This window comes from Rana temporaria, chromosome 2, assembly GCF_905171775.1.
Source record: "Rana temporaria chromosome 2, aRanTem1.1, whole genome shotgun sequence".
Lineage (NCBI taxonomy): Eukaryota > Metazoa > Chordata > Amphibia > Anura > Ranidae > Rana > Rana temporaria.
The window spans coordinates 449940123-450084301 of NC_053490.1; the positions used below are offsets into that span (position 1 = coordinate 449940123).

Consider the following 144179-nt stretch of genomic DNA (forward strand, 5'->3'; position numbering starts at 1 on the left):
TGGGGGTTCTAACACCCTAGAGAATAAAATGCTGTTGCAATATTTTCTGTCACGCCGTATTTGCGGTGCGGTCTTGCAAGCGCACTTTTTTGAATTAAAAAATATGACAACCGTAAAGTTAGCCCATTTTTTTTAATTTTTTTTTTATTGTGAACAATAATGTTATGCCGAGTAAATTGATGCCCAACATGTCACTCTTCAAAATTGCGCCCGCTTGTGGAATGACGACAAACCTTTACCCTAAAGTCTCCATAGGCGACAGGTTGCATATTTTGAGTTACAGAGGAGGTCTAGGGCTAGAATAATTGTCCCTTTTTTATTCCTATTACAAGGCATGTAACCATGCCCTGTAATAAAAAAGAATGACAGGTCCTCTTAAATATGAGATCTGGGGTCCAAAAGACCTCCAGATCTCATATTTACACAAAAATGCAAAAAGATTTTAATGAAATTAAAATATATATTTTTTTTTCCCTTTTTAAGAGCTATGAGGTTTTGACGTTGCTTCCGCCCTGCAATGACTTGGGTACGGGTGGGGGGGGCCCCCCATCTTCCCCTCACTCGTCTCCATGTCAGGCTAGGGACAGGTCCGGATTGCCACCGTTTTTACCAACAGCCACGGTAAGCGGCAGAGGGCACCGGAGGGGGGCCCCTCTCCCGCCGATAAGTGATGTCGCGCCGCAGAAACCACTGTTGTCTGAAAGAGAACCGCCGGCTCTTGAAGAAGATACCGGGGCTATGGTAGCTAGCTGCTACCATAATGGTATTCCTCTTCAAAGAGATGACGTTTATAGTCATACAGAGGGAAGGAAGTGGTTAAATAATATGATTACTTTTGCTTTTTGAGAGTCCAGCTGCTTTTAGAGTAGTCTTCTGAAATCTGCACGCCAGCGTGAATGTAGCCCCAAGCTACACGGATCTGAGCGCAGCGTATTTTACACCCAAATAGTAAGGTCTCATGTACACAGGACTTTTTTTTTTTTTTTGAAAGCGCTAGCGCTAAAAACGCCTTTTTTTTTTTTTTTTTTAAATTGGCTGCATTTTTACGTTGGTGTCATTGCGTGTTTTTCTGCATTCTTTGGTGTTTTTTCATTTAAAAACCCTCCCTATAATGTAAAAATGCCTAAGAACGTCAAACGTGGCTTGGCGCGTTAGCCACATTTTTGCTTTTACAGCTCGTTTTTACTGCTGTTGTGTGTGTTTTTTTTCTCCATTACCCCTAAACTCTAATGCCTCCAAACACCTCCGACAGTTTGTGTGCATAGATTTTCTCCTAATATAAAAAAAAAAAAAACCTATGCTCCAGAGTATATAAGTCACATAATCACACAAACTTCCTGGTATCCCATAATACATTGTTCACGGTCTAAGTGGCCAGTTGCTTGATCCAGGTGCTGTTCAATTCAAACTTTTTTTCCTAGCAATATGAGGGTTATTTTGCATCCAATGCATTGGCCTGTGCTGGGCAGTGTTGCCCAACGCAAAGACAAGGCAAAAAAGCTTTCATGAACGTTTCTTATAGCACAGCATGGTAACACGATCTGTTACACCGCTCTGTTGCCAATAGAACTGAGTAAAATGTCCCTCTGACATTTAAATTTAGTTCTAGCAAAAAAGTTGGTGTGATTTATAGGTTTATGGCACATCGGCAGTCATGTGGTTGAGCATGCTGCAGGTGTGAAGGATTTGATTGCAAAGCACTAATACCTCCTGGAACCCATAACCAAAATCGTAAGTATAGTGCTTATCTATGTGTTTTGTCTATGTATGCAATAATTTTAGATATTATGGTTAGCTCCAAAGAAAAATGATGCTACTGTTTACAGAAGTAACACAACTCCACCCATCCTGACATAGTACCTCAGAATAGAAGTTACATACACAGCAAATTACTTTTCTCTGTCCTATGTCAATAACTAACATTTCTATTGCATTATAACATTCATGTGTTTTCATATAGATTTAAGAAACTTTTACCACTTAAAATAGTAATGAACTCAAAATCTCTAACAGTATGTTAAGAGTATAGCATTTTAACCTTAAACCTCAATTGCATCGAGCTGCCATGATAGCTGCCCATTTGCTGACATAAAGTACTCTGTGAAATCCTGGCGAACAATTTACCCACTGTAGTTGCCACAGGTTCTGATCCATGTTCGCTCCTCGAGGTCATGCATCAAAGAGTCCTTAAATATGTACCCATCTCGAGCATGAACAAAATTGTTCAATGCACATGCTGCGTGCACTGCACCAATGGTATGCTCTGTACTCAGTCTGATAGTTGAGTGCAGGAAACGCCACTTATTGGCAAGTATGCCAAAAACACACTCAACTACACGTCTTGCCTTTGGCAGTCTGTAAACAAATGTTACCCATATATAAATAATAAATCATATATTATAATGTTTTGCTGCAGGTGCCTGGCCCTCTCCCACTACCATCAGTGGTGTTACTCCTATTCAGTCATTCCCTGTAAGTCAAATACGGCCAATTGTTGCTGGGGGTGATCTGTGTTGGGGGTGCGGAGGGGTCAGGATATCAGCCTGAAAATGCTTTGGGGCCCTCTGTGATTTGACGGAAGAGTTTGGCTCATTGTTCCATACCCAACAATACATATTGATTTGGTAACCTTTGCTATTTAACTTTTTATTTTATTGTGTGAATCTGCATATATTCTTCCTCTTTTGTCCCCCTGTAACTAATGGGGGGAAGGTGGGTAGGAGTTGTAAAAACATTCAATAATTTTGTAAATCTTTTTCAGCTACAACAAAACCTCCTGAAGAAGACCCGATTTAAGGGTTAGCAACTGCCACATGCTTGTACTTACCCACGCCAAGCTGTATGACAACTTGTTTGTTTGCTATTTTTTATGTATAAAATTTTAATCCTTTTTTATTACCGTAACTCATATCTTAACACCTACAAAAAGGATAAAGTAGTAGTTATTACACAATAGAACCGTCTTTATAATCCATTAATTGAGCTGCCCAAAAACCTCACTGGGGGAAATGCCCTTGATATATATTTTCGGGGTGAGCAGCACTATCTCTCTCTCTACAGATGTGTGTTTTTTTTCTTTGTCTGTAATTAAATACCCTCTTTTCAATGGTAAGTCCTCTGTTTGCATATGACCGTAGAATGTGCTTGGAAATGGGGAATGTCTCACCCCCAACAGACATAAGGCTCCACAGGTTGATTTTGTTCCAGGAGATTATCAGGAAGGTCCAGTGAGTTTTCACGAAGCATCTTGCCAAAAGAAGGAGAAAAGATGCTGGAGTCAGAGCTAAGAATTGCAGGTAGCTAGGTACCTGAAAGAAAAGAGAAGAATAATTTAATTGTGTTCCTACTTTTTTCGGTTTTCGCTCTAAAGACGAGGTGGTGTAGTCTACGTGACACCTACACCAAATGCGTGTGGAATCAGAGTGAGGGTATCAGCTGCCACGAAAAAACATACGCATTTGCTGGCTACCTGGCTTTTATGAAATATGTTACCTTAAGGTGACTAGTAATCGCTCAGCTGGCTCCACACTCTTTCGGCATATGGTGTTCTGATGCTCCACATTGCTGTTGATCAGTCGAAACTGAAAATTCAATATACAGAGAAGAGGTAAGATTACATAGATGGGGAAAGAGGTATCAGATAAGGAAGTGCGCTGAAAGGGGGGGGGGGGAGTTGGGATAAGGGGGAGAAGTGGGGATAGGGAGGAAGGTTGTATGAGGAGCAGAAGGATGTATTGGGTGTTATGGAGGGGGAGGGATGTAGGGTGAGGGATAGAGGGGGTAAGGGAATGTGGGGGGGGGGGGGGTGTTGGGGATAGAGGGGGGAGTTATGTAGGGTAAGGGAGGAATGGGGAGAAAGTATAACTTTTACATAATTACTTACCTGTCCACTAACATACGAGTGTAGTTGAAAACATTTTCATCATGTTCAGGCAGATCATTATAGATCATCTTGAACTGGCCTCTCTCTCCTCCCTATTTGCAATTACAGGGTGGACCCGGTATCTTCTACTTGACAGCAGCATCATCCTCCTCAGCCTGGCTTTTTTTCTTTTTATCATGACAGTGGCAGTTACTACTGCTGCCATAACCAAAGGCAATGAATGGTGATACATGTGTAGTGCTACCCCCGAAGGAACCGCTGGTTGATTTGGGAATTACTCTCTTTTTGGCTCAGCTCACCCCTGTTAACTAGCTCGAACCCTCCCTTGACACATCAGAAGCCTGGTGGATGAGATATTGTGTCCCCTGTTGAGCTGGGGTCACAATAGCAGTAATAACACAATAATAGAATTACCTGCTATTAAGGGTGGTTCCTCCAGGCAAGAAAATGCACTCTACACAGTTAATATATTTAAATCAAAAGAATAAGTTTACTTTCTGGAAACTTGAGGGAACAAGCATAGATTTTAGTTATGAACACAGTTGATAAACAATGACTCACTATGATTTGCAAGGGCCCTTGCAGGAATCAGCAATTAATGACAGTAAGGAGAAACCTAACTAAGGAATGGTACCACTCATTGTCTATGCTCGCGAGCGCCCTCTAGCGGGCAGTTTTACAGAACAGTTAATGTCCCCGTAGCTGCCGGTTGGTGCACGTAAGAAATAGTAATCCAAGATGGCAGTTTAATGAGAGAAACTTAAATAACAGAGTGTCTGGAGCAATAAACGTTGGTGAACTGACACTCGTCAGCGTCGGTCACTTCTAAGAATATTCGAACAGTTAACTGGGCCTCTAAGTTTTGGTTTGAGGCCGAAAACTTATCTCTGGCCTGCAAAGTGGCTCTGGGTGTCTGTGTAAACGGAGAGTCAGAAGTTGAGCAAGTGCTCTCTCACCCGACAGGCCCATCTGCCTGAATTCTCCTCAGAAGGCGCGCTGGTGAATTACCGCTCCACAGCACAGAGATCCCGGACGAGGGTGTTCCACTGGGACAGCTGGATTGCCTCTACGAAACCCGGGTACATGGACTGGATGCTGGAGTCTTGCTTCCTTCCGGACTGCAGGTCTCTCATTGGATTTAGGCCCAGGCTTCTGGCCTAACCACCTGGCTGTGCTCTGTCCACTGTTCCGCAGAAGAGAGAAGTGCAGGTCCCGAGAGAGCGAAATCAGCCGCGCCCTTTCTTTAAGTAACCTCCACCATAATTCTGTGCAGAGGTGTCACATGTTCAAATGGCACAGGGCATTGTGGAAAATGCAGTCTATTTCTCCTAAGAGTCCATGGAGTCCATATCTCCTGCTACTTGCAATCCCACAATGCATAACTCCTTAAAGGTAACTTGCATATTTACAATGGTGTGGACAAAGTTCCGGCGGGGATGGCCTGTCATAAAACTCTGACAGGATGACCCCGCTACACATGCTTATACAATATTCCACACCCCTCTCTACTAGGGATGGGCTATCTGTTCGAGTCGAGCATGAGTTTGACTCAAACATTGCCGGTTCGCCGAACAATTTGGGGTCTTCGCGTCAAATTAAAAAAGCTGCGGAACACCGTTTAAAATTAGCACTAACAAATTTCTCCCATTGACTTTTAAAGGTTAATATGCAAGTTATTGTCATAAAGTGTTTGGGGACCCGGGTCCTGCCCCAGGGAACATGTATCAATGCAAAAAAAAGTTTTAAAAACGTCTTTTTTCGGGAGCAGAGATTTTAATAATAAAGTGAAATATTCCATTAAATTTCGTACCTGGGGGGTGTCTATAGTATGCCTGCAAACTAGCGCATGTTTCCCGTGCTTCTAAAAGTCCCAGCAGCAAAATGACATTTCTAAAGGGGAAAAAAAGTCATTTAAAACTATTCGCGACTATAATGATTTCTCAGGTTCCAGCAATACAGATAAAAGTCATTGAAAAATAATAATAAAAAAAAAAGCGTGGGGGTCCCCTTAAATTTTATTACCAGGCCCTTCAGGTCTGGTATGGGTATTAAGGGGAACCCTACACCAAATCAAAAAAAAATGGTGGGGGGGCCGGGATCTGGGAGTCCCCTTTGTTAAAGGGGGCTTCCAGATTCTGATAAGCCCCCCACCTGCAGACCCCCACAACCACCGTGCAAGGGTTGTGGGGATGAGGCCCTTGTCCCCATCAACATGGGGACATCCTCCTCATGTTGAGGGCATGTGGCCGGGTACGGTTCAGGAGGGGGTGGCGCTCTCTCGTCCCCCCTCTTTTTCCTGCGGCCTGCCAGGTTGCATGCTCGTATAAGGGTCTGGTATGGATTTTTGGGGGGGAACCCCATGCCATTTTTTTTTTTATTTGATGTAGGGTTCCCCTTAATATCCATACCAGACCTGAAGGGCCTGGTAATGGAATTTAAGGGGACACCCACGCTTTTTCTCTTTATCATTTTTCAAAGACTTTGACCTGTATTGCTGGGACCGGACAATTCATTATAGCCGTTATAGTAGTTTTAAATGACTTTTTTCCTTTAGAAATTACATTTTGTGCAGGGACAGTTCTAAACACGGGGAACATGCGCTACTTTACAGGCATACTATGGACGCCCCCAGGTACGAAATTTAAAGGAATATTTCACTTTTATTGTTTCACTTTTAAGCATTATTAAAATCACTGCTGCTCCTGAAAAAACATCAATTTAAAAAAAAAAAATGCATTGATAATGTCCCCTGGTGCAGGACCCAGGTCCCCAAACACTTTTTATGACAATAACTTGCATATTAACCTTTTAAAATTGGCACTTTCGATTTTTCATGTTCCATAGACTTTAACGGTGTTCGCACACATTTTTTGCCTGTTCTGGATGAGAACCTAATTGAGGGGTGTTCGGCCCATCCCTACTCTTTACACACTCCACCAAAACCAGGAAGAGAAAAGGAAGTTTATACAGCTGTTTGTTACGTAAGCATAAACACTGGGTTCGATTGGCCAGAAATAAAATCGCAATCACCTCCAAAAATGACAACCAATTCCCAATATTTGCAGGAGAATCGCAGTAGATTCGCAACTGAGACATAAAGAATTTGCAATGAAAATTTGCAACGCAATCGTAACAAAATCGCGCTAAATTCGCAACGCATCAGTGTGAACCGGCCCTAATACCCATTCCTGCTCTCCCACCACCTCCAATCAAAATGATTTATTCCCCCTAGGGACAACGACGTCGCCAATGGAGAATGGTCGGAGAGACCCCTGGGCATATCATTTATATTTCTTACCAGTCGCAATGCCTCCACATTACCCAGAACCATAATCACTCCTGGAGAGTGTGGAGTGAGTTCTTGAAAAACAGTATTGTAGCCCTTGTTGGATTTCTTAGTCTCCATATATCCAGCAGCCTCGCCTTGCCAAATAATTGAAATTGCGGGCGGTCAGATACATTATCGGCCATTTGTAATCATTCAAGAGTATATGTTATACAGTTTTTATACACGTGTTTTCTCTTTACAGATTAACATCTTAATTGTGTTTGATATATATTATTTTTTACTGTGGATGAATACCTTGCTGTAACTGATCACAAAGATATCTTGTCAAATAGTTTTCATTTTGCTTTTGTTCCATGTTATTATTTTAGCTCTTATTGCTGATGGGAATTGAAGTATCATTACAGTAGTTATGTGTTTCATTATAATAAAAAAAACATGGTGTTACATTCTCATTTATGGGTTTCCCATCTCCATGCCATGAGGTTAAAAAATGAGGTTTGTGCTTCAATGACCAGCAAGACTTGTACTGCTTATACCCTACCAATCAGTTGTTTGGACTCTGCCCTGGAAACCAGTTTAGTCTACGATTCCCCAAAGTTGCACTGCATTGTGCTGGAAAAGTAAAATGCAGCTCAAAGCAAGAAGTATCTGAACTGTTTCAAAAGTCAGTGCAAATGGGGTGGGTAGAAGATCTACAAGCGGCACAATCCTACATATTCATCATAAGGAAAGGGTGTGTGTCAGTGGCGTCACTAGGAGTTGGTGTCATATGGTGCCCCCCCAAATAACTTTTTCCAAATATTTTTTACCCTACTGTGTGCTCTCTGTTCTCCTTTCTTCCCCTTTTATCTCTCTCTCTATCCATCTTTCTTGTTCTTTCTATCCCTTGTTCTTTCTCTCCATTTTTCTTTGTCCCCCCCTCTTTCTCCAGGACCGGAATTCACATCTCAGGAGCCTATAGGCACTGTACTCTGAAGCGCCTCCCTCCCCCAAACAGCGTTGCCAGCCCCCTACTTTTCTACACTGAGAATACATGAAAAATCTACTAACAGAATGCATTTCTTTGAGAACTTGAAATGATAACATGCAGCCCGACATTTTGTAGAATAAAATGTACATTAAATACACTGCAAACAAAGTTTGTACAAAAAAAGAGGGGGAAGTATGATGCACTGAACTGTTAATCATACTGCCCCCTAGCAGCCTGCAATGCAGAGTGGCTGGAGTGTCAAATTGCTCTGACTGCTCTTTGATTTCATGCTGATTTAGTGGGAATTTTCCATAAAAGGGAAAGAGGGGGTGGAAGGTTAAAGACATAAGGGGGGAGAGAGAGGGGGGAGGATGGGGGGGAGACAGTGATTGAGGGGGTGGGGGTGAGACAGAGAGGGGGTGGGGATGTGACAGAGAGGGAGGGGGTGAGACAGAGGGAGGGGTGGGGGGTGAGACAGGAGGGGGGGTGACAGAGATGCATTGCACTGCCATTCTCACTGGTGGCACAGACAGAGGGAATAGCATGTGCTGTGTGTGTGCACGGACCGAGTGTTTGGTGCCGCCACCACATACTGTAAGGAGGCTCCTCCTCTCCGGTCTCTTCCCTTATCCCAGGCTCCCGGGCAGTCAGCCTCCTCCTGGTTCCTCGAGTTCTCTCTTACTGACTGTTCATTTGCGCGCCGCGCTTCTCTCTGCCTGTGGATCATGTTGTCACGTAAGCCGGAACTAGATAGCTCCTGTCAGGTAGAGATCACTCTGCCTGACAGGGAAGTGACTGAGAGACTTGTGCTGTGATGCAGGAGCGTGGAGGACACACTTGCAACGCTCCGTTGTAGCTCTGACTGTAACAACTGTGTGTAGCGGCGGCCCCGGTGTCACCCCTCTGGCGGGTGTCACCCGGGTGAGGTCCGCACCCCCATAGCAACGCCTCTGGTGTGTGTGAGTGAGGAAGATGAAGGCTAGAGGTGAAAAATTATTTTAAGAGAAGTTATTGACTTAGATGCATGCAGATTTGCACAGGTTCTGTAACACAAAGCTCTGTAACTACCTATTACCCCGGGATTATGTATTTTAATGGAAAAAATAAGAAAAACAATGTGTAAAGGAAGACACTTTGAGACTCAAAATTTGGCCCCTGTCCCATCCAAAGTATTAGTGTACCCACCATTAGTGTACATCAGGGGTCTCACACACAAATTACCTGAGGGCCACAAGACAAATTACCTGAGGGCCGGACGCTTTATTAACCCTGACCACTACACTGCACACTGACCACTCACCATCAGGGCACAGTGCACATCCGGGTACAGGGCCCAGCACATCGGGGTACAGGGCACCTCAGAGCACAGCACAACAGGTCACATCAGGCACGGCTAGGGTTGCCACCTCATCCCTTTAAAACCGAACACATATGAATTACACAGGTTCTGAGGCTAATTTAATGCAGGTAAGGCACCAAATGAGTCTAATTACCACCTTAATTAGCCACAGAACCTGTGTAATTAATATGTGTTCGGTTTTAAAGGGATGAGGTGGCAACCCTAGGCACGGCCCATCAGGACAAGGCACATGGCACAGCAGGGTACATGGGCCACATCAGAGCACAATCGGGGCACATCAGGCTATATGGGGCACAATCAGGGTACATGGGGCACAGGTCAGCGTTTACATGTTGTCGTTTTCTTCAAGCGCAGGTAGCGTCTGTCATAAATTCACGTCTCTCTCATGCCACGCTGCTGCTGCTGCTGCTCCCCGCCCCCCGGCGGCCTCCCCTCCCCTCTCTTCTCGTCCGTCCCAGATAATGACACAAGCAAATGGGGATGGACGAGAAGAGAAGGGGGGCGGGGAGCAGCCGCAGTGCGACATGAGAGAGAAGCAAACTTATGACAGACGCTTCCTGCAATACTCTGCATGCATCTCGACCTACCCCCCCCCCTTCTGCGGCACCCCCCGCCCTGCCTGCGGGACATTTATAACTGATCTGCGGGCCGGTACTTTGAGACCCCTGGTGTACATGATCTAGTATGCCCACTGAATTGGATTTCCCTATCTCCTGTCAGAGAGGAGATTGTTACAGATATAAAAAGTAAGGGGTAATCTTTCTAATGGGGCAATAGACATGAAAAGGAGGACCTTTTCAGTGGAGTGTTTCAAGTGGTACTAAACCCAAAAGCAAAAATTGTATATATTGTAGCTTACCAATTATTAGATATGATGGCTGCCTAAGTTTTCTTTTTTAGGCTTTTTATTTTCTTTGTTTTCACTTGGTGATCCCACCAGTATGTCTGTTGTTGTTCAACATCCTTAAAAAACCCAAGCTTTCCATCCAAAATGACAGTTAGATGGTTGAGACAAAGCCATTTAACACTGACAGGGGTGCTTACAATGTTCAGCTTTGATTCATTTACAGTATATAACACCATTATCCCAAAAGGGAAAACAATGTTGCTGTAACTGCTTAAAAAGCGTTAGCTGGAGTTTAGGTTTAATTTGTTAGTCAATTTCATCTGCTGTGCAAAGGTGACTTTTTTGCTCCTCCATCAAGACCACCATTATAGTGCGCTTTTGGCCGGATCACCAGATAAAATTAAGGGAAAATAAGTAATATACTGTGTTCATTTATATGCTTTTTTGTTTAGGGGCTTAATAATACTTTAAGGATTGAATCTCTGTCAGTAGACTAAAAACATTCTAATTACACACTCCAGAGAAGCCTGGAGCAAAATAATAAAATAAGAGCAGGGCTGACATGGGTACAGGGGAAACAGGGTACATGGAATAAGAGAACTTTATGGATTGGAAGAACAGTGGGAAGGAGGGCGGAGAGACAAATGAAAGCAGCTGGCCCCTCCCTAGTGTCACCACAGAGAGCAGGAGAAAGCTTCCCACCTACCCTCCCCTTTTTTGGTTTTGTTTGTGTGGAGCACCCTCTACTGTAGGTAGGTGCTCGAATAGGACTTTTGCTAGGGGAACTGTCAGGGCAGGCTTATGCTTCAGGCTAGGCCTGCTTGTTTTGATCTGGGGGCAGGGAGTGGTTAGTGTAGCAGTGGGGGTGACCACCTGTGCTCTAATTTTGCCTCCCCTGCTTCCAGGGAGAATGTTCTGGAAGAGGGGCAGGGCCTAGGACTAGAGAGGCAGGCCTCCCATATAAGCTGAGGTCACATGCCACTGGGGAGGAGTTGTCGGCCGGGAGAAGTGGATCCAATGGAGCATTAGATGGCAGCAGAGGCCCCACCCCCATCTGAGGGGGGTGCGAGGGCTAGCGGTGGAGCCCGGGAGAAGCTGTCAGAACATGTGTCCAGATAAAGTTCTTCATCATAGACTCGGGGCAGGAAAAGGTCGGTGAATGGACCACAGTGGAGTTCTGGATGAGGCATGCCAGCGGAGCTGTGTGCGAGGCCAGAGGAGAGACTGTGGGGAGTGTGTCAAGTCGCTGTGGCCTGTGGGCGCAGGATTTGCAGGCCGGACTAGCTGGGAGCAGTAGTCCATTAACCAGCACACGCTACTAAATTTTTAGGCTGCCGGGGAGAGATATTGCAGACCTCTGGCCTAGTAACAGCATCTAATTACAGCCAGCAAGCTGGGATTATTCAGTGTGGTCCATTTTTGTCATAATGAAGATGATGAGATGGGAACCTAATAGTTTTACAATGGAAGTTTGTGCAGGAGGAGAGAAGTCCTGGGAGTAGCAGTCTGCAGGAGTTGATGCAGAAGAGGAGCAATAGTCTGCATGGTGCTATGCAGGGAAAGCGACTGTAAATGTTAGAAGTACATCAGATCTTCAAGACTAAACCAATTTACCAACGTTCATTAAATATGATGGCAAAACAAACCGTTCTATGGGCATCCCATATGCCCCAACCAAGTTATATCCCCCCAATAAACAAAAGCAAAACAACCCAAATGACTGTTCATTGTCTCTGAGGTGATAGATGGATGTCTGGCAGCAGGGTGATATGGTGGATGTTGGTTACTAGTAGTAGCAACCAAGCACTACATGTGTTTTGTTTTTTTCCACAGAGCAGTAGGATTTCAGGATGTTCTAGCAGTTGGCAAGTGTTGGTCTTTGCGGGTGAATGAAGATACCTCGGAAGGACGAGTTCGAGACCTATCGGTGGTATGGGTCCCAATGGTGGTATTACAGCTAACGTTGGTTTAGCTGGAAGTTTGGGTAATGGGTGCACTGCGAGCAGTGGTTGTCTCTGAGCCAGCATGTCGGCTGGAGGCCTATTATCATGTATGTGTAGCACTACCCCCGGAGGAGCTGCTGAGTATTTTTGGGTGGCACGTTACCTTTATCTTCGCGCTGTCCAGGGTGAAGTGAGAGTCTGAAGAATTTCAATGTCCACACAATGCACTTCTTTTTCTGGGATTTATTTGTAGAACTTTAACAGGAAGAAGTGGAGAGGGGTGGAAAGGGTAGGTAGGTTCAGGTGTATAGTCACAAATGGGAAACACTCCTGCTTCCAGCAAACAGTTTTCGTCACCACTCTAGCCATAGTGGGTATGGCTCACCTGGATAGGTCCCTCTCACTGGCCTAGCAGCCAGGATGGCACACACGGAATAAAGTACAGTCTCTGCCACAGACCTTCCTTTACGAGGAGACATTTTTGGTCCAGAATCCCCTGCCACAGGATTCAGCACCCGGAACTCTCCAGTTTAGCTTTAGTAGAACTTTAGACCTGACAGGCGACACTCTTTGATTACGTTTCCAGGCCTTCTCCCAAGGTACCAGCCTCTTGCATGGCCCTCTCCAGGATAGGTCCTCCCCTGGCTTCCTTCATCAAGTGGCTTCCTCCCGCAGGACGGACAGCACAGGATCACCTCTGAAAAAGAGCAGGCCCCAGTCTGACTACTGGGCCTACCAGGCGAATGCCGCAACCCCGGACCAACGTGGTCCCGGAGCCAGGATTCAGGACACACACCCCAGGCCAGGAGGGCCACGAGGCACATGGGACGACAGACCCCCACCAATGGCGTCTGTCCCTTAAAGCGGAGGTTCACCATAAAAAGCATCTATATACCATTACATCCAGCATACTTCCGACATCTACAGTATGCTGTTTTTTTTTTTTTTTTTGCCGTACACTCCCACTGATTCGCTGCTGAGGGGGACACCCAATACACCCTGACTTTGCTGCTGCCTCCCTTGGCCTGGGGTGGTAATGACACCCCCAGGCAAGCAATGGTGGATACTCCCAGCACAGCCATAGCTGGAACAGAGGCTAAATTGCCCATAATCAAACTAGTCTAAGCCAAATGACAGCTCAGGCCCCCACTAAATTTACAGCAGTGCCTGTTCAACAGGAGCAGGGCGCTACATATGAAAGGTACAGCAGTGCAGTATTACACAGATGGTATTTTGGGGTTCCTACAAAGATCAACGCTAGTATTGACGGATGGCTTTGATAATAGATGTTTTGTTACGGTTTATATCAAATTCAAATTAATTTTGTTAATAACAGAGGCTGCTATGGCCAATATTTTACTCCAATTTTGGTGTGGTCTTATTTAATGGGTAATGGTAAAAGGTTGGAGTAAGGGGTTAGGTCAAGCAGTAATGGTACATCTGTTATACAATGGTCATGATCATGGTCAAACACCTCTTTTATGGGTTTGCCGAATGTCAGATGGGAAGGCAGAGAGATGATGATAAAAAGCAGAGTTTCTGTGCCTTCTGGAGTAAGTCTTAAAGGGTCTGACTTTCCCCTCGTTTCCAGCTGGGGTAACAGTCACTGGCACACAAAATGAGGTACAGGCAGTGGCGGCTGGTGCTCAAAATTTTTGGGGGGGCGCAAACGAAAAAAAAAAAAAAACAATTGCAGCCTCACTGCGCCCATCAAATGCAGCCACTGTGCCCATCAAACGCAGCCACTTTGCCATCAATTGTCACCACTGTGCCATGCCATCAAACGCAGCCACTGTGCCATGCCATCAAACGCAGCCGCTGTGCCCATCAATTGTCGCCACTGTGCCCTTTAATTGTCACCACTGTGCCCTTTAATTGTCGCCACTGTGCCAATTGATGCTGATGTGCCCTGTGAAATGCCCCCCCCCCCCGCCCGGCACTTACCTTTCTGGGGTCGGCCATCCTCCTTCCACGTCCCTCGATGTCTTCTCCCGCCCTCGATGGCGCTTCAGCCAATCAGGTTACCGGTAACCAGAACCGGTGAACCTGATTGGCTGAGACGCCTGTCAGTCTTATCCAAGGAACGCACCCCCTGTACGTCCCCTGGATAAGCATCCGGAAAGGCTGAGGGATGTACTTGGAAAGCCTATCAGAGCCGCTGGCTCTGATAGGCACTTCCGCACAGCCAACCAGCTGCCATTATTCAGGTGGCCGGAGCTCATAGTCCGGCCATCTAAATAGACCAGCGGCCGGCAAGTGGCGTGTGCGGGAGCCAGAGGGGGCGGCGCTCCAGCGCCCTCTATAGACGCACCGCCACTGGGTACAAGGGTTTATTTACTAAAGGAAACAACTGTGCACTCTGCAAATACAGTTGCTCCAGAGCTTAGTAAATGAGCAGAAGCTCTGCTGACTTCCATTAACCAATCAGGTGCAAGTAAAAATTATAATTAGTTTTTTTCATTTCCCTTGCACGTGATTAGGTACTCTTTTCTTTACCTCATTTACTAAGCTCTGGAGCAACTGCACTTGCAGAGGGAAATTGCACTTTGCAGTCTATTTACCTTCAGAGGTAAAGCTTCACTTTGCAAAGAATACCCAATCACGTGCAAAGAATACCCAATCACGTGTAAAAAAAAATAGCATTTTTGCTAGCAAATGATTGGATGGTGAAAGTCAGCAGCATTTATGTTCATTTCCTAAGCTCTGGAACAACTGCACTTTGCAAAGTGCACAGTCTTTTTTTCTTTTAGTAAATCAACCCCAGAACATAACCACTCAATCCAAATCTAAAATTCAGAACAATGAACACGTCTTTTACAAATATGAATATTGGTTGACTGCATTTATCAGCTTGCCATCTAGAAGCAGCAATCTTCTGTTTATTTAACAAAAATAAAATCTAACATTATTCAGAGTCCAAGAGAGTTTTTTTTGTACCCACAAAACCTGCGGTAAATTGGCATATGAAAAAAGGAGGCAGGATCATCCCCACGTCCAAGGAAATGAACACAAAGGTGTAACATTGGACAGACGTGTGTGAAACTATTTTTTAGATTTCAATATGTTTATTGATTATTTTTTTGCATAAATAACAGTAACAAACACATAAGATAACTCCAGACCCCCCAAACTGGGAAAGTAATAGGCAAACATCTTAAAGCGGTGGTTCACCCTAAAAACTACTTTTTCTAATTCCACTGCCCCCCCACATTACAATCCGATTAAGGCTCTTATTATTTTTTTCATGCTGTACATACCTTAGTACAGCATATTCACCCGTGCATCCGGGTTGCGAGTCCCGCGGGAGTAGGCGTTCCTCACATGTGTGTGATTGACGTTTTGCCCAAAAACGAGCCCCCCCCCCCCCGTCGCGTAAGCCACGTCACAATTGGCGAAAGGAGCCGTTCGGCTCCTTCCGCCAACCGTGACGCGGCTTACGCGACGGGAGGAGCTCGTTTTTGGGCAAAACTTCAATCACCAGGAACCCAAGAAGAGGAGGATCCGGGCTGCTCTATGCAAAACCACTGCACAGAGGAGGTAAGTATAACATGTTTGTTAGTTTTGAAAAAGACTTTACAATCACTTTAATTTTTGAAAGTGGACACTCTCGGGCTTCCTGGAGATATTTTGTCCCATGGCGGAACGAATGAAGTTGATCATCCTAATCCAAAAGCGTGTCATTTTGGGGCAGTGCCATTATATATTAATCATAGAAAACACTGGGATGAGGCTTGAGTGTTCATTTTAGCTATTCTAGTTGGGACCATATACCAGCGTAGTAGTGTTTTATAGTTTATAGATTCAACCAAAGCTGTGTTTATGGATATTGTTGACAAATTATTTTCAATATCATGCCAGTCATGCCAATGTTCAATATAGGAGAGCTTATTGTCCAACGTTGATAAGAGATCATATAGTATGGATTCAACTATTTATTAATACATTTTTATTTCTGTCTTTGATCTGTTCTACCCTTCATAGACAGCCGCACAGTGTCACTCCTCTGTAACCTTTCCAACAGTATAACAATTAGAGAATGAAAAGTATTATCAGAAAGCCAAATGTTATTGTTTTACAGCTCCAGGTAACAGCAACAGAAAGTAGCATTATTAAAGTGAGTATAGATAAAGGTGATAAATGACTGGGACTAAATATTAGTAGCTGCTATTATTAAAAACAATATTTGGTTTGCTCAATGAATTGGGAAAAATGTAAAAAACTAAAATATAGTCTTAGAAGTATAGTCTATGCAGAGCCCCCTCAAGGAGGAAGTCCTGCTACCTTGCTGTATTGGAGTTGGTTTCTTGATTGAAGATTTCAGTTGAACTCGCCTGCAATTATAAAAAAAAATATTACTATTAACTAGCATAAGTTTTAAACATACTGTGTGAACTAATGTTGTGCAAACAATATTTTCTTGTATCTTTCCCCCACCAGGGCCAGGACAAAGGGTGGGCAGATGGAGACGTATTGTAGGGATGGGACGTTGCAAGTTCCTTCTACTATAAGGCTGACACGAGTAGTGACAGCGGCATCACTACTTCTGCCAGCCCAGCGCTGTAAGTGGCAAGGAGAGGAGAAAGCCAGGAAGAGGTGCGGGCTGTGCTCTCTTTTACCCTCCTCAAAAGCTTACACTGGGGCTTCCTGGTCTAACTTTCTTCCTGTGAATGTACCTGCGAAGCTTGCGCTCTCTCCCAGTGCCATACGTGATTATACATAAAACGGGTTGATGGAGGAAGCTACAGCCTCATCATCTTCTGCACTATACCACGATGAAGATGATTTCTGCTGTCCCATTTGTCAGGAGACCTTCCAAACTCCAGTGAGAACTGAGAGCTGTCGACATGTTTTTTGCAGAAAATGCTTTATGTCGGCTGTGAAAGCAAGCGGAGCACGCTGTCCTCTTTGCCGCGGGGCCATATGTAGAAGGGAGAGATCTGCACCAACAAGGGCATCGGACATCGAGGTAGAAATGAGAACACACTCAGCTGGGTGTATGTACTGCGGAAAGCAAGTGAAACTGTCCTGCATGCGGCTTCATTACAAGTCCTGCAAAAGTTACCAGGAAGAATATGGGATTGGCCCCAAAGAACCCAAAGGGGAGAACACCGCCGCTGCCTGTGCAACAAAACCGATGGAAACGACATACAACTGCCCTCTGTGTCCACAGCAGAACCTGAACAGACAAGCTTTGCTTGATCATTGTATCTTTATGCATTATTTTGAAGATGGGGAAGCGGTGTGCCCAATCTGTTGCACTCTGCCATGGGGAAATCCAGGTCAAGTAACTGCGAATATTGTTGCTCATCTTAATTCCCGCCATCAGTTCAGCTATGAAGAGTTTGCGAATGTTTATCTTGATGAAGACACTCAATACCAAGCTGCAATTGTCAAATCTTGTTTTGCTTGACTGCAAAGTATACAATAAGCATTAAACTGACTTTTTTTTTTTATGTCAATAAAATAATACCCAAAAAAAAAAAAAGCTTACACTGGGGTGCAATCTGGCATCTTTGCCCTGGGCATTGGATGATTTTGTCCCGGCACTGGCTTTCACATCATTGCTACTTTGAACAATTTGGACACCTTTGGGTTGATCAATTTGATCTTGCCATTAGCAGGTTATGCCTAACACAAGTACCAGTAGGGCTTCAGTTTTTATCATGTCAGCCCATATTAATTCTTGTTCATGTATAAATCAGGCATTTTTTATTATCAACGTTAATCTATCAATTTATTATCACCATAAATTAGTCTATGAGACCTGCATTATTCTAGATCACAGGTGTCAAACACAAGGCCCGCAGGCTGAATCCGGCCCTCCAGGCCATTTCATGTGGCCCTTGCACCTCTCATGCAGCTGCAGGAGAGTTCCAGCCCTCCTGTGGTCCTCCTCCAGACCCTTATGCTGGCCATACGCTATACGAAAAATTGGGAAAAATTCGGTCTTTCAGACAGTTCGTTCGTTTTTCGAACAGTTAATGGGCACAAGATTGATAATCGTTTGGACGTTTTTGAGCCGAAAAAACTAAGGACAAGTTTGGAAATTTTCTGCCGAACGAACGATAAATCGGAAGGTTAATGTGTTTCCCGTCTGAACTTTCTGCACTAGGTATATGTAAAAAAAACGAACCAATTTTTTTTAATTTATGTCCACTGAACGATTTATCGGTCATTACATGAGGGCACTATCGTTTGTACTCACGACCGAACGTTCGTTTTTCGAAAGTTCGTTCGGACGATTTTTTGTGGAGTGTATGGCCAGCATTACTTTCTGCTTTTAAGCAATGCATCTATCTTCTTCCCTGCAGCAGCATAAGGAAAGGGGGGTGCACTGTGATGTAAGGGAGAGTGGGGGACTTAACTTCTGATGGTGGGGTAGCTCTCGACATCTAATGTATGGGGAGGGGATGTGCTAGACATCTAATCTTACAGATAAAACCGGCAATCATAATGCTAATGTGGCCCACGATGAAACTGAGTTTGACACCCCTATTCTAGATGATAGCTAAATGCAAGACCGGTAAAGACACTTTGCACTTACCAAATTGAGGGAGCTCTTTCCATGGGCTCAGGTCCAGTGCTGGGATTTTGGAACATGGAACAAAGTCTGCAGGGTACTGGTTTCCAAAGAAGACATTCAGAGGTACTTCGGTGATGTTTGTATTGGCACAGATAATCTGGGACATAGTTACTTTATCTATTAAAGTTTTTTGAGCTTTGCTGAGAACTGAATCATTTTCATAATAAAACCTAAATAGAAGAAAAAATGAATTACCCTTTTGCACAAACTAGTATACAATATGAACTCTATCCAAAGCATAGTACAATTCGTCTGCATATCTCCAGTATACATGGTATTTACACTGAGCACTGTGACCACTGCCCCATGCTACAGGAAGTCTGTGCCTGCCTGTCACATTCTGTTTTACATCTGAACAGGAGGGGCGGCGGGGGTGGTATATACAGGAACCATTGCTCTCCATTTTCCTCATGCAGCCACTGAAAGCCTGCTTTTCCTCCTCGCTCTTTCACTCAGAGGTTGCAAGAGGAAAATGGGTTGGTTCCTGCATATTCCACAATCCCTGGACGAAGTCGTGATGACGAAACGCATCGAGACTGCAACCGAAAGTGACGTGTAAGGAAGTACCGGAGGTGTTTTCCGAGACACTCCGATGAGGTCCCAAGTGCGGTGAGATATCACCCGATGTTTAGACCTTAACGCTACAACGCCCTAGGAATTTCTTTTCCATGCTTATTTTAATGTTTTAAATGTATGAAGATTTTTAATAAACTGTATATGTTTGTGGAACATACTACATTGGTGGAGCCTTTGTCTCCCCATATATGAGCAAGCTACACCTATATCGGCAGTGGTAGGGATCGTTTTGTTGGATGTATTAACCCCTTGTGGGTACACTGCTTGACTTCCGAACACGAGAGTGTAAGACAAATAACTGGTGAGTTTACATCTTATGGGAGAGGTGAGTGGTGCACTTATGGTGTGTTGTGAAGATTTCATCTGTGTTGGAGGACTGTTTCTATGCACTGGACTCTCTGCACTTAATATATGGACATTTTGCACAATTTATATTCAGGTGTGCTCTTTAGATCTCTTCACATTGGGTGACACATTTCATGATAATTTATGACATTTATCCCTGGTTCACACTGGAGTGTTTTGACATGCGATTTGACATGTCAAATCGCATGTCAAATAGGCAGAAATTGCCGTCAGTGGCAACGTCCTAATCAGTGCGACGCCACAGTAGTTTCTGTACTACTTTTTGCGATTTCGGGCTGGAATTTATATTGACATCTGTGCAGAAACCTGTACAGATGTCTCTGAAATCGTGGGCGATATCGGGGGACTTCAGCTGAACTTAAGCTGAACTCGCTCGGCTTCATTCCCACAGTTCAGTGTGAACCTAGGCATAGACACGTTTTATCATTTTGTTTGGCTCTGTGGCTCACGCATGCGTTTGCAAATGCGTGCGGACAAAACCCCTGTTTTTAACGCATACTGTAGACAGATTGATTGGTTTTCAGCAAGCTGGTCGGTAAGTAGGCTTGGTTTTTCCCTGGGCATTCCCCAGGTTTTTGTTGTTGTTTTTATATATAATATACACATTTCTTTCTTTCACATGTGTATTTTTTATATACATTCTAGCGCCGCTGTTCACCAAAGCATGGTAAACTGTAATTACTATGATTCAGTTGTGATTGAACGTGAAGCTCTGTATAGAGTTATCCCTGTCCATTCATTGTCTGCTGCTGAGGATTCAGAGATGAAAATTAAGGGCTGCGTCCTCAATCTCCCTTCTCTGTCTCAAAGGTGAAACCTCAGGGGTTCTGATATTTCACCAAACACCCCCCCCCCCAACAGGTCTGCTAAAAATAAAAAATTTAAGTAAAAAAAATAAAAATTGTGAAACAAATTAAATGGTAAGAAAAAATTAAGCAAGAAAATTACCAAAAAAAAAACACGACTGACACTGTCCACTGCTCTACTGACACCATCCACTGCTCTACCAACCATGTCCTCTGCCATACTGACAAAGTCCACTGCAATACTGAAACCATCCACTGCCCTACTGACTGACATCATCCTCTGCCCTACTGACATGTCCACTGCTTCATTAACACTGTCCACTGCGCTGCTGACACCTTCCACTTCCCTACTGACACTGCCCACACACTGTCCACTGGTTGTAAAGACAGAAGGTTTTAATCTTAATGCATTCTTTGCATTAAGATAAAATGCCTTCTGTATGCATCAGCCCCCCTAATACTTTTCTGAACCCCTTCTAAATCCAGCAATGTTGCAGGAGAGACTCAGCTGTCCGGGACGCTCCCTCCTCATTGACTGAGACAGCAGCAATGCACTCTGGGCTTTTGCTGCTGTCAATCAAAGTCAGTGAGCCAATGAGGAGAGGGGGTGGGGCCAGAATGTGTGGGGGGGGTGCCCCCCATAGCAAGCTGCTTGCTGTGGAGGCACTCAACAGAAGGGAGGGGTCAGGAGCACCGAAGAGGGCCCAAAGAAGAGGAGGATCTGGGCTGTTCTGTGCAAAGCCATTGCACAGAGCAGGTAAGTATGAGATGTTTGTCATTGTCACGTACCTGGTACAGAGCAGAGCCTGGCGTGCAGGGAATGGCAACTCTTGCTCCTCTGACTCCGGAACCCCTGGTAGAGCAGACAGGGAGCTCTAGAGTTCAGAGTCGCACAAGCGCCAGGAAGGTGCCGTGCAGGTCTGCGGTGGTCTCCTGAAGACTCCAAAGATGCTGTGCAGGAACTGCAGAGATGCTGGAGGGTAAGACAGCAGACAACAGGAGCTTGGTGCAGATGGCTGGAACAGGCAGCAGGTGGGAGGTGCACTGTAGTACAGATGCTGGCAGAGTCAGGCAGGCCGGGTCAAACACAGGCGGGTGGATCAGGTACAGAGGGGAAGCCAAAGCAGAGTCGTAGTCCAAGCCGGATCAGTAACAGGCGGGCAGCAGACCGTTTGGAAGGAGGAGGCGGAAGCGAAGTCAGACGAGCCGAAGGTCAGGGCAGGCGGAGAACAGCAGGGTCAATGGTAAGCCAAGGTCACAGGAAACAGGAGCCAATCAGGTAACAGGTATCAGGTAGGGTAAGCAGGAACGCTGTTGACTGAGCAGCAAGGGGCTATGGGAAGAGCCCCATTAAATAGCCTAAGTGGCGCCAAAATGGCGTCAGCACGTGCCCGCGCGCCGCTACCGCTATTGCGCGTGCCCGCGCGCGCCGCTATTATGCGCACCCATGCGCGCCGACGTGCCGCGAACGCGCGCTCCCGTGCGTGCTAATGCGCTATTGCGCGCCGGTGCGCGATTAGCGCCACCTAGTGGTCTACCAAGTCCATGACATTGCCCCCCTCCAATGGGCAGCCTCCGGATGCCCAACCGAGACATCTTGAGTGGGTGAGCGTTCTTGAAGGACCGAATCAAGCTCTTAGCGTGGATGTTACGTTCAGGTTCCCAGGAGTTTTCCTCAGGGCCGTAGCCCTTCCATTTCACCAGGAACTGAACCTGATTGTGCCTTTTTCTGCAGTCAAGGATAGACTCAATCTCGAATTCTTCCTCACCGTTAACCAAGACCGGTTCGGGTGGATCAGTGCTTCGCCCAGGAAAGGGGTTAGCGACGTCAGGCTTCAGGAGGGTGACATGAAAGACCGGATGGATGCGGAAAGACTCTGGTAATTCGAGTTCATAGGCCACACTATTGATCTTCCTTCTGATTGGAAATGGCCCCATAAACTTAGGCCCCAGTTTCTTAGACGGACAGGCAAGTCTCAAGTTCACAGTAGACAACCATACCAGATCCCCAGGTTCCAGGTTGAGTTCTCCTCTCCGCCTTTTATCAAATACCTCCTTATTATGCTCCTGAGTCTTTGCCATAGTTTCCTGGAGAAGCCTGTTGTTAGTGCTGAAGAAGTCTAATGTCTCTTGGACGGCGGGCACCGTACATTCCGGGACACGATTAGACAAAAATAGCGGGTGGTAGCCGTAATTCGCAAAGAAAGGGGATTGTTTGGTAGCAGAGTGAATTGAATTATTATATGCGAATTCAGCCAGTGGAAGTAGAGAGACCCAATCTTCCTGGGAGAACGAAGAGAAACAGCGTAGGTATTGTTCTAATGTTTGGTTTGTCCTCTCAGTTTGGCCATTTGATTGTGGGTGATAAGCAGATGAGAACGACAGCTCAATCTTGAGGGACTCGCAGAGCGCTCTCCAGAACCTGGAAGTAAACTGTACTCCACGATCTGACACGATATTTGCGGGGATGCCGTGTAACCGCACAATTTCCTTAATGAAGATTTTAGCAGTTTCGGGAGCAGAAGGTGTACCCCTCATGGGCAGAAAGTGTGCCATCTTGGATAGTCTGTCCACTGTCACAAAAATGGTGGTGAAACCCTCAGAAGGAGGGAGCTCAACAATAAAATCCATGGAGATCATTCTCCATGGTCTCTCTGGTACGGGCAAAGGCTTCAACAGTCCCCAGGCTCTGGATTTGCTCCCTTTACTTCGGATGCACGTGGTGCACGACTCCACATAACTCTTACAGTCTTTCATAAGCTGGGGCCACCAAAACGTGCGCTGCAAGAGTTCCGAGGTCTTCTGTACCCCAAAATGGCCAGCCAGCTCATGATCATGACAGAGACTCAGGACACTGACCCGTAAGTCTTCCGGCACAAAAATCCTGTCCTCATGCCACAACAAGCCATCTCTGAGTTGCAAATTTGTATCCGAAGAGGAGGCCATTCCTGCAGAGGCCTGTTTGATCCGTGACAATAGGTCATCCTGAAGCAACAGAAAATTTCCCGAAGATAAGATGGTGTCCGGAGGAGCAGGGTTTTCAGAATTGCAGTACATCCGGGAAAGAGCATCGGACTTGGTATTCTTCGACCCAGGCCTGTACGTTATATGGAAAGTGAACCTGGTAAAAAAAAGCGCCCATCTGGCTTGACGTGGTCTTAGTCTCTTGGCTACTCTCAGGTATTCTAAGTTCTTGTGATCTGTATAGATCAAAATTGGGTGAGCTGCACCTTCCAATAAGTACCGCCACTCCTCCAGCGCTGCCTTGATCGCTAAAAGTTCTCGGTCACCCATGTCATAGTTCCGTTCCGCGTCAGATAGTTTGCGGGGAAAAAAAGCAACCGGGTGCAGAAGGGCCTTTGGCCCCTGTCTTTGGGAAAGCACTGCCCTGACTGCCGTCTCCGAAGCGTCCACCTCCAAGATATAGGGCAGGCTGGCATCTGGGTGTCTAAGGACCGGTGCAGACGTAAACAGTTTCTTCAACGCCTCAAAAGCTCCTTGGGCTTCAGGGGACCAACGGAACCGGACAGTTTGTTTGGTTAGGCCAGTTATGGGGGCGATGATATTGGAAAACCCCCTAATGAACTTTCTGTAGAAATTGGCAAACCCGATAAAGCGTTGGATGCCCTTTTTATCTGTGGGCGCAGGCCACTCAAGGATTGCCGTAACCTTCTGCGGGTCCATCTCGATGCCGTTGACTGAAATAACAAGTCCCAGGAACTGTATGCTTTCACATTCAAACTCACATTTTTCAGGCTTGGCGTATAATCCGTGTATTCGGAGTCGCTTAAGTACGCTTTTGACGTGTTCCCGATGTTTGACAACAGAAGGGGAAAAAATGAGGATGTCATCAAGGTAGACCACGACAAAGAGGTCAAGGTAGTCCTTAAAGATGTCATTCACGAAGTGCTGGAATGTGGCAGGCGCGTTGCAGAGCCCGAAGGGCATCACCAAGTATTCAAAGTGGCCGAAGCGGGTGCGGAAGGCAGTCTTCCATTCGTCGCCGTCCCGTCTTCGTACCAAGTTATAGGCCCCCCGCAAGTCCAGTTTCGTGAAGATGACCGCTGCTCCCAGTCTTTGGAACAGTTCCGGCACCAGCGGGAGGGGGTATCGATTCTTTATTGTTACCTTATTAAGCTCGCGGTAATCCACGCAGGGGCGGAGAGAATGGTCCTTCTTCTCGACGAAGAAAATTCCTGCCCCTGCTGGTGAGGTAGAGGGGCGGATAAACCCCTTCTTGAGGTTATCGTCGACATAAGTCTTTAGATTTTCAAGTTCTAGTTCAGTTAGGGGGAAAATTCTTCCGAAAGGGATTTCGGCCCCAGGGAGGAGCTCAATCGGGCAGTCGTATGGCCGGTGAGGGGGAAGGGTGTCAGCCCCCTTTTTGCTGAAGACGTCCAGGAACTCATGGTACACCTCGGGGACGGATTGGCGGATTTCAATGTCGGAGTCCATGCAAAGCAAAGAGGGGGAGATGAGATTTCCTGCAAGCAGTGTTGTTGGCAGTAGGTGGAACAGAAGCAAATCTCACCGGTAGTCCAGTTTATTTGAGGGTTGTGAGCCTGGAGCCAGGGTATACCCAGGATTATAGGGAACAGAGGGGATTCAATAACATCCAGGCATAAAAGTTCTCGATGACTGTCCGAGATGGTAGTGGCGATGGGCAAGGTTTCTTGGGTGACTGGCCCGGATTTCAAGATAGACCCATCGGCCAAGTGTACAGACAGCCCAACAGCCCTTGGGCGCAACGGAATATGGTGATGAGTGGCAAAGGCAGAGTCCAGAAAACAGCTGCAGGCCCCGGAATCAAGTATGGCGCTGGTCCGTATATCCCTTCCTGGAAGCTGCAATAAAACGGGGACAGCCAGATGAGCAGATTTGTTGAAGACAATGGGTGAGGGGACAGATGACATGAAGGTGCACTTACGGAATTTTGCTGGGCAGGTCCTCACGTAGTGGCCGGACTCTCCGCAGTAGAGGCAAAGGTTGTTTGTCCGGCGTCAAAGTCGTTCCTCAGCAGTGAGGGAAGGGCGGATCAAACCCAGCTGCATGGGTTCTGGAATGTCTCTAGAGGCAGTGGTCGGGGTTGGAGGAATCGGGTTAGGGTACGCGGGTACCCGGGGCAACATCCATGTTGGGCGATTCAGACCGGTGGCACGTTCAGTCCTGCGTTCCCTCAAGCATCTGTCAATCTGGATGGTTAGGTTGATAAGAGCCTCCAAAGTGTCAGGGACCCCTACACGTGCGAGTTCACCCTTAAGTGCTTCAGAGAGGCCCAAGCGGAACTGATAACAAAGGGCCGAATTGTTCCAGTTAGTGTCCGCACTCCACCTTCTGAACTCGGCTACATAATCTTCAACGGGTCTGCGACCTTGCAGGAGGGCATGCAAAGCGGCTTCAGCGGTAGCGGCCTGATGAGGGTCTTCATACAACAAGGACATAGCCTGAAAGAACGTGTCCAACCGGTCAAGAGATAAGTCCTTTTGCTCCATCAGACGGTGGGCCCACGCCTGCGGTTCACCCGATAGGAGGGCCATAACAAAACCTACTTTGGTAGCTTCTAGTGAGAAAGTTCGTGGCTGAAGCGCAAAGTAGAGCTCACAAGCATTCCGGAACGCTCTAAACTTGCTTCGTTCTCCTGCAAATCTTTCAGGCATGGGCACTTTAGGTTCAGGAGGCAGCATAATAACTGAAGGTGAAGCGGATGCGCCAGACGAAGAAGAAGTGGATGGAGTAGACAGTTCCTGGACACGATTTTCAAGTCGGGTATAGCCTTCCTGCAGGGCCCTGACTGCTTGGGTAAGGCCATCCAGATGGCGACAAAGTTCCGTCATAGGGTCCATTCCCTGCGCAGGCTCAGACATGGCTGCTCAGTACTGTCACGTACCTGGTACAGAGCAGAGCCTGGCGTGCAGGGAATGGCAACTCTTGCTCCTCTGACTCCGGAACCCCTGGTAGAGCAGACAGGGAGCGCTAGAGTTCAGAGTCGCACAAGCGCCAGGAAGGTGCCGTGCAGGTCTGCGGTGGTCTCCTGAAGACTCCAAAGATGCTGTGCAGGAACTGCAGAGATGCTGGAGGGTAAGACAGCAGACTACAGGAGCTTGGTGCAGATGGCTGTAACAGGCAGCAGGTGGGAGGTGCACTGTAGTACAGATGCTGGCAGAGTCAGGCAGGCCGGGTCAAACACAGGCGGGCGGATCAGGTACAGAGGGGAAGCCAAAGCAGAGTCGTAGTCCAAGCCGGATCAGTAACAGGCGGGCAGCAGACCGTTTGGAAGGAGGAGGCGGAAGCGAAGTCAGACGAGCCGAAGGTCAGGGCAGGCGGAGAACAGCAGGGTCAATGGTAAGCCAAGGTCACAGGAAACAGGAGCCAATCAGGTAACAGGTATCAGGTAGGGTAAGCAGGAACGCTGTTGACTGAGCAGCAAGGGGCTATGGGAAGAGCCCCATTAAATAGCCTAAGTGGCGCCAAAATGGCGTCAGCACGTGCCCGCGTGCCGCTACCGCTATTGCGCGTGCCCGCGCGCGCCGCTATTGCGCGCACCCGTGCGCGCCGACGTGCCGCGAACGCGCGCTACCGTGCGTGCTAATGCGCTATTGCCGCTATTGCGCGCCGGTGCGCGATTAGCGCCACCTAGTGGTCTACCAAGTCCATGACAGTCATTTTAAAAAACAAAACAAAAAAAACAGAGACTTTAGTATTACTTTTAGGTAGGCTAAGTTTATGTTTTTACAGTGACATTTGTTTTATTATATTTTTCCTTACTATGTAGTCATGCCTTGCTAGTGAATTTCTTGGGGGGAAAAAAGTGCCAAACCCCAGTGATCTTTGATCTCTTTCATTTTGTTCAGGTAGATTTCAACCTCTCATGGTTGTCTTCCCCTACTCCAGGTTATCCAAAAGAATTGGAGAGGTATGTCAAAATGTGAACAGTTTCTCCAAAATCTTTTGAATTACCCTCTCAATATAAAGGCCTGAAATAACTATTTAGCCACTTGGAGTATCTTGGTAGGGTGTGATTATCTTTTCACACGGTGGGAATGGGGGGCCCCAGGTCAACTTTTGCATCAGGGCTCACAAGCTTCAAGCTACCTCTCTGACTGTGGCCATACTCATTTTGTGCTAGCTATAAATGTGTTCTCACATACTGATTATTGGATTCTTGTCCTATCTAAATGCCATTCTCATGACCAGAAAAGCATCTGATATCCCCGATGCACCATTTAATTTTTCTTTTGCTCACAGCTCAGTGTGCTGCAAAGAAGGTAGGAATGAACAAAATTCAAAACTGAATTCCTGTTGATTGGGCAGATCTATATATGCTATTTTATATTCCAGTTAACCAGGATTGGAGACCCTTATGTAGTTAGGAGCTGGCAAAATTGCCTGTGTTATCAGAGGACACTCTACAGCAACTACAGCAGGGGTAGGCAACCTGCGACCCTCCAGCTGTTTCAGAACTACAAGTCCCATCATGCTTCTCGGAGTAATTGTAACTGCCAGCCTTGCAATGCCTCATGGGAAATATAGTTCCACAACAGCTAGAGTGCCCAAGGTTGCCTACCCCTGATGTACAGTATCTACCACAGTGAGAAGGTTCCCTCTAGTGCTCAGCCTGGGATCTGCCTGGTCACTTCCTGAATGTAGAGTGAGTGAGAATTTACAGAAGAGTGGAGGATCTTGGGACATGTAGTCCACAGAGCTTGAATCTACACTGGGAAATGATCGTTGTGTACTACAAGCTACAGCCAGCTGGAGGTAGGGAACAGAATGCTGGGAGGGGTGATAAATAGCCTGTGCTGCAGAGGAGTTCATGTCTTGGGACCATGGCCTTCATCTTTTATTCCCAAAGAAGACATAGCGACCGTGGTGGGAGAAATTGTAAACTCCAGATTGGATTATGCAAACGCCCTTTACCTTGGTCTCCCAAAGTACCAAATCGCTCGTCTGCAAGTCGTTCAAAATACGGCCGCCAGACTAGTGACTGGGAAAAAACCCTGGGAATCAATCTCACCTTCACTGAGAACCCTTCATTGGTTACCAGTAAAAGACAGAATTGTTTTTAAAGCACTCTGTCTAACGCATAGATGTATCCATGGGAATGCTCCCCATTATCTATGCGATAAAATAAAAGCTCACAACTCCAATCGCGTCTTGCGATCCACCAACCAAAACCTGCTCCAAATACCAAAAGCCAATTATAAGTCCAAAGGAGAAAGAAGATTCGCGGTCCAAGGTCCCAGACTATGGAACGCTTTACCAACCAGCATTCGGTTGGAGGAAAACCATTTAGCATTCAGGAGAAAGATCAAAACTCATCTCTTTTGATATCAAAGGAGACAGGAACAACAAGCGCCCAGAGGCGATTTGGTTCGCATGTGCCGCGCTATATAAGTTCTTCATTCATTCATTCATCTGGAAGCCCTGATCTGGACAGTCTGGAAGAGCGTGGCTGCGCTGCAGCCTAGGCAGCAGGGGAGAGCTTCCGGAGAGCATGTGTAGATGCACCTATTGTCAGCAGGTTCAGGTCATTGGGTGGCAGTTGAGAGGTCACCTGCCTCACTGATCTAGCTGAGCTGTGGCACTGGGAGGTGCAGGGTCGTGCACTGTCCCTTGAACACAGTATCTGCAGGGGCCTGCTGCAGGATCTTCACACAATCTCTCCTGAGCTTTGTATCCCTTGGACTGGTGAGCGGGCATATGCCCACCCCCTTTGCACCCAAGGGCACTGCATGCAAACACCTTTACTTTGCCTTTCTCATTGGAGCTCTATAAGGAGACATCTACAACACATATTGTACTGCTGAATTTCATTATCTCACAAGTAATTTTGGGCCCCTTCATTTGAGCTAGCTGAAGATTCAGCTACCTGCGTCAATGAAAGGACTCCTATGTCCCCCCCCCCCCCAAACAAGGGACAGGAACATTGGGCTCCTATCCGGCCCCATATCACCAAGGAACGCTCTTTATTAAAGGGGTTTTAAACCCTCATGGTTTTTATCCTTAATGCATTCTATGCATTAAGGTGAAAAACCTTCTGTAGTGCTACAGCCCCCCAGCCCCACCGTTTTTTTTATACTTACCTGAACGCTGTCATCCTTTGGCCGGGAACCGGCACACCAGATCTAGCTGGTGTCTCGTGTCCTGATTGGATAGATTGATAGCAGCACAGCCATTGGCTCCCGTTGCTGTCAATCAAATTCAATGACTCGGCGCCGGGGCTGAGTCCTGCATTCTGTGTGAATGGACACAGATGCAGGACCGCCCACACGGGTGTTAACCTTAGGAGAGCCTTTTACAAAGTGGGCACTCGATGCAGAGAGGAGCCACCAGTGCCGCTAAGGGATCTCAGAAGAGGAGAATCGGGGCCACTCTGTGCAAAACGAACTGCACTGTGGAGGTAAGTATGATATGTTTGTTATTTTTTATTTATTTTTTAAACAAGGGTTTACAGCCCCTTTAAGAAAACAAGGTCATAGACTTTAGATACAACTTGCTAAACTGTGTACATTTTTGTGTTAAAGGGGCTGTGGCGTCAGGAGATTAAAGGTAGTAATCTGACTCCAGATTGGTCATTCTCCTACCCTTTTCTGGCCTGCAGCCATAGACCTTGTTTGGTTAAGCTTGCTGATTTATTGCTCCCCAAAGAGCCGTCAGTTGACCATTCATTCACTTGTCCATATAAAGAGTATAACAGTAAAAAAAAAATCTCTTATCTGATCCATTTGTTGTTGATTCTATTTACTGCAAAATGCTAAGTAAAACTTATCTTGGTTTACTGTGAACTATGCTGTGTCTGCATCCATATTTCTTTTCTAAAATGCCTGAACCCATGGTGTCAGAGGTGTCAGAAGACTTGCAATGTCAGGGCAACCATTGGGACACAGTACCTTTAAGCGGCCCGTACGGGGGTAGCGCTATATTTATAAAACCCATTTTGACCTCTGTAACAGAATGGCCCGTGATACCCAGAGACTTTTGAAGGATGCGGGGTACTCCTGTGCCAGCTTCACTATTGTGTGAAAGTTCTATTGATGATAGATATGTGTTGGCAGTCTGAAAGGTCAGATGTCTGACCTTTCAGGTGTAGTGGATTAGCATGTCAATTATGTTTACTAAAGGAATGTGTATTATGTAGCAGGTGGGAATAACTTATCACAGAGTCAGAATGTCTGGGTAATGATGAGTAATTAGTTCATCTGAATGTCATTATCTAACGGAATGTGTATTGAAGTTCCTTCTGTCATGTTGTGGGTGGAGTTGAGTCAGTGTCCAGATTTGGTTTGTAACCGTATATAACCAGCCTGAGTTTACCATTAAAGATTCATTCGTTTTGGAACCAGAGACAGAGCTGTGTGTGTCTCGTTTCTGGGGGAAATCCAATGGGTCCTGTCTGCTGGATTGTGGAGTGTCGGATAAGCTGTCTTGGGTTGGTGGAATGGAATATCGTAAACGGTGTTAACCCCTGACTGTTACAACCTCCAATTCAAAGGTATCTCATTTACCACTAAATATACATTTGAGCTTGCCTCTTTATACAAAACAATTTTTTAAAATAATTTTCTTGTTTGCATTTGTAAACATTTCAGACATTATCAGAAGTTCTGAAACTGGCCGATTGTGGAGATCTATTCTCAAGCATACAGGTGATTTCTTTGTGGTAATTCCACAAGACATGCTGCTTTTTTGCCCAACATATAGGTGACAGAACAATACACTGCACAACAATGGGTATTTACGCCTATGAAGATATGAATGTAATTAGTTAGAGCATCCATCATATATTGTAACTTTTGAATTTCAGGCTTCATAATCTCTACTTGGACCAGATTGGATGAATACTTATGCCCCGTACACACGACCGGTTTTCCCGATGGAAAAACTGCAAGGAGTGCTTTTGGCCGGGAATCTCGGGCGTGTGTATGCCCAAAAACCGCCAGACAAAAAAAGAGAACCTGCTCTCTTTTTCCCCGGCGGAAACTGACATTTTTGGCAGTTTTCCTGTGGGGAAAACTCTGATGGAGCATACACACGGTCAGGATTCCCAAGGAAAAGCTCTCATCTGAGTTTTCCCGACGGGAAAACCGAATGTCTGTACGGGGGAAAAGTCAAAAGCAGGTTCTCGGTTTTCCCCTCTGGATTTCCAACAGACCTTTTCCGTCGGGAATCCCGGTCTTGTTTACTAGGCATCATTGTGGGTCTTACTAATGAATGAAATATATTTTGCCTGTGAGCCTTCCCTGTACACTAGAAAATGAAGCGTACCGATCTCCATCCCGAGTCCTGCGGAACTGGTCTCCAATAAGACAAGTTAGCAACTTTCCAGTTCTTCCACCGGGCACCAAGGGTTCAGATACTCCTCCAATCCAGAGGTCTATGTTCTCAGTAGTGCCATACAAATCTATAAATTTTTTGGCCAGTTGCTTATTGTTTAGAACAATGGCCAACTCATCCAGATCTTTGGGGGCAGAAAGGCCACAGAATCTCCTCCATGAATTGTATCCTAGGTAGAAAGGAAAAATATGACAGACAGCTTTAATAATGGTAAACGGACTGTTAGAGAGCAATTTCATGACAGGTAAGTAATATTGATCAGTAAATTCTGATGCATGCAAACACACTGCAACTGTAATAAAATCAAATGTATCAATTAATTTATCTTAATCTGACTTCTCTGTGATCTACATGTGACTAGGAATGGGCTATCTGTTCGAGTCGAACATGAGTTCGACTCGAACATTGTCTGATCGCCCATTCGCCGAAACAGCGAACAATTCGAAAAGCCACCGAACACCCTTTAAAAGAGGAATCAAAAGTGCTAATTTTAAAGGTTAATATGCAAGCTATTGTCATAAAGTGTTTGGGGACCTGGGTCCTGCCCCAGGGGACAGGTATCAATGCAAAAATAAAGTTTTAAAAACTGCAGTTTTTTTCAGGAGCAGTGATTTTAATAATTCTTAAAGTGAAACAATAAAAGTGAAATATTCCTTTAAATTTTGTACCTGGGGGGTGTCAATAGTATGCCTGCAAAGTAGCGCATGTTTCCCGTGCTTAGAAAATTCCCTGCACAAAATGACATTTCTATGTTTATGTCGCTGTGAAAATGACAATAGTCCCAAAAATGTGTCAAAAGTGTCTGATGTGTCCACCATAATGTAAGCAGTCACGAAAAAAATTGTTGATCGCCGCCATTAAAAAAAAAAAAAAATTATAAAAATGCTATAAAACTATCCCCTATTTTGTAAACGCTATCAATTTTGCGCAAACCAATCAATAAACGCTTATTGCGTTTTTTACCCAAAAAAAATTGCTGACCAGCGGGCACCAAAAGGCTGAATCAATGTTATTTATCAGGCTAGAATTTCAGCACTGCACGCTTTTGATGCAGAACCTGCTTTTGGGATGGTATATAGACTCCTAGTAAATGAATGAATGAATGACTTGTATAGCGCAACGCATGCGAAAGTAAAGGATAAGGGGAGCCGAAAAAGGGGTTAAGTATTGTTAGAATTTAGTTTAGGTCAGAGGTTCTTTTTTTTTTTTTTTTTTTCAATTAACAGTTTTTATTAGACACGAGGTAACCCCCGTGCCAGAAAAGATACGGTACAAGGATGCCATCAGAGCATCAACAGAAAAGAAAACAGTGCATAGCATATAACAGTACAGTACAAGGCAGGTATCAGGGGGAGCTCAATAACTCCACTCGTAAGCAGCCAACCTAAAAACACAAGCTGCCAAAAGACAAAAGTAAGCACGTGTAGAACAGACCCCTGAGTAGCAGAGGCATAGGAGGAAACAAAAAAGAGGGAGCCAAGAAAAGGGAAAGAAAAAATAAGAGAGGTGGAGAAAGAGCAGAGGAAGGAGACTGCAAGTGCAGATAGACAGGGAGAGAGAAAGAGGGGGGGGGAGGGGTTAAGGGGTGGCTCGACTCATGGCTCAAGGCGGATCCTCCCGACGATGCCATTCCGCCCAAACTGCATCATGAGTGTCCAAACTATCACGTAACCTGGCAGTCATTTTTTCCATTAGTTCAATATCTTTGATCCTGGCGTAGAGGTCAGATTGAGAAGGGGGTGACAGGCGCTTCCAATGGAGGGCAACTAGGCATCTCGCAGCCGTCAATACATGCCTCAACAATTTCTTGGAGGACTTGGAGATCCGCAGGGCTGAGACTCCTAGTAAAAACAGTTTCGGGGACCAGGGAACCAGCACTCCCAGGAGGCGAGACAGCAACTGCTGGGTCTCCGTCCAAAACGGTACTATCTTGGGGCAGGTCCAGTAAATGTGGTACAAGGTTCCCCTGGCTCCCTGACAACGCCAACACCTGTCTGAACTGGATGGATAGATAGCGTGGAGGATAGCCGGCGTCATGTACCAGAAATACAATATTTTATAGGCATTCTCCTTATACAACGTACAAAGAGAGCTTTTAGCCGCCTGGGACCAGATCGTCTGCCACTCTGTCTCCGAGATCTCCTCCCCGAGCTCCCTCTCCCATCGCAGCATGTATGCATGCTTACCCTGGGTGGGGAAAGAGCGAGAGTTCAGCAACCGATACGTATCAGATATCAACCCGCGTCGAGCCGATCCCTCCAGTACCAGTTTTTCGAAAGGCGTTGGCGCTGAGAATTGGAGCCCAGGGGCAAATGATTGTGCATAGTGTCTTATCTGCAGATACCCATAGAACACCTGGCGGGGTAGGTCAAATTTCTTTTGCAAATCGGAAAACGATAGGAGTTTCCGTGTTATGGGGTCCACTAAATGGCCAAAATGAAAAAGATCACGCGACGCCCAAGGCGACGACATCTGATGGGTCAAACTATCAGGCATCCTGGGGTTGAACAGGAAGGAGGTCAAAAGAGACCGCTCCGAGCTCAGGCTATGCGTCTGGGACAGTCTGCGCCAAAGCGTCCTGAGGTGAAGCATGGGCCCCAAGAGTCGGCCCGGATCCACCTCCGCGCCTGCATTCCATAGTAGGCTATTCGGGTGTGCGGGAGCCATCCAAATTTTCTCGATTTGTGTCCATATATTATAAGAGCGCTGAGGGAACCAAGAGGCAACGGCGTGCAGCTGAGCTGCCTGATAATATTTAAGCAGGTCAGGGAACCCCAATCCCCCGTCAGTGCGGGATGCTGTCAAGACCGTCCGTGGGACTCTGTGTCGCCCGTAATTCCAGACGAAGCGGACCAGATCCGCTTGGAGCTTACGTAGGTCCGCGTATGGGACTGGTATGGGCAACGTCTGGAATAAATAGAGGAGTTTGGGAAGGATGACCATCTTAACAGATGCCACCCTACCCAAAAGGGAAATGTGATGGGCCCTCCACTTCTGAAAAAGTTCTCTTATGGAGCGATAGAGGGGGGGGAAGTTGGCCTTATATAAAGAGTCAAAGGACGGGGTGATCTGCACCCCCAGATATTTCAGCCCCGCTGTAGCCCAGTGGTAGGGAAAGCACTGCTTCAGATGTCGAACCTCCTCGTCGGGGATGTTAATGGGGAGAGCTACCGACTTGGCCGCATTTATCTTATAGCCCGACAGGGACCTATATAGATCGAGTTCAGCGTGGAGGTTAGGCAGGGAGATTCTAAGTTGGGTCAGGGTCAGAATAACGTCGTCTGCGAAAAGCGCCAGCTTGAATTCTCTACCCCGCACCAAGACACCCCGGATATCCGGGTTCCTGCGAATTGATGCCACCAGGGGCTCCACGCAAAGCGCGAACAGAAGCGGCGAAAGTGGGCATCCCTGGCGCGTTCCATTTGCTATCGGGAAAGAGGAAGAGTGGGCAAAGGGGGTCTTAACCTGAGATGTAGGATTCGTATAGAGGTGCTGTATGGCCTGCAGGAAGGGGCCGCAAAGTCCTATGTGTTTTAACGTGGCAAACAGGAAAGGCCAGCTGAGGCGATCAAATGCCTTTTCTGCATCCAAACTAAGGGCTAACGACTCCTGGCCCTCCCTGTTCACCACATCTATCAGGTCGATAACCCGTCTGGTGTTGTCCCCCACTTGGCGGAGAGGGACAAAGCCCACCTGGTCCTTATGAACCAATGAAGGGAGCAGCACATTTAGACGCAGTGAGAGGAGCTTGGTGAAAATTTTTAAATCTGAGTTAAGCAACGCGATTGGCCTGTAGCTAGCGCACAGCGAGGGGTCCTTGTCGGGTTTGGGGATCAGAGTTAGAAACGACCGCTGCATGTCCGAGGGGATAGGGGTCGTTTGAAGGAAGGCATTAAACAGCTTGCACATGCGTGGGAGGAGGATGGGGAGAAACGTCTTATAATATTCATAGGGGAGACCGTCTGGGCCAGGGGATTTATGTGCGGGCAGGGACTTAATGGCAGCCGTGAGTTCCTCCTCTGTCACAGAGGTGTTAAGGGAGAGGAGGTCAGCAGGCTGGATCATAGGGATTCCACTGTGTTCCAAGTAGTCACGCAGATGATCAGCCAGGTCAGGGGGTGAGGGGTCATGCGGTATGTCAGGGTCGCTATATAAGGCTGTGTAAAATTCCTCAAAAGCCCGAGCTATGTCCCGAGGGTGGGTCAGAAGGCGGCCCGTACTATCCTTAATCTGGTGAGGGGTGGTCATGTGGGAGCGTTCCGATAGCTTACGCGCCAGCAGAGAGTGAACCTTATTTCCCTTGTCATAGTACCTTTGTTTTAGCCGGAGTAGGGCCTTCTCCACCTGGCCTAAGGCCAAGTCCCGAAGTGTTGTGAGTAGGCATACTATCTTTTTAAGAAGGGGTATGGATGGAGAAGTTAGCAGTTGGCTCTCTAGTGTCCTCAAGTCCCTCTCTGCCTGCACTTTAGCTGCTTTCGCATCCCTTTTCATGGCCGAGGAGAGCGCCATGCAACGACCCCGAAGGACTGCCTTATGGGCCTCCCAAAGAGTGGCCAGGGAGACGTCCGGGGTATCGTTTTCAACAAAATAGTTTTGCAATGTCTTCTGCATTTCCAACCTAGAGGGGCTATACTGGAGTAAAAAGTTGTTCAGCTGCCAGTGACAGGGCCTGTGGTTAGGGGCACCCAGGTCCAGAGTCAGGACCACTGGGGCGTGATCAGACCAGGAGATCGGTAATATTCGGGCCTCCCTAGTAACACGGAGGGTGGCGTTGTTAACAAAAAGGTAGTCTATACGGGAGTGCATGCGGTGCGGAGCAGAGTAATATGTAAACTGTTTATCCCCCGGGTGAAGGGCGCGCCAGGAGTCAAACAGGGCATAACGTCTAGTAAGCTGGCGAAAAAGTTTAGAGTCTCTGTGGGCCTGGGTCTGTGGGTCCGACGGGTTCAGGACCAGGCGGTCAAGGGCCACCGACTGGCACAAGTTGAAGTCTCCTCCAAATAGCAAGTATTCGTTGGGTGACCGGAACAACCGCGCAAGTACTCTAGAGAGAAAGTGAATCTGGTGGGTGTTGGGTGCATATAGAGTGCATAGCGTAACTGGTTGCTGCTGCCAGAGGCCCCTCAGGATGATGTAGTGCCCTCTAGGGTCAATAAATGACTCTGAGCATTTAAAGGGGGAACCTTTCCTAAAAAGTATGGCCACTCCCGCTCGCTTTCTAGGATTGAACGCCTGGAAAATCTGGGGGTACTGTCTGGACGCAAACCCAAAGGAGTCCCCTTTGTCGAAGTGCGTTTCCTGGAGAAAGACAACGTCCGCCCCAGAATGCCTGATCTCCCGCAGTGTAAGATGTCTCTTCCGATTTGAATTTAGGCCGTGGACATTGAGGGACATAATCTTAGCCATGGTCATGGGTATGTGCAAGCAAGAAGGTACTTATCTGATCCCGCCGCGAGGATATGCCGGGGCCCGCCTGGGGGAGACGCCATTCCGCAGACACAGTCCGGACAGCCGCCAGGAGCACGAGCCGAGCCACGGGAGCAAGGGAGGGGAAGACAGAGGTTCTTAATCTTTACTATACTAGGAGCCAAATAAACCCCAAGAAAATGTTCTCAAAATGTCAACCATTGACAAATAATAATGGCTGTATAATTCATTGTGGATGGTCTTCACTGGTTATTTAAGATTTAGTAACAATTTCTTACATTTGTATATAGATGTTTAACTAGCGCCAGGGTTTCTACGCCTCAGAGCTTTCTCTGTGTAAGCGCAATGTGGTGGTGTTGAGAATTTATTCAATGCAAAAAAATGCATACAAACATGAGTCCCTTATTAAAGAGATATTTTGATCCTACTGGTTTAGGAACATAAAGCATATTTGGTTTCATGTTACCTGGTAGGCCATGTTCTCTCCCTCTTTGTAAATTGATTGCTGCTAAATCGAAACCAATACGCTTCACCATTTTAAAGAGGCGTTCCCTTAACTCATCATCCACAATCTGATTTTGTTTGTTTAGTTTGGCAGAATTGCCCATCATACCCCGAAGGAAAGGGTCAATTCCATCTGCAAGTAGGAAACAGTGGTAGCATTGTAAAAATTAAGGTAAGATATTAATAAAGTGATTGTTAACCTTTGCATTTTTTTTAACGCGTTATACTTACCTACTCAGTGCAATGGTTTTGCACAGAGCAGCCCCAATCCTCCTTTTCTTGGGTCCCTGGCATTGTCCTCCTCCCTGCCGAGTGCCCCCATAGAAATCTGCTTGCTCTGGATTACATTTGTGTGTGCTCACTTCTGAGCCAGCTCTGTGGGTCCCCTGGCACACAGAGTGTGCCAGGGGACCCACACTCTGCCCCCTTCCCTTCTCCTCAGCTGTGATTGACAGCAGCAGGAGTGAATGACTCCCATTGCTGCCCCTCTGTCCAGTGAGGAGGGAGAAGGCTGAAAGAGTTGCTGCTCTCGTACACATCGCTGGAGGGGGGAGGTTCTGAGGTAAAAGCAGCACACTGAAGTTTTTTTAACTTAACACATGCATTAAGGTTAAAGAACCTTCAGGCTTTAAAACCACTTTAAAAACAGGGAGGGAGTTGGTAAAATTTGCTTTGCTTGAATTATATTTTGTATAAATTTGTGCTACTCTAATTTCATAAATTACATATAATTCTCTACCAATTGTTTCTAAACCAATGGAATATTTACCCCCAAGGACAGATTGACAGATTCAAGAGAGGGCAACTTCTTCTTTAGGTAAGTTTATGATAACAGTTTTTGAAAATAATAATAAATTGTACATAAAATAGATATCAGGCATTTTAAAACATGTGGGATTGTTTGGAAACCATTTACATGCAGTTAGGGTTCTTAAAGCGGAGGTTCACCCTAAAAAAAATCTATATACCATTACTTCAAGCATACTTCCGACATCTACAGTATGCTGTTTTTTTTTTTTTTTTTTGCCGTACATACCGTTTTATTGTTATTTTCCCCCCGGCTTCCGGGTTCTGGCTCCCGCAGGAGTGGGCATTCCTATTCAGAGGTTAGAAGATTGACGTCTAGTGAAAAACTTCCCCTAGCGCATACGTTTTCCGTAAGTAGTCGGCTCTATATGGCGCCTGCGCAGTCAGCTCTACACGGCGGGTGCAGGCGCCATATATAGAGCCGACTTGCAGGTCGGCTACTTACGGAAAACTGTTGACGCGCCTTATGCTCCAGGGGATGTTTTTCACCAGACGTCAATCATCTAACCTCTGAATAGGAACGCCCACTCCCGCGGGAGCCGGAAGTCGGGGTGAAAATAACAATAAAACGGTATGTACGGCAAAAAAAAAAAAAAAACAGCATACTGTAGATGTCAGAAGTATGCTGGATGTAATGGTATATAATTGTTTTAGGGTGATCCTCCGCTTTAAGGTACACTTCAGATTAGATGACCCACCAGGAAGTACTGTACACAGTCAACACCGGCTCCTATAAAGTGGTTAATACTTGAATGCAGATGTTGCACAAACAAGCAAACTTTGCTCAATAAATCAATGAAAGTTGAAAAAATATGCTGGAAAAAACTCAGTAGATATACCACGGGTTCCACACTGCAGATCCTGGGAAATGCTGTTCATCTCTAATCTCAGGTGAAGACACTCCATCACAGTGCAAGAGTGCATTTTCATTAGTTTTGGATTACTCAGCATTTCCCAGAACCTGCTGGAAAGATGGAGATGTCATCCTCGTCTGGGGGCTGGGAGAGGAAGTAAGATTAAGGAATAACTTTTCCCCTCACGTTTCCTTTTTTAAATTTATTGCCACCAATATTTGTGGGGGTCTGATATTTTAAACAGACCTTGCTTTTTAGCGCAAGGTCTGTTTTAATATGTTGAGAAAACTAGTGCATAGAACAGATTACTTAATAAGCTTGTAGGCAGGTGCAGTATGCTTTCTCTACTGTAGGGTTTGCTCATCCACAGCGGTATTACAGTTGGAGAGGAAGTCGAGTGGAACATGGTTCCTCTATGGTTTCCTGGGTCACTGGGGAAGCTATCCGATTGGTGTCACCCTGTGTAACTCCAGCAGCCATCTTGGGTCTAGCAGAGCCTATTTAAAGTGATACTAAAGGCATTTAAAAAACAAAAACAAACATGTTATACTTACCTGCTCTGTGCAGCAGTCTTGCTCCAAGCAGCCCCGATCCTTCTTTTCTGCTGCTCCTGGTCCCTGGTTCCTCCTGCTGAATGCCCCCAGAGCAGCTCGTAACAGGGGGCACCCGAGCAGGCACACTACTGAGCCACTGCTCTGCATGTCCTTTCACACACAGACCTGCGGCTCCACCTACCCCACCCTCTCTCTTTCCTTATTGCCTCACTGGCTGTAATTGACAGCAGCAAGGCTGGAGAAACATACTGCTGCACATTGAAGGTTGTTTGCATTCTATGAATGACGGTAAATAACATTGAGCCTTTAAAACTATTTTAAGACCTTGGCTTCCAGGCTTGGCGTGCATTTGCAAGTAGGTAGAGTAAGGACAGGTACCCCATCTGTTAGGGATAGAACTAGCAGCAGGGATAGGTTTCTGACGTAGAGGAAAAGCATAGGGATTGCAACTTCCCTGGATATCTTCCCACTTGAGCACGAGATGTCCAGTTCACATTCTGCCCCTCCTAACATGTGCTGTTGGTTCGTCTGAAACCTGCTCTCTACACACTGTTGAAACCCGTAAGTGTTCCCGGTTGTGCTGTCTTCCCATGGGGTTTGTTGTGAACTGTCTTTGCATTACTTTAATACAAGTACTTTATATAGCACTTGGACTGTAAGGCCCAGATTCTTGTACACCGGGCGTATCTCTGCGGCGGCGTAACGTATGCGATTTACGTTACGCCGCCGCAAGTTTTTCAGGCAAGTGCTTTATTCACAAAGCACTTGCCTGTAAAGTTGCGGCGGCATAGCGTAAATCACCCGGCGGAATTCAAATTCGGCGGGTAGGGGGCGTGTATAATTTAAATGAAGCGCGTCCCCGCGCCGAACGAACTGCGCATGCACCGTCCGTAAAATATCCCAGTGTGCATTGCTCCAAATGACGTTGCAAGGACGTCATTGGTTTCGACGTGAACGTAAATGACGTCCAGCCCCATTCACGGACGACTTCCGCAAACGACGTAACTTTTTAAAATTTTGACGCGGGAACAACGGCCATACTTAACATTGGCTGCGCCTCATATAGCAGGGGCAACTTTACGCCGGGAAAGGCCTAACATAAACGTCGTAACTTTACTGCGTCGGCCGCGCGTACGTTCGGGAATTTGCGTATCTAGCTAATTTGCATACTCAACGCGGAATTCGACGGAAGCGCCACCTAGCGGGCAAAAAAAAAATTGCAGTTTAGATCCGACGGCGTAAGAGACTTACACCTGTCATATCTAATGGATATCTATGCGTAACTGATTCTAAGAATCAGTTGCATAGATACGACGGGTCAGATTAGGACTTACGACGGCGTACATGTCGCTGCGCCGTCGTAAGTCCTTTAAAAATCTGGGCCTATGTGTTATTGCCGCTGCACCACACTGCACCCCACCTACAATCTGACAAGCAACATTATTATAATGGGCCAGTTTACCTTCTTTTACTATCCTCCATGTGGAAAAGAAAGTCTGATGAAGAGGGACAGTAGGATTTGTTTTATGGGGCCGATATCCATTTCCTAGACGATACACCACTGGATGCACCATAGTGTGCCCCATACGAAAAGCAATAGTGAAAACATTTGACACTCTTGGGTCCTCCTCATCATTATAACCGGTATATGGAGGTAGAACATGAGACATCTCACTGCCCAGCAATAGGGGAAGCCAATCCTTGTATGTAATTTTCTGTTAATGAGAAAATAAGTCACATACATAAACAAATGAACAGTAAGACAGAGAGAGATATACGAAGGGTACATAGCTAGGAATTATATATATTCAGAAATAGAAGTGTTAATAGTTTATTTTTATCAATTAACAAAATGGAAAGTAAATGAAAAGAAGAGAAATTCAAATCAAATCAATATTTGGTGTGACCACCGTTTGCCGTTCTTTACATTGAAGATATTTCTTAAAGCGGAGGTCCACACAAAAATGGAACCTCCACTTTCCGTAACTCTCCCCCCCTCTGGTGTCACATTTGGCACCTTTCAGGGGGAAGTGGGTTCAGATAACGTTATAATACAGGAATTTGCACCCACTTCTGGGCATAGACTCCCGCGTCAGTGGCGGTGAGGAGGCAGAAGGGGAGCGGTGCTCCAGCGCCCTCTATGGACGAACTGCCACTGCATGGCATACCTCCCAACTTTTTGAGATGGGAATGAGGGACACCTATCAGCAAAAGTATGCAGGCATAGGACACACCCCTTGCCACGCTCCCTTAAAGGAGAATTGTATAAAAAAACAAGATTGGTTAAACCCAGAAGTGCTTTTTTTACCACTACTATTCCTTTATATTGGCTTCTGGAATTTACAAATGCAGCAATTTAGGAATCAGATGAAAGGTTTAGGGCTGGAAAACACTTTTTGATAGATAAAAAGTCCATTATATATACAACTATATAGATCAGACCAAAATGAGGGACAAATGAGGGACAGAGGGACATTGCTCCAAATCAGGACAGTCCCTCCGAAGCAGGGACAGTTGGGAGCTATGCTATGGGACAAAACATTCAGTTCATTTATCATATACTTTGATGACTGCAGCCCATTAACCATTTCCGGACCGCCTCATAGCAAGTATACTGCTACAGGATGGCCCTCCTGCAAAGAATCAAGTATATATATATATAATAAATATTGTGGGGGGGCGCGCACGCCTGCTTCACAGAGGAGGAGCCCAGGCGCATGTCTGGCAGACCCAATGTCTGCCAGCCACCTGCGATCGCGGTATAGAGAGGCAGAACGGGGATCTGCCTAGGTAAACAAGGAAAATCCCCATTCTGACAGGGGACAGCATGGAGATTTGCTGTTCCTAGTGATCAGGAACAATGATCTCTGTGTTGTTCCTGTCAGCACTTTCCCCACACAGTAAGAAAACACATTGAACCCATTGGGAACACATTGAACCCTTTGATCGCCCTGATGTTAACCCCTTCCCTGCCAGTGTAATTTATACAGTAATCAGTGCATTTTTTTTTAAGCATTGATCACTGTATTGGTGTCACTGGTCCCCAAAAAGTGTCACTTAGGGTCAGATTTGTCCGCCGCAATGTTGCAGTCTTGCTAAAAATCGCTGATCACTACCATTACTAGTCTATGAATGCCGAGTGTATGACACAGGAGCGCGCTCGCATGGTAACCCCCTTTGGGAGAGAGCTTCCCAAAGGGGGTTATCTAATGCGGGGAGGAGCCGCGAGAGCTGCCGTGGGACCCCAGAAGAGGATGTTCGGGGCCACTCTGTGAAAAACTAACTGCACAGTGGAGGTAAGTATGACATGTTTGTTATTTAAAGCGGTTGTATACCATTTCTTTTTCACTTTGACCTACAGGTAAGCCTATAATAAGGCTTGCATGTAGCCACAGATTTCAGCGGCGCATGCGCTCTGAGTTACTGGCTGAAAGGTTCGGCAGACGCAGGACCTTTGCCGGAAAGAAGTATCACACACGCATGCATGGGAGTGACGACATCACTCATAGCACCGGAGCCGCGATACCCGGAAGACATCCCTGAGGGAAAATATCCGCCCCCTCGGCATGGCCCGAGATCACCTGCTGACGCCTCGTTCTAAAGTAAGTATTTCATAATGAAATGCCTTTTGCCCTACAGATTTAAAAAAAAAAATTGCGGGTTTACTACCACTTAAAAAAAAAACCCTGAACCTTTTGTGCACAGGTGTCAAACACAAGGCCAGCGGGCCGAATCTAGTCCTCCAGGCCATTTAATGTGGCCCTTGCACCTCTCCTGCAGCTGCAGGAGAGCTCCAGCCCTCCTCTGGTCCTTCTTCAGACCCTTACTTTTTGCTTTCAAGCAATGCATCCACCTTCTTCCCCGCAGCAGCATAAGGAAAGGGGGGTGCACTGTGATGTAAGGGAGAGTGGGGGACTCAACTTCTGATGGTGGGGTGCCTCTTGACATCTAATGTAAGGGGAGGGGAGGCGCTGGACATCTAACCTTACAGATACAACCGGCCCTTTTGTGTAGGGTGACCAGACATCCCTAGTTTCAGGGGACAGTCCCCTGATTGAGCACACTGTTCCCGGACCAAGTCTGTCCCTGGTTTTGTCCCCGGATTGGATTTAATAGGGGGCAGGGGCAATTTCAAAGACAATCAGTGCAGAATTAAAATAAAACAAATTGAATTACACACCCCCGCTCCACCGTGCCTACTAGCATAGGGGGGTTGTATTTTTTCCCATTATCTGTGCCCCTTTCTGATGATCATGTGCTAGTCGGAGCGGAGGAAATATTTCTTCAGTTTCGGGCGCATGCCCATTCAGCTTCGCTCGCATGTTCTTCTGCCTTGGCTCAAATCCTGGCCAGCCACCTGCCTATCTCCTTGCCTTCCCTGGCGGAGTGATCTTCCTCCGCTCCCCATCCAGTAGTAGCCGGGGCCCGAAGAGTGATGCCGCGGACACGCGATCATTTTTCGGGTTGTAAAAAACTACGGTTTTTAAAATGTAATTTAAAATGATTGTGTGTGGGCTTCAGAGCATTTTTCGGGTTCTGAAAAACGGGCAAAAAAAAATTCTAACATGCTCTATTTTTTTCACGACGTTTAAACGATGTCGCTTTTCGGGTTGTAAAAAATGGTCGTGTGTGGGCTTTAACGACGTGAACAACCTGCGCATGCTCAGAAGCAAGTTATGAGACGGGACGGGTTTTACCAGACTCGTTCTGGTAAAACTACCGTTCGTAATGGAGTAAGCACATTCATCACGCTGTAACAGACAGAAAAGCGCAAATCGTCTTTTACTAACACAAAATCAGCTAAAGCAGCCCAGGGTGGCGCCATCTGAATGAAACTTCCCCTTTATAGTGCCGTTGTATGTGTTGTACGTCACTGCGCTTTGCTAAACGATTGTGTGTAGGCAAGGCCGTTTTAATGAAGAAGTTGAAAAAAAACATTGTTTTTTCTAGAGCCTGAAAAACTTAGTTTTTTACAACCCGAAAAATGGTTGTGTGTACGCGGCATAAGACTTGAGAGGCTGTGAGGCTGGCGGCGACGGGCAGAGAGTCGCTGATTGTTGCCATTACTAGTAAAGAAAAAATATGTCCCCGGATTTAATTTTAAAAATCTGGTCACCTTACTTTTGAGGGCAATCATAATGCTGATGCGGCCCACAATGAAATAGAGTTTGATACCCCTGCTTTAGAGTCACTTTAATCGTTTTTGTATGCTGCCATCTTGTGACAATTTTTTGTATTGCATGTTATTTTCTGTTTTCCCTTCCTTTTGTTTGTGTGGGCTTCTGTTATCCTTCCTCCTCTCAAGACACACATTGGAGCTAGTAAAACAAACAAACACATTTTTAACTGCCTTAAACACTTCTATATCAAGTCTACCACATCTTATCGTATTGCCTTAGCATTCTGCATACAGGAAAGACATTTGTGAATTCCAAGTGCTTAGTGAGTTCAGCTAAATGATGAAGATTGTCCACAGTGATTGTCTCTGTTATATTCAGGCCATATTCAAGTATAGCGGTCTCAGGAAGAAATAGTCACTATCACAATGTTTGAAGTCATTATAGTAACACACCTGTAAAATGCTCCCTACAATCTGGCGGGTCTCTTGGTACAGCCTCTCCCCAGACCAATGAGGGTTTAATTTGTGGAGCTGAGTGGCAATACGGTTATGTTCCCGAAGAAAGAGTGTGTGAAATGTTGTAAGACCAAGCTGTTCACTCACACGAGAATCTCCTGTAAAAAGTCAAATTAATTAGAAAACAGACTGACATTTGTATACAGTATTATACTAGGTGAATTTAAAGAATAACTCCACCAAACTGTATTAATAATGGCATATAACGCCAAATGGGTTGTGAGGATTTAAAATAACATAAACATGTGTTCTGGAGAATACTGTACTGCTGTGATTTCTTCATGCCTGTGGCATACACATATGTGTGAGTTTGAATTTCATTCACTGATAGTGAAACCCGCTTTCTAAACATGTATACACAATGTCCTTAAAGCGGGGGTTCACCCTATCGACGGGAAAAAAACATTTTTTTTTTCTTTTACCTTTAAATCAGGCATTGTAGCGCGAGCTACAGTATGCCTGTCCCGAATTTTTTCCCCCCATACTCACCTTGTAGTCGTCCATCGAAGATACCGGGGAATGGGCGTGCCTCTGGAGACGGAGGATGATTGACGGCCGGCTCTGGCGCGTCACGCTTCTCCGGAAATAGCCGAAATAGGCTTGGTCTTCACGACGCGTGCGCATAGCCTGTGCGCACGCGCCGTGAAGAGCCGAGACCTACTCCGGCTGTCTTCGGGGAGAGTGACGTGCCAGGGCCGGCCGTCAATCATCCTCCCTCTCCATAGGCACGCCCATTCCCCGCGGGAGCCGAAATCTACGATGGACGACTACGAGGTGAGTACGGGGTTAAAAAAATCGGGACAGGCATACTGTAGCTCGCGCTACAATGCCTGTCTCGATGGTAACATCAAGTACGAGAGGGTGAACTACCGCTTTAACAAAGTTGATGGACCAGACATCAAGGTTTCCAGGGACGGTCACCGGACGGGGACCAAGTCTGTCCCCGGTTTTGTCCCCAGATTCAGGGCCGGATTAACGTAGAAATAGGGTGACCACATTTCAAAACTGCCATTCAGGGACACACCCCCTCTCTCACCTTCCCCCAAAAGAGATGAGGGGGGCAGGGGGAAATGTAGTCCCAGGGTTGTGCCGCTTGCCACCAGATGCAGTGCCGCTGTCACTCCCTCTGCATGAGCCACGTGCGTAGAAGGAAAGGAGTGGCATCACTCTCTGGAGAGTGAAGATCGCACCAGTCCCTGCTGCTTGCCGCTGGGTGCCGGAGAAGGAGGAGGTGCCGAGGTGGGTGGGGACAGCAGTGCTGTACTAGGCGCAGGCCTCACTGTCTGAGAGTAAATTGTCACTGGTTGCAAGATGCCAGGCAGCGCTGTCCCTAACAACCAGTTCCGGAAATGTAGTTATCAGTTAGTAGGGGGTGACTGTGTCTATTTCATTCCGGGACATTGTATTGTCCCGGAATGAAGGTGCCCGGGACCCGGGACAGACATGTCAATTGTGGGACAGTTCCGGGCAATCCGGGACACGTGGGCACCCTACGTAGAAAGGCCATGCTGGCTGAGAAACAGTCTGGTGGCTCAGATGCTGATGTCCCCTGATGGACGGTCCCACTGCCGCTCCTGCTGCTGTTCAGTGGAGGAGAGGCAAAAATTGACTGTGGAGGGCTGAGACAGGTGAGGACAGTGGGGGAGCAGGGGTCAGAGCTGATGCAGCTGCATGGAGAGATGGAGAGTTTAGCTGTTGTGGGGAAAGGGCCAAAATGTGGCTGCAGAGATAATCTGTGAGAGAAGGGTACAGAGGTGAGCTATGGATGTGGGGGCAGAAGTGTTCTCTGTGCATAGCAAACCTCTGAGTCCTGCACTCTATACCTAACATCCTCTTGAATATTATGTAGTCCTGTGCCCAGTGCTCTGTGTATTATGCAGTCCTGTGCCCAGCGCTCTCTATATTATGTAGTCCTGTGCCCAGTGCTCTGTGTATTATGCAGTCCTGTGCCCAGCGCTCTGTGTATTATGCAGTCCCGTGCCCAGCGCTCTGTGTATTATGCAGTCCCGTGCCCAGCGCTCTCTGTATTATGTAGACCTGTACCCAGCGCTCTCTGTATTATGCAGTCCTGTGCCCAGCGCTCTCTGTATTATGCAGTCCTGTGCCCAGCGCTCTCTGTATTATGCAGTCCTGTGCCCAGTGCTCTGTGTATTATGCAGTCCTGTACCCAGTGATCTGTGTATTATGCAGTTCTGTGCCCAGCACTCTGTGTATTATGCAGTCCTGTGCCCAGCGCTCTCTGTGTATTATGCAGTCCTGTGCCATTTGCCAATAAAAAAAAAAATATGTCCCCCGGATTTAATTTTAAATATCTGGCCACCTTACAATAAAGTGTAAATGCACTTATAAAGTACTTACCATTAATGGGCCCCAATAACCTTCACAGCAGCTCTAGGAAGGCATATACCTACCTGCAGAGGCGTAGCTTGAAGCTTGTGGGCCCAGATGCAAAAGTTGACCTGGCCCCCTGAGCTGTTCTCACTCTGTGCTCCTCTCCATTCAGGAAATGGCTCACAGTTTGGCCCAAGCTAATAAGAACGGAGGGGGGTGGACCGTGGAAGGCAAAGTGGAAGCCCAGTACTTGAGGGTGGCTGTGGGGTCCTTGGGCAGTTTGGAGCTGGACTTTGTGGAGGATATGATAATATGACAGGGGCCCCCTGGAGCTAGGGGTGGGGTTGTGATTGTGACCCCTGCAACCCCTTATGCTACACCCATGCTTACCTGATCCCCACAGCTCCACAGAGATCTTTGCTGTATGTCCTGTCTTTTGCAGTATGAAACAGTTGCACCAAACACTACCAACTCCACACCTAAACCACAATGCCAATATGTCAGAACTGAGAACCACTGATCTGTACTCTACAGTGTGATGCCAACCTTGCTGATCATTGTAGGCTCTACAATGTGACATACTTTTGTAGGCAGAAATGCGCCTATGCTCAGGATATTGTAAATAGAAAGGTGCAGAGAGGATCTGGAATAATCAATGAAGAACTGTGAAAGATCTGCCTTGTGTAACACAACATATCAAATTCTTTAGTTATTGTAATTTGTAACCTTACTTTTGTTAATGCTTAAAAATTCAATAAATATTTTCCTTTTTTCTCTTTAAATAATAATTAAAATAATTGTAAAAATGCACAAGTAATTAAAACTGTAGCATAAAGCAGTGTTAAAATGGGAATGCCCTGAAATGCATTGGAATTGCAATGTTCTTGGGGAGAGAAAGCAAAAACATGGAAACTGTTTTCTCCTCGGTTTTACAGAAAAAAAAAAAGAAATAAAATATATATTTGATTCTCATGTGCACATATCCCAACTGTGTTTCATGTAGTCTAAAGATGATCTTATTGGAAATAGTTGTAATGGCAGTGATCTGTTACCAGATAAAAAAAACGTGTCATTACGAGACCACTGTAAACCCACCTGCCAAGAAACAAGGAATTCCAGCTGATGTGTTTGTGATGGTACATACGTCTCCATTATTTCCACTAAATGGAAGAAACGATCGCCCATTGTCTGTGTAATTCTGGTTAATAGCCAATAGCCCCAGATTGTTGGTAGTATTACGAAGCTTAATAGCAAGAGCCAAGTCACTGCCATACACTTGACTTCCATCAACAAATGACGTCAAGACATTGATTTGCTCCCGTAGAGGAGTGACCAGATTGCACACAGGTGCTGAGCGAAAAAGTGGAATACAGTCACTCTGGTTTTTTATCCTCGAGTCATTTTCCGGCACCTGCAAACAAGATACAGTGTTACTTTGTAATAAAACATGCACATGTATCTACAAAAACACTCAGGGCTCTTTCACACCAGCGGACCGTATGTTTGCATTTCATCCATCTGTTTTCGGATGAAATACGGACATACATGTATTCCTATGGGATTGCGGATGTCAACGGATGAACATCCGCTGACATCCGATCTCATCGGTCCCTGCTATGGTCCGTTTCTGCAGACGGAGAATAATCCTATTTTTCTATCCGTCTGCGGATTGGATGAACATGGACAGATGGTCCGTGTTCATCCGATCCCCCCATAGAGGAGAGCGGAGATCTGTCATCTGCTGGCTCAGTGGGGATCAACGGAGAAATCACCGCTGAGCAAGCGGAAGATAAAGGTACGGATCCTCACGGGATCCATACATGTGAATGGGCCCTCAGTATTATTTCTCTTTACCATTCTCTGCCAGAAAACTGGCATTAAGGCTTTACTGAATTCCCTGTAAGTGTCATCGTGTCTGATTGCATGGTACAGATATAGTGCCCTCATTTAGTTAGGCTGCTAGGCTAAATATACTGCAGTCAGTGGAGCAGTGATCTATTGGGTTTGTCTGGTCAGTGTTTGATTGCTCTCACCTGCTTCTGGAAAAAGCATCCGGAATGTAGGTTAGAGAGAGTCAAATGACCAGTATGAATAAATATTTATCATGCCCCAGACAATCACTGTAAGGAGGAGTCCAGACGGTGGCTGGGGAATTGATAAATGTTTCCATAGTGTTCTTTCCTATCCAGGAAGGGTTCTAGTTCTCCTGGAGCTACTGCCCCTGGGAGATTTTCTGGGACAAGAAATGGCAGTGTGGGCCTCATCAGGAACTGGGCTGAGGGCCTGGAGGAAATTGCTAATGGCTTTTGCTGGAGGGCACTGTCCTGAAGTCCTGGTCTAAAGATGGATCTGTTAAATCCCTCACTAAGGGCTCCATTTACACTTGCTTCGGCCTCAACACACATTAAAGCGCCTACCGCTTCAACATGCTTTTATTATGTGTTTGTGATGCTTCGGTGGTGCTTCGAAGAAAGCTTTGGTGATACTTTGGTGAAGCTTTAGTGATGCTTTGGTGATGCTCTTTTGAAGCTTGGCAGATGCTATGTGTGTGTGTGTGACGATATCTCATACCTGTAATTTCTCCAAAACAAAGGGAAGCTAAAGCTGAATTAAAGCCTCTCAAAAGCTACAGATGCTTCAAGCAAGCTTTGCCAAAGAGTTCTGTGGAGGCTTTGAAGATGCTTTGAAGCCCCACTAAAGCAACATTTTGAAGCTATAGCAAAGCAAAAGCAAGGTGTAAACAGGACTGTAAGCTAACCAGGGGCTTTGACTGGCATTTAGAGAGCTTTAACAAAGCCTGTCTGAAGCCATGTTTTGAAGCAAGTGTAAACTAGCCCTAAGGGTCTACCTGTGCAAGTTGAGTGGCAGACAGCTACTGGGACATTGTGAGTAAAGCTGGCCATACATTATACAGTTTTCTTATTCAATTTTTAGCTTTAACTCCTGTAGTTACTGTATGTAATTATGTAGCTACTTATATACGTAGTTACATATATAGTTAGTTTGGTTGAAAAAAGACAATAGTTCAACCAAAAGAAGGGAACACAATACAATCCTACACCCTACAGTTGATCCAGAGGAAGGCAAATAACCCCAGCAAAGCATGATGCAATTTGCTCCAGCAGGAGAAAAAAAACATCCTTCCTGATCCCCCAAGAGGCAATCAGATATTCCCTGGATCAACTTTACCTATAAATGTTAGTATCCATTAATATTATGTGTATCTAGGGAAGAAGGGCAATTTAAATTGAAAGTGTTTAGGTTTGACTTAATATTATGGTTTTGGTAAATCTAAAGGAAAATTGTACAAGAAAATTGTATAGTGTATTGTCAGCCTTAGACCTGAGTTGGGACTGTGTGTGTGTCTGCTTCTGTAGGAATTTTCCACTAAGAATTTTTTTCCTCCTGTTGGTGGCTGTTTTCATTTTGGAGTATCCTGTGACCCTAAACCCCTCTCCTGTTAAAGTTTTTCATCAATAAATAAACAGTTTTTGGCCAATACCCTTACCGGAAGGGGAAAACAGGGATGTGTATGGGCACAGCTGGTTTCGCAGTCCACCCCTTCAAAGAATCCTGATCTTGCTGGTGTATCGGGAGAGAGATCAGTGTCATGATCTAAGAACTGTCCCCATTGCATGAACATGAGAGATCTGTCTTTATCCACCGTTGGTAAACTGTTATTGTAACTGACAATCTGATTGGATACTGCACGCGCCTGGGAAAAAGATGGGTAACATTTTTAGACTGAGTCCACAAAAAAACAGCAACAGTAGTAGAAAAGATGGCAAACAATATCTAGAGCTTATGTGCCTTGCTGAGCTCAGATCAACTCCACTCGCCCCAGTCAAGAATTCATCTGCATTTCCCATTCATTGCATGTGTTTATATTACCTAGAAGAGTGTTTACCGGTATGATCTGTACCTTCATATACTGTATATATTTGAAGTAGAAGTAAAGGCAAAACTTTTTATTTATTTTTTTGGATAGAGCAAATAACCACTGCCATCTTTGGAGATTTCTACCATTGCAGAGATTTCTCTTTACTCCCTGTCCCATAGCCAAACAGGAAGTGAGAGGAAATCCCTGAAAATGTAATGGAATTCCTTGGGTACCCTCTAATACTTTTCTGGGGACAACCCAAAATTTGTGAATTTCTTGTACTTTCACTTTCAATGAGATGGGTAAACAGGAAAAATTGAGAGTGTGAATCTCCTTAACGGGGCACAGACGGCAATAAAACCAGACCGGCGTTCTAATCTCTCCTCACTCTACCCCAAAAAAAAAAACGGGGGTAGGGGAGGGGGCCCACTGTGACCTTGACTCACCCTACACACATGGATGGTACGTTCGGGGATGATTGTTGTAGTGTCGGGGGTCCATCTTTTCATCCAGAGGGCATCACATTGGGGGGGAACTGCCATTGACAGGAGAAATGACAGCTATATCACCGCTCCTGTGGCCGGGCCGACACCTCTGGAGAAAGGATGCTGGGAATGCCCATGCAGTAACTGCTCAGACAAGGTTTCTTTTGCTTTTGGGAGATTGTCTGAGCTATCACTGCACTGTCATTCGCGGCATGCCTCTAGATGAGAGAAATTGGCCCAGAAGAAAAGTGAGAGAAGGGATGATTCTTCCACACAGAATGCCAGATGGATCAAGCAGCCAGGTAAGAAGCACCAGTGCCCCCTCCCTCACTGACTGGCAGTGCCCCCCAATCTTCCTTCACTAAGCACCAGGACTCCCCACTAAGCACCAGTACCCTCATCTCCCCCCACTAAACACCAGGACACCCCCCCCCCCATCTCCTCTGACTGATGCTCCCTTTTGTCTCCCTTAAAAACAAAGCTGCATTTTCTTAGGAAGGTATGCAGGGTCAGGGGCAGGGGTTGGGGGCCCCATCAGGTAGGCTGATGGGGCCCTGCCGTAACTGCCAGCCACCCACTGCACCAATCACCCTTGACTGTCCCTCTGTGTCATCCCTTGGCCCCCCTAAGTTTAAAAAAAGAAAAAAAATACAAACAAATTCAATTGTAAAAGAATAATAATAAAGAACTACTGACACTGTCCACTACCCTACTGACACTACCCTGCACATACTACCCACCGCCATACACTCTGCACTCCTCTCCTGCACATACTACCCACCGCCATTCACTCCATACTCCTCTCCTGCACATACTAGCCACCGACATACACGCCGCACTCCTCTCCTGCACATACTACCCACCGCCATACATTCCTGCACTCCTCTCCTGCACATACTACCCACCGCCATTCAGTCCATACTCCTCTCCTGCACATACTAGCCACCGACATACACTCCGCACTCCTCTCCTGCACATACTACCCACCGTCATACACTTCATACTCCTTTCCTGAACATACTGCCTATCTCCATACACTCCCCACTCCTCTCCTGCACATATTACCCACCGCCATACACTCTGCACTCTGCTCCTGCACTTACTACCCATCGTCGTACACCCCATACTCCTCTCCTGCATGTTCTACCCATAGTTGTACACCCCATACTCCTCTCCTGCACGTACTACCCGCTGCTGTATACTCCACACTGAACATTCCCTATTTGACATTACCAAATACTGCACTATGCAAGTCATCTCAGACTCTACTTAACCACACCCCATTTTAAGTCACGCTCACTATTTAGCGCAATTTCAACTACACCCACTTTTCGCTGCGCGCGCCACATTTCTTTGTTTGCCTGTGCCTGGGGCCCACTCTTGATCTTGCACACGGGCCCACTCATTTCATGATATACCCCTGACCTACCTAGTAACTTCACCACTCCCGCCTACCATGATATAATTGCACATGCTTAAGTAAAGAGTGGTCTAAAGTTGTTTACTACCCTCTCACTGGGCTACCAGGATATGTAGTCCCAGCGTCCTCGTTTTAGTAGGGGATGCAGAGATCTCAGAAGGATTCTCCTCGTTTTATGAACAGACATGATAATGCATTTTTTTTTATGTATACTGTAGTAATGAAAGATCTACCATCTTCACTAATGACCAAATGTATCTTTGGCATAACAGTATTCTGCAGACTGGAGCAGTGGTTTGGGTCAAATATTTAATCAGGGGTCAGGCTTATGTACCGAAGGCACAGCTCCCAATTGTCCCTGATTTCGAGGGACTGCCCCTGATTTGGAGAAATTTCCCTCTGTCCTTCTTTCCCCCCCCTCATTTGTCCCCCATTTTGGTCTGATCTGTATAATTATATATAAAATGCACTTCTTATCTTTCAAAAAGTTTTTCCCAGTGCTAAACCTTTCATCCAAATTCTAAATGGCTGCATTTGTAAATTTTAAAAACCAATATAAAGGAATAGTAGTGGTAAAAATAAACCCTTGTGGATTTAATTAACCTTTTTTTGGTTAATACTTCTTTGAGGGTGTGTGGCAGGGGGCGTGTCCTATGCATACATACATTTGCTAATAGGTTTCCCATTCCCATCTCAAAATGTTGGGAGGTATGCCTAAGGACCCAAAGATATTCTGTTTAGTAAATTGTATACATAACAGCATAGACTTTGACCAAGCACCCATACACACAAAGCACTTTTTTTGCTTTGAAAAGCTAATATCAGGGCTCAAAATTTCAAGTCCTGAGCCACTAGCCAGGCCTCAAGAGTTACTCGCCACCAGTTGCCCCACCTAATTCATACACTGCCCTGCGCCTAATTGCACCCGTAAACACGCCCTCGTAGATTATCTCATGGAATGACAATGTTTTATGCAGAATCAAGTTACAAAATTAAATATTACCAACAACAACTTTAACAAAATGGGACAGGGCACTGGGGGCAGACCAGAGGGACAGGGCACTGGGGGAAGACCAGAGGGACAGGGCACTGGGGGCAGACCAGAGGGACAGGGCACTAGAACTGGGTCTCTTCCCCATTCTCTTGCTTTCTCCTATGCAACTCCCATCCATCCTCTCTCTCTCTCCCATTCATCTCATCATCAGGAGCCTGTGTGTGCGGCTCCACGCTTGCATGTCCCCACTTCCCCCTTTTATTCAGGCTGGCAGAGAGGAGAGGAGCTGCAGCACAGCGGGAGGGAGTACAATCCAGCGCTGAGATCCACACAACTGCACAGCCATTCACACCATAGCACAGCGCACACTGACAGCGCACAGCACACATTGAGACCAGTCTGTTCACAGTGCTCAGGCTAAACTTACATAGAGCACACGGAGAAGAAAACTGCACAAACTAGAAGGCTGCCACTCTCATGTCAGGGCAACTTTCAGTGAGTGCTGCACCGGAGTGGTAATTTTTGCAATCCTCCACCTCACTCATTACTTTCTGCTCACCAGCTACATTGGTCGGGGCCCGGGGGAGGGGGGCAGGCTCAGAGAGGTCATACTGTTAGGTCCTATGGCTTAATGAGAATTGTAAGGAGAGCACCTGTGTACTGCTCTGCCTGTGCGCAGCTCAACAGATTCCTTTTCCCGAGCATGCACCTTTCCTCTTCGGCCGCCAATCTCATCGGGACTCTAAGTGTAGGCACAGATTGGAGGGAGATTGGTCATGCAGCCCTGTCATCACTCGCCCCCAGCTTAAATCCACTCGCCAAATGCTAGTAGGCGAGTGGAAATTTTGAGGGCTGCTAATATTACCTTGGGTAGAAGGAATCCATTGATAAGACGGCTTTCTGTCCAGCCTTTAGGAAGGAAAATCCCATCTTCATACTCTGGTGAAAGGAGACGTTTATAGCCTGTGTTTGAGGCACCAAGGTTTGGGTTTTTCCTACAAATTGAACATGAGAACCAAATCAGCATTTGGAAAAACCAATGGACACTTTGATAATAAAGACAACAAATGTCAACTCACAATTTACTAAGACTGTATATCAAGTTTCTTGCACATTGATTAAACTCGTGCAGGGCCTGCATTTTTTTGAACTCTCTTTAAACCTTCAATCTATCATCCGATAACTGCAAACTATACATTTTCTTAAATTCCATTACCACTTGTAAAGGAGCACTTTATCCAAAAGCAATATTGGAGTGGCAGCTGCAGGAAGGACTGAGCATTGATTGGCTGTTAGTGCAGGCAAGGGGCAGAACCTACCCAAAGCAACCAGCCAGGAAGATTTTTTTTGGCAGTTGGTCATTCTTAGCACTGTCTATTAATCCGGGTTGCAGAGCACACTATAATTGGCTGATGTGCAGCCTAAGAAAGGAAGATGCTGCTTGGAGCCATTTGGAACTATAGGAGATGTAGTCCCCAAGAGTCAGGCTCTATCCAACTAGGACCGAAAGGGATTACAAGACCCAGAAGAACAGAAAGCTGCTGGAGGGGGAAAAGGAAAGAGAAGCCAGGACTGGGGGTAGACTCAAATGGGATGTGGGAGGTGACCAGAGACTGCACTGCTGAATTTGAGAAATGCCTGCCTTGAGTCTTCCCCCGCAGTATTGAAGAGAGACTGGGCTACCATATCTACAGAAAGAGCCAGCTAGCCCGGAGCAGTGATTTTTTAAATGCTTAAAATAAAACATAAAAAAATACCAACTCCTTTAAAAGATGTAGCACCCTCTAGTATACAAAGTTTGTAGGAAAATTTAGTTGACTCACAGTAGCCTAAGTGAGTCTGGGTAATTGCTGTGGGTTCAGATTTAGGTCAGGCAGGAGGGCTAAACAGGTCATTCTTCTGCCACCTCCCCCTGGTTCTAGAAACTATGAGAAAGTTCCAGAAGCTAGTGGGCGGAGGTGATGGGGCAGTGATCTGCATATTTATGAGAATCTGATCAATCCCGGGGCAGAAGCCCTGGCAGGGTGATTGGGTGGGCTCAAAAAAATGGAAGATCCTGGCCAGCAAAGTTGTTGTCAAAAGGAAAATGGAGGGTTAAGGCTGGAGTCAAGAGGCCTGTGAGGGAACTCCGAGGCTTGGGGGATCTGCCTCCAGGCTGAAGCTGAAGAGGGAGAAAAATAAGAGGCAGAGAGATCAAGATTCAAGGGACAGTGTGAGTACCTCTACCTTTCACTCCCAGAGCTAACCATGTCACAGCTAACAAAAATCCCTTGTTCTTGGACATTTTGTATTTTATCCTGAGGGGACAAAGAGCTCCTACACATAGTTGATACTTTGCTATTTTCCACCAATTTTTTATTTCTACTAAGGGGACATAGAACTCCTGCCAGAAGATATCTGCTACTGTTCCATTAAGGCCTGGCATTATTCCCGATGGAGTACAGTCTAGGAATAATTTTCGCTTCAAATCATACATAGAGAAGTTGCCCTAATCCTGCCTGTGAAGGACCATCTCTGTGATGTACAGAAAGTTCTGCAGCAGCACTAACATTTTCAAAATTTTAAATTGCCAGCAAATTACTTTGACAGCTGTCACTAACACCGTCTTTGTTTAAAAAAAAAAAAAAGACCCTCTCCAACAAACTGCTATGTATTTTATTTTGGGAGACCTTCTGAGGGATTTGTCTGCTGTTTTTTTTTCTCTCTTTTTTTTTTAAAGCTGGCAGTAAATGTCAATTGCTAGCAATTTAAGCGCTACAGGCCGGAAGAATTGGCTGCTTAATGACCAGGCCATTTTTTGCGATTGACAATTGCACGGTCATGCGATGTTGTACCCAAACAAATTTGACGTCCTTTTTTTCCCACAAATAGAGTTTTTTTTGGTGGTATTTGATCACCCCTGCAGTATTAATTTTTTGCTCTATAAACAAAAAAAAAAAGCGATAATTTTGAAAATAAATAAATAATATTTTTTACTTTTTGCTATAATAAATATCCCCAAAAATGCTTTTGAAAAACAAATTTCTTCATCAGTTTAAGCCGATATCTTTTTTCTACATATTTTTGGTTAAAAAAAACTGCAATAAGCGAATATTGATTGGTTTGCGCAAAAATTATAGCGTCTACAAACTATGTCAAAGATTTTTTTTTTTACTAGTAATGGTGGTAATCTGCGATTTTTAGCGCCCTCCTGAGCCATACCAGGCCACATGCCCTTAATATGGGGGGGGGGGTGGATTCCTTTCCAGGGGTGACCCCCTCAACTGGCAAAGCACCCTGTCCCAATGTTGATGAGGAGAAGACCTATTCCTCTTTGTCTTCAAAAAAAGTTGTACCCTCAAAATAAAGACACCCAAACAAATGAAAAGTAATTTATATAAAATAAAAAAAAATGCCCCTCGTAAATCCGTCATCTATCATGCCGATTTGCTGAAAAAAACCCCCCTGTGACCCATATCTGACCAATCCTAACATCAGCCAAATGACAAGTATATAAGAGAAGGGGAGGGAATAATTGTGACATAATCCATCCAGTTCAAGCAACAACATTTGACATCATTGAGCAAATATTGCCATGGCCGTATTCGGTGAATGTCATTGCCCAAATATAGCCAGTGACCATATCTGGACTGTGATGTTATTGCTATGCCCATTCCTTTTCTTAAAAGGAGTCGGGATTCCCCATAATGTCAATGGTTCATAGGAGCCAATGACAGTAGGAAACGAATATACAGAAGCAATAGAAATACTGCTTCTATAGATGATGCACAGCTCCTACCGAACAGGGAGCCAAACGAACTAATGTTCGGGCTTTTGTCCGAATGCTAAACAGCCTCCTCTAACAGAATGTATTATTTTTTGGGGGGTTCATCCTTAAACTTTCTTATTTCTGGCCTAGGCCACAAAAATGTCTACTGTGCCTGTGACCTCTTAGAATGTCCATGTCATGGGTCCTAGGTCCAGGGGTACTCTATGGTGCTTGTACGGCATCATCAGATGGACTGGCTATCTAATCGTGGTTTTTGCAGCCATCCCCATGAAGATTTGGTGCACACAACCCAGAAGAGATAGCCAGCCTCCCCATGTAATGTCAGAAGATGATGGCGGTGAAGAACCTGGTGTGTTGCAGTGAAGCGGCAGATCGCTAGAGGACACCACTGGATCACCAGGCTTCTAAATATTATTTTAGCTAATAACCCGGCTATACAGTATAGATGGGAGGGAAAAAAATAAGGGCGCTAAGGTCTTCTTTAAAGGGGTTGTAAAGGTTTGTTTTTTATTTTCTAAATCGGTTCCTTTAAGCTAGTGCATTGTACCTTTTCCTTTCGATTTCCCTTCTAAGGTCCGGATTCACAAAGACTTACGACGGCGTATCAGTAGATACGCCGTCGTAAGTCCGAATCTGCGCCGTCGTATCTTTAAGCGTATGCTCAAATTGAGATACGCTTCTCTGTTGCTAAGATACGACCGGCGTAAGTCTCCTACGCCGTCGTATCTTAGCTGCATATTTACGCTGGCCGCTAGGGGCGTGTACGGCGATTTACGCAGAGAATATGCAAATCAGCAAGATACGCCTATTCACGAATGTACGCACGCCCTTCGCAGTAAGTTACGCCGTTTACGTAAGGCGTTTTCAGGCGTAAAGATAAACCACCAAAAAGATGGCGCAGCCAATGTTAAGTATGGACGTCGGGACAGCCGTCGAATTTTACGGCGTTTGCGTAAGCCGATTCAGAATGGGGCTGGGCGTAGGTTACGTTCACGTCGGAAGCATTGACTATTTGCGACGTGATTTTGAGCATGCGCACTGGGATATGTTCACAGACGGCGCATGCGCCGTTCCTTAGGCGCGTCATTTACGTGAGGTCACAATTCATTACCATACAACACGCCCACTACAGCCTACATTGAATTACGTGCGCTTACACCGGCCCATTTACGCTACGCCGCCGAAACTTAGGACGCAAGTACTTTGTGAATACTGCACTTGCCTCTCTAAGTTGTGGCGGCGTAGCGTAAATAAGATACGATACGCCCACACAAAGTTACGCCGCCCTACGTGAATCTGGGCCCATATGTTTTTTTCTTTGTCTGAATTTGTCACTGTTTCACCTCAGTAAGCTTGCCCCCATGTTCTGGCTGGGGGTTAGTCAGCCAGAACAGCTTACTGAGGAGGGAAAGGAAGTGAGAAATTCAGACAAAGAAAGAAAACATTTAGAAGAGAAATTGAAGGAAAAGGTAAGTGAACCAACAATGCACTAGCTTAAAGAAACCTATTTAAAAAATAAAAAACGAACCTTTACAACCCCTTTAAGGTAGTTTTGAGCTTTAAATGTTGTCGAAATGTCCCCTTATTTCCCATTCTTTTTTCCAAAAGGGAAAAAGACAACAATAACACCCGTAGAAGAACTTTTACCCTTCCCCCAATCTACTAGTAGCAAAATATGTTTTTAGTGCTGTCCGTTTGTCACTGTTATAGAGATTTCCATTATTTTCCTGTTCTGTCTACCACCCATCACATGACAGAAGTGAGGTGAAGCGCTTCTAGCATCTAGTCACTTGATCCAAAATCTGCAACGGAAAGTTTTGCTTTGAGATGATGCCTTTGTAAAATGGGTAGACTGAGAATGCCCTGGGAATAAGTGCAGCATATAACATGGGGTTCTCACCTATTATTACACTCTCCATTGATCGTGCGGAAGGGAGAGAGAGAGCACACCTTAGGCAGGAACTGGTATGCACATCCCGTCAGTTCACCAAGAATTCCCTTCTGCTCAGCAGTCAGCACATCTAGACAGTAACAGAAACACATTACTTAGCATGTATTCCCATCGGTGTAATACTGAAGATTGGAGGAAAGCACCGATCAAGAATTAACTAAATTACATAGTAAAACTGCATTAGATAAATATCTAAATGTCTATTCCCTGTTTTTACATTAATTAAAGAAAGCCTGTATAATTGTCAAAAAATATATCATTATACATTACCTCGAAAAGAACTAACACACCTACAGTGAGATACATATGTCTGTTATTTCTTCTTGGACTTCTAATAAAGGCACATATTAATGTGCAAAAAATATGTTGCTACTTCTTTCCAGGTGATTTTAATGCCAACATTGCTAATTACAATAAATATACAGTGGGTATAGAAAAGAACCCCCCTTCTTTAAAATAATCAAGTTGTGTTGCTTTGCAGTGTAAAATGAAGACAGACACTTTTTTTGTTTTATACAGCTGTATTTTACAACTTATAACATCCAAGTGAAAGCTATAACACCAACATGTTGGAAAATTTGTAAAAAAAATCAAAAACAGAATCCCTGAGTTGGTAAAAGGGTCACCCCTCTCTTAAAAATGAACACTCTATCAGATAAAGCTAATCACCTTCTTAATGGCACATAAAGCCATTTGACTTTCAACTATGATCAGCTGTGGTCATTATGATTACCTCAGCATTAAAAGAGCCTTCCTGGAGCATTTCAGTCCCTGGTAGTGCTACTGAAGCAAAGAATAAACTATGGGGGGCAAGGCACTGTCAGAAGATCTCTGGGATAAAGTTGTGGTAGGCACAAGTCAGGAGATGAATACAAAAACATTTCAAAGGTTTTATCAATGCCTAGAAACACAGTGAAGTATATTACTAAAGGAGAAGTACAGCCAAAGCTTGTTTGGCTGTACTTCTCCTGTGGATCACAGGAGTGCAGTTTGTTCTGCACTCCTGTGACCCATTTTCAGCTGTCGGTTGATGTCACAGAGCCAGTCCAGGCTCTGTCAAGATCGTGACAATGGAGTCAGGATCCGCCCACATGCCTGGACCGACACCTGGTTCAGCCTCTCAGTGAGCCCGCTGAGAACTTGAGCCAGCGGCTCCTGCCCCCTCCACAGCCCAGCACTCCAGTGACCATGGGGGGGGGGGTGTCAAAGCAGACAGCCGCTGACTGACAATCACCAGCTCTCTGCTTACGGAGCTGTGAGAATCGAGTGATCGGCGGTGTTCGATTCTCAGTGTTAGAGACGCCGGGGAACAGATGCAGCATCCAGCTAGGTAAGTATGTTTCTTAAAAAAAAACATACATCTCTTTTAAGAAGTGGAAGGTATTTGATACAACACATACCCTCCGTGGATTAGGACTTAGCTCCAAACTGGATGAGAGAGCCAAGAGGAAAGAGAGGCTACCAAGAGGCCTACAGTAAAATTTGAAGCAGTTGTAGGAATTTATGATAAAGAGTGATCATTGCGTGCACGTGACAACAATATCACACATTCTCTACAAATGTGGCTTGTATGGAAGTTTTGCAAGAAAAAAGCCTCTCCTCAAAGGCCACATGCAGTCACACCTTGAAGATTCTGAGGCCACATGGGAAAAGGTGTTATAGTCAGATGAAACGAATATCGAATAATTTGGCCTCAACACTAAACGATATATCTGGCGGAAATCCAATACAACTCACCATCCACATAACACCACTCCTACAGTAAAGCATGGAGGTGGTACATGGGGCTGTTTCTCTGCAGCAGGGACTGGATCACTTGTCAGGATGGAAGAAAAATGGATGGGGCAAAATACCGTCAAATTCTTGAATAAAATCTGCTGCCCTCTGCTAGAAAGTTCTCAATGGTAAGAAGGTTTACCTTCCAACATGACAAAGCACACAGCTAAAAGGACCACACAGTGGTTGAAGGAGAAAAAGATGAAACCTAAATCCCACAAACATTCACCATCAAATTCAATTTAACTGAAATTAAGGAGTTTTGCAAATAAGAGTGGGCAAATATCTTAAAGTCTAGGGCCCAGATTCTCAAAGGAGATACGACGGGGTATCTCCAGATACGCCGTCGTATCTCTGAGTCTGAGCCGTCTTATCTATGCGCCTGATTCTTAGAATCAGTTACGCATGGATTTCTATTAGATCCGACCGGCGTAAGTCTCTTACTCCGTCGGATCTTAACTGCATATTTACGCTGGCCGCTAGGGGCGTGTATGCTGATTTACGCCTAGAAATATGTAAATCCGCTATATACGCGAATTCACGAACCGACCATCCGGGCGACACAGTACAGATACGCCGTTTACGTTAGGCTTTTCCCGGCGTAAAGTTACCCCTGCTATATGAGGCATACATGCGGCGTAACAATGTTAAGCATGGACGTCGTTCCCATGTAGAATTTTGAAAATTCAACGTCGTTTGCGTAACTCGTCCGTGAATGGGGCTGGAGGTAATTTAGGTTCACGTCGAAACCAATACGTCCTTGCGGCGTACTTTGGAGTAATGCACACTGGGATATGTTCACGGACGGTGCATGCGCCGTTCGTAAAAAGCGCCATTTACGTGGGGTCACATAACATTTACATAACACACGCCCACATCTTCCAAATTTGAATTAGGCTGGCTTACACCGGCCTATTTACGCTACGCCGCCGCAATTTACGGAGCAAGTGCTTTGAGAATACTGCACTTGCCCGTCTAAGTTGCGGAGGCGTAACGTAAATAGGATACGTTACGCCCGCACAAAGATACGCCGCTGTACGTGAATCTGGGCCTAGATGTGTAAAGTTAGTAGAGACATATCTCAACAGACTAAAGGCTGTAATTAAAGCAAAAGGTGGCTCAACAAAATACTGACACAAGGGGGTGATCCTTTTTCCAACTCAGTAATTAATTTTTTTTTTCTGACATGTTGGTGTTCTATCTTTCACTTGGATGTTATAAGTTGCACTGAGTAAATACAGCTGTATAAAACAAAAACTGTGTCTTTCTTCATTTCAGGCTGCAAAGATACAAAATGTGATTATTTTAAGGGGGGGGGGATTATTTTCTATACCCACTGTATATTCCATTGTGTTTTACTATTGCAATACCTCACACACGGTTTGATGTAATTAGCCATGTTGGCATTAAATTAACTGGGAATGAGTAATAATGTAATATTTTTTTTTTTCACATTTAAATATGTATTTATTAGAAGTTCAAAAAGAAATAACAAACATATCTCACTGTATTCACAGCATTCAGAACAAAGTTCTGTCCCTCTTTCCTCATTTTTGTCCCTCATTTTGGTCTGATCTTTACAATATATAAAATGCACTAATAATTAAAAAAAATATTGCTTTGCTCTATATAATTTCTGCCATGGCATAGCTTTACAGCCGTGGCATGGGCATACTCCTAGCCTCTGCTGCTCCATGTTTGAACTTTGGGGTGCACACTCTAATGCCATAGGCTATGCACACCTATGTTTATTCCAGTTCTTATTGACAATCTGAATTTACTCTTTGCTGACAATGCTATAAAAAAAAACATAAAATTAACTGAAAGTGGAAATTATAGCCACATTAGAAAAATATATTCTCTAAAAATTGAATAATTAAGTATACAGTTTGTGCTTTTTATTTCAAAAAGTATAATATTTCTAGCGTTCAGCCACTAGAGGGCAGTTTTGATCTATTTATTTAAATGTTATACCTGAAATATTGAAGGGCCTTGGATAGATGTTTTTTAGTCTTTCAGCAATAAGCTGGAGGGTCACATCCATGTAATCAGCAGCTCTTATGGCATTTCTGCTTAGCGCTACAGGTTGTTTGAAAAATGCCATCAAATCCGCAGGACTCGCAGCTTCTCTCTTTACTCGTAGCTTCAGGCTGAGAAGACAAAAGCATGTTATTCACCAAGTTCACTAAATAATGTGGCAAAGGTCAAAAATCAACCATATTTATTTTTGAGCTAGCATAGAATATATTGTCATGTTGCCTCCCAGACAGTACCCCTGCTGAGCTCCCACCAGTGCCACGTTTACCTGTACTACAACACTCACAGGCTTTAAAGTGGATTTGAACCCTTTCACAATGGGGCGTGGGCCATGTTAGCGGTAAAGCGCCACTAATTTTAATGGGCGCTTTAGCGCTGTTTAAGCAGCGCTTTTCAGCCGCTAGCGGGGCGCTTTTAACCCCCCCCTAGTGGCCCGAAGAAAGGGTTAAAACTGCCTGTGTTGCAGGGTGTTTTAGGAGTGGTGTATACATCGCTCCCATAGATACTGCTTTCAAGACTTTCTATAACGTTCTGCAAGTGCACTGCCCCAGTGTGAAAGCACTTGGGCTTTCACACTGGGGAGGCACGAGGCGCTATTTTTAGCTCTAAAACGCCCGAAAAACGCCTCAGTGTGAAAGGGGTCTAACTGAATAACATTTATTTTCCTGTGTATAATTGAATATCCATGCTGCTGATCTTCTGCAGCCTCCTTGCAGCCACTTTCTCTCTATGTATATATGCTTCAATGATGAAAATACAAAAAACACAGTCGCTTCTAGCGCTTATAGGTCTCCAAGGTATGGCGTAACAGATATCAGATAAAATGGTGGTGTGAAAGGTATATATGGTATACCAAAGCTAGGTGGATGCTGCCTTCTTCAGATGGGGTAATCCGAAAGGAACTACAAGAAAAACAGAAATGGAAGGCGCGCACACCTAGTGCATTACCAGAGATAATTTAATAATAATAAAAAATTGTGTAAAAGTGGGTAAAATGCAACTGACAAAAGGCCATAAACACAGTGCATGGACATGCACAGAACACAGGGTACCACTCATGCATTTCGGGGCACACCCCCTTCCTCAGAGCTAAGCTAGCTAGTAATGCACTAGGTGTGTGCGCCTTCCATTTCAGTTTTCTTATGTTTCAATATGATGGTTGCATGTCATTTCTTACAGTGGGTTTTTGAATAGTAATTACTGTGGAATATCAATCAGTGATCATAAATATACCGTATATACTCGAGTATAAGCCGAGTTTTTCAGCACATTTTTTTGTGCTGGAAATGCCCCCTTTGGCTTATACTCGAGTCACCTTTTTGCGCCTGATCTCCCAGACTTTGGAGGACCCTATACTGGCCGGCCGTAGGTCCCCTGGATCCTCTACAAGTGTGCAAAGTTTGTTGTCTGGGGGACCTACGGCTGGGGAGCACCGATTTTTTAAAGCCGGGCACCCCTTCCATAGACTCCCATGTTAAACGTCAGTCTAGTCATGGACACAGTGAGGCATGGGCACAGTAAAGCATGGGCACAGTGAGGCATGGACACAGTGAGGCATGGGCACAGTGAGGCATGGGCACAGTGAGGCATGGACACAGTGAGGCAAAGTGAGGCATGCAGATGGGCACCCTAGGCTTATACTCGAGTCAATAAGTTTTCCCAGTTTTTAGTGGTAAAATGAGGTGCCTCGGCTTATATTCGGGTCGGCTTATACTCGAGTATAAACGATAATACATTCATGACAGTTGAAAACTGTGCTGTTACAATCATCTTTTTTGTAACACCAAAGTGTAAAAAAAAATTGAATAACAATCCCTGATCACCCCCCAGAGTAGTACAGTGTTACTATGATGACACCTATCTACTCTGATGAAAGTACTGTATGTTACAAAAAAATAAAAAAAATTAATAAGAAAATGTCAAAAAATGAAAAAACAATGTTTGAAAAATGTAATAAAAAAATATTTATTAATTAACTTATTTAACATACTGTTTCCAGTCAGTGTCCCTGATCACTGCCACATCACACTGCACTGCACTGGTTACAGTATTTAAAAAAAAAAACAATGTGAAAAAAACAAAAGAAATGTTATTCAATTTCTTCATTTTCCAGAAAATTGTGACCCAAAATTACAACTTTAAAAAACTCGCCATGCCTCTTATGCCGGGTACACACGATCGGTCAAACCGATGAGAACGGTCTGATGGACCGTTTTCATCCGACCAAACCGATCGTGTGTGGGCCCCATCAGTTAATTATCCATCGGTTAAATAAAAAGCAATCTTGTTTTAAATTTAACCGATAGAAAAAAAAAGATCGTTTGTAGGCACGTCCATTGGTTAAAAATCCACGCATGCTCAGAATCAAGTCGACGCATGCTTGGAAGCATTGAACTTAGTTTTTTTCAGCACGTCATTGTGTTTTACGTCACCGCGTTCTGACATGATCGTTTTTTTAACCGATGGTGTGTAGGCGCGACGGACCATCAGTCAGCTTCATTGGTTGACCGATGAAAACGGTCCATCAGACCATTTTCATCGGATGGACCGATCGTGTGTACAGGGCTTTACTAAATGCCTCAGGCTGTCTAATTTCCAAAAAGGGGTATTTGTACTGTCCTGGCATTTTGGGGCCTCATGAGATGAAACAGACCATCAGTACATAAGAACTGATCAATTTTCAAAGTATATACCATAGTGTGTAGACCCTATAACTTTCACACAAGCAAATTATTAGACACTTATCTGGATTTTGTTTTACAAAAGACATGTAGCAGAATACATTTTAGCCTAAATTTTGACATAATTAGATTTTATTGGATATGTTTTATGACAGAAAGTAAAAAATATATATTTATTTTTTCAAGATTTTTGGTCTTTTTCCATTTATATCACCAAAAAAATAAAACAAACATTTTTTTTGTATACAGTGTTGCATGAACGTGCAATTGGCGTTAAATAGCATAGTGCTGAATAGCAAAAAATGTCCTGGTCATGAAGGGGGTAAAACCTTCTGGAGCTAAAGTGGTTAAAGAGCACTGCCAAACGCCTTTGCTTAGCTCCCAACTGTTCCTCATTTGGAGCAACTATCCCTCATAGGACCAAAGCCCTCTGTCCCTCCTGCAGCCTCAGTTGTCCCTCTTGTTGTGGTCTAATGTGTACAGTACATAGCTATGCAAAATCTACATTGTATTACCAAAAGTGTTATGCTGCACTCAACTTGTTATCCAACCTCAATATTACTACTTTATTTTTCCTTTATATTGGCTTTTCAAAATAATTAGAGGTAAAAAAAACTTATGTGGTTTAGCCAATCATTTTATACATATTAGATCTTTGTCTATGTAACTGGGGCCATGGCAAGGATGAGTCTTTTGCCTACATAATGGGGTGGATTTTCTCTGTGCAAGTTAAGTTGCTCTTTGCAGGGGAATTTTCACAAGGGATTATGTACATGAATGATCTCTTTTCACAGTCTCGGGTATTTTTTGTGCAATCCCTTACAAAGTGAACCACCTATTTTCCTTTAGTAAATTAAACCCAATGTGCTGAAAAGTGTCCCTAACTTTACCCATTGGCGTCACAAGGGTTGGTGTCACATGGTGTCACCCCCCCCTCCACCAACTATAGTCCCCCTTAGTACAGACCCCCTCCCTCTGTACAGACCCCCCTTACTAAGTACAGACCCCCCTCCCTAAGTACAGATCCCCTCCCTCAGACCCCCTCCATCAGTATAGGACCCCTCCTTTAGTATAGACCCCCCTCAGTACAGACCCCCTTCCTCATTATAGACCCCATTCCTCAGTATAGACCCCCCCCTTTAGTACAGACCCCCCTCCATCAGTGCAGACCCCCCTTTCCTTAGTGCAGAAACTCCTCCATCAGTATAGACCCCTCTCCTCTTGTTATAGTGCGGGAGGGGGGGTTGGATATGTGCTGGAGGGGCGCTATGGAGGAGGCGAGGGCTTGTGCTCTTGTAGGGGGGTTGGATTTTAAATTCTAGTTCTAGCATAGGACCTTCTACTTCCCTCCCATAGTGCTCTCCAACACATATCCTCTTAATCCCCCCATCACTCCTCCATATTTTTTTAACTGGTCACTGTCCCCCTCCTCTGTCCTCTGACAATGTACATGCACAGCTGTGTCCCTCCTCCTGTGTAGATGTAGAACAGCCAGGAGAGGAGGCAGCTTCGGTCTGCTCCACTGTGTGTCTGTGAGACATGGAAACAGCCTGAGCCAGCAAGAGCCGCAGATCAATGTAGGGGTGCGGTGTTAGTGGTGCCGCTGCCCACAGGTGTTACTCTGGTGGGTGTCACCCGGGTGCGGCCCGCACCCCCTTAGTGATGTCACTGGGAGAACCCACTGTTGCATTGGACATACATTACTGAATTTAGGAAGCTCTGTCAATAAAATATAACAAATTTCTCTAGACCAGAGGTTCTCTTTATTTTAGGCATCCAAATTGAGATCTGATTCCATTGCAGTGATGCCTAGTTATCAACTATGGAAAAAAAGCCAACCTCCTTCTCATTATACAAATTGGGAATGAATCCTTCTACATCAGTGCCAAGTTATTAGCTCTAGAAGAAAAAGCCCACTTCCTCCTCAGTCATCTCTCTCATCCCTATATGTATGTATGTCAATTGATACATGCTGTAGTTCCTCTGACTGTCTATGGACGGAAGTATAGAATACACTGATAGTATGTCTGCTCCTGCCTGAGATATTACGTCTCCGTCTGAATCTTAAGTGCAAATGTATTGACAAAATGTTGCTATGCTGGAGATCAATAGTCACAGTAACCATTCATAGTCTATCTTTTGTCATTTTAAAACAATCAGCATACGTTCTAGTTGGTTGGTATAAACCAGGGTCACCACCCATCCAGAAATGTAAAATTGTAGGCAATATGGCGGTCCATAAAATCTATGAAAATTGATCAATTAAAAACAGTGTTGATTTTTTACACCCTATTTGGGTGTCAATTCATGTTATATGTTAACTTGATTCCGTCAGGAATACTTATTTGTCCTCCCATGTAAAATACAAGTCCCTATTGATCTTGCAAAAATATAATTTTAACCATCTGCAGTGTATCACAAAACATTTAAAAGAATTCATACATAAACACCATTTGCTATTGTTATGATTACTTGGATGGATTTTTGCCTTTACATGCAATTAAACAAGACATAAGTTGCTTTTCAACATCCCTATCTTATCTTACTTTTTACGTGTCTCGGTGTAAGCCCTATCGACTAAGCGTTTTGCTCGTATTATGCTGTCCTGAAGTAAATTGTCGTCAAGCTCTTTCAGCTCACCTGAAATAAAAAATAGCTACATTGAATAACAATAGGTAAGTTAAAAAAAGATGGTAATAAATAATTTTTAAGGATGTTTTATTATCATTATCTAGACCAGGGATCTCCAAACTACGACCCTCCAGCTGTTGTGTAACTACACGTCCCATGAGGCATTCTAAAACTCTAAAGCCTCGTACACACGATCAGTCCATCTGATGAGAACGGTCTGAAGGACCGTTGTCATCGGTTAACCGATGAAGCTGACTGATGGTCCGTCGCGCCTACACACCATCGGTTAAAAAAACGATCGTGTCAGAACGCGGTGACGTAAAACACAACGACGTGCTGAAAAAAACAAAGTTCAATGCTTCCAAGCATGCGTCGACTTGATTCTGAGCATGCGTGGATTTTTAACCGATGGTTGTGCCTACTAACGATCGCTTTTGACCTATCGGTTAGGAATCCATCAATTAAATTTAAAGCAAGTTGGCTTTTTTTTAACCGATGGTTAAATAACCTATGGGGCCCACACACGATCGGTTTTGACCGATGAAAACGGTCCATCAGACCGTTGTCCTCTGGTTAACCTATCATGTGTACGAGGCCTGACATTTGTAGTTCCTAATCAACTGGAGGGCCATAGTTTGGAGACCCTCTGATCTAGATTATAGTTTATAAAGAATGGCTGTTGGGGGATGTGTGTCTAGATTTCAAGCGATTTAATACATTTCCACTTGGTTTAACACTCCAGCATATGCCAAACACTGAAAAGTTTGTGAATAATCTAAAATGTCTTATCTGAAAAAAAAGTATTTCGATATCTGTCACTTGCTGAGAAGACTCAAAAAATGAAGAAATACATTCTGCTTTTTAAGCTCATAGTTCATCGATCAACAAGGTTTAGCACCCAATATGCACTATACATCTCTGGTTTTCCTGGAGGATTGCAGCCAGAAGCTGAAAAATCTGAGTTGGCTGAGCCCCAGGGAATTTAGCATTATTAAAATGCAACACTAGCCACAGTTGCTGAAATCTCTCCCCACGAATGGCTTCCTTCCAAAACCCGCCACTAACCGTGGCATTATATTTCTCCAGCAGCATCGGGAAAATAGTACAATAAACAAAGATGCTTGAAATTAGGAGCATTGCTTGGTTTTATCATGCCACATATGAGCAACTTAATTATGTTCTGTATAATAGAATATGCCAGTCTAGGGAATTTTTAAACCAACTCCTACGTGATTACCTTCATACTTAAAATGTATAAAAATACATACACTCATTTATCAGCACAGGGTACAATTATACTCAAGTTTGGTTGGTTTTCAGCATTTTACTCATCAGAACGCATCTTCTGTATTTTCAGTATATTAATTGTTTTTGGGTAGTAGACAAATAAGAATAGCTACCTTCATTGTCAAGTGCTTCTGTTTTAGATGCCAAAATGATCACGGTGCATATTAATAGAAACTTCATTTTTTGTGTGCCTAAAAAAATAGAAGTTAATGCATTTTGAATTTACATTACATTACATTATTATGCCTTTAAAATAGTGTTCTAATGATTAAAATAAAAGCTTTCAATAAATCACTGTAATAACTTAAGCATAACCTAAACATCACCTACCTGTGTAATCCTAAGAATTACTTACCCATTCACACTGTGGATTTATAAGGTTTAGTCCTTTGGCTTTCTACAGAGACACCCAGTGGGCTGGTCTTTGCCAACAATGATGGGGCAGCACCTGCAGACTGGTTCCTGGTGACCATAAAACAGTAAATGTTTTGTTTATACAGATCAATCAGACATTCTTGTCAATCATCCAGCAATATATGACAATTGTTGACTTACTCTAGTATAGACTTTTATGTGGCTGTTTACTAAAAAAAAATTCCCAAATGCAAATTTCATAGCAAACATTTTTCACCCGAGAAATTGCATTACACAATGTGTTTCAAGAATTGAGGAAGAACCAATATACAGTGACAAAAATAAAAGCTGTTTATGAACATGGTTTAGACTTTATTTCCAGATTTAACCTAACGAGTTACAACAATTCATTAACTTGTAATGCCAGCACAATAGTTTTGCCTCATGTTGTAGTCTTTGGTGGTCACCAATCAATTTATATAGATTTGTCCTTAATATGAACTAATTCTTATTCAGGAAGGAGGCATCGGAAATTCAAACTGTAGAATTCAACACTCGGTTGGCTAATTCATCCAAATCAATAATGTTGGTTGCAAAGTTTAACTTACAGATGGACTTCAGAGGCTATTCAAAAGTGTAGGTACCATCTGACTTTTTAGGCAAATTACTCTGCAGAGAAATGCTGTGCTACATAAACATGTACACTTTGGGTTAGCCAAGCATACGGGCTTATGTCGACGTTGAGGGGGTTAGTAAAAGGAAGGAGGGGGATAGTAGGCTTATCGGGAAGGTAAATCAGTGCTCTAAACAGAATCAACCCTTTACACCACATGTCAATTTCAAACTTCTGGAATGTGTAAAAAAGTAGACTTAGCCTCCCCAAGTAGTCATGTCAACGATGCAGAAGTTAAGCAGCCAGCACGGCAAGACTGCCACACTGAGAGCCCTTCTCTCAAGTCATGAATGTAGCCCAGCTCAGAAGGATCATACACCTCTCTCTGGCCCCCCCTATACAGCAATATGCCAGGCGGCAGCATCTCTGAGCAACCTGCTCTGGAGTGTGGTCTGTTCAGCAGCCTTTACTTCACATATAGAGGTGACAAGTTTTAGGGAAATCTTTAAGTGTGGTCTTTCTCCTCCCCAGAGTGATTCAATCGGGAACGGTGCAAACCACACAACTATGTTTCCCATGTTAAAACAAATGTCATTGCTTGGAATTAATCACACTCCTCACCAGGCTTAGTTCTTTCAATTAAAGTGGAAGTAAACCCATCGATTTGATAGTTTAAAAAAACTGTTAACATTCCCGGCATGCCGGAAATGCTAGCTGTCAAATTTGCTTGTGCTCTCAACCAAACTGTCAAATCATCCAATGGCTGGTTTCATAACTGATCACATGTGCAGCATCATGGCAGTTGCTGAATAAACAGAGGCAAAGATGGCAGCTTCCTTAGCTAAAAACGATAGTTGGGTTTACTTACACTTTAAGGGCCAGATTCACATATAACTGCGGCGGCGTAACGTATCGTCTATACGTTACACCGCCGCAAGTTTTCAGCGCAAGTGCCTGATTCGCCAAGCACTTGCGTGTAAAAGCTTTAGTGTCTAAGGCATGGGGATTGGTATTGCAGATGTGCTTGAAAGGTGTTAGCTGCATACGGACGTCAGAATGCCACAGAAGGGAAGATGCATAATGCTTAATTTGTATAGTATATATCAGAAGATTTCTCCAGCTGGAGATAACATCATGTGATAATCCAAAAACATACAGTAAATTCAGAGGGATGCAAAAAAATCATATATTCTGAGTAAATTAAAAATGCTTCCACCAAGAAATTCTGTTGAGGGACTGCCAACCAGGAACAAAATGTGCATTACCTAGGACTGAGGCTAAAGTAAGATGTGGGGACATAAGTTACATGAATATTTGACAAAATCCCACACCCAAGAATAACTGTGAGTGAATGTGAATGAGAGTGACATTTTCATTAAAGATCAGCTACTGCACTTGCATGGTTCTAATGAGGAAAGTGGTAGGGTATGTATCCCTTTAGATGTGATCAACCCTTTGGGAGTATTTCCCAAAAACCGAAATGGAGGATGCAAGGATGTCAAAAATCAGATTTGTATTTTAGTGCAGACTTTTGAGAAAATCAGTAAGCCAATTAAACAAGCAAGAAATTACATTTCTGGGGGTGCGTTCTGTACACCATCTGTGTACAGAACACCCCCAGGTTGCCATATTGCAGTGCATTTTTTTTTTTGTGTATTTTGTGTGTGTGTACTTGAGAGAGGAGCCGGACTGCAGGAGTTGGGAGTAGGCAGGCCTCCCCCAGAGGCAATCTTCCACCTTTCTCCATGCCCCGGGTGGCAATGGTGGGTGTGTGAGGGGGTCCTCCCACACAGCCCGCCCTACCTGCTCCGCTTTGAAGCCCAACGGGGCAAAGGGACTCCCTATAAGGGAGTGATAGGATCTAGCCCGCTCAACCAGCCCCGTTAGTCCTTCGCCTCTCTTTTTAGAGACCGCGTGGTCAAAGTGCGTGCATGTTAACCCAATTTTGAGTGCGTGTAAGTGTGGTGGTTTTTGTGGGAGGGGGGTGGGCGTACTAAGCGCAGGCTTACCTCGCATAGCACACCCACCGGGAGCCGGGCTGAGACCACCAAACTCAATTCACATGTAGCCGAGACCGGGATCCGAACCCCTAGCTGCAGAGGTGAATGGCTTGTCAGCGCAGTGCCAATCGCGTTGAGCCACCGCAGCTCCCCATTGTTAAGTGCAATTTTTTTAGATAAATGACAGCACTGCAGATTGGAAAGGAAAGGTTTTAAATAACGTTAAATTACAATATGGCTTGTGTTGCATTTGCACATGCTATAAAAAATCATAAATTGAGGGGGAACGTTGAAAAAGATAATGCTCTATAATTACAGTCATTCACTTACACTTTAACTAGGAAGATCTGCTAGTTACACGTGCCAACTCCTTGAAAATGTATTTTGTACCATCTTAAACATGAAAAAAAATCTTATAAGAAAATTTACTATGTGATGTGAACACTTTCAACTTCATTGCCTCAATACCTTAAGAATGTCACCTTTACTCTCCCTTTTTTAAGAACACCTTTACAATACATTTACGTAGTTGATACGTCATTACTGTGAGATTGCAGGAAGTAGATGTGAAAAACTCTTTGTAAACATCAATAAACATTTACAATGACCAGTACAAGCAAATAAAAGATATACTTCATATTAAATATATATTGTTGGTAGTTCCTATAAGACTGCTTGAAGTTTTTTTTATTCTTAAACACATATTACAATACAGACTTTCTTTTTCTTTTCCTACTTTTAGTAGACTTGAATATTGTTTGTGTGATTTACTAGGGGGCGTCCATAAATGGGGATACCAGGGGAACAACATGGAGAGCCACATGGTCAAGGTGTAAGGATCCTTGGTCATTATCTAAGAGTGTTATGAATAGCATCCCATGATGTGAAACGCGTTAGCCATTCTTTTCCTGTTATCCATCTTTTATTTTGACTGTACAGCTTTGGGTTATTTTTGATTTTATTCAATAAAGATGTCATTCAACGAAGTGCGGCAGTCCAGGATATTTTCTTATCTCATTATCTAAGAGCACTTTGAAGACATCGAGCACAAAGAGATACATACTGTAAATCCTGTTGCATGAGACAAACTACAAGGTCAGTTAATATCACATGAAGTGATCAATTTATGATTTTTGAGTCAAATGAATAGCTTAGGTGGCACTAAAAAAAGAAAAAACTGTTTAGCCTAATACACAGAAACATAATGTAGTCCCCACCACAATGCCCCCTAACATCAGGTGTCCCCATCACACTACCCCTTTAAAATCAAAAGTCCACATCACAGTGCTCCTTACATTAGGTGTCCTCATTATAGTGCCCCTTACATCAGATATCCCCAAAACAGTGCTAACTTGAATTAGGTGTCCACATAACAGTGCCCCCTTATATCCAGAGTCCCAATCACACTGCCCCCCCAGGGTTGCCAATCGCCAGTAAATTTACTGACCATTTGTAAAAATCATTGTTTTTTTTACAACTGCCAGTAAATATCGGGGCTGATAATTTCATCTGTGTTGATTTTTAAGTGTAAATCAAGCAAATTACTTTCTTATAGGTATTGTCAGTGTTTCCATATCATGTTTATACTGTTCAAATATGCACTGTGTTAGTTTTCAATAGGAGTTCTGTATTTCTCAGGTTGGCAGTAAAAAATGTGCTCCGCCAGTAAAATTTCCATGTTATGTCAGTAAAAAATTCCGCGGGAGGTTGGCAACCCTGTGCCCCCCTTACATTGTGTGTCCCCATCAGAGCACTCCTGTAGCTTAGTGGTATGTCTTATAGCAGTAGACATTTTATGAATCTGTGAGTTTATACATTCCTGCTGTCAGTCCGATCAACATTACAGTAACAATTAACATTCTACTTTTCCTCTATCATATGCATTTTAAAATAGTCTTTTAAAAATGTCTGATTTGTGTCTTGCAGCCTGCGTGATCATTTATGTAAACATTAAGATAACTTTATCAGTGCTATTTTTAAACACAAGTACAATACTGCAAAATTCCTAAGTTTATATCTATGATAAGCTTTGTAAACTACTAAGGATTCAAACAGACTGTGATAAATGTGGGCAAATCTTTCCACACCTCCTCCTCTCTGCTATTTGTAAATAGGAAAAGGAAATGGTAATAGTGTCTATACATTTTATTAAAGTGTATGTAAACCCAACAAACTGCTCCCTTTTTTCTGGTAAATATACCAATGGAAGCATTTTGCCATATACTCTACTGTGCAAAAGTTTTAGGCAGGTGTAAAAAAATGCTATAAGTTAAGATTTTTTTTAGAAATATAAGTATTATTAGTTTATTTTTTATCAATTAACCAAATGGAAAGTAAATGAACAGAAGAGAGATAGATCTTGGGTTTTCATCGACAGCAGCCGGTAGCGATAAGATTTGGATCACAGTTAAGTCATCCTCACAAATTGCCTTAGAGATAAATTACAAAGTACTCATGCAGTGGTATTTGGTCCCAGTCAGAATTGCAAAATATGCTCCAAATTATTCTTCATCTTGTTTTCATGGCTGTGGTGATCTAGGATCAAATCTCCATACTTGGTGGGATTGTCCAGTAGCAAAAAAATTCTGGAAAGATGTACTTCTTATGATTTCAACATTGTTTGAAATTCCTATCAATCCTGATCCTACAATAGCATTTTTAAACTTAATTCCGGCCACTCTCTCCTACCGCCAATTCAAGCTCCTATTACAGAGCACTACAGCCACGAAACGAACGATTGCCAAAGCTTGCAAGTCCCCATCCTTAATAATTGCTGAAACTAAACATAGAATCAATCAAGCAATGATCCATGCCAAAACAGAGGCTATAACCCAAGATAAAATATCCAACTTCGAGAATATATGGAATCCCTGGGTGACTCACATTTTCCCTTCCAATTTTGATGCTTCACTACTAAGACCTTGGTAATCTTGATATATACTTCCATTCTCTGAATTCATGGTATGCAGGGGCGGGCTGACCAATCGGGCAGTCGGGCACTGCCCGAGGGCCCCATTCCACAAGGGGGCCCCATCAGGTTTGCCAGCCTCAGTAAAACCAGGAACTGTATGTAAAAATCTGTGTTTTTTACATCTGTCCCTGAAATGTCCCTTACCAACATCCTTTTGGTCTAAAAATCCCAAGATTATAGCTGCCCCGCCTCTCCCGCACCTTCTCAGTGTGTGTATGTGTATTCTGAGTGTATGTATACTGTGTGCGTGTGTGTGAGTGAGTGAGAAACTTATATAGCGCAGCACATGCAAACTGAATCGCCTCTGGCCCCATAATCTCCTATTGCCTGGGGGGCCCCATAATCTCCTATTGCCTGGGGGCCCCATTATCTCCTATTGCCTGGGGGCACCATAATCTCCGATTGCTCGGGGGCCCAATAATCTCCTATTGACCGGGGGACCCATAATCTTCTATTGCCCGGTGGCCCCATGAGTTGTCAGTCCACCCCGATGGTATGTGTTTATTACAATGTACTACCCTAGGGACCCCAACTATCTCTCATTTCTTTTTTCCCTATCGATTTTTTCTCCTACCTATTGTGGCAATACCCCCGAAGGAGCCGCTGATTGTTTTGGGATCGGCGTATTAAGTTACCTGGCAATGTGTCTAGGGGTGATCGCCGTGAGCCTAAACAGTGAGCGAATGTCTAGACAGTGAATAAAGGTTTTTCCAATGCTTTATTTCCAGGCCAACACGGCCAACATCAACATTAAGTGGGAAGAACAGGTTGATGAAGGAAAAGAAGAACCTTGCAGTATCAGGCCTGGATATTACAACCAAAAAGAAGGTACAGCGCTGATGTGAATGAAACAAATTGTGAATGAACAATACAGTTATGAAAAATAATCAGTGACTGAATAAATAAATTAGATGTTGATAAAAATAGTTCATGAAAATATCAAAAAGTGAATGTACTGATCCTTCACCAATCAGGAATTAAGTATAAGTGACAAAAATAGCAAATATAAATCAGTGAAAAAAGAGTCCAATGATAAAAAAGGCAAAATTCTTATTTCTTAATCTTCCACCAAGTATAACACCCGTGTGATGGTATTCCAATCTGCTTACCAGATTAACTGACCGTGATTGCGGTCAGATAAAGCCCAGAGATCTTTTAGAGTCCTCTCAAGTGGACTATATGACAACAGGTTATACAGATCAAATAATCGGATCATCTACTGCTCCAAAGCTCCAGATGGAATAGGGATACGCTCTTATTACCACTCTCAAAGATTCTCTTTATTTCTGGCAACAGTGTAGTGAGAATCATCCTTGTGTCACTAGCTGGTGCATGATAGGGAGCAAATAGGCCAGGGTTTTCCCGCAACCCGTCTCTGCCGCACACAATACGTTGTGGCCCCGGAGCAGCCTCGGAATAACCTCCTTCTGCACCCAGGTAGGTGTAGTTATATCCAGGCCTGGATATTAGTTGAGCAGCCCTTGCTCAATAGAGTATCAAGTTATAACTCGTCGCCACTCTCAGACAGAGTGGGTAAAGTGCCCCCAGACAGACCTCTCTCACAAGCCTGGCAGCCGAAGCGTCACTTAGGATTTTCTGGTAGGAACAGGTCTCTCTCACAGACCTGGCTTTAGGGCCTCTGCCACAGGCCAATTACTTTAGATGAGCTAGATGGATGAACAGAGCGAATCCTCCCAGTGGATTTTTAGCATAGGTCACCGAGTGACAGCAAAGCGTACCTGTCAGCATTCCGGTCACCAAATCCCCGAATCGGACGGCACTCAGCCTGGAATCCTCTCAATAGAACCGGGAACCCAGTAGATTTCTGGAGTCCCATTTTACCTCCGGATGAGGGTTTGTGTAATTGTTTGTGCAATTTTGGCCTGGAGGGCCGCGCTGGCGGGTTCCATGGATGCGCGCACCCTGAAGGTGGATGCCGCACCTGGAACCCGGGACCCCGCGAAAATTTTAGAACACATGACACCTGTCACAGATATACCCCTCCCCAGCATGCCTTGCGAGGGAAAAACTCCTCTAATTGGCTGCTGAGGAAAACTCACTCTGCCAGAACCCCACTGGTGCCAAATGCTGGCCAAGGATGGTAACACATCCCTGGAGCACAGACTGATCCAGTGGACCTTTCTGGAATGACAGAAGTCACAATTTAAAATACAATTGTGAATGGGAGCAAAATAACTCTCCCATTCCCCACTAACTTTAGCGTAGTGCCCATACTGGAAGTAAGGGGGCGCTACACTATGATTACTTTTTCTTTTATCTACTTTCTCTCTTCTACTTTTCCCCCCTATTCTCTCTCTCTCCTTTCAATTTACTCATTATATAGTTCTGGTAGCAGAACTTTTATTAACCACTTAAGGACCAGCCCATGTACATATACGTCCACAATATGGCACGTACAGGCACATGGGCGTATGGGTACGTCCTCGCCTATTAGCGGGTGGGGGGTCCGATCGGGACCCCCCCCGCTACATGCGGCGGTCGGGTCCGCTCGGGGAGCGATCCGGGACCACGGCGCGGCTATTTGTTTATAGCCGCTCCGTCGCGATCGCTCCCCGGAGCTGAAGAACGAGGAGAGCCGTGTGTAAACACGGCTTCCCCGTCCTTCACTATGGCGGCGCATCGATCGCGTCATTCCCTTTATAGGGAAGACACGATCGATGACGTCATTCCTACAGCCACACCCCCAAACAGTTGTAAACACATACTAGGTGCACCCTAACTCCTACAGCGCCACCTGTGGTTAACTCCCAAACTGCAACTGTCATTTTCACAATAAAGAATGCAATTTAAATGCATTTTTTGCTGTGAAAATGACAATGGTCCCAAAAATTTGTCAAAATTGTCCGAAGTGTCCGCCATAATGTCGCAGTCACGAAAAAAATTGCTGATCGCCGCCATTAGTAGTAAAAAAAAAATAAAAAATAAAAATGCAATAAAACTATCCCCTATTTTGTAAACACTATAAATTTTGCGCAAACCAATCGATAAACGCTTATTGCGATTTTTTTTACTAAAAATAGGTAGAAGAATACGTATCGGCCTAAACTGAGGAAAAAAAATGTTTTTATATATGTTTTTGGGGGATATTTATTACAGCAAAAAGTAAAAAATATTGCTTTTTTTTCAAAATTGTCGCTCTATTTTTGTTTATAGCGCAAAAACTAAAAACCGCAGATGTGATCAAATACCACCAAAAGAAAGCTCTATTTGTGGGGAAAAAAGGACGCCAATTTTGTTTGGGAGCCACGTCGCACGACCGCGCAATTGTCTGTTAAAGCGACGCAGTCCCGAACTGTAAAAACACCTTGGGTCTTTAGGCTGCATATTGGTCCGGGGCTTAAGTGGTTAACTTGGTTATCATTATACCAATGGTACATAGTTCCAATATGTTTGAGATTTTAGATTCTATAATAAATTATTATTATTTTTTTTTTTTTATTAAAAGACTTTACTCTTAATTAAGACCTTAATTAAGACCTAATTAATCTTATATTTACTTGGTATAAGTTGGTTTTATCCTTTCTTATACAGTACAATGTATGACGTATTCTTTTAAGTAGTTAGATCTATGATAAAATAGTTTTAGATAAACTCAGTTGCGGTGCATCCATTAAGGGCAAACGGGCGCCACCTCCCTATATGAATAATGGATAGATTCATGTGTTCGGCCCATTTTCGGACGCCGGGCGCCTGAATTTGAGCGGCGGGGGTGTATTTTTGAAGCACCGGATTAGAGCAATAAGCTCTAATAGGCTTCAAAAAAGGTGAACTGTAAACACAGAGCATTTGCAGTTTACCCAGGTGTGTTAGAACAGCAAATTAACCACTTCAGCCCCGGAACATTTGGCTGCTCAATGACCAGGCCTGTTTTTGCAATACGGCACTGTGTCGCTTTAACTGACAATTGCACGGTCGTGCTACGCTGTACCCAAACAAAATGGACTTTTTGCTATAATAAATATCCTATTTTAAAAAAAAAAAACTGACGTGAAAACTGAAACTAATATGACATTTCAAATCACTTCACCTCCAGACTGATATTCTTCTCCCCAGGTGGATGGTCCTTCAAAGGCTGCAGAAGAGCTAATAATTATACAATTTAAATTGTAAGTGCATCCAGCCTCTTTACAACAAACTTTAGAAGAAGTTCCCAATGGTACTTCTGGAAGCAATCTGCGTGTCTGTTTTAAAGATAATGAAGGTATTTTTCCCATTCTCTCGCTATATACAGAGGCTACCTCAGGGGATATCCATATTCATAGAGCAGTATCTGTAGCTGCAAGCTAGACATGTGCACACTGAAATATTATTTTGTTTCGTTAAAAAATGCATTCCACCGAAAATCCGAATCTGTCATTGAAGGCTTATGGTGTCCGTCGAAAGTTCTAAAAAGATTTGACGGAGCAGCTAAACTGTACGACGATTGTACATTTCCGGTCGAATGTTCCGACCTACAAGCTATAGCAGAATTCTAATGTTGCATGACACTAGTAATAATTATATTTAGAAATTATTATTACTAGTCAACCAACATTCAAATTCTTCTATTAGCCTATGGGCCGAGCATTTGACCGGAAATGTACAATTGCGGCGTCGTACAGTTTAGCTGCTTGTCAAATCTTCTTAGAACTTTCGACAGACACCATAAGCCTTCAATGACAGATTCGATGTTTGTATGTTTTTCGCTGCTTCGTCGAATCTTCGTCGTTCATGTCGAATGGTCTACCCCAACACTGACTCTATAATGTTGAATCTTTTCACTCTATGTCGAATATTTCCTCTCTATGTAGAATAATCTTGGACTAATAGAGTTAAGGTTAGACACATTCGACCGCAAGTTCTATAGACACCGATTGCTATTGTCAGCGTCATGTCAAATCTCCTATCTATATCGAACTGTTGTAGCAACGAAAACGAAAATATTTTTATGTCAGATCTTTCGGATTTCGAATTCTGCGCGTTCGTTTTAGTTTGTTAAGACGATAACGAAAATACCCGAAATTCGGACGAAAATGAATTCCGGCGAAAACAAATGCACATGTCTACTGTAGGCTGGTAATATTTCCGTGTGGTTATAGCAAGTGCATTATGCATGCCTTCCATACAGTGTTCAGGGTGTTCAACATTCAGGTTTAGGGCTTAGTGAATTACACACATAGTCCAAATAAAAGAATAACTAAGGAGAGAGAAAAAAAACATCCTGGATATGCATTTCTGAAAAGAGAGTACAGTATATGACATGGCTAGCTAAACACAACTGCAGTTATTTTGGTGGACATGGGCTTCTTATATTTATTGTGTTTTCAGTGCTACGTTCTCAAAGCCTAGTTGTATCCATAAGAGCAGGGCCGGCGCTAGGCATAGGCAAGTCAGGCGGCTGCCTAGAGCGCCAGGGTAGGGGGAGCGGCAAAAACAGATCCCCAGCCACTCGCTGGGGATTCGGATTATTAAAATACTGTCACTCTGAAGCCTGGAGTGACAAACTGTTCCTGAACAAAAGTTATGCTGCCAGACAGTGCAGCCGCCCTCCGCTCTTACCTAACTCAGCAGCAGTACAGGCACAGAGCGCACCATGACAGGCAGCACAGTCCCCCCCCACACACAATATGAACTTCGGCCGCTGTTTCCACTCCCCCCTGTACCGCTGGCATCTCTTACTATACAGGGGAGGGGGGGCGATCAGCAGCTCTGTGATGTCCTCTACTCAGCAGTTCATGTCCCGAGTGTCACTGTGTGTACAATAGACAGGGGAGGAGGGGCTTCTGACCCGAGCAGAGACCAGATTCAGTGCACAAGTTTGTCCCTCTGCTTGTACACTCTGCAAACTTGTCAATACATGCTGGGGTCAGAGGCTCCTCCCCTCTCCATTGTATACATGACACTCAGGAAGTGACCTGTGCTGGCTGGAGGGACATGCTGCAGACATCGCAAGGGAACACGTTCAAGGGCTGTTGCATTTATACTTCTCATGTAAGGTAAGCCTGACACTGACTGCCCCCCCCCCCCCACCACCTGTGACACTGCCCCCCCCACCTGTGACACTGACTGCCCCCCCCCACCTGTGACACTGACTGCCCCCCCCACCTGTGACACTGACTGCCCCCCCCACCTGTGACACTGACTGCCCCCCCCACCTGTGACACTGACTGCCCCCCCCACCTGTGACACTGACTGCCCCCCCACCTGTGACACTGACTGCCCCCCCACCTGTGACACTGACTGCCCCCTCCACCTATGACACTGCCTGTGACACTGGACCCCCCCCCACCTGTGACACTGACTGCCCCCCCCCACCTGTGACACTGACTGCCCCCCCCCCACCTGTGACACTGACTGCCCCCCCACCTGTGACACTGGACCCCCTCCACACCTGTGACACTGACTGCCCCCCCACCTGTGACACTGACTGCCCCCCCCCACCTGTGACACTGACTGCCCCCCCACCTGTGACACTGACTGCCCCCCACCAGTGACACTGACTGCCCCCCCACCTGTGACACTGACTGCCCCCTCCACCTATGACACTGCCTGTGACACTGGACCCCCCCCCACCTGTGACACTGACTGCCCCCCCCACCTGTGACACTGACTGCCCCCCCCCACCTGTGACACTGACTGCCCCCCCACCTGTGACACTGACTGCCCCCCACCTATGACACTGCCTGTGACACTGGACCCCCCCACCTGTGACACTGACTGCCCCCCAACCTGTGACACTGACTGCCCCCCCACCTGTGACACTGATGGCCCCCACCTGTGACACTGACTGCCCCCCACCTGTGACACTGCCCCCCCCACCTGTGACACTGACTGCCCCCCACCTGTGACACTGACTGCCCCCCACCTGTCACACTGACTGCCCCCCCCCCCCCACCTGTGACACTGACTGCCCCCTCCACCTATGACACTGCCTGTGACACTGGACCCCCCCCACCTGTGACACTGACTGCCCCCCCCACCTGTGACACTGACTGCCCCCCCCACCTGTGACACTGACTGCCCCCCCACCTGTGACACTGACTGCCCCCCCCACCTGTGACACTGCCCCCTCCACTTATGACACTGCCTGTGACACTGGACCCCCCCACCTGTGACACTGACTGCCCCCCCCACCTGTGACACTGACTGCCCCCTCCCACCTGTGACACTGACTGCCCCCCCCACCTGTGACACTGACTGCCCCCCACCTGTGACACTGACTGCCCCCCACCTGTGACACTGACTGCCCCCCACCTGAGACACTGACTGCCCCCCACCTGTGACACTGACTGCCCCCCACCTGTGACACTGGCCTCCCCCACCTGTGACACTGACTGCCCCCCACCTGTAACACTGGACCCCCCCACCTGTGACACTGGACCCCCCCCCCCACCTGTGACACTGGACCTCCCCCACCTGTGACACTGGACCCCCCCACCTGTGACACTGGACCCCCCCACCTGTGACACTGCCCATATTAGCGGCGTGCTAGCAGTCTCCATGCCGGCTCTCAGCGTCTTCGATCCAGTGTGCCAGCAGCCTCCATGCCGGCTCTCAGCGTCTTCGATCCAGTGTGCCAGCAGCCTCCATGCCGGCTCTCAGCGTCTTCGATCCAGTGTGCCAGCAGCCTCCATGCCGGCTCTCAGCGTCTTCGATCCAGTGTGCCAGCAGCCTCCATGACGGCTCTCAGCGTCTTCGATCCAGTGTGCCAGCAGCCTCCATGCCGGCTCTCAGCGGCTCCGATCCCGGCTCTCATCGGCCCTGATCCTGTGTGCCAGCAGCCTCCATTCCGGCTCTCAACTGACCTGATCCTGCCTCTCAGCGTCTTGTGCAAGGTAAGCGGAATCATGGTGTTGCTATGGGGCAGGGGGGTGCAGGTCACACCGGGTGACGCCAATCCGAGGTCCCGGGTAGTAAACATGCACTGAATTATCCTGGGTTTAGCAGTGCTCCTGTTATGTGAGGGGGGAAGGCCAATGACATTCCTGGTGCCAGGGGAAGTCATCCATCCAGGCCTTCTGCTGCCATGTTGACTGCTGTAATAGTGCGATTTCCGGCACCCACAGCATCTTCCCTGCAGCTATCCTATCCACATCCCCATTCCAGCAACAAACAGGTCAGTTTCAAATTGATGACATTGTCTGCAGGAACAGATCCCATCTTCCCCAGATCCCTCATACCAATATCTGCTATCACCAGATAACAACTCCAACTAGTCCAGCTAGCTATTGCCCTCTCGGCCCCCCATGGTGAGCCCTCCACATCTCTGACTTGGATCTGTCCAGACATGACAGATGAGAATGTATTGGGGGGGGGGGGATTTATGTGAGAGGGGGGATTTGTGTGAGGAGGGGGGATTTGTGTGAGGAGGGGGGATTTGATGCGAGAAGGAGGGATTTGTGCAAGAATGACCAATTGGGGGGATTTGTGCGAGGAGGAGGGATTGGAAGGATTTGTGCAAGGAGGGGGATTGGTGCTTGGAGAGGGGATTTGGGTGATTTATGCAAGGAGAGAAGGAGATTTGTGCTAGGAGAGGGGATTGGGGAGGATTTGTGCTAGAAAGGGGATTTATGCAAGGAGGGGGGATTTGGGGGATTTGTGTGAGGAGGGGGGAATTTGGGGGATTTGTGCTAGGAGGGGGGATTTATGCAAGGAGGGGGGATTTATGCAAGGAGGGGGGATTTATGCAAGGAGGGGGGATTTAGGCAAGGAGGGGAGATTGGGGGATTAATGTGAAGAGGGGGGATTTGTGCAAGAAGAGGGATTGTGCTAGAAGAGGGGATTGGGGGATTTGTGTGAGGAGGGGGATTTGGAGGGGAATTTGTGCTAGGAGCAGCGACAGGACAACATGGTGTCACCCCCATGGACGGTAGACACCATATTTTACCACACTGAGCGGAACTTCACACATAAGCACTCCACCTGCTTCTGTGTGTTTGCACCAGGCCCCCAGGGGGGACATGCCCACATTTGCTGGTGGGAATGCTGGAAGTGTCTTTCCCCACCTGTCAGGACTGTAGCATGGAGCTACAAGTTCTGTGAAACTTCTCCTAGGCTCCATGCTACAGTTCTGACACTCAAAGGTGTCAGCAGCACTGTGTTTAAAAAAAAAAAAAAAGCACAGGGAGACATATCAGTCTGCGCATTGGTAAGAGAGGAGGAGGGAATTGGTGAGAGAGCTGGGGGGAAATTAGTAACAGAGGAGGGTGGACATGGTGAGAGAGACGGGGGCATTAGTAAGAGAGGAGGGTGGAATTCGTGGGAGAACTGGGGGGGATTAGTAACAGAGAGAGATTGGTGAGAGAGCTGGGGGGACATTAGTAATAGAGGAGGGAGGAATTGGGGGCATTAGTAAGAGAGGAGGGGGGGAGTTGGTGGGAGAGCTGTGGGGGGGGCATTAGGGATTTGAGGTGTGAAGGTTCAAATCCAGTTTTGTAAAAAAATAAAAATAAATGCAGATCCCTTTGCAGGTCAAAAAATTTGCGTTTTTACTAGGAGTGTAGCATTGTCAGTGTATCTGTCGCTCGTACAGACAGGCAGTTACACAGTTGGCCTCTCTGTATATTGCTTTAGCCTAGAAATAGGTGAAGAGGCACCGCAAAAATCTCAGTGAGGGGTGGAGCGAATGGTGCGGGGGGGGCGTCAAAATGAGGCTTCGCCTAGGGTGTCAAAAATCCTTGCACCAGCCCTGCATAAGAGCTACACTAATCTGTGTTTTTTATATCTGCTAATTTCTCAGATTTTACCAGACAATATAATCAACTCAAATTGACCCTGTTTAGATAGAGAGAGAGAAGGAAGTAGCAGATATTTGTTATGCTATGCATTGTTTCATAAGTTTCAAATAGTTTTTTAAGTGGCCTTGAGCTTTCAATAACTATTGATCTGTTTATGCAAACTCAATGGTATTGTGGAAGAGGAGGAAATTGGCAATAAAATGCTAGATATGTTGCTTCCTCTGAGAGTCTCTGAGGCCTCGTACACACGACAGAGGAACTCGACGTGCTTGGCACGTCGAGTTCCTCGTCGAGTTTTGGGATGAAGCCGCCGAGGAGCTCGCCGGGCCGGCTTCTCCCATAGAAGAACGAGGACAACGAGAAAATAGAGAACATGTTCTCTATTTTCTCGTCGAGTTCCTCGGCGGCTCCATCGAGCCAAAACTGTACAGACGACAGAGATTCTCGGCAGAATCCGGGTTTTGACCGAGTTTCTCGGTGAATTCTGCCGAGAATCTCTGTCGTGTGTACGAGGCCTCAGAAATATACATTTTTATATTACTGCAACACAAAGTTGAATTGGGGGCTAAGTGCATTTACTGACTAGAATGGTGAGCCTACGAATACTCCAATACACTAATCAGTTCTCCTAACAAATTCCAGACTTGCCAAAATATCAGTGGACTTCTAGGTAATGAAAAAAGGCAGAGTTTACTACCAGCATGTCACATTTAGGGGAAACATTACGCTGTGCCAGGGTTGTCACTTTTTGGTCTGTGCAAACGTGAACATCATTTTAACAAACCTAGCTCATAGTGAACCTGTGGGATCTGCTGTCTGTCTCGACCCTACAGTATCTTTCTGCAGGGGAAGAAGTGGATGACTAGTACATTTTTATCTGTCATTTTATGACAATCTGCTATGTTAAAGTGATTGTAAAGTCTTTCTTTTTTTTTTAAATAACATACATGTTATACTTACCTCCTCTGTGCAGTAGTTTTGCACAGAGCAGCCCGAATCCTCCTCTTCTCAGGTCCCTCTTCGATGGTCATGCCCCCTCCCTCCTGTTGAGTGCCCCACACAGCAAGTGGCTTGCTATGGGGGCACCCGAGCCCAGTCACAGCTCCCTGTGTCTATTCAGACATGGAGCCACAGCCCGTCCCCACCCCCTTTCTCTCCTCATTGACCGACTGACTTCGGGAGCCAATGGCTCTGGCTCTGTGCTGCTTTCTCAGCCAAAGAGGAGGGGAGTCCCAGGTAGCCAAGACACTCCTTAAAAATCGCTGGATCTAGATGGGGCTCAGGTAAGTATTGGGGGGGCTTCTGCACAAAGAAGTTTTTTTTATCTTAAAGGGGTTGTAAAGGTTTGTTTTTTATTTTCAAAATAGGTTCCTTTAACCACTTGTCAACCGCCCGCCATCAAAAGACGGCGGGAGGAAGACCCTGTTGTTCTGGGCGGACGTCATATGAAGTTATTGGCGCCTCTAAATTTTCTCTATTCTCTGGAGACAATTGGGGGAGTTGGGAAGAAGCAATATAGTTTTCTATTTGTATCTGAGTAGAAGATTGTTCTGGGAGGTTATATAGTGAAGAAAAAAATCCCTAAACCCCTGTGTGATCTGCTTAGGTAATCCCACTTTTTGACCTTGAGGTGTAATGATTTGGGGAATGTACGAAGCTATTTTTTGTTCTTTGACTGAGCGTGCTAACATTCTTCCACATTTATCTCCTGACTCATATACTGCTCTGCGGCATCGTTGTAGGGCAGCTTTAGCTTGGTATCTTAATAAATCTATGACCTGTTTACGAAGAGAAAGAAGTTTTTGTTCAAGCTTAGGGTTCGTTGCTTGTTTATGTTGGGCTTCTGCTTTATGAATATCATGGAGAAGAGCTGCAAGTTTTTCCGTCCGTTGGCGTTTTAGCCATGCTCCGTGTTTAATAAGAACGCCTCTTATAACTGCCTTATGAGCTTCCCATAATATCCCTATATCACCGTTGGCTTGTTTATTAATTTGAAAGTACTAATCTATCTCTCGTTGTACTTCCTCCGCTATCTCAGGGGTCTGCAGGAGGCTTTCATTTAATCTCCAGAATCTAGTCCTGGAGTTTGTATTCAAACCCCTTGAAATTTTCCACATTTTGTCATGTTCCAACCAAAGGCATAAATGTATTTTATACCAGTAATTGTGAAGTGGAAGGAAAATGATAAATAGCTTTAACATTTTTTACAAATAAATATCTGAAAAAATTCCCAAAACATGCCTGATGAAGGATCTTCCCATAAACACTCATGGCAAAAAAAAATGTTAAGGGCATAATGCTTTTATGCCAAAAAAAAAATCGAAAAAAAAAATCGAAAAAAAATCAAATTGCTTGGAATAGACCTCTCCCTACCTGACTGGAAAAAGTTCAGTCAATTCTGTGCTCCTCCCTACACTAAATTACCTACAATACTAGAGGATCTTCAAAGTATTTTGACAAGATATGGGGCCCTTGGTTCCCTTCCCGTCTTACAAATTAACTCCAACATAGTTCCAAAGAGACCACATATCTAATAATTTTTTCTTCGTACTTTTTAAGATGTGACTGTACTGGGTTTTATGTACTGTTTCCAATAAAATTATTCTGTCTAACATGAACATGTGTGTGTGGAGACATGAGACTGCAATGTTTCTTTTTGTAAGAATTGTCTTACTTTATTGCAGGGGTATGCAACCTTTTAAACACTATGGGCTAGATTCAGATAGGTGAGCGGATTTTTAGCATTTACGTTACGCCGGCGCAACTTTTTCAGGCAAGTGCTTTATTCACAAAGCACTTGCCTGTAAAGTTGAGCCGGCGTAACGTAAATCCCCCGGCGGAATTCAAATTCTGCGGGTAGGGGGCGTGTAACATTCAAATCAGGCGCGCCCCCGCGCCGAACGAACTGCGCATGCGCCGGCCGCCACTTAATCCCAGTGCGCATGCTCCAAATGACGTCGGCAAATCGGCATGCTTTCGACGTGAACGTAAATTACGTCCATCAGTATTCGCGAACGACTTATGCAAACGACGTAAAAATTTTAAAACTCGGCGCGGGAACGACGGCCATACTTAACATTAGCTACGCCTCAGGGGTAACTATAGCAGGGGTAACTATATGCTGGAAAAAGCCGAAAGCAAACGACGTAAAAAAAAAAACGCCGGGCGGTCGTTCGTTTCTGAATCGGCCTAACTCCTCATTTGCATATTCCTTGCGTAATAATACGGATGCGCTACCTAGCGGCCGGCCTGGAATTGCAGCCTAAGATCCGACAGTGTAAGTCACTTACACCTGGCGGATCTTAGGGAGATCTATGCGTAACCTGATTCTATGAATCAGGCGCATAGATACGATGGCCGGACTCAGAGATACCACAGCGTATCAGGAGATACGCCGGCGTATCTCTTTTCTGAATCCGGCCCAGTGTGCCGAAAAACATTTTCAGAGAAACTGAGCGTGCTGATTTTATAACAAAAAATGTCAACTTCACACTCTCAATCACAAAAAGGATTTTTTATAAAGTAAATGCTGTAAACTACTTTAGTAGTGAGAAATTAACACCCTGCACTCTCACGCCTCAGATCAGCCCCAATTCCTGCAACTCCACACTTCAGATCATTGTCCCCCCTGCAAATCTGTTTCACCACTGTACCCTCTGCCCATCTGTCCCACTACTGTACCCCCTGCTCATCTGCCCCACCACTGTACCACCCTGCTCATCTGCCCCACTAATGTAACCCCTTTCTCATCTGCCCACCACTGTAACCCCCTGCACATCTGCTTCACCACTGTAACTCCCTGCATATCTGCCTCACCACTGTAACCCCTTGCACATCTGCCCCACCACTGTAACCCCCTGCCCATCTGCCCCCCCCCACTCATCTGTCCCACCACTGTACCACCCTGCACTTTTGTCCCACCACTGTACCACCCTGCTCTTCTGTCCCACCACTGTACCACCCTGCTCTTCTGTCCCACCACTGTACCACTCTGCTCTTCTGTCCCACCACGGTACCATCCTGCTCTTCTGTCCCACCACTGTAACCCCCTGCTCATCTGTCCCACCAATGTTCCCCCTTCTTATCTGTCCCAACACTAAACCCCCCTGCTCATCAGGCCCAACACTAAACCCCCCCTGCTCATCTGGCCCAACACTAAACCCCCCTGCCATCTGGCCCAAAACTGATCCCCCCTGCTCATCTGGCCCAACACTGAACCCCCCCCCTGCCATCTGGCCCAAAACTGATCCCCCTCCTCATCTTCCCCAACACTGTACCCCCCTGCTCATCTGCCCCAACACTGTACCCCCCTGCTCTTCTGTCTCACTGCTGAACCCCCTTCTAATTTTTCTCATTTTTTCCACCACTGTACCTCCCTGCACATCTGTCCCACCTCTGAACCCCCCCTGCTCATTTTCCCCACTGCTGTACCCTCTTCTCATCTATGATATGTGTGATATGCAAAGTGGTGAAAGGAACCTGTCCTGGCACACTCATCCTGCTGATCCAACTCTCGTATCCAGCCCACGCGATGTCCCATACAAGCATCTGGAATGGATGCACAATGATGAGCTCAGGTCAGGAGCATTTTCTAAAAGCAGTGGGCCTGTGGGCAAGATCATAAGTTGGGCCCCTATAGCTGAGAAAAAGTGTGCCACATTAAAAGTTGGGTGTGATTTTCATTGCGCTGAATACTGGCTGTGGCTTAAAGGGACACAGAGTGCAGGGGTTCAGTAGTAAGTGATGCAAAGGTTCAGGAATAATGTCAACAAAATTTCCAGAAGCTCAACAGTAATTCCACAAACTCTCACCTGATTATGTTTTTTTAATCACAGTAAAATCCCTTCTTTCTGAGATTGGTAGTGGCAACCAAGCGAGTCATCTTCCTTCAGATGGTGGATGGGGCTAGCAGGACTGTAATTGTCTTTAGCAGTGGCCAATGACAGTCCTCCTCCTATTGAAAACAGGGACCGCCCCCCCCCCCCCCCTAGCAGAACTGCACCCAATCTCTTCCCCATCACAAAAGCTGTCAATCACAGCTTCAGCAAAATTAGAGAACCAATGTTTCCCATCTTTTACAATGTGTGGGGGCACAGTGTCTACCCCTCTTACTGACACTTCCCTGTGCTGCTCTGCTGATGGGTAGGGAGTCGAGTGCCAACAAAAGAGGCTTTGCGTGCCGGGAGTTGCCTACCCCTGCTTTATTGTAATTATATTGTAGCACATGTTTAAAACACTAAAAAATACACAATGGATCTTTTTAACTTTTAGATTTTTATTAATGTTTATACTTACAGGTAAAACCAGTAGGACATTTTATTAAATGTATAGGCAAAACATTGTTTTTACTCTTAACAGTGTAGGACAGCCTTTCTCAAAAAAACATTGAAATAATTTCTAGAACCCCTGGTAAGATTAGTCCATAGGTCATTGGCAAAAGGCCTCTTATATTGGTGGTGGTAAATGGGAAGAATGCTTCCTTTACAGGGGTGACCAGAATGACAACCTTGCAATCATTCCACTGGCTCTGCCAAGTGGGGTTGGACCTTTAACTATGCAGGTACTATCACATGGAAGGTCAGTTAGCCACAGTTCAAGGAACCCTTAGCCACCCCTGGAGGAACCCTATTGTTACATGGAACCCTGGTTGAGAACGGCTGGTGTAGGGTAAGATCAAAACCCGATTATTTTTTGCTCTCTATTTCGTTGGGAGATTTCCATTCACTTGTGTCCTGTAGGCAAAAGAGGAACCAAGAGGATATCACTGGAAAGTGCAGGGAATTCCCCACAGCTGTCATTCAAACAAGTGTCCCAACTGGAAGATTTTCTCTCATTTCTTGTTCTACAAAATTGTGGATTTCCTATAACATTGTGTATCTCACTAGGACAAGCAAAAGGGTGAATCTCCCCAGCGAGGACACAGATAGCAGTACAAACTTAACAGGGGTTCTAATGCTTTCCAAAACTTAAAAAAAAAGGTTGTGGCTATAAATACACTTTAGTCTTCATGTAAAATATTGCATAATTATGGATCACTGGCTTGCTAGTAATATGCATATACAAGTGTGCAATATATCACAATTAGCAGGCAATGATTTGCTAAATCAGTGCAGATATTTTAAAGAAAATAAAAGAGCTTAAACAAAAATCTAAAGTTAATAAACTACGATCACTGCAGCCTTTTAAAAAGGAATTCTGGAGGAGATGCTGGAGTGCCAGTAATTTAAGTATCCTTGGAAAAAGGATTATTTCCGAACAATGCAGTGAAGGTGTGAGGCAAGATGCAAGGCTCAGAGTTGTGTCTCTTTCCTTTGGATTAAACAAAAATCTACTGATTAAAAAAAAAAAAACTGTTCCTTTCTTATACATTGAACATGTCAACTAAACACTCGTTTACATTGATGCTATAAGCAAGCCAAAATATCACATTAAAGCAGCATATTATATAACTCTGTTCAGAGACGTAGCTAGAACATTCGGGGCCCTGGCCTAAGAAACCTTGAAGGATTTCCCTGAAAACCCCCCCTAGCCCCTTTCCATCAGTCATTGGTCCCTCTTCTTCAAGCCTGGTCCCGGGGGCTCTTTATCAAAAACAAAAAGACAGGATGGCCTGATCACATTAAAAATTAAAAGTAGTTATTGGTGCAAAAAATATAGCACACTTCACATTCAAGCAGCTCTATATCAGCATGGATGGAAGGACCTGAGATGTGTACATAGGCAGGCAGGGCTGTATGAAGCTGAAACAGCTGGCAATCCTGAAGCCAGAATAGGGGGACCCACTCAGTGTAGCAAACAGTGTCCGCCTCAAGCAGTGTCGTTTTACCTCATGGACGTTTTCTACATCTATCCGGGGAGGGGGGGTGCCCTTCCTGCTGTCTCTGACCGTTTCCCCCCCATAGTGGTGACTTTTGTGACCCTGGTAGTTCCTCCACTGACCCTGTTGTACCCCATGAACACGAAACGTACACATGGGCCACACACCAATGACATTTTGGAAGTCCAATTTGTTTATTAGACAAGCATGTAGCTTCCAGCATACACTGAGAGCCTTCCACCTCAGGCCACACCTTTAAAGAGTTTAACCTGTAACTGGACTTAATCATGGAGACAGAGGAAACTGTTTGTCTGTTCCAGTTACAAGTGAAATGTGTTGGAGGTGGGGCCTGGAGTGGAAGGCTCACAGTGTGTGCTACAAGCTACTCTAATAAACAAATTGGATTTCCAAGATGTCATCAGTGTGCAGCTTGTTTTCTTGAATTCAAGTGCAGTATGGAGCAAGGGTGTGCTCCTGGGCTTCAGCAGATGGCTGACGTTCAAGATTTGGGTGGATAAAAGTAGCGTTGGTAGAGGTGGGACATGCTGTAAACACATTATCCACATTATTTTAAGAAAAAGCCATAAAACCATGTAGAGAGTGTACAGTTAAAGCTGAACTCCAGCCTTGCCTTCAGCCTTAACTATATACTTTTTTAAAGTGATTGTACAATGCCCTTTAGATATACAAAAAGTATGTAATATGAGGGCTTTAAAAAACTAATATTAACCTATGCCCATTGCATTGAGGTGGTTGGGTCATATATGCAATATGGGCACTTAAAATTTGATCCCTACCCATGACACCACCCAAAGAATCATGTCAGAGGGGCTTTATGTGCAGCTTTCTTTATCGCCAGGGAGGCTGGTAACATATAAGTAAAAATCACTCTTCATCTAATAAAAATAAATGTAAAATAACCATCCTTAATGAGTAAACATGTCTAGCAACAAACTTGGAGCAATTACTTTATTCATAAGAAACATTGCTATTATAATGTTTAATTTTCATAGTAAAAGTTGACATAAAGGCAGTTGATCTAAGCAGGAGATTGTAGGGTATTTGCTCTCCTCGAAGCAGCTATGTCTTTCAAGTCAGGTTTTGATTTCAGAATAGATGAAGTTGATCTGAAATAAAATAATTATTATATAATGAGTAGAAATATATAATCCGTCTGACAAATCTTCTCCCCTGGAAGTTGTTGGCGCTTATCTATCTGACATTGCCCATAGACAGGCATATACCTGACAGCAGGACCATTTGTTCACAACAGAATGCCCATCAGACATGCAAAGAATCCGACCACATTACAAATCTCTTTCAAATCAGGCAGTTATCTGACAGCGTCCGTTAATATTTATATAAAAAAAAAGCAAAAACCAACATGCTAAAAAAAAAAAAAAAAGAGGTGACAACATTGTGTCTAAAAAGATTGTTTTTATAAAACTGTCCATTGTTTTTTTTTAACAAGGAAGTAAAATTCCTCTGCTGACATTTACCTATAGGTAAGTCTATAATAAGGCTTACCTATAGGTAGTGTAAATATCTGCTAAACGTGTACCGTTTAGCAGATATTTACATTACATGCAGCCATTGACATCATAAATAAAAAAAAATCATAATTATGTCCCCTATTTTGTAGGCAATATAACTTTTGCACAAACCAGTCACTATACGGTTATTGCAATTTTTTTTTTTTTTTTACCAAAAATATGTAGAAGAATACGTATCGGCCTAAACTGAGATAAAATGTGTTTATTTTTTTAAAAATGGGATATTTATTATAGCAAAAAGTAAAAAATATTGTGTTTTTTTTTTTCAAAATTTACGCATTTTTTTTGTTTATAGCCCAAAAAAAAAAAAACGCACAGGCGATCAAATACCACCAAAATAAAGCTCTATTTGTGAGGAAAAAAAGGATGTAAATTTTGTTTGGGAGCCACGTCGCACGACCGCGCAATTGTCAGCGACGCAGTGCCAGAAGTTAAAATTTTGTCTGGGCAGGAAGGGGGTGTATGTGCCCAGTAGGCAAGTGGTTAAGGATTTAAAAAGGCTTCTTATATTCCAACATCCCTCATACTTGACATTTGCTTAAAGGGGTTGTAAACCTACGTGTTTTAGGTGCAAAAACACCTTGCAGTGTCCGCCCGCCCCCCCCCCTCTTGTTACCTACCTGAGCCACCAATTTCCGTGGGCACGATCCTGCGTCGCTCTCTCCACGGGTTCTTGGGTTTTCATTGGATAAAGTGATATCAGCATAGTCATTGGCTCCCGCTGCTGTCAATCAAATACAATGACGCGGGCACCTGGGGGGTGCCGAGTCATACAGGTTGTATGACACAGAGAGCTTCCCAAAGGGGGTTATCTAATGCGGAGAGGAACCACGAGAGCCGCTATGGGACCCCTGAAGAGGAGGATCGGGGCCACTCTGTGCAAAATGAACTGCACAGTGGAGATAAGTATGACATGTTTGTTTTTTAACCATTTCAATACAGGGCATTTTCACCCCCTTCCTGCCCAGACCAATTTTTAGTTTTCAGCGCTGTCGCACTTTGAATGACAATTGCACGGTCATGCAACACTGTACCCAAATAAAATCGTTATGTATTTTTTTCCCACAAATAGAGCTTTCATTTGGTGCTATTTGATCACCTCTGCGGTTTTTATTTTTTGCGCTGTAAACAAAAGAAGAGCGTCAATTTTGAAAAAGACACAATATTTTTTACTTTTTGATCTAATAAATATCAAATAATAAAAAAAAAATACGTATTCTTCTACATATTTTTGGTAAAAAAAAAAATCGCAATAAACGTTTATTGATTGGTTTACGCAAATGTTATAGCGTTTACAAAATAGGGGATAGTTTTATGTAATTTTTCTTTTTTTACTAGTAAAGGCTGCGATCTGTGATTTTTATTTTGACCGTGACATTGCGGCGTTTGACACGTTTTTGGGACCATTCACATTTATACAGCGATTAGTGCTCTAAAATTGCACTGATTACTGTATAAATGTGACTGGCAGGGAAGGGGTTAACACTAGGGGGCACTGAAGGGGTTAATATGATCCCTAAATTGTGTTCTAACTGTAGGGGGGAGGGGACTCACAAGGGGAGGAGACCGATGTGTGTGCCTCTGTACTGGGAACACACATTGGTCTCCTCACCTCTAAAAGGACATGGATCTGTGTGTTTACACACACAGCTCCATGGTCCTGCCGTGATTGCGGGCAATGGCGGTTGCCCAGCGGTCATCGCGGCCGCCGGGCAGGCGCACTGGATCCCGAGAAACTAGTGTTGTCACCCTAAGACAGGAAGTGTGCTAGGACTATATAACATTGTGTTAGGACTAAATAAAACCTCCCTCACTTCTTCATAACAGATGGAGGTCTATTGTATTCCACAGAGATGGAAGGGAACAATTCTAACTGATAACAGCCCAGAGGCAAAGAGAACTGTAAGTTATGAGCTCACACGATGGAACAGATGTAGTAAAACACTTTCAACTGTATATTTAATAGACCAAAAGTGAACAAATAAGAGAATTTTACATACACATTAGGGATTTCTCCATGGTCTTAGATCCAGAGCTGGAATGCTGGAACATCTTACAAAATCCCGAGGATACCGGTTTCCCAAAAAGACATTTCGGGGGACCTCTGTAATTCTGGTGTTTTCACAGATGACACGTGCAAAAGAAACCCTTTCTATTGCGTTTCTCTGATTTTCCGTGAATACCCCAGGGTTCTCATAATAAAATCTAAGGGAAAAAAAGGTAGATCTTTAAACATTAAACATGTCTGAGCTAAGGGCAGATGAATTCCAGGAAGTAAATGCTACATGGATCATCTGCCCCCACCTTTATTCACTGTCTGGACATTCGCTCACTGTTTTAGCTCACTGCTATCACCCCTAGACACATTGCAGGGTAACTTAATACGCCTATCCCAAAACAATCAGCGGCTCCTTCGGGGGTAGCGCTACAATAGTAACTGTTGAACGATCCTCTGCCACAGGATTCAGTAATCAGAATTTCCCAAAGCGAACACAACTGCACAGTATAAGGAAGTCCTTTAAGCCGACCCGGCAATGCTGTGAGGTGGATTGGTTCAGATGCATCCTCCAAATGAGGCATCAGGCTCCTCTCGAGATACCAGCCTTCTGCTGTGTCCTCTCCAAGATGAGTCCTCTCCTGATTCCTTCAATTGCTCAGCTTCTTCCCGCAGGACAGACAGCACAGGACCACCCTTGAACCAGTAGGCCCCAGATAGCTTCTGGACCTACCTCCAGTAACAAAGCCTCCGGCCAGCAGGCCCCAAGGCAGAAGAGGAGCTGTCACATACCTTAGACCAGAGTGGCCACGAGGTGAGAGCTCCAAAAAGAATAGTGGCCGCCCCTTAACTACCCTCTCCCAGCATGCCCAGCGGTAAAAATCTCCCACTAGGTAGCTTCTGGGAAAGAACACCCAATACACATCGGCTGTTGTACCTTCCATCACGAACCAGACGTGACGGCGACACCTGCTGGTGACCGCGGGAAATACACCAACTCAGCCAAAGCTGGAGCAGAGGTCAATTTAGCCATAAACATTGTATCTGAACTAAATACAGTTCAGATATCACACTAAGTTTAGAAAATAGCACCTGGTCAACAGGAGCAGGGCGCTACATAAAGCTGCTGCCCACAGTAAATCATTCGGATTCCTCTTTATGTAGAAAATTTTACAAAGAACTAATTGGTCTAGGAGAGTTTGAGGAGTGAGAGGTTTAAAGGGAAACTGCAATGGTTTAGGTTAATTTTTATGTACCTATTTTGTATATACCGTATTTATCGGCGTATAACACGCACAGGCTCACCATAACTTTAAGAGGGAAGTTTTAGGGGAAAAAATTCCACAGCCCCCTGCGTATAACACGCAGGCACAGTTTACCCTCTATTTACAGGGTAAAAAAGTGAGTGTTATACACCAATAAATACAGTATATAATATACAAATGATTATTTAATTCAAGATGAACCTGTGAAAATGGTTCCTATAACACTATGGGGTGTTTAAAATTAATGTACAGCAATACCTTTTTTTTTTTTAAACAATCTCACTTTATAAAGTTGTCTGAAGAAAGAGCAGCAAAAGGGATAAATAACTACTTAGCCCCATTGAATTGTTTGTGTAATGTTTGACTAAAAGCCCAACTCTAGGTTTTAAGAGACCCCCATTCCCTAAAACGATCTGCATTTCTTTTTAATACCATTATACATGCCTCACCTTCTTGCCAGACACGTCATGTCATTGGTTTTATATGGATTCTTGGGCATTTGAAGCAATGATGTGTGAGTTTCTTTCTGTCCAGGAGTACTGTGAGTCAGGACTTTCATTATGATTCACCCCTAGTAGTTGACAATGTAGGTTGTAGGAAGTAAGTTAAATGACACACGGTGTCATTCAACCCATAAGTGGACTGGCATTGGACTGCAGAGAAATTAGTCTGTGGGTTAGTTCTGGAAAGGAGGTGAGTATTGTAGCAAATTCTGTTTTTTATTTTTAAACATGATTGCTATTTATTCTTTGTTTACTTTATTACAAATGTGTAGTTGGTCTTTAAGCCATTGTACTCAATAAACAATAGGCTTTTTTCAAAAGAGGGGTAATGCCTCGTACACACGGCAGGACTTTTTGAGAAAAAAAGTCAGACTGTGTGTAGCCTCCATCGGACTTTTTTCCGGAAGTCTGACGGACCGTAGATAGAGAACCTGTTTCTTCCATTGGACTTCCGAAGGACTCACGGCGGACTTTTGCACGGGCAAAAGTCCGGCCGTGTACGAGGCATTAAGGAGTTCCTGAAAAACGTATAAAAGCCAAGAGTGGCATCTTGTATGTGGCTCTTAGTGGCTCAAATGTTATATTTGACATTTACCTGGTTAAAATAAAAATATACTTTTTAAAATACTTTTTAGCCCTGACCTGAAAAATTAAAGAAATAAAATATATTGAAAGCCACTTTACAGTCATTTTAATTCTGAATCATTAAATACAACACTCTAAATGTTCAGCCAGATGCAATGTAGAGCCCAGTACTGTAGCCACTTTGCCTACTTGTGTGGAAATGAAGAATTGCCAGAAAAGGACTGCAAAGAATTTTCCTAGACAAAGTTGAGGGCATGTACATAGGTAGGGTAACTGGCCAAATAATGAATCCTTCCCTCAAAGTCTTCAGCAGAGCATTTTCACCAATACTCACCGATCTCCATCTCGGGCCCTCCGTAACTGGTTTCCAATCAGACAGGTAAGTAACCTCCCAATTCTGCCATTGGGGACCAGTTGTTCAGCAACCCCTCCAGTCCAGATGTCAATATTTTCGGGAGTGCGATAAAGATCTATGAATTTTTGAGCTAGTTCTCTGTTATTCAGCACAGCAGCCAACTCCTGCATATTACGTGGAGCAGAAAGTCCACAAAACCTCCGGTATGCATTGTATCCTGGGGAAGAAATAGTTACAGACGTTATGTAAACAATACATTTGAGGACACAGTCCTATACAGAACTAGCTACCATGTTCTGAAATTTTGAAGAAAAAAAAAGCCCTTCTGTGACAAGTACCTGGCACTCCATGTTCTCTGCCTCTTTGCATGTTGAGGGCTGTTAAATCGAAACCAAGTCGTTTGAAAAGCTTGAACAGTCTATCTCTTAATTCATCTACCACCAGCTGGTTCTGACGGTTAAGTTTTGCTCGGTTAAACATGAGCCCACGAAGCAGAGGATCAATCCCCCCTGCACAAAGAATGCAAAAAAAAGTATGACTTACTAGATGCATGATATGTGTTGTACACATTGCCACATGATTATTATTTTTTTCATATATCTTAATAATAATGAGTATAAATGGCATGTGCATCATCACTTCTTCATGGCGTATACATTTGATTTGAAATAAAAATGTGAATCGGATTACCTTGTCTGACCACTCTCCAGCTGTTGAAGAAAGTCATATGAAGTGGGGTCTCTGGTTCTGGCGCATAAGGGCGATAACCATCGGCGAGGCGGTAGATGGTAGGCTGTATCAGAGTATGGCCCATACGGAACACAATGGTAAAAACATTGGCTACTCTTGGATCCACAGACTCATTGTATCCTCTGTATCTTGGGAGGACTCGCGGCATTTCTGATCCCAGCAGTAAAGGCAACCAGTCTTTATAAGTTATTTTCTGTCAAATAGAAAATTATAGTGGTTGCCGGGGTATAAAATGAATCGGGAGTAAGAAAAAACAAGTTATATGGTACCTGCAGAATCCCCCCTACAATTTTCCTGGCTTCTTGATATAGAGTCTCTCCAGACCAGCCAGGGTTCAATCTGCGTAGCTCTGTTGCTAAACGGTTGTGTTCTCGAACAAATAGAGTATGGTAAGCAGTAAGCCCAGGCTGTTCACTGACACGAGGATCTCCTGCCGATAATGAAAGTAGAGGTTATCCCAACTATAAGAACTACAGGTGAAGCCCAACTCCAGTATAAGTTATTGCCCAGTTTTAGTGAAGAACAGTTAAAAACGTATCAGTCTGTCTAGTTTTTGTGTTTGGGGGGGGGGGGGGGTTGCAGTCATCTTCAGAATAGGAGGTACAGACAGCAACATTGCCAGAGGTTTTAATCTTAACTTTAGTGAAAAAAATGGCTTATCTGGAAGTGAGGTTTAACCACTTGACCTCCTGGGAGCTTTACCCTCTTCATGACCAAATCATTTTTTCCTATTCAGCAACACGCCTCTTTAACTGGCAATTGATCGTTCCGGTGTTCTGCTGAGCTGGTTCCTCCTATCGATATGGTTCCCTCCGGAGTGCGCAGGCGCAATCCGTGCCGATGGAAAACTCCTAACGGGAACAGCTGTTCATCCGCTACAGACGTGCTCGCTCCCAATGCCTGATTATACACTGTATAGTACACGCCGCTCTACACAGCAAGGGGCGGATGTGATATTATGCAGTGCTTTTTCGATTGGTTATCCACGCCGGTCTTTACAGCAAGGGGCAGATGTGATATTGAGCAGCCTTTGGAGGATGGTTTTCTCAATAAACTAGACGTCTCACACCCGCCCCTTGCTGTATAGCGCGGCGTGGATAACCAATCAAAAAAGCACTGCACAATATCACATCTGCCCCTTGTTGTGTAGAGCGGCGTGTACTGTATAAGCAGGCATCAGGCATCGGGAGCGAGCTTGTCTAAGCTGACAATCAGCTGTTGAGGCTCCGAAATTTCCGTGGCCTCCTACTGCGCATGCCCCGCTTCTGGCCTCGCCTGCGCAGTCGAGGCAGGAACCTATCCGATGGAGGAACCAGCTCGACAAAACACCGGCAACACTGTGAATGAAATTTATATACATTTTTTCACACAAATAGAGCATTCTGTTGGTGGTATTTGATCAGCACTGGGTTTTTAATTTGTTTATTGTATAAATGTAAAAAACTGCAAATTTTGAAATAAACCCTAATATGTTCTACTCTGTTATAAAATATATCAAATGAAAAAATAAAAAAAAAAACGAATTTCTTTATAAACTTAGTCCAAAATGTATTCGGCTACATGTTTTTAGTAAAATAAAATCCCAATAAGTGTATATTAATTGGTTTGTGTGAAAGTTATAGGGTCTACAAATTATGGTATGTACTGTATATAGTAGAATTAACACAGATTTGACGCTAAACTGGCACTAACAGACCCTTACGAGGAGGTACACTAACTGACTAACTGGAACTGTATTAATTAAACTGGCTGGGAATGGGTTAACATCAAGGGGCGATCAAGGGGTTACTGTGTGCCTAACAAGTATAATATTTGCCGCTTTTACTAACAGATCTGGCTTTTTTCCCCCCTGCTTTGCAGGGAAAAGAAACAGCCAGATCGCTGATCTGTATACCGAGCCCTTTGTGTTTGTAAACACAGGACTCTGTGCTGTGATTGGCTACAGCCGATCAGCAGGTCTCAGTCATAATTTATTAAACATCCCGCTGTAGCGAGTGACAGCACGGGTTAGCAGGGGGGCGAACACATGCACGCCTCTAATCTGGAACAGGTTGGATGTTGTACATGATTTAGGCTGCCTGTGCTGCTCTGCCACAGTAAATATACTGTGGGCAGGCAGCAAGCGGTTAATCTACCCATTCGAGAAACAGATAGAAATCTGATGGAGAATTCAATCCTTTCTGGCTCTATCCAAATGAATCACAAAGCTTGTGTTGGATTTGTAAAGCCCTTGAGGGGGGAGGGGGCGAGCACGACACTCCACACCAGGGAGAAAAATTCGCATTACGGTGGTGAGTTACAGAAAGAAGAACAGGAAGTGAGGATTTCTCAGAAGAAATAAGGACATTTAAAAGCAAAATCGAAGGATGAGGTAAGTAAAGGAGGACTGCACTAAGTTAAAGGAAGCTCTTTAGGATTTTTTTTACCTTTACAACCCCTTTAAGCTGGCCATAAACAGATTGAAATTTGTCTGACTGAGCAGGAACCAGACAAATTTCGATCTTTGTGTGGTCATCCCTATTCATCAGAAGTCAATCGTTAGAATGACTTCCGTCAAAGGAACAAGCTGCTGTTCAGTGTATTCTGACATCATAGAGAAGAACCCACCCACCATACAGACCTGGAGAGAAAATATTGAGGGCCCCTAGGGTATAGGAGGACCACCTTATCTGGAGGATATTTACAGCGGTCTATTGCACACGTTTAAACAGCGCAGCACCATTTATTATATTTTAATAGTAATTATTTGTCTAGAAGATAGATGAACACCTTTGCTCATCATCACTTACCTCCCAGAAAGCAGGGAATTCCTGATGATTTGTTTGTCAAGACACAAAAGTCTTCCACAGCAGTTTCAAAGGGCAGATATGCAAGGCCATTGTCTGTGAAATTCTGGTTAATGGCCATAAGGCCCAGCTGGTTGGTGTTATTCCGAAGTTTATTACCCAGTGCAACATCGCTACCATATACTTGGCTTCCATCAACGAATGAAGTGAGTATATTTATCTGCTCTCGAACTGGGGATCCTGGTGTACACACAGGGGATGAGCGAAACATTGGAAGACAGTCACTGCGATTTGTGATGCGAGGGTCATTTGCTGGGATCTGTAAACAGAAAAGGCAAACTCGACTAATGTGCAAATAATTTTCCAGCTTATAAAAATATACCCTGACCTAGGAGTATAAACTGAAAATAAATCTAATTGATGCCATTACAGAACTGAGCACGTATCACCCTTTACAGTTGTTGAGGGCTCATGCACACAAGACTAAAAAGCGCCACCTACTGTATACAGACGTTCAGCCTTTAGTTTTTTATTTATACAGTTGAACCTTACAAGCATAATATGTTCCAGGAGAATGCTCGTAATCCAAAGTGAGTTTTCCCATGAAAGTCAATGGAAAGAGAAAATAATTTGTTCCGCATTGACTTCAATGGGATGCAATACCGAATGCGGCCAGAGGTGGGGGGTGCCAGAGAGCGCCAAAAACGGCCGAAAGGGCCCAAGGACACTTTGGCTCGTTTACTGCGCCCCCGTACCTCAGGCCAAGTGAGGTACTGCAGGCCAATGTTCTGCTTTTCTCGGCTCCTGCGCCCCGGTACCTCAGGCCAAATGAGGCACTGCAGGCCTATTTTCGGCTCTGCTCGGCTTTTGCGCCCCTGCACCTCAGGCCAAATGAGTTACTGCAGGCCTATTTAGCTTGAATTCTGCTCGTCTTGCGAGTCAACACTAGCGAACCGAGTCAGAATTAAAAAAAAAAAGTTGCTCGCAAATCAAAACGCTCTCAAACCAAGCCACTCTTAAAACGAGGTTCCACTGTACCTGTAAATGCACCTCTGTGATAGTCTATGTGGCCATGCACACATAGGCATTTACAAGCGTATTTGATGATGAGTGTTTACAGGAAAAAAAATGCACCAAAGATGCATTCTTTGAGGAACTTTTGAGCATAATATAAAAATGTAAACACACATAAATGCATGCATATGCACGTAAATATATTCCAATGGCAAGAATCAATAAATATTCTGGCCAGTGAAATGCATGATTTAACACCATAGGCGCATAAGGCGTAGATACACACATAAAAGTGTATAGATACACAACATTAGAGGCATTTTTTCTGCCAAGTTCTGGCTTCAATCAGGTCTGGCTTTATTAACTTCTGTTACATGGTGGTTAATAAGATTAGCAGTTTTCGCCCAAAAAAATATAGTTTAATGCTGTCAGATCAGCTCACAAGAAGTACCAAGGACCCTGCATATCTGACAAGTTCAACACGTATTTTCTGTCCTTGCCAAAATGTTTTAGCTTTAAAATAAAAAGCAAATGCAGCCACCATGTTCATTGAAATTGTAAGCTGCAAAATGTTACATTTTTGTTCTTGAGTTTAGTTATCCTTTAATTACATATCGAATGCCCAGACTTCTCGTAACAAGGGTATCTTCTTCTAGCACATGTTTACCTTGAGAGGAAAGCAGGGGGGCTCCCGGGCACAGTTGGTGTCACAGTCAATCCCTTCCAGGAATGTGGATCTTGCCGGGGTTTCAGGGGACAGGTCAAGGTCGTGATCGGTCCATTGCCCCCATTGCATAAAGGCGAGAGCGCGGTCATTGTCCAAAGTTATTTCCTGTGTGTTGAATCTGACAATCTCATTGGATACTTGACGTGCCTTAGTGGAAATTAGTCAATGAAAAATAAGTTACACTAAAACTTTATTTGTAATTGATATGTGTGCAATATTGCATGCATGAAAAAGTGCTATGTATGCTAGGGTGCCATTCATTGGTAATGGCACCCCAAACATATCAGCCAGCTAAATCATACCGCAATGCATGGTAACTTATTGCAAAGTGTTGTAGAGCACTCATTTTTTTTTTTTTTTTTTTTAATCATTTCTTTTATGCAATTGTCACATGTAGGACAGCTCATTGAAATGAATGAACTGCGCTAAATATGAGGCACCTAAATGTACAAAAATGTAAACACACTGCAGAACCTACATAGGCATAATCAGAACCTAAAGAGTAAAGCTGTCCATATATCAGTAGATTTTCGAATGAACATTCATAGGATTATTTATGAACATTTGCATGAAAATTCTCCTCCGTACATTTGATGACTTGACAAATATTATTTGAAATTTCTTATCCACAGCCACACTCAAATGAGAGCTTGTAATTGTAGTACATGTTTTTGTAAAATAATAAAAATGATTGGAAATTAAATTACTTCAAAAAATATTAGCTTAAAGGGGTTGTAAAGGTTCAACCTGGTGTGTTGCAGTGAAACGGCAGATTGCTAGAGGACACCACTGGATCACCAGGCTTCTAAATATTATTTTAGCTAATAACCCAGCTATACAGTATAGATGGGATGGGATAAAATAGACAAGGGTGCTAAGGTCTTCTTTAAAGGGGTTGTAAAGGTTTGTTTTTTATTTTCTAAATAGGTTCCTTTAAAGCGGATGTGCCACTAAAAAACTATATTAAAAGCAAGCAGCTACAAATACTGCAGCTGCTGACTTTTAATATAAGGACACTTACCTGTCCTGGAGTCCAGCGGTGATCGCAGCAGATGACGAGCCGATCGCTCATCACCCTGCTGCTCCCCCCTCCATCCACGGTGAGGGAACCAGGAAGTGAAGCGCTCCGGCTTCACTGCCTGGTTCCCTACGGCGCCTGCGCGAGTCGCGCTGCGCCCGCCGATTGGCTCCCGCTGTGTGCTGGGAGCCGAGTGTTCCCAGCATACAACGGGGGGGCGACGGGAAGCGGAGAAAAAACCCGTCCTTTGCCCGTATCGTAGGGCCGGAAGTGGGTGCAGATACCTGTCTGTAGACAGGTATCTGCACCCCCCTCCCCCCTGAAAGGTGTCAAATGTGACACCGGAGGGGGGGAGGGTTCCGATCAGCGGGACTCCACTTTAGAGTGGAGATCCGCTTTAAGCTAGTGCATTGTTGGTTCACTTACCCTTTCCTTTTGATTTCCCTTCTAAATGTTTTTTTTTCTTTGTCTGAATTTCTCACTTCCTGTTCCTCCTCAGTAAGCTTAGTCAGCGTACTCGCCCCCTCCCTTGGGACTACATCCCTACCTGGAGACACTGTGAACACAGGGGGCGAGCACGCTGACTAACCCCCAGCCAGAACGGCTCGGCTGATAGGGGCAAGCTTACTTTAAGGGTCTAAAAAAACGACGTTTTTTTCAACCCGATCATTAAAACGGCCTTGCCTACACACGATTGTGAAAAAAAAAATGCTCTAGCAAAGCGCGGTGACGTACAACACGTACAATGGCACTATAAAGGGGAAGTTCCATTCGGATGACGCCACCCTTTGGGCTGCTTTAGCTTATTTTGTGTTAGTAAAAGACGATTCACGCTTTTTAGTCTGTTACAGCGTGATGAATGTGCTTACTCATTACGAACGCTAGTTTTACCAGAACGAGCGCAGAACGAGCACTACCGTCTCATAACTTGCTTCTGAGCATGCACAGTTTTTTCACGTCGTTAAAGCCCACACACGACTATTTTTTACAATCCGAAAAACGACAACGTTAAAAACGTCGTGAAAAAATAGAGCATGTTCGGAAAAAAATTTGCCCATTTTTTAGATGGTGAAAAATGCTCTGGAGCCCATACACAATCGTTTTTAATGACATGACATAAAACATAATTTTTTAGAACCCGAAAAACAGTCGTGTGTACGCGGCATTATAGTTGTCCTGTGGACAGATTCTCCCACCTGAGCTGTGAATCTCTGCAGCTCCTCTAGAGTTACCATGGGCCTCTTGGCTGCTTCTCTGATTAATGCTTTCCTTGTCCAGCCTGTCCGTTTAGGTGGATGGTCATGTTTTGGTAGGTTTGCAGTTGTACCATACATTTAAAAAAATTTGATGATGGACTAAACAGTGCTCCGTGAGAATTTCAAAGCTTGGAATATTTTTTCATAACCTAACCCTGCTTTAAATTTCTCTGCAATTTTATTCTGATCTGTCTGGTGTGTTCCCTGGCCTTTATGATGATGTTTGTTCACTAAGGTTCTCAAAACATGACAAAATGTTGACATTTTCAAGGGATATTTTTTAAGGCACTGTAGGTGGATCACGCTGAGCTGAATGCCAACTTTCTTTTGATCTCTAAAAGGGAATTTAATGGTGAGATCCTCCAGTTATAATCTGTGGCTCTGTTCCTGCCCTACTGTAAGGGTCATAGCAGGTGTGCAGTCCTGGTAACTCAGGTGCAGAGATCTCACCTCTGGAGTCTTCTAGATGCAGCATAAGAAAACATTAGGTAGTTTAAATCATCAGTGCACACTAAGCACTGAGATATGAGTTTTGAGTGAAGGAACTATTTATAATATTATACGATTTATTTTTCCCATAAAGTCAGTGTACACTTTATTAATATGGAGACATCAGTATTTATTGATGATGTTTTGGTCTTTGGTTGGCTAGCCAATTGTAAAAGTGTACAGTTAGGGGATATTCATACATTCTTACTGAACTGCTAGTACCGTATATACTCGAGTATAAGCTGACCCGAATATAAGCCGAGGCACCTAATTTTACCATAAAAAAATAGGAAAACGTGTTGACTTGAGTATAAGCCTAGGGTGTCCATCTGCATGCCTCACTGTGCCTCACTTTGCCTCACTGTGTCCATGTGCATGCCTCACTGTGTCCATGCCTCACTGTGTCCATGTACATGCCTCACTGTGTCCATGCCTCACTGTGTCCATGCCTCACTGTGTCCATGACTAGACTGACGTTTAACATGGAAGTCTATGGAAGGGATGCCCGGCTTTGAAAAATCTGTGCTTCCCAGCCGTAGGTCCCCCAGACAACAAACTTTGCACACTTATAGAGAAGAAAGGGGGCTATATGTGTGCCAAGTTCTGGGTCCAGAAGATCTACGACCGGCCAGTACCGGGTTCCCAAAATCACTGGAGAAATTACCGTTTAACATGGGAGTCTATGGAAGGGGTTTGAAACATTGGTGCTCCCCGGCCGTGGGTCCCCCAGACAACAAACTTTTCACACTTGGTTTTTTTTTTATTATGCAGCTTAATACCTTATTTCTAAGTGCTACTGTGTGGTCACATGACCTCCCACCACTCTCCTTCCTCATTCTGAGGACTACAGCAGTAGGGGCTGAGATCTCGCCTCTGACTTCAGCCGAGAGGAGAGGAGGAGAGCGGCGAGAGGTCACGTGACCGCACAGCAGCACTGAGAAATAAGATATTGAGCAGCAAAATAAATAAAAAACACATACACTGTGCAATATTGCTGGCTATAACAGAGGGGACTCTAGTAATTATGCACAGTGACTTTACATGGAATAGCAACAGGAGGGGAGGGGCAGGGAGCAGATCAGTTCTCACATCACTGAGTCAATAGCTGACAGACAGGGAGGGAGGGGGAGAAGGGGAGCGGGAGAGACTGTACAATGGCGGAGGCACAAAAACTGACCACTATATTATGGATCAGATGATAATGGTCAATCAGGTATTTTACCGCATAGAATGGGACAAATGACACTGCACAAGCACTATGCTGTATATTGTGCTTTAAAGGAACAAGATCATTTTTATTTTTTTATTTTAGGGTTACAACTACTTTAACCACTTCCCGCCCGGCCTATGGCCGATTTACGTCCGGGAAGTGGTTATGAAATCCTGACAGGACGTTCTAGAACGTCCTGCAGGATTTCATGCCGCGCGCGCCCGTGGGGGCGCGCATCGCGGCGATCGGTGATGCGGGGTGTCAGTCTGACACCCTGCATCTCCGATCTCGGTAAAGAGCCTCCGGCGGAGACTCTTTACCACGTGATCAGCCGTGTCCAACCACGGCTGATCACGATGTAAACAGGAAGAGCCGTCGATGGCTCTTCCTCACTCGCGTCTGACAGACGCGAGTAGAGGATAGCCGATCGGCGGCTCTCCTGACAGGGGGGGTTAGCGCTGATTGTTTATCAGCGCAGCCCCCCCTCGGATCGCCACACTGGACCACCAGGGATGCCCACCCTGGAGCACCAGGGTGGGCAAAAAAAAAAAATGACAGAAAAAAAAAAAAAAAAAAAAATGACAGAAAAAAAAAAAAAAAAAAGCAAAAAAAAAAAAAAAAAGATGCCAGTCAGTGCCCACAAATGGGCACTGACTGGCAACCTGGCAAAAATCAGTGCTGCCACCCCAGTGTCCATCAGCGCCACCCCAGTGTCCATCAGTGCCACCCCACAGTGCCCATCCATGCCCAGTGCCCACCTATCAGTGCCCATCTGTGCCACCCATAAGTATCCATCAGTGCCGCCCATGAGTGCCCATCAGTGCCGCCTATGTGTGCCCATCAGTGCCGCCTATGTGTGCCCATCAGTGCCGCCTATGTGTGCACATCAGTGCCGCCTATGTGTGCCCATCAGTGCCGCCTATGTGTGCCCATCAGTGTCGCATACCAGCGCCGCCAATCAGTGCCACCTCATCTGTGCCCGTCAGTACTACCTCATCGATGTCCATCAGTGCCATCTCATCGGTGCCCATTAGTGCCGCCATATCAGTGCCCGTAATTGAAAGAGAAAACTTATTTACAAAAAAATTAACAGAAAAAAATAAAAACGTATTTTTTTTTCCAAATTTTCAGCCTTTTTTTAGTTGTTGCGCAAAAAAAAAAAATCGCAGAGGTGATCGAATACCACCAAAAGAAAGCTCTATTTGTGGGGAAAAAAGGACGCCAATTTTGTTTGGGTACAGTGTAGCATGACCGCGCAATTGCCATTCAAAGTGCGACAGTGCTGAAAGCTGAAAATTGGCTTGGGCGGGAAGCTGCGTAAGTACCTGGTATGGAAGTGGTTAATGACTTGCTCCACTTTTGTTCCAATTATTTTTATTTTTTTAATTGGACACAGTGTTTCATATTTCTGCTCAGTGTACCTTTTACAAGGTGTCAAAGCATGGGCAGTGAATTCATTAATATAATACCAATTATAAATAAATGTAACCAATCAGAATTATCTTACCAAAGGCAAAGGAAATCCATTGATTGGACGGTTTTCGGTCCAGCCACGGGGAAGGTACAGGCCATCTTCATACTCAGCAGGTAGTAAACGTGTAAAGCCTGTGTTGGAAGCACCAAGAGTGGGATTTCTCCTGCAAATATTGACAACATTTTACTTTTGTCTGAGAAGTACTTGTTATCAACTGTCATTACTCATCACACAAAGAAATTCCCTTTTTAACCAACTCAAGATCAGACACTTTTAACTCCTTCCTGACAAGGGCATTTTTCAGATGTTAGCACTGTCACGTTTTGAATGACAATTACTCTGGCATACAACACTGTGCCCAAAATAAATTATCATTTTTTCAGACAAATGCAGCTTTCTTTTGGTGTTATTTAATCAACACTGGGTTTTTATTTTTACTATATATATAAAAAAAAGGACCAAAAAAAATTTCTTAGTTTCTGTTACAACATTTTTGCAAATAAATAATCTTTCCTCATAAATTTAGGTCAAATGTATTCTGCCACACTATTTAATCTGTGTGAAAGATATAGACCTTCTAAACCAGGGGTCTCCGAACTGTGGCCCAAGGGCCAGATGTGGCCCTTTGCTAGCCTTTATCCACCCCTTAAGCACTATTCCTCCCACTGACACCAACAATGGGGCACTATTTCTTCCACTGATACCAATGATGGGATACTATTCCTCCTACTAAGAGGGGCACTACTCCTCCTATTGACCACCAATAGGTGGCCATATTTATTCTTACTGATGCCGGGCCCTGAACATTTCTACCCCCGCTAGCCACAATCCAGCCCTCCTAAAGTCTGAAGGACAATAAACTGGCCCTTTGTTTGAAAAGTTTGGAGACCCCTGCTCTAAACTATAATATATATTTGAAAATTGATCAGTTCTTATGTACTGGCTGCCTTTCTAATTTCTTGAGGCCCTAAAATGCCAGGACAATACAAATACCTGCTTCCCCTACCCCCTCCAAAATAAACTTTTTTAAAAGTAGAAAGTCCAAGGCATTTAGTAATGCCGCTTACACACGATCAGTTCGTCTGATGAAAACGGTCTGATGGACCGTTTTCATCAGACGAACCGATCGTGTGTGGGCCCCATCGGTTTTTTATCCATCGGTGAAAAAACTAGGAACTTGTTTTAAACTATCTAAGATGATGGTTAAAAAAACGATAGAAAAAAACGATCGTCTTTGGGCACGTCCATCGGTTAAAAATACACGCATGCTCAGAATCAAGCTCGGAAGCATTGAACTTCTTTTTTCTCAGCACGTCGTTGTGTTTTACGTCACCGAGTTCTGACGCGATCGTTTTTTTAACTGATGGTGTGTAGGCAAGACTGATGAAAGTCAGCTTCATCGGATATCTGATGAAAAAATCCATAAGACCGTTTTCATCTGATGAACCGATCGTGTGTATACAGCATAAGAGGCATGGTGAGTTTTCTGAAGTTGTATTTTTTTTTTTTCACAAAGTTTGTAATTTTAAGTTATTTCTCAAACAGAGCATAGGCATACTTACAACTACACCTCAAAACACATTCTGTTATGCCTCCTGAGTATGGGGATACCACATGTGAGACTTTTTCACAGCCTAGATGCATAGAGGGGTTCAAAATGCAAGGAGCAACTTCAGGCTTTCCAGGGGCATAAATTACATATCTACTTTTTAACTACCTATCACATTTTAGGAGGCCCTGGAGCACCAGGACAGTGGAAAAATGGCCACATTTTGGAAAGCAAAACACTCCAAGGTATTTCTAAAAGGCATAGTGAGTGTTTTGAAAATTAAATTTTTGAGACAAAGTTGTCAATTAATAAGATATTTCTAACACACATAATTAAAATTACACTCTAAAACACATTCTGCTACTCCTCCCAAGCATGGAAATGTCACATGTATGAGACTTTTTCACAGCCTAGCCACATAGAGGGACCTAAAATCCAAGGAGCACTTTCAGCAAGTCCAGGGGCATAAATTATGCATGTAATTTCCTGACTACCTATCACATGTTTGGATGCCCTGGAGAACCAAGACAGTGGAAATACCCACACAATAACCACATTTTGGAAATCAAACACCCCACTGTATTTTCTATGAGGCATGGTGAGTCTTTTTTTTGCCACAAGGTTTTGGAAAATGAGGAAAGATTTTATTTATTTTTTTACACAAAGATGTCGGTTTATTAAGATATTTCCCACATACAGCATAAGCATACTTAGGATTAAAACCTAAAACAAAATCTTTTACACCTCCGGAGTATTGCGATACCACATAAGTGAGAGTTTTTCACTGTCTGCACTGAATATGTACCGGACATTGGGGTTATTTAGTAAAACTTGAGACTGCAAAATCTGATGGAGCTCTGCAATTCGCTTCCAGGTTTTTTTGTCAAAGCTTAATTGAACAAGCTGAAGTTAGAAGCTGATTGGCTAACACACATAGCTGCATCAGATTTTGCACTCTCAAGTTTTAGTAAATGAACCACCTTGTATCTTTGGTTTTGACACAATTGGTTGATGTGTGTGATACAAATGTACTGTAATGGTTGCCTCTGTATGGGTGATCAGGGAATATAGCTTAGTATAGCCACACATATAGCAATCCCAGTTCCTATAAGCCAAGAAAGCCTAGCCTACTGTTACGTGGCTGCCCCCTGAAATGCCATGTTCAGTGCCCATAAAAGTACAGGAGTTCCTGTGGTTCCTGGAGAACAGTTGTCCACAGAGAATGGCTCAGACTGGTGTCTCACAGGAACATAGTCAATGGGATATGCAGATGGATCAGTTCGGGCCACAGGCAGAGACATGGTTAGCAAGCAGGCAAAAAAATCAGTCTAGGCAACAGGCAAAAATGTGGTCAATAAAAAGGCTAAGGTTAGTACAGGCAACAATCAAGGGGCAACAATGCACTGGTGTGCCAGTTATCAGAAACACTGTTGCTGGCTTCACTGGTCTGGTGGTGACAGTGGGATTTGTGTAGCGATGATCAGGAACACTGTTACTGGCTTACACTAGCCTGGTGACACAGACTGGGGACCGGTGTGGCGGTAATCAGGAACACTGCTGCTGACTTACATCTGCTGGTGATCCTGAGACTGATGTTGAAACAATCGGGGACACCCTTTCTTGCTTACACTGGTATGGTAACTCTGTGATTGCTGTGGTTATGATAAGAAATACTGTTTCTGGCATACACTGGTCTGGTGACACTGAAACTTGTGTCGCGGTTATCAGGAAAACTGTTGCTTGCTTCACTGGTCTGGTGTGGTGGCAGTCAGGAACACCAATTCTACTTACATTAGTCTGGCTACACTGTGGCTGGTTTGGTGGGGTTTGGAGAATTGTGACTGGTTACACTATTAGGGCTCGTTGTACTGCCCCTCAACTGCTACCCTCTTTAGCTGCGATGCTTTGATTTGCAGCTGTGGCAGGAATTATACCCCATGTACGCTCTCCAATCGCGACCCATTTGAGTGAATGGTGGAGTTTGTGTGGGGTTCAAGGGTTTAAAGCAGGTGGTGAGGAGGTGATAAAACGCCTTCTTACTGCCTTTCAAATGCTTTATGAAGCATGAACTAGGTATGGATGGCTCTTCAGAGAGCATCACACATGTGAATAATGCCTAATGGTGGTGACTGGTGTTGTGGAAATTTTATGAAGATGTACCGTATTTATTGGCGTATAACATGCACAGGCGTATAATACGCTCCTTCAATTTAAGAGGAGAGTTTCGGGAAAACATTTTAATTTTTTTTTTTAAATAAACCACTTTGAAGCTAAATAATGGTCAGTGCCCATCAATGCAGCCTGATTAGTGTTTTTTTTTAAAGCAACGTATCAACATTTTTTTTATCTGTTGCTTTATCTGTTGCTTTTAAAGGTATTAGAGATTTGGGGTCTTATAGACCCCAGATCTCTCCATAAAGAGGACCTGTCATGCTGTATTGCTATCACAAGGGGTGTTTACATTTCTTGCGAAAGCAATAAAAGTGATACAAAAAAAATTAAAGTAACAGTGTAAAAATAATAAAATGGAATAAATGAAATACTAGTTAAAAAAAATGTAAAGCGCCCCCTGTCCACCTGTACTCGTGCGCAGTGGTGAAAGCATACGAAGGTCACGCCCACATATGTAAACAATGTTCAAACCACACGCGTGGTATTGCGATGAACGTCAGAGCAAGAGCAATAATTCTAGCACTAGACCTCCTCTGTAACTGGTAACTAGAATTTTCTAAAGTGTTGCCTATGGAGATTTTTAAGTACCATAGTTTGGTCCCATTCCATGAGCGTGCGCAATTTTAAAGCATGACGCGTTGGGTATCTTTTTACTCGGCGTAACATCATCTTACATATTTTATTAAAAAATGTACTTATTTATTGTGTTTTAGTTTTCATTAAATCATTAAATTGTATTTTTGACAAAAAAAAATTGTGTTTGAAAAATCGCTGCGTAAAAACAGTGTAACATAAAAATTGCAATGACCGTTATTTTATTCTCTAAATCCTCTGCTAAAAAAATATTTAGAGTTTGGGGGTTCTAAGTAATTTTCTAGCAAAAAAACACAGATTTTTACATGTATGAGAGAAGTGTTAGAATTTCCCAATTGCACTTCCTGCCCCCCCTAGGCCAACCATCCTTTGTTGCCTTTCTTGTTTCACTACCAAGATCAGATGTTGTAATCATTCAAGGCACTATGGGGCTGAAACAGACAGTTTACCCATTTTATGTCAATGTACTTAGAACCAATGACTAGAAGAGTAAAGATAACTGTCACTCTACTCTGCTAGCAGCTTGGTTCTTGGTGATGGTCCCAGAGCTGGGGATCTACATGTACACAACACACTATACCAACAAAAACTCAATGACAGCCACAATGATGACCCAGCCAGAGGGCGCTAGCAGGCATGGCGGCAAGCAGGACATTTGTATTATACACAGAATGGTTTATTGACAGTAATGTGATGTTTGCCAAGCCTGGTGATGTTTTTGGAGTGTGGGAGGAAACCAGGCCACCTGGAGAATATCCATGCAAGCAAATGCAAACTTCAGATAATGTCCTAATTGGGATTGGGGCCAGAGACCCTAGTCAGGTCTCAGAACTTACAATTACATAGATGAATGGTTATGACAGAACCTATAGTAGACAGAGAACTTTTACGACATACCAATACTTTAGTAATAAACATACTGTAATGCTGGTAATGGGGTGCCTGGGGTTCAGCTTTAAATACGATGTTTTAATAAAACATACATTATAACCCTTAACTGAAGGAACAAAGTACAGTATTAACATTACCTATTCTCACCATTGCCAGCATTATGTTTACAGTATTACTGTACTAAAGTTCCAATCCAAGCTCTGTGTTTTCTGATGGGTCTGTCAATTTGATCAGCTTTTATTCATTCGTTATGTAATTCTAATTGTGAGACCTGCCATTTGGAGACCCTAGGAAAAGGAAGAACCCGCTGCTCCAGGTATGTATAATGTGTGCCTTTATTCAAATCACTATAATGACACCAGGGGCACCAGAAAGTCACATAGACGCGTTTCAAACAAATCTTGTGCTTAATCATTACCATTACATTAATGATTAAGCACAAGATGTATGTGTGAAACACGTCTACGTGACTTGCTGGTGTCCCTAATGTCATTATGGTAATTTGAATAAAGGAAATTGGAACCCCTGGATGTGCGGCCCTCTCTTCTTATCTCCATTTGGAGACCCTACTCTCACATCCTATCTATGGCCAATATTACTATTTCTCTGTGTAGTCATGTCCCACCTACTGAATGCTCCACTCTTTCTAATAGGAAATTAAACGAGTGACGGAGTTCTATTACAGTACTGTACTTGAATCAGAACAACAACAATAGAAGAAACACAAGCCTTTCTATATTTATATTTTAGAAATAGGGGAAGATTTACGGCTATTGTAGTTATTCTTAGCCTTATCCCTTTACATGTACCATTTGTTTTTCATAATACATAATAACTCCTTTCTTACATATTGGCTCTGTTTCTCTTACCTGTTATTACATGTGCCAGTAATGGTGCGATATGGACTGTCCTGACAAGCCATGGGGCGGTACTGAGCTTCACAACCTGAAATCTTAAAGATTGAATCCAACTGGTGCTTTGTTAATATATCTAAAGGAAAAAGGATTATGAAGATACATTTAAAACAAGAAATACAGCCTAATTGTTTCTGTACAAAAGGCAACCTAATGTCGTACATCACCTATGTATCATATGTGCAGGGCAAACGGTAAACCTCTACTTTGAAAGCTACTATTAAACTAAATATTCAGTCTAAGTCAGTGTGATCTGTGCAGTGGCTGAGGTGGGACGGAGTGCACAGAAGGAGTGTCTAGTATGGCACAAATTAATTCATGTACCTCTAAAACAGGGGTCTCAAACAGGTGGACCTCCAGCTGTTGCGAAACTACAAGTCCCATCATGCCTTTGCCTGTGGGAGTCATGCTTGTAACTGTCAGCCTTGCAATGCCTCATGGGAGTTGTAGTTTCTCAACAGCTGAAGGGCCACCAGTTTGAGAACCCTGCTCTAAAGACTTGTACACACGATCGGTTTGTCCGTTGAAAACAGACCGATGGACTGTTTTCATTGGACAAACCGATCGCGTATGGGCCCCATCGGTCTTTTTTCCATCGGTGAAAAAAATAGAACATGTTTTACATTTTTCCTATGGATAAAAAAAATGATAGAAAGAAAGGATCGTCTGTGTGGAAGTCCATCAGACAAAAATCCACAGAAATGCTCAGAATCAAGTCAACGCAAGCTTGGAAGTATTGAACTTCATTTTTCTCAGCACGTCGTAGTGTTTTACTTTATCGCGTTTTGGCACGGTTGGATTTTTGACTGATGGTGTGTAGACAAGACTGATGAAAGCCAGCTTCATCAGTTATCCGACGAAAAAATCAATCGGATTAGATTCCATCAGATATCCGATCGTGTGTACGTGGCTTAAAAGGTACGTTAAATGGCCACAAGCACCAACAATTTCAGTGTGGTGACTCAACGGAATTCTATACGACACCCTTTATGAATTTCCCCAATGTGTCTTCAATTTGCCTAAAACCCAGCTAAAAATTTCAGTTTAAATTAGGTGCATTAAAACAAATCCTTTTTTAAATCTGGATTAGAAAGTCATGTGTCAAGTTTTGTGTGGAAGCAGTAATCTCTCTGCAGAGGTCCAACACACCCCCTGGCTCAGTCAGAGCTGGAGTTCTCCAACCTGCAGTGATTGTGAGCTTTGCTGATTGCTGAGCTATAGATCTTACACACCAGGGGGTGCCAAAGAGCTACTTAGTTTACACAGGGTCTTCTACCCGGGGCTGCAGGGCACAAAAGGGGAGGCAGGGGAGCACAGGAAAGGTAAGTATTAGAAGCTCAGGAAGTGGGCTATAAAGAGAACCTATTACTTTGCCTTGAATGGGAAATTTGACAAATTGATAGTCCTACTCCTGAATAAGAGTTTCCCCTTCAGGATAAAGTGAGGAAAAGTTAGAGATCAATATCTTGGTAACAACCTTTACCAGAAGGGGAAGTTACAGAGAAATCTCACCTAACCAACCTTAGTCAGTTACCAACTTCTTTACAATAGGGCTTTTTTGAGTAAACTTCTTATATTTTCTTTAAAGTTGTTGTAAAGGCAAAAGGTTTTTTATTTCCATGCATTCTAAACCTTCTCTGTGCAGCAGCCCCCCTAATTCTTACCCGAGCCCCCTCTCAATCCAGCGATGTCCACAAGAGCCTTGCCTCTCCGAGGACTCACACTCCTGATTAGCTTTTGGCAGCAGCAGGAGCCATTGGCTCCCACTGCTGTCATTCACAGCCAGTGAGCCAATCAGGAGATGGAGGGGGCCGAGCCACTGCTCTGTGTGTGAATGGACACACAGAGAGCTGTTTGCTGTGGGGGCACCGGGCAAGAGGGAGGAGCCAGGAGCGCCAGTGTGGGACCCAAAAAGAGGAGGATCTAGGTTGCTCTGTGCAAAACCACTGCACAGGGCAGGTAAGTATAAAATGTTTGCTATTTAAAAAAAATAGACTTATGTATGTCAAGTGAAAACTTTTTTTTCCCTGTCAGATTTTTACTGCTATCCAGAAATTTGAGAGATTAGCTCTCACTTTTTGTCACAGTTACCAGGAAGGAATCAAGGTAAAAACTGCCACGGGGCACCGACAGAAGTAAAAATCTGACAGGGTTCCAGATGTTTTGAAACCGTTATCACTAAAAACAGGAAGTATGGGTAAATCTTTCCAAGGGAGTCCTGAAATGCATTCTAGTCCTTCTCTACGCTATCCAAAAAAATATATATAATTAGGCTGAACATAAACTTTACCACTATTATGAACTATTTATGTACCTGAGATATTGAAAGGCCTGTTGCTAACATATTTGAATTTTTCCGCCAGGAGCTGCAGAGTTGTACCCATGTAATCAGCTGCACGAATATAGTTCCTGCTCGTTGCTACAGGCTGCTTGAAGTAGGCCATGAGCTCACGAGCACCCACATCCTTTGTTCTCAAACGTTCTTTCAAGCTTAGCAGAAGAGAAAAAATAATACAGTTTGCTGTTATTTCACAATGCAATTCATTGACAACAGTTGTTGAAAATGGTAGCACATGCCTGAGTTTATACAGTATAGCGCTGTTTGGTAATATTTTTGGATCATATTTAGAAACATTGGGCCAAATCCTCAAAAACGTAGCCTAACTTAATTTTTCTCATTTAAGTTACACTGGCGGGAAATTTCTACCTAAGTGCCCGATCCACAAAGCACTTACCTAGAAATTTCACGCAGTGTAACCTAAATTCTCCCGGCGCAAGGCGGTCCTGTTATCCAGGGGGCGATGACAATTTAAATGAGGCGCGCTCCCGCGCCGGCCGTACTGCGCATGCTCGTGACGTCATTTTCCCGACGGGCAGCGCGCGAAATTACGTTACGCCGGGCTTTGTGGATTGCGACGGGACAATAAAGTTGCGTCGGGTAAAAAAAAAGTTACGCGCCGAAAAATAAAATTCAAAATTTTAAAAAAATCGCGGCGATCGAAAAAAAGGTCTGTTTTTACAAGGTGTAACCAGTTTACACCTTGTAAAAGCAGCCCTAATTTTACGTATGCAAACGTAAACTTACGCAGAAAAAACAAAGCTGAAAAGCTTTGTGGATCTCCGTAAGTCCTCATTTGCATACGCAAAGCGGCATTTCAATGCGAAATGCCCCCAGCGGCGGATGCGGTACTGCATCCTAAGATCTGACAGTGTAAGTGTCTTACAGATGTCAGATCTTCTGCCTATATTTGGAAAACTGCTTCTGAGGATCAGTTCCAAAGATAGGCACAGGGATACGCAGGCTGAACAGCAGTTCCGCCTGCGTATCCCTTTTGAGGATTTGGCCCATTGTGCCATAGGAACAATTATATTTGGTACCATTTGTAATTGGCTCCAACCATGTTGTCACCCACCATATTACATTGTTATTATTACATGTAGTGTTACCATACTCCACCATTCCACAGCCCACAGAAAACAGGGGGTGCTACATTTTGCTTGAACTATAAAGTCTCTTATGCCCTCCTCTGTTGAAGACATATTAATTGTAATTTCTAACATTACATTGAGCTCAGTCTCGACACTGACAGTATGCCGATTTTTTTTTTTTTTTTTTGCTGTACATACCTCGTATAGCTATTTTCTTAGCCGGCTTCCGGGTAGTGAATCCCACGGGAGTGGGCGTTCCTATGCAGCAGTTAGTGATTGACGTGATGACAAAAACTACCCACCCTGACGCATAAGGAGCGTCACGAGTTGCCGAAAGAAGCCGAACGTCGGTGCGCAGGCGCCGTATAGTGCCGACTCGAAAAAATCGGCATACTGTCAATGTCGAGACTGAGCTCAATTTAATGTTAGAAAATTGTTTTTAGGGTGAACCCCCACTTTAATGAGCTTACCTTTTGATCTATTTTCATTTTGGATAGAGTAAGAGGATTATAACACTGTCAATTGTTTTGCCATTTGTGTCCCATTGTGGAGATTTTCCTTCCCTTCCTGTCTCAAACCGAAATCCCTTCAAAGTCAGACAATCCCTGGTTGTCACTAGGGTCATTGTAACTAGTCACCCCATTTTTCCTCTATTCCTGTTTTAGAAACAACCCAAAATGTGAGATTTTTAGAGATAATGGTAAACGGGACAAACAGAGAGGGAGACTCTCCCTAACAGGGACACAGACAGGAATAAATACCTGACAGATGTTCTAATCCCTCTTTATTGTATCCAAAAATAGAAAAAAATAAAGATTTTGCCATCCCATCTAGTTGTACTTGTAAGGTTATAGGGGGTGGGAGAGGTTGGCTTCCGAGTCCAACCTCCAAATTTATATTGTGGCCAGTGGGAGGAGGACACATTGCGGTGGCCCTTCATTTTGTGGTGGTAATGCATTGAAGTCAGTGGGAATGAGCTGCAGCCAAGTGCCAAATATCTCTGCTCTATCCAAAGTGAAAAAGTTGTAGCTTTAGATATAGAGTACATTAATAGGCAGTCTTAAAGTGGAACTTTACCCGTAACAACTTGATATAAAATAATGTTTTTTTTTTAGCAAGGAGCATACATTCCACAATAGTAATTATGCTACAAAAATGAGTGTGTCCTGTAAATTGCCTCCAATATTGCTCCTGTTCCTTCTTGCTGGAGGCCACCATTTTGCTGAAGCCCAGAGCCCTTAAGCAGTAGTAAATCTATAGGCAGTCAGGAGATCGGCCTCTAATGGCTCTAATTTCGGCACAGTGCCAAAAATGGAGAGCAACTGACAGGGGCGGACTGACAACTCATGGGGCCCTCGGGCAATATTAGATTATGGGGCCCCCGGGCAATAGGAGATTATAAGAACAAAAGATGATCAGGACAGCCGCACTCCAATCCAATGTAACTTTAATGTAAAAAACTGGAAACAGGCACTACAAATCACAGCAACGGAACCTAGGACACGCTGACGCGTTTCACACTAACTTCAGTGTTTGCTCATAGCTGATTTTCCTAGGTTCCGTTACTGTGATTTGTAGTGCCTGTTTCCAGTTTTTTACCTCAAAGTTACATTGGATTGGAGTGCGGCTGTCCTGATCATCTTTTGTTCTTATTTGCCATGTGCATTGCTAGCACCCTCAGTTCCTGAGAAGATGATTTGCGCCCAACAAGACCTGCCTGGAGCGGCAATTTCTGCTGGATTTTTAGAAAAAAAGGATGTCGGTAAGGAACATTTCAGGGACAGATTTTTACATACTGTCCCTGATTTTACTGAGGCTGGCAACTCTGATGGGGTCCCCTAGTGGCATGGGGCCCTCGGGCAGTGCCCGAATGGTCAGTACGCCCCGGGCAACTGAGCATGTGCAGAGCAGGTTGGGACAGTGGGGTTGATTTACTAAAATTGGAGAGTGCAAAATCTGGTGTAGCTGTGCATGGTAGCCAATCAGCTTTTAACATCAGCTTGTTCAATTAAGCTTTGACAAAAATGCCTGAAGCCTGATTAGTTTTTGTGCAGAGCTGCACCAGATTTTGCACTCTTAAGTTTTAGCAAATCAAGCCGTGTATTACTGGATATTAAATAGTATAGGAACAAATTTGTTTTGTTTTACATAGCTATACCTGCAAAAGAGGTCAGCGATAAAGGATCTATCAAGACTTAATTTTCTGACAAAAGTTTCATTTTAAATGATAATAATATAATTTGTGTTGGTAGAGTTTGTAAGTAGACATGTGCATACTGAAATATTTCATTTCGGAATTTCGTTTTCGTCTGAAAAATTAATTTATTTAGTTACTCCCGAAATTCGTTTTTATTTATTTTGTTTTTCGTTAAACTGCATTCGTCTGAAAATCTGAATTAATTAAGGTCGAATCTGTCATAGAAGGCTTATGGTGTCTGTCGAATGTTCAAAGAGGATTCGACGGAGCAGCGAAACTGTACGACACATTTCCCATCGAATGTTCCGCCTACAAGCTAGCTATAGTAGAATTCTAATGTTGTATGACTAGTAATAATTATATTTATTAATTATTATTACTAGTCAACCAACATTCAAATTTTTATATAGCCTATGGGCCGAGCATTTGACCGGAAATGTATGATTGCAGCTTCGTACAGTTTAGCTGCTCCGTCGAATCTTCTTAGAACTTTTGACAGGCACCATAAGCCTTCAATGACAGATTCGACGTTTGTATGTTTTTCGATGCTTTGTCGACTCTTCGTCGTTCATGTTGAATTATCAAGTTAGTTCTAGCTATTTTACTGCTCCTCCTCTTTGGTTATAATAAGCCAATAACATTCATCATCATCATCTTCCCCCACCCAATTCCAGCAGCGATCTTTTCTCTCTATAATGTCAAATCTTTTCTCTCTATAATGTCAAATCTTTTCTCTCTATAATGTCAAATCTTTTCTCTCTATAGTGTCAAATCTCTTCTCCCTATAATGTCGAATCTTTTCTCTCTATGTAGAATAATCTTGGACTAATAGAGTTAAGGTTAGGCACATTCGACCACAGGTTTGATAGACACAGATAGACACAGATTGTTATTGTCAGCATCATGTAGAAACTCCCATCTATATCGAACTGTTGTTGCAACGAAAACGAAAATAAAGCATTTATTTATGTTGGATCTTATGTTTTTCGTATTCTGCGCTTTCGTTTTCATTTGTTAAAACGATAACGAAAATACCTAAAAATTTAGACGAAAATGCATTCGGATGAAAACGAATGCACATGTCTATTTGTAAGAGTCATTTACTGGACTGGTGAAACCAGCACTATAAATCATATGGTGCAGGTGTCATTAAGACAGTGAGGCACAGAGAAACGTATAGCGATTAAGAGAACTTATATTGGAGATGTGGAAACTCAACAGCCAAGGTTGGGATAGAACCAGGATAAAGCCAAATCACGGAGATTCATTTATAAATTCCAATCTGCCATCAAATCATAGGGATTTTATTAAAACGCTAGTCCTGTACTGACAGGCATTTGGCTCTTCTACACAAAACCAAGGCCACTAAATCAGGTGATATGGGAACTGGAGGTTGATGTGTAGTTTTCCTTCCACATAGCATAGGTTTACTCACACCCAGTTTTAACATTGTGACTGCTAATGAATGATTCCCAATACAGAATCACTATAGTGGTGACTGGACTGCAAGATCACAAGAGACCATGCTGGCATTGGTACAGTAATTACTTCATTCATTTAATAGGAAGGAATAACCTTGCAATTTCACCCAGGACAGAGTAGGCCTTTTGGCAGACTAAGCACACTAGCACAATTATATTTCCTAAGTGGTTAGGGACCTGCTTGGAAGTAGTACTATATAATAAAATAAATGTAACAATTCTTACATTAAGCGTGTGTTTTTATATGCCGTGTCCACCAGATTCTTAGCTTCTTTTGCACAATTTACAATAACTTCATCGTCCAATTCCTCGACTCCATCTACAAAAATTAAGATACATTAACCCTAAAATACGTATTGAAATGGGCACTGTATGGAAAGGCTTTGTAAGAGGACATAACTTAATTAGTTTGATGTAATGATTTTAGTTATTATTATTTATTATTATACAGGATTTATATAGCACCAACAGTTTGCACAGCGCTTTACAACATCAGGGAAGACAATACAGTTACAATACAATTCACTGCAGGAGGGATCAGAGGGCCCTGCTCGTTAAAGTTTACAATCTAGAAGGGAGGGTCAAGTGGGACAAAGGGTAGTAGCTGTGGAGGATGATCCGATGGACAAAAGGAAAATATAGTTGTTAGGTGTTGGTAGTTACACTGCAAAAAATTCAGTAAGGACTGCTGACTAATTATGTGTTCTGCTTAGCCAAGCAAGAATTCTGGTATAACTCATTGTGCTTTATTCAATTTTTTATACAATTTTTCATGTAGATTCTTTACATTTGTCCCCAAAAAAAAACAGCATGAGGTTGAAGGGAATAGACAGACCGATATTTCAACCATAGAATAGTGTTTCTCAGCGCCATTCCTCAGGTGTCCTTAACAGGTTTAGTTATCAGGATATGCCTCAATTGAAACATTTCTAGAATTTACGCAATCACTGAATCATGAAGAAAAAATGAAAAACATGACCTGCTCAGGTTACCCGGGGACTGATTTGACAAATACTCTAAGGCTCCTTTCACAATAGCAGTGTCATTTATTTATTTTACTTTTAATTTTTATGATGACTTTAAATGACATTGTTTGTCATGCTGCAATTGCTGCAGTGATGCAAAGCATAGCAGTCATGACAATGTGTAATCCTTCAAACGGCCTGTAAGTGTACTTGTAATTGGGGGGGGGCAGTAGAACCTGGATCAAATGCCTGTTTTTATGGTCTGCCCACGTAAAAAGGAGCCTTATGCCCCGTACACACAATCAGGCTTTTGCCCGGCCAAACTCACATCGGAATTCTATCGGAGTAAAAGAGAACATGTTCTCTATCTAAACTCCGATGGATTCCTCAGAAAAAAAGTCAGAAGGGGCATACACCTGGTCAGAATTTCCCGTACGGGGCTTTAGAATATGAGCAGAAAATACAAACTGAATCTAAAGGTGAGATTAAGAACTGGTGTTGATGCTTTTAGATTCATCTAGTATTTAAGGCACCTTAAAATACACTTAAGCCATGCTGATTTAGTCTCTGATCCAGGGATGAGCTCAGATATGTTCTGATCCTAGTTTGAATCCACCTGAGCTATCCCACCAGGAAGATGAGCCTTGGCCATGTATGAATGGCGGAGCGCAGACACAGTTGCCTGGTGGCATAGCTCAGGCAGGTTCTGACTTGGATCTGAACACAGCTGAGCTTATCCCTATTCTCAACCAATACTATCATATGTCACTTTAGCATGTCTTATGTGCTATCTAGCCCACCTTAAGACCCCATTCAAACTTAAGTGTAATATATGGAGATTTTGAGTCTTTTTTTTTGCATGATTTTAGACATAAAGTACCAGAAATTAGCTTCTTTGGGGCAGTATTGAGTGTTTTTAGTCCCACAGACTTTTTTATGGAAAAGGTCTAAAAAACACCAAAACTACAATTTTTGTGCTCACTTCCATTAAAATCTGTGGGGCCAAAAATGCCCTATTCTGCTTCAAAAGTGTATCTTTCAAGCTTCAGGCATTGAGCTAGTCGCCTCAATGTTCTAAAACAGGGATCTCCAAACTACGGCCCTCCGGCCCTGTTACGGAACTACACATCCCGTGAGGCATTATGAAACTCTGACATTCACAGACATGATTAGGCATGATGGGAATTGTCATTCCTGAACATCTGGAGGGCCATAGTTTGGAGACCCCTGCTCTAATGTAAACCGGGACCATTTAAAAAAACATAGAATTTGGCTTGTTGAGCATTTTGGAGCTCTGAGCTACAAAAAGCTTAGCTATGAGTGGGGGCTAAAGCATATTGCTGCTCGATGACTAAGGGAAATTTGTTGTAAATCCCAGGAAAAACATCTGACAGACTGATACACTAAAGTTGGAGTTATACTGGGGCTAATTCATAAGTGAGGTGCTGTGGGTGTGGAATGAAATGCACCTATGTTCATTTTTGATACTTTTGGCACAGTAAACATTGCATATTAAATTCTCATGTGAGCTTTTAGACCACAAACTAAAATAACATTTATTGTGAGTATTCATTCCCCAATCCCCAATGTATATTCTGTACCTAAAGATTAATTTTACACAGACACTTAACTCTATGCCTCACCTACCCATAACAACTACCTCAAACCTCAAAATAATCCAAAATACTTAACCTACTAGTTAAAATTAACCCACAGCAGTCGACCCAACGCTAACAATTAGCACTAAACGTCCTTTAAAAGTACTCCCCTCCAATCTAAAATTTTAAATAACATTTACGACTAAGGCTAAGCTAACACATGCAGAAATCAACGATTCTCCCATGCCCACATACACCGTGGATGGAGAACTCTGCACTTGCGGCTATTGTATTCAGAAACCGCAGCACCCATCATCTGATAGAATGGTGTCACTGTACAACCGATAGTTTTCAATTGACTTTTATCAAGCTGGGTGATGTCAATTCCACAGGAATCAGCTGACAGTCAATCCACATAAGGCTAACTTTAATCCAACCTAACATTTGGGGCTCGTTCACATGATACATGCATGAAAACTGATTGGGAAAACTGCACAGATTTCACTTGCAGAGACATCAGTTTACATTAGTTTTCATTAACATTTCAGTGAGTTTTTATGCACGTTGACATCAGTTCTCATGTCAACGTGCATGTCAGTTATGTGCCCTGTTCACACCAATGTTGATGTCATGTCATTTTTATTTCCTGTGCAAAAAACTGCATACACATTGCAGATTCCTGCACAGAAAAAATCCATACAGGATACCAGTGTTGCGGACAGGGCACATATAGAACTATCGTGTTTTTGTGACCTTGCAGAAGGCATTTAAAAAACTGACATCTCTGCACCATGGTGTGAACAAGGCCTAAAAGTGATCCTGGACCCATTATAGATGTTTTAAAAAAGAATTGTCCTGCTTTTTTGTACCTGTTTTGTGCTTTTTCATATGTAATTTTGCTTTGGTACTGGGACTTGACTTCATGGCTAATGTCCATCAACTGCCACCCCCTTGTGTAATGAGAGGAGCCTTTCTGAACCCAGATGCACTGGAAGAACAGTTAACAGGACTTTGAATCTTTTTTTTTTTTTCTTTTTGTTTATCACCAGTTAGGCCACTGTATGCTTTTGATGTTTTTAGTAGAAACAAAAACAGAGTAAGAAAACTGTGTTTTGCATGGGTATTAATATGCTTTAATGCTCGCTAATGCGCATTAGCGAGCATTTCCATGTCTGGCATCAATACATTCTACTGGCCAGATTTCTGGCCATTAGGCTCCACAAACACTGGACGCTAAAATTATGTTATACAAATGCCAGGAGCTTTGCAGTAAGTCTTTCAGTTTTTTTATAGTTTTTGCAATATCGTTTATTAGCGTTTTCTAGTGTTTTTCAGCGTTAGCGTTTTTTTTCAATGGATCAAAAATGCTAAAAAACACCGATGAGACACGTTTTTTTTAGCGTTTATTGACGTTTATCAGCATTTATGAGCGTTTATCTGCATTTTGCGTTCTTTGAGGTAAAAAAACTGCACTTTGAACGTGATTTTCGGCATTCAGAAACAGCCCATAAACTCCACTGCTCATTAAAGCTGAAAAACGTCCATATGTGCATGGACACATAGGCTAACATTGAGTGGAGTTTTTGGGCTTTTAAAAAAAATGCCCAAACTCCAATAAACTACAGTTTATCAGCTCCAGTGTGCATGGAGCCTTAGGATGTATTAAAGTAGGAATGCAGGAATATGCCTACAGTTAATGAGTGTTAAGCCTCGTACACACGGCCGGTTTTCTCGGCAAGAAAACTGCTGGCAGAGCTTTTTGCCGAGAAAACCGTTGGGTGTATGTTTTCTCATCGAAAAAACTGCGGGGAATCTCGACGAGAAAAATAGAGAACCTGCTCTCTATTTTCTCGTTGGGATTCTTGTCGGCCTGTTTCCCGACGAGAAAACTGTGTGTGTGTTTATGCGGCTATAAGCTTACCTGTCCTCCTGTAAGCCTGCGCATGCTCGATGAGACTTCGACGCATGCGCGGTAGCTTACAAGGGTAGTGTAGGGTGAAGCAAGATGGCGACGACGGCATCTAATGTGACAAACGCATGCTCGTCGTGACGATGACGTCACCGCGTTCTTGCCATTAAAAAAAATGGCGGTTCATTTGAATGTGCAGTGTGTACACTCGGGTTTGCAAGAAAAGCTTGCCAGGAATCTCGTCAGGAAAAACAACGTTTTTTTCCCAACGAGATTCCCGGCCGTGTGTACGAGACTTAAAAGCATGTTAAGGAGCTTTTAAGCTTTTTTATGCTCAAAAGCTCCTCTCCAAAGTGCACAAGTGAAGGTTTTTTTTTTCCGCCTGTAAACTCCCCTGCTGCCAAAGTACTGAAAATGCCTATAGTGTGCATGGACACATAGGCTAACATGGAGGACTTATCAGCCAGAGAAAAGGCAGCAGCTTCTTTGAGCTGCAGTGTGCATGAAGCCTTAGAATGTTTAAAGTGAATACTTCATCTCGCCATTTACCCCGTGTGTGTTAGGTGGGGGATCTGGGAATATAAAATGTAAGCCTCCTTCACTATTACAAGCAAAGTGTTTTTAAACATATACTATGAAGGCAGGGCCACCATCAGGGGGGTACAGGCAGTACACCTTTTTAGGGGTCCGGAGGTCCCCAGGGGCCCGGAGGCCCACAAGGCCCCAGATGGCAACCCCCCTTTTTTTTATTTATTTTTTATTAAAAAAATATATATTTTTTTATATATTTGTATTTTATTTTTTATTATTAAAGGGACAATTTTTTTGGGGGGGTTCCGGAGGTCCCCAGGGGTCCGGAGATCCCCAGGGCCCCGGATGACAACCACCTTTTTTCTATTAAAAAAAAAAACACTTTTTTTTATATATTTTTTTATTTGTTTTATTATATATATATATATATATATATATATATATATATATATATATATACAATTAAAGGGCCCAGAGGTCCCCAGGGCCCCGGATGGCAACCCCCCTTTTTTTTTATAAAAAAAAATGTAATTTAAGTTATATTATTTTATTTATTTTATTTTCTTTTTAGCTCTTTTTTTTATATATATATATATTTTTTTTAATTAAAGGGCTCATAGGTCCCCAGGGCCCCATGTGGCAAACCTTTTTTTTATAAATGTTTATTTTATTTATTTATATATATATTTTTTTAAAGGGCCCAGAGGTCCCCAAGGCCCCGGATGGCTACCCCCCACGCTTCTCAATTCGCGGCAGCCCCCCCCCCCCTGGTTCTCTGCTCCAGGGGGCCCATGCCTGAAGCTGTGTATGGGGCCCCATAATTCCAGATGGCGGCCCTGTATGACGGACAAAGGTATAATTAAATATATTACTTTATGTAAGGCATATGTTTACAGTGAAATACTTTTTTTTTTTTTAGTTTCTTTTTTTTTTTAAATGTTTAAAAGATCACAATTTTTTAGTACCATGTGAATGATAATTGTATAAAATGATTTTGATTTTAAAAGTCTGACAAATAAATTTGCAGATGTGATATACTTTAGTGGGTAAAAAAAGATAAAATCAATGCTAAGCCTCTTCCACAATTACAAGCAAAGCATTTTAAACATATACTATGAAGGACAAAGGTATAATTGTCCTTCGTATTATTAGTGACCTTAAATATAATACTTTATCTAAGACAAGTTTATGCTTACAATGAAAACATTTCGTTTTTTTCGTTTCTTTTTTTTCATATTCTTAAAAGATCACTATTTTTTTGTACCACGTGAATGATAATTGTATACAATTATTTTGTCTTTAAAAGTCTGACCAATACATTTGCAGATGTGATACATTTGCTTTAGTGGGTAGAAAAAGATAAAATATTTTACCATAAAATGACGATTTACTTGTAGTTATTATTCCAGAGAGCAGCAAGAACCAAATACTGGAGCACAGGGGTGGCATTCTATAAGACCCAAATGAAAGAGAAAACATTATACCATCAACCATAATCATGTCAAGTTTAGTGATTAGAGAAGCATGAGCATTACTTACCTCGCCGGCCTATGTCACTCTGGAGGTAGTTCCCTCATCTGTATTTATAACCAAGATTTGGATGGACCAGTGCAAGGACACCCAGTAGGAGGCTTCAGAGTTGTGACACAGGAAACATCTGTACATTTTCATCACAAACCACCATTCCTAAAAAAAAGTTTAACAGTAGATAAAGGCAATATATGGAGGAATGTAGAAAGAAAATGCCACAAGAATAAAAATATAAACATGGATTCTAAAATGCGAGCAGGGAAAATATATCTGAAGGACATGTTTAGGTCTTTATAAAGGACCCGTCCATCTAAAAGTATTTTAATCATAAATGCAACTTGATGGGCAGTATAAGCCCCTAGCTTCTTATATGTCTTGGATACTCAAACAGTAAAATCTTTCTGACATAATTACCAACTACATTCTGTTCACCTAAAGCCTTGTACACACGATCAGTCCATCCGATGAGGACGGTCTGAAGGACCGTTGTCATCGGTTAACCGATGAAGCTGACCGATGGTCCGTCGCGCCCACACACCATCGGTTAAATAACCGATCGTGTCAGAACGCGGAAACGTAAAACACAACGACGTGCTGAAAACAAATGAAGTTCAATGCTTCCAAGCATGCGTCGACTTGTTTCTGAACATGCATGGATTTTTAACCAATGGTCGTGCCTACTAACGATCAGTTTTGACCTATCGGTTAGGAATCCATCGGTTAAATTTAAAGCAAGTTGGCTTTTTATTAACCGATGGTTAAATAACCTATGGGGCCCACACACGGTCGGTTTTGACCGATGAAAACGGTCCATCAGACCGTTGTCCTCTGTTTAACCGATCGTGTGTACGAGGCCTAAGGGCTCTCTCACACCGTCAGACCGTCGGGACCGCCTGTTTGTTTTTTAGGTGAACCCAACGATCAACCCATCTATTGTATTGTCCTCTATGCAGGGGTTAATGTAAACGGACATGTGTCCGTTTACACCTGCTGACATCCAATCCTATTCTATCTGCTAAAATCAGATGAATGTGGGTTCTGTTCCCCATCCCTCTGCCACATCAGAGGACAGGCGGTCAGTTTACATCCGACCGCCCATGGAGTAAAGTGGGTTGTGTCTGTGTCCGCTCTGCATAATCGGAGTGGACACGGACTTGTTATCCACCTGCTCAGCTGGGATCAGCAGTAGGGTGACCATATTTCTAAACTACCATTCAGGGACACCCTCCCTTCTTAAAAATCAGCTTGTGCTGTAACAAATCACAGCACAGTGATTGGACACAAGAGGCGGGATTTATGATTTCTCCCATCACAAGCAGGGGGCGGTACTGAGCTCTTCCAGGCAGTCCTGGCCAGGACAAGTACTGTCAGTGAGTAAAGCGGTGATGTGGCGGCCTTTTTGGGGGCATCAGATTGGCCCTGGGGGGGGGGGGCTGTGTAGGTTTCATTCCGGGACACTGTATTGTCTTGGAATGAATGTGCCCGGGACAGACCTGAAAAATGCGGGACTGTCCCGAGCAATCCGGGACACGTGGTCACCCTAATCAGCAGACAGATCTCCCATGGAGCAGGTGGATCCGCTGGTGGAGTCCATCCGTGTGAATTAGCATCAAAAATTTTGTGTTCCCTTAACCTTTGCATAGTTCAACATTTTCTGCTACATTTTACATAACATATATATATATAAATAAAATGTAACCTCTTGGTATGGACTAAGATTGGTAGCCAGTAGGGCTGGTTTTCGATCACGTGACTACTGTGACACTGGTCACATGATCGTTAATCCTTCCTGATTGTTCAAAGGGATGCTAGGGCAGGCAGGAAGTGGTTAAAAGGTCCAATAGAGAAAGTAGAACCCCTTTGTAATGACTACAGCAGGTTTGCAGATCCAGAAAAAAAGGCACAAAAACCTTAGCAGAGTTTACTGGAAATTATTCTTTAACCACTTGCTTGCTGGGCACTTTCACCCCCTTCCTGACTATGCCAATTTTTTACTTCACCACCCTAAAAAAAATAAACGAAATGGGGGAAGGGGGGGTTTGGGGAAACAGGTCCTCGCTTCATTATGACAAAGTACAACAAAGGCACAGCACAGTTTTGACCTTTCAGAGTCAGTTAAATACTTTTTTTGGCCCATTTTGCCTGAGAAAAAAAAGCTGCCTAATAATTATGCACAACTTGATAAAGGGTGTTGATCTCCTTAGGCCACACCCTCCCTCATTACATAAATACCCATTACCTGATATGCTTCCAATAAGCATTCAAGTTTTTTACAGCTTGGAATTGGACAATGTGCCTAAAAAAATGATTTGATCAAAATACTAACTTGCCTGATATTTGTGCACACAGTGTATACTGTATATACACTAATAGTCATATGTTTTAGGACGCCCCCAGTGTTTTTGTTTTTTTTAGATTTAAACAGTTCAAGTCCAGTGAATAACCTGAAATGGTACAAAGGTAAGTGGTAAACTGCCAGAGGTGGAAGTAGTAATGGAGTGAAAGTTTATGCTAACAATTCCTACAGGTGTCACAACCATTGTTGATTATTTACTAGCTCTTTGTCTGTATAAAGGCAGTATTGAAACAGACTGTATGAATTATTATATATACAGCGCTACCATGTGCTTCAATAAACTTCATACAATTCTTAATATCTTAAAGTGTCCATTCATAAATAAAGTGTCCAACTAATTTAACCACTTAAGACCCGGACCAATATGCAGGTTAAGGACCTTGCCCCTTTTTGTGATTTGGCACTGCGTTGCTTTAACTGACAATTTCGCGGTCGTGCGACGTAGCTCCCAAACAAAATTGGCGTCCTTTTTTTCCCCACAAAAAGAGCTTTCTTTTGGTGATATTTGATCTCCTCTGCGGTTTTTATTTTTTGCGCTATAAACAAAAATAGAGCGACAATTTTGAAAAAAATGCAACATTAAGTGTGACCTCATATGTGTTTCTAACTGTAGGGGGCGGGGGCATGTGATGTCATTGATCGTCTTTCCGTATATCAGGGAAAAGATGATCAATAACAGTGCCACTGTGAAGAACGGGGAAGGTGTGTTTACACACACCTCTCCTCGTTCTTCAGCTCCTGTGACCAATCGCGGGACACCGGCTCTTAAAGGCGACGTGCCCAGCCGTGCCATTCTGCTGACGTATATGTGCAGGAGGCGGTCCTTAAGTGGTTAAAAAAGTTCTCAGTGCTATGCAAATTTTCTTCAAAATAATCCATCCATGAATAACATCTGTTGTCCTCCATCTCCACACCAGAGAACTCACTGAATCTCTATGACCACCTTAATCAGGTAAGTCATTAAAGTGTCACTAAACCCAAATCATAAAAAACTATCAATAAATAAATGATCTGCATTCTCCAAATAACCTGGTTGATCCTGCTGCTCTCTATCTCCTCCTTCTGTTTATGTCCCCATTTCAGCTAGGTATTTTGCAGCTGTGGTGGCAACTCTGCACATGCTCAATTGTGAGTGTGTTTTTATGCTGGGCATTTCCTCCCTATCACATATGAGCAGCCCATGTGACTATAGAGTCACACATGTATATGTATACACAGTAGTAAATGACAGCCCACTGCCTCCCTTCTCTTCCATGCCCACTAACCAGACAAACACAATGGGGGGTGGATATTACATGTAGATTAATGGTGGTTTTATCTCCCTCTTATTCTAAGAATCAGGCTAGAGGGGCATGACACAGCCTTTGACTGTCAGAAATCCACCTACACCATGTTATTTCAACAACATAATAAAGATTTGATTTCAAATATAAATTTGTATGATCATTTAAAACAATTTATTGATATTATTTATTTATTCTTCCTCTGTATTCCAAAGGTTGTTTTTTTTTAACATGTGACCAGCAGCAGAGGACTACAAGCTCCACCTGTCACCGTTTCCCTGCAGACAAGCTGGGTGATGTGACAGCTGTATATTGATTGGGAAAAAGGTACTTAGATGTTTTTTAAATAATAACAGTGCCATCATTCACATACGGACATAGAAGTTTAATGTAAGTTAAAAAAGGTGTGCGTTTAGTATTACTTTAAGCTCTTATGTTGTCCCAGGGGGTTTGAGATCTCAAACCAGGATTGTCTCCACTTCTGTCACCAATGCATCTCCATTCATATAAGAAGTTTCAATAGAGAAAGGTAAAAAGCCTCTATTATATTAAAATCCTTAAAAACATAGGTAATGCCCACTCACATCATAAAGTGCTTTGTCTTGCACAATGGTGTGAATGGTAGGTGAGAATGGGTTGTGGAGTCAGAGAAAAAATGTACAATAAAGGTAAATAAATAGAAAAGGTCCCTATCAGGGCCGTCTTTAATATGGTTTGGGCCCTGGGCAAACATTTTTTTTGGGCCCCCCTCCAGCTTATTTTGGGCCTGGCTGGTTCACATGTATGTTTTGGCGGCCCTCATTTGTGCAGGTACAGCAGCCCATTGATTTGAATGGGCTGCCATGCCTTTGTTTCCTGCAGAAAAAAGGTGCATTCAGCATTTTAAAAATACAGTTGCGTTGAAATCCATTCTGCTTTTGCACCATGCTACTTACCTGCAGTTCTTGCACACACAAACGCACTGTGTTTTTAAAAGCGTGACCTAAACGTCTAAAAATGCAGCAAGTTTGACAGTGCGGGAACTGCAGATAAGTCACAGCAGACAGCAGAATGGACAGACAGTGCTGTATTTCAGTGCTTGATGGGCATAGGCGTGCCGTGTGCGCAGCCTATTACATGAGGCATGCGCTTTTCTTTGCAGGAAACGCAGGCATGGCGGCCCATTCAAATGAATAAGCTGCTGTGCCTGCGCAAATGTGGGCCTCCAAAACACATACATGTGAACCAGCCAGGCCCAAAATAAGCCCATCAAGCAGTTAAATACAGATAGTAATGCCATGTGCTCTGAGGCCTTACTCAGCCTGGACTGCAGGTCTGGTCTGTGATTAAAAGAGTTCCTCTATTTTACACATGGCATGGGGTCCCATGGTGCTAAAGCAGAATGGACAGACGGTGCTGTGACCCCATGCCATGCCATGTGTAAAATAGAGGAACTTTTTAAAACACTGACCAGACCTGCAGTGAATCATCAAATATTATAAAGACTTTGGGCACACTCTACAGAAAACTTCTATTTACAATATAGATTAGCAAACAGTGACATACCTTGAGGAGCAGGACATGAAGAAGTCAGCCTCGGGAAGAGCAAACTGGGGATGTTATAAAATCACATTCTAATTCACTTTTATATACAAGCAGCACCCAGTGGCAGGAAGGGAGAAGTGTACGTCTAAAGGGAAGCCAGGGGTGCTGTACATTTTAAAACACTGGGAAGGGAAGCAGTACTGTCACTGGCTGCGTGCCGCAGATGATTTTCAGCCTGATTTGTGGGCAGCACAGGGGCTTAACGGGCGGCAGGGCCGCCATCAGGAATTATGGGGCCACTTACACAGCTTCAGGCATGGGCCCCCTGGAGCAGAGAACCGGGATGGGGAGGGGTGCTGCCGCCTGAAATTGAGAAGCAGGGGGGGGGGGCTGCCGCGAATTTAGAATCGGGGGGCCCTTTACAAAAAAAGAAAGAAAGAAAGAAAGAAAGAAAAATATATATAAAAAAAAGGGGTGTAGCCATCCGGGGGCCCTGGGGACCTCTGGGCCCTTTAATAAAAAGAAAAAAAGAAATAAAAAATATATATAAAAAATATATTTAAAAAGGGGGTTGCCATCTGGGGCCCTGGGGACCTCTGGGCCCTTTAATAATTTTTTTTAATAAAAATAAATTACAAAAACAAGGGGGTTGCCATCCGGGACCTCTGGGCCCTTTAATAAAAAATAAAAAAAAATATATAAAAAATAAACATTTATAAAAAAAGGGGGGGGTTGCCATCCAGGTCCTTGGGGACCTCTGGGCCCTTTAATAAAAAAAAAAAAAAAAAATATATAAAAAAAAAAAAAAAAATAAACATTTATAAAAAAAATAAAGGGTGTTTGCCACATGGGGCCCTGGGAACCTCTGAGCCCTTTAATAAAAAAAAAAAATATATATATATATATATATATAAAAAAGAAATAAAATATTATAAAAAAAATGTTTTTTATAAAAAAAAGGGGGGTTGCCATCCGGGGCCCTGGGGACCTCTGGGTCCTTTAATAATAATAATACTAATAATAACATTTATATTATATAATATATATATATATATATATATATATTTTGTATATATATATATATATATATATATATATATATATATATATATATATATTTTTTTTTTTTTTTTATAAAAAAAGGGGGGTTGTCATCCGGGGCCCTGGGGAACTATGGGCCCCTGGGGACCCCCAGACCTCTAAAAAAAAAATTGTCCCTTTAATAAAAAATAAAATAAAAATATATAAAAAAATATATATATTTTTTATTTAAAAATAAATTAAAAAAAGGGGGGGTTGCCATCTGGGGCCCTGGGGGCCTCCGAACCCCTAAAAAAATAAAAAAATAATATTTTTTTTTTTTTCAAAGGGGGTTGCTTTGGGCCCCCAACAGTGACAGGGCCCAGGGCACCTTCCCCATTTGCCCTGCGGTAAAGACGGCCCTGGTCCCTATTTGTGATTAGGTAGTAGGAGAGGGGTTAATGGTATGAATACAGGGATACCTAGTGCATCAAATAAAGAAAAGGTCAGTTTTAACCACTTAGGTTCTGGAAGATGACCAGGCCATTATTTGCTATTCAGCAGTTGCGAAATCATGCAACACTGTACCAAAATTAAATTGATGTAATTTTTTTCCCACACAAATAGAGATTTCTTTTAGTGATATTTGATCACCACTAGGTTTTTTTTATTATATAAATGAAAAAAGATCGAAAATTCTGCTATAAAATATATCCAATATAAAAAAAATAAAAAATCTAGTTTCGTCATAAATTTAGGCCAATATTTATTCTGTCATTCTTACATGTCTTTGATAAAAAAACAAAAAAACAATAAGTGGATATTAATTGGTTTGTGTGAAAGTTTAAGCGCCTACAAACGATGTTATATACAGTGAGGAAAATAAGTATTTGAACACCCTGCTATTTTGCAAGTTCTCCCACTTGGAAATCATGGAGGGGTCTGAAATTGTCATCGTAGGTGCATGTCCACTGTGAGAGACATAATCAAAAAAAAAAATCCAGAAATCACAATTTATGATTTTTAAACTATTTATTTGTATGATACAGCTGCAAATAAGTATTTGAACACCTGTCTATCAGCTAGAATTCTGACCCTCAAAGACCTGTTAGTCTGCCTTTAAAATGTCCACCTCCACTCCATTTATTATCCTAAATTAGATGCACCTGTTTGAGGTCATTAGCTGCATAAAGACACCTGTCCACCCCATACAATCAGTAAGAATCCAACTACTAACATGGCCAAGACCAAAGAGCTGTCCAAAGACACTGGAGACAAAATTGTACACCTCCACAAGGCTGGAAAGGGCTACGGGGAAATTGCCAAGCAGCTTGGTGAAAAAAGGTCCACTGTTGGAGCAATCATTAGAAAATGGAAGAAGCTAAACATGACTGTCAATCTCCCTCGGACTGGGGCTCCATGCAAAATCTCACCTCGTGGGGTCTCAATGATCCTAAGAAAGGTGAGAAATCAGTCCAGGACTACACGGGAGGAGCTGGTCAATGACCTGAAAAGAGCTGGGACCACCGTTTCCAAGGTTACTGTTGGTAATACACTAAGATGTTATGGTTTGAAATCATGCATGGCACGGAAGGTTCCCCTGCTTAAACCAGCACATGGCAAGGCCCGTCTTAAGTTTGCCAATGACCATTTAGATGATCCAGAGGAGTCATGGGAGAAAGTCATGTGGTCAGATGAGACCAAAATATAACTTTTTGGTCATAATTCCACTAACCGTGTTTGGAGGAAGAAGAATGATGAGTACCATCCCAAGAACACCATCCCTACTGTGAAGCATGGGGGTGGTAGCATCATGCTTTGGGGGTGTTTTTCTGCACATGGGACAGGGCGACTGCACTGTATTAAGGAGAGGATGACCGGGGCCATGTATTGCGAGATTTTGGGCAACAACCTCCTTCCCTCAGTTAGAGCTTTGAAGATGGGTCGAGGCTGGGTCTTCCAACATGACAATGACCCGAAGCACACAGCCAGGATAACCAAGGAGTGGCTCTGTAAGAAGCATATCAAGGTTCTGGCGTGGCCTAGCCAGTCTCCAGACCTAAACCCAATAGAGAATCTTTGGAGGGAGCTCAAACTCCGTGTTTCTCTGCGACAGCCCAGAAACCTGACTGATCTAGAGAAGATCTGTGTGGAGGAGTGGGCCAAAATCCCTCCTCCAGTGTGTGCAAACCTGGTGAAAAACTACAAGAAACGTTTGACCTCTGTAATTGCAAACAAAGGCTACTGTACCAAATATTAACATTGATTTTCTCAGGTGTTCAAATACTTATTTGCAGCTGTATCATACAAATAAATAGGTTTAAAAAATCATACATTGTGATTTCTGGATTTTTTTTTTTGATTATGTCTCTCACAGTGGACATGCACCTACGATAACAATTTCAGACCCCTCCATGATTTCCAAGTGGGAGAACTTGCAAAATAGCAGGGTGTTCAAATACTTATTTTCCTCACTGTATACTGTAATTTTTTTTGTATACTAGTAATGACGCAGATCACTTTATGCGTACACACCATCACTTTATGTGATGAAAAAAAACGACGTTTTTAAAAACGTCACTTTAAATGACCGTGTGTGGGGGAAAACGTTGTTTTATGTCTTGTGAAAAACGACAAAAAAAATTGAAGCATGCTTCAATTTTATGTGTTGTTTTTCAAAACGTCGTTTTTTACTTCACAGAAATTGACAGTGTGTAGCAAAAAACAACGTTTTTACACCCACGCATGCCCAGAAGCTAGTTATGAAGCGAGCTTCAATGGAAAAACGTGGTGAACGTAACCTCGCTTTGCTAGAGCATTGTGAAAAAACGATGGTGTGTAGGCAACTTCGTCTTTGAAAATTGAAGTTTCAAAACCGTCGTTTTTTACTTCACAGAAAATGTCGTTTTTTTTTCATCACATAAAGTGATGGTGTGTATGCGGCATCAAAGTAGGGCTGTAATAGTGCATCAGACAATCTGACACTAGCTGACTGTGGGTGGGAACTGACTAAATGACACTGACATCTCCAGTGACACTAATACAGTGATGAGCGCTAATAAGATACACTGTCAGTGTACTAATAACACTGGGAGGGGCTTAACATGGCTGGGAGGGGATTAACATTTAGGGGCAATAAAAGGCTTAACTATGTGCCTAACAATGTTTACATTACACTGTTTACTGGGTACTTCCTACTTTGCCACTGTCTGTAGAGAGCCTTTGTGTTGTTTAAAGGGCAAGGGGCTCTCTTCTGTCATTCGTTCAGCCAATCAGAGGGTCCCAGCCATAAATCATTGGCTGAGACCCGCATGTGCTGGAGTGAATGACTACCTGGACATGGACATGATCCAGCGCAGTGGGGCTGCTCTGTGGTAGTCGGTCGCCAAATGGTTAACAATTGCTGAGATAAGATCATGAAATGCATAGCAATGCCTTGTGGGAAGGGCAGGGAGGCATACCAAATCATGAAGTAGAACCTAAATAAGTACTGCACAATTATGAATGTCCCCTCGTACGCATACAGTCAGGGGAAAAATAAGTACACCCTATGAGAAGTGTTAAAATAAAAATGACACATACAATTGATAGAAGAAAAGTAGGATGACCTCCATCCATGCCACATCCAAATTTTCTAGTACATGTGCAATTTGCAGGAACCAGTTCTGCTGATAATGGACTTTACTGACACCCACATGAGACAGAATTAAGTTTATGAAAAAAATATATCAATCTTTATTTAACATGTTTTAAAAAATAACGCACAGCATATTACTTGTAGGATAAAACCAAAGATATAGTAATATGATACATATATCCTGCTTTGGACCACTATACAGACATCTCCTATCTGATATATTTGTGTTCCAAAATAAGAAAGTGGAGGCGTGTGTATTTCATCCGCTGGTCAACGTGTATTGCTGATTGTGTAGCTTCCTCAGAACCACCTTACAAAGTATCATATTCTGCTAAATATAAAATAAATCAATGTCAAGTTATTATACATACAAAAGAAAAAAAAATGTTGTATTACAAAAAAAAATCATATTAAAAAAATGTATATTTTATTTTGTTAATCCTTTAATGTAATCCTCATTGTATTTATTCTCATTATCTAATTAATAATAATGCAGATTTGTCACGTGGAAAAAATAAGCACACACCTACAGTACATTTACCATTAATTCAAATCCATGGGATTATAATATGGCATCTCAGATTAAGTGTCAATGATAATGAGCAGAGAACACGGGACGCGAAGAGCACAGAGGGGCGTGAGAGCACAGAGGGGGTCAGAGAGCACTGAGGGGGCAGGGACCACGGGTGGCTAGAGAGCACAAGCGGGGCGGAGAACACGGGAGGCGAACAGCACAGGGGGGTGAAGAGCACAGGGGGGTGATGAGCACAGGGAGCTGGAAAGCATGAGGGGCTGGACAGCACTGGGTCAGCCGGAGAGCACAGGGGGGCCTGAGAGCACAGGGAGGGGCTATAGAGCACTGGAAGGGGCTGGAGAGCTCTGGGGGGCCAGAGAGTGCTGATGAGCACAGGGGGGCCTGAGAGCACTGGGAAGGGCTGGAGAGCTGTGAGAGGGGCTAGAGAGCAATGGAAGGCTAGAGAGTAAAGGGGGGCTGATTAGAACAGGGAGGCCTGAGAGCACTGGGAGGGGCTGGAGAGCACTGGGGGGCCGGAGAAGACAGCGGGGCTGATGAGCACAGGGGGGCCTGAGAGCACTGGGGGAACTGGAGAGCACTGGGGGGGCGGAGAGTACAGGAACTGGAGAGCACTGGGGGAGTTGGAAAAAAACGGGGGGGGGGGGCTGGAGTGCAGTGGGGGAGCCTGAAAGCTGGGGGGGGGACACACGAGTGCATGGTGGTAGCCAGAGTTCTAGGGGCAGTAGAAAGAGGCTGGATAGGAAAAGCAGCTGCATACACAGTAAAAGAATCAATCTCTTTATTTTTCTCCTACAGCCTCTGAATACCCACGGGATGGAGAGAATGAGAAGCAGGCATTCAGAGGCTGTAGGAGAAAAATAAAGAGATGGATTCTTCTACTGTGTGGATGCAGCTGCTCCTCCTATCCAGGCGCACACCTCTTGTAGATCCCCTCCCTCATCATGGTCACAGCTAATGTGACCTGTAGTCTCACATCCGACCTCCAAACTGTAATGGCGGCCGGCCAGCCAGCCAGCTGCGGAGAGCCCGGGTGAGCGGCGGGAGCTCAAGGAGCAGTTCAGCTGCCTTGGCCTCACAAGCACATACAGCCCCCGGCAACTGCCCGGTGTGCCCTATGGCTAGTCCAGGCTTGGTCGCAGGGGTCGCAATTTACGATCCGGCCCCATGCTTCAGGGGGCCCCCGTGTGTCTCCCCTATCATATTTGGTTCTACAGCCAGCATTCAAAAGCCGCAGGGGGAAACTGGAGCTCATCAGTTCCTCTTTATGCTGCCCCCGCTGCCCCTCCTATCCAGGTTACTTGTTTCCTTCTGCCCCCAGGCCCTTGTGTGCTCTCCTGGCCCCCCACAGTGCTGCTGGCTTCCCCTCTCCCATCTCCCACCGGCTGCTGCAGGGATTCTTTCAGGATGGAAAGCAGAGGAAGAGACCAGTAAATATGTCATTTACCAGCCCCTTCCTTTTCTGAATGGACAGAGTGAGTGATCGCTCCTATGTACATTTATAACTAAATTATATCTGAAGCACATTGAACTGTGTTTACTATGCTTTAGTTTGTGAATGAATAGGAAGCTCTGTACAGAGCTATTCCTGTCCATTCATTCTGCGCAGCTAAGGTTACAGAGATGGAGACTGAGGGCTGTGTCCTCAATCTCCTTTACCTGTCTCAAAGGTGACACATCAGAGCTCTGTTTAGACCCCTGATATTTCACCAAAGCCCCCACGGGGCTCCAAAAAATTTGTAAAAAATAATAATAAAATGGTAAAAATCATTAAAAAACACAATATAAATACAACTGACCCTGTCCGCTGTCCTACTGACACCGCCCACTGCCCTACTCACCACTTCCACTGCATTACTGACAAAGTCCACTGCATTACTGACAAAGTCCACTGCCATAATGACACCGTCCACTGCTCTACTGACTGACATCATTCACAGTCCTTCTGACACCAGTGGTCGAACTACCAGGGTCGCAAAGATCGCAATTGCAACTGGGCCCTGGCATTCCGCCACTCTGGGGGGGGGGGCAAGGCGTCAGGAAGACTGTAATAAAAGGCCCTTTGATGGGAGTAAAGGGCCCCAGGATCAGTGGGAAGAGCCCCGGGCTCAGGGGGAAGGTCCCTGGCCAGGGGTTAAGGGAGCTCTTCTTGGTTTCTTGTACCATTGCAGTTGCTTTGTTGCTTCAAGGCTTGAGCAGCTTGCAGTCATTAAAGTGGTTGTAAACCCTAAGTGAAAAAAAACCCCTGCAAGACAAAGGCATAGTGAGCTAGTATGAATAGCATACTAGCTCATTATGAATTACTTACCTGAAATCTAAGCACTGTAGTTGGGGATTTTGCAGAGCAGTGTTGGCAGCTAGTGGCTATGCTCAGTTTTAAGTTTATTTCTATCCTGAGCATTTCCTCCCAATAACATCTGAGCAGCCCATGTGACAATAGAGTCACACATGTGGGTTTATACACAGTGGTAAATTACAGCTCTACACTATAGGGGTGGGATAATACATCTTGATTGATGGAGGCCTCACCTCCCTCTTTAAGTTTTCAAGTTGGTTCACCAGATAGTCTTGCTGCGAATGGCAATCACATTTTAATATGTATTATAATTTTACTTTTATGTCTTAAAAACCAAATTTTTTTTAGAGAAAATTATTCTCTGTATTGACTATATTTTGACCAACCAATTGTGCCTAAAAAGTCCAATAACTTGCCCCCAGTTACTTCCTTTGTCATATATACTAGGACGCGGCACATTTTCATATCTAAATATCCACATGTACACTACATGTGAGGATATTTTCCATTCTCTTTTCTCACCTCCCTCTTATTCTAAGACACAGGCTAGAGGGACATGACTGTGACTGGCAGAAATCCTCCCACACCACGTTGTTGCCAAAAAATAATAAAGATTTGATTTCAAATATATATCTGTATGACAATTGAAAACTGTTTATTGATGTTCATTTTTTTTTACTCTGTATTTCAAAGGTTGTTTACTTATTTTGAGCATGTGACCAGTGGCAGAGGGCTAGAAGCTCCTCCTGCCACCGTTTCCCTACAGACAGGCTGGGAAAGAGCTGGGTCATGTGACAGCTGTATATCAATTAGAAAAGAAGGTGCTTACATTTTTTTATATATATTATTTCAGTGCCATCATCCATATACATAAAGAGAAGGGATCATTTAAATGAAACAGTGTATGTTTAGTATCAGTTTTAGGCTCCATTCACACTTGTAGGTCTCCAAAGTTATATACCACAGTACTGTACACCAGGGGTGGCCAACCAGTGGCCTGGGGGCTACATGTGGCCCGCGGAGCCCTCTGATGTGGCCCGCGACCTCCTGCTCTGAAATGGCAGGTTGGCAAGCCCAGATTGACGACCCGCCATACCACAGCATCAGTGTTGTGAATGAAGCTGGTGGTAGAGGAAGAAATCGGCTGCGGAGCAGAGCCCCATAAGCTGATGCTTCCACTACAGCACCGGCTTTTGCCACAGGCGGAGTCTATGGCAAAGTTCAGCTAACCCACAGGATAGACACGGGTGCCCTACACTGCACCCATGGTGTGGGTAAACCGCAGCACATCAGTGTGAAAGCAGTCTTAGGCCCTTTT

At 43.9% G+C, this 144179-nt stretch overlaps 3 protein-coding genes across 3 annotated transcripts; 1 reads left to right on the forward strand and 2 right to left on the reverse strand.

Moving 5' to 3' along the window:
* Window positions 1–15806: 15806 nt before the first annotated feature.
* LOC120927668 (myeloperoxidase-like) lies at window positions 15807–71192 on the reverse strand. The gene is made up of 13 exons (XM_040338489.1): window positions 71094–71192; window positions 69609–69702; window positions 64319–64494; window positions 60518–60638; window positions 55714–55843; window positions 51578–51784; window positions 49165–49480; window positions 45676–45836; window positions 41566–41818; window positions 37851–38021; window positions 31889–32126; window positions 18837–19045; window positions 15807–16623 (listed from the first exon to the last, which is right to left on the reverse strand). Exons 1-13 carry the CDS (start codon window positions 71158–71160, stop codon window positions 16610–16612), a joined length of 2157 nt encoding a protein of 718 aa, XP_040194423.1. The 5' UTR covers window positions 71161–71192; the 3' UTR covers window positions 15807–16609.
* Window positions 16926–17763, forward strand: LOC120927669 (E3 ubiquitin-protein ligase RNF138-like). The gene has a single exon (XM_040338490.1). The coding sequence runs from the start codon at window positions 17022–17024 to the stop codon at window positions 17700–17702; it is 681 nt and encodes a 226-aa protein (XP_040194424.1). The 5' UTR covers window positions 16926–17021; the 3' UTR covers window positions 17703–17763.
* Window positions 71193–91910: 20718 nt separating the features above from the next.
* On the reverse strand, window positions 91911–130273 carry LOC120927671 (eosinophil peroxidase-like). Its single transcript, XM_040338491.1, has 14 exons — window positions 130223–130273; window positions 130057–130133; window positions 123906–123999; window positions 118888–119063; window positions 116529–116649; window positions 110487–110616; window positions 104947–105153; window positions 103269–103584; window positions 100749–100909; window positions 100420–100672; window positions 100068–100238; window positions 99709–99946; window positions 97026–97230; window positions 91911–94599 (listed from the first exon to the last, which is right to left on the reverse strand). Exons 2-13 carry the CDS (start codon window positions 130130–130132, stop codon window positions 97029–97031), a joined length of 2145 nt encoding a protein of 714 aa, XP_040194425.1. The 5' UTR covers window position 130133; window positions 130223–130273; the 3' UTR covers window positions 91911–94599; window positions 97026–97028.
* Window positions 130274–144179: the final 13906 nt, after the last annotated feature.

What these genes read in the sequence shown, in the direction of transcription:
- LOC120927669 (XM_040338490.1), top strand. Translation starts at nt 17,022, where the DNA reads ATGGAGGAAGCTACAGCCTCATCATCTTCTGCACTATACCACGATGAA.
- LOC120927668 (XM_040338489.1), bottom strand. Translation starts at nt 71,160, where the DNA reads ATGAAGTTTCTATTAATATGCACCGTGATCATTTTGGCATCTAAAACA. An exon ending in AAGGCCCTTCAATATTTCAG is followed by an intron (nt 60,639 to 64,318) that starts GTATAACATTTA and finishes GTTACTGTCTAG; the next exon opens with ATGTGCTGACTGCTGAGCAG. An exon ending in AGGACTCGGGATGGAGATCG is followed by an intron (nt 19,046 to 31,888) that starts GTACGCTTCATT and finishes TCTTCTATTTAG; the next exon opens with GTTTTATTATGAAAATGATT.
- LOC120927671 (XM_040338491.1), bottom strand. Translation starts at nt 130,132, where the DNA reads ATGCCACCCCTGTGCTCCAGTATTTGGTTCTTGCTGCTCTCTGGAATA. An exon ending in AATTCCCTGCTTTCTGGGAG is followed by an intron (nt 100,910 to 103,268) that starts GTAAGTGATGAT and finishes CATTATCGGCAG; the next exon opens with GAGATCCTCGTGTCAGTGAA. An exon ending in CAGAGAACATGGAGTGCCAG is followed by an intron (nt 99,947 to 100,067) that starts GTACTTGTCACA and finishes TTTCTTCCCCAG; the next exon opens with GATACAATGCATACCGGAGG.